The sequence below is a fragment of the Uloborus diversus genome, chromosome 6 (assembly GCF_026930045.1).
Source record: "Uloborus diversus isolate 005 chromosome 6, Udiv.v.3.1, whole genome shotgun sequence".
NCBI classification, from domain to species: Eukaryota; Metazoa; Arthropoda; class Arachnida; order Araneae; family Uloboridae; genus Uloborus; species Uloborus diversus.
This window is the reverse complement of record NC_072736.1, coordinates 150,781,666-150,925,844: the sequence shown is the minus strand read 5'-3', so window position 1 is coordinate 150,925,844 and position 144,179 is coordinate 150,781,666.

Below are 144,179 nucleotides of genomic sequence, written 5' to 3'. Positions count from 1 at the left end.
CCCGCGGTGGCCAGTCGGTGGATTTTGAAGATGCAGAAAAATTGTCAGCGATGATTATGCGGTATGTAAAAAAAACCCTTGGATATTCGTGGGTTTTGAATGCCCTCAGCAAAATTGAAACACTGAGCTAGTTCAATGTGGGTTACTCTTTTAAACTGATGATTTGACTTAAACCAAAGAAACCTGCATCATTTGAAAAGCTTAAACCCAAAATATATACCTGCTTAGGTTCAGCCTTGAAATTAATTTATTAAGTTTATTAACAAGACTAACTAATTACTATTATTTTTCATAGTTTTAGGCAACAATTAAAAAACAACTACTTCACTTCCTAAAACATGTTTCTGGTCGCATAAATGATTTGCCATCGTGTCCTCGTTTACGAAATATAAAATCTTAAAACCTGTCGAAGTTTTAGAAATGTCGCTACGAAATTTATTGAATTTCGGAAAGGAATGGAAGACAACTTTCACACGCTTTGCAGAAAGATGTCCTGTCACATGTAGATTGTAAAATCGCATGGCAATTTCAATTTCTCGCAGTGTTTTAAAGTGTGGCTCTGTTCTAAAACTTTTGGCTGAATTTAAAAGGTTTATATTTAGACAATAGGCCGTGCTGGCCTGATCGGTGAGGCATCGGACTTTCGACCGGAGGGTCCCAGGTTCGATCCCAGCCGGTCAAAGATCCTCCGTATTATTAATGGGGACTGGGGGACGTTAAATATGCTTGTGGTCACAAAGTTCCCAAGTGAAATTATACCTCTGGGGGTGCCAAACCAGGAGTTGTTCGGTTTCTGGTAAGATTCTAAAGTAAAAAAAAAAATGTTGGTAGATGGTGCTGCTATATGTCTTATGCTGTCTAAGCCATATATATGATTTACATCATATGGACCAACTATGCATACTGGAGATTCAAGGATGGATCCAGAATTTTTTCAAGGAGGATGCGATTGTTTTTTGAGCAATCACGATTGCTTATTGTTCTCACTTCACCGTCCTCGATGTTGTGGTTCCTTTTTCAGCTTGGACCAAAGGCCTCTGCTGCACCACCGGCCTCTGGTCTTAAGCACTGTCCCCCGGAATACGCTGCTCCTGGTCGGTGGTGTCCATGTCCTACACACACGCACACTCTCACACGTAAAAACTCACATACACGCCTACGTGCATACACGCAGGTCTACGCACACACACAAGCAAAAACATGCACGCACACGCGCCTTCACACACCACTATACACACGTAACTGCCCAGGAGGAGGGGCAGGCTTGGGGGACAGGAGCCGTTACTAGAAACAATAACTCCAATGAGTATGGTTGTGTCGCAACTTGTGATTGCGAAAAACATAATTTAAATTCAAAATTTCAGAATTATTTCTATTTTTTTTTTTAAATCTTACCTCTTACTACGCATTCGACATATACCTGCTCGGAGGGGGATGGGGAAGGCTGCCATATTATTTTTGTTTAAAACAAGTAAATAAAGAGATTTAGCCAAGGCGATCCCCTAACCTATTCCTGTCCTTTTCAGTTGATAGAGGTATTCTTAGCGTTTTAGAAATTGAACTTCGTAATAATTCCAGGGGAATAGCTTTTTTAGATCTTCAGTATTGAAAAAATATCGGAGGAAAGTCACTGAACCCATTCCTTTCCCTAACACTGAGATGACTACAATCGCGTCTTTAAGACTAAAATTTTGAAAAATGCTGTAGGGGAAGGTCTCCTAAAATCACCAAAGATGGTCTAAAACTTCTGTTTTTCAATTTCAATTCCAAAAAGTTTCTGGGAGGGAGATTCGAACCAAATTCCTTTCCGTAACGTCATATCAAAGATGGCCAAGACTTTCGTTTTAAGACATCAATTCGGAAAAATTGCCTCTGCGGGGGAGGGGCGATCGACCTCATCGCCCTTCCCTTTTATCCGTCCTTGTGGAGAGTAGGGACTCATTTTCCATTCTCTCATCAAAAATACTGCGCCTGTGGGCGTCTAATGAAATGAAATTGGACAATAGGGGTACGGAGGGCAGATAGATTATGCGTCAAAAAAATCCCCAATATAATCCCTTAATTCTATTCTATTCTATTCAAGAGTCACAACTGACTACAACTGTATTTATGTCGAGGTCTGCATACTAGTGCCTTGCCTCCATTATTTTATATACCGATAGATGGCAGCACCATCACCGGATCGAACAGTTAATGAGAATTTAGAACTAGTCCAAGAGCTAATAGCTACCTGGTACTAGCACCCCCAGAGGTATCGTTTCACTTGGAGGACATTGAGACCACGAGCATATTTAACGTCGCCCAGTCCCCTTTAATGACGACGGTGGGTCTTCGACCAACGGGGATCGAACCCGAGCCCCTCCGGCCCCGAGTCCAATGCCCTACCGATCAGGCTACCACGGCCCAATCCCTTAATTGCTGCTTATTTTCAATTTCTTCATTGTTACACTATTCATGTGCTTTTCTGATTGCTATTATAGCTCAGTGGAATAACCGCATCTAAGAAATGGCTGCAATACTGTGTTTCTTCGATTGGCAACTGTTAATTGTAAACATTTCCATAAACTAGTCAATGGCGGCCAACTGAAATAAGTGTTTTGTTGCAGTTTTGTCAATGTTTATTACATGAATTGTCAAGCATTATTCAAAAAAAAAAAATGTTATTGTCGAAGAATGCTTGAAAAAACCTGCTTGTCCTTTATAAAAGATATCTTTCGATGGATTAATGAGAAGTATACTTGAAGAAAGCGAGAGTGCCTCATTTTGGTGAGTCAATTCTAAAAATTAGTATTTTAAATTAAAAGTGTTTTCGAAATGGGTACATGATTTATTCTGGGGAATGAGAACGGATTTCACAGTAAATTAACAGTTGTATTCTTAAAAGATCAGTAACTAAATAAAAGTATTCGTTCAAAAATTTTACTACAAGTTTAAGTTTCAACTTGATGTCATCTCAAAATTCAGTATCGTCATAGAATTTTTATATTATATCGATATAAAGTCCCTTATGTAAACATTACAATTTGAATTAAAGTCCAATTCTTCTGGGATGTAAGAGATTCACGTAATAAAGCTCTGAACCCTTCGCTTAAGTCTCTAATAAGCGCTATCTTGATTTTGATGAAATCTTTTTTTTTTTTTCTTCGTACATTTCAGACCGGACAGATATTTTTTTGGTTAAATGCCGTTTTTGAGTTTGACCTTTCTAATTCCTATTCTGACTAGTAAATAAACCGAAGCCTGTATGTGTTTTCACGTTTGCTATCATTTAGTTATAATTAACTACATTTGTAGTTTTATTTTAAAGCAATTTAAATTTCCTTTTGTTGTATGCTTATATCTTTATATCAAAAAACATTTCCAGTGAAGTTTTGTTTGCGGTTTTCATTAATCTTTTCATTTGTTGTTAATATTACTTATAGCGAATAGATTATTTATTTTTTACGCTGCGTGCATACACTTTTTAAAAGTGGATTCAAAAAGTAAACGAGCTGATGTGTGCATCACATGACTTCCTTTTACTCCAATTTAATGTCATTTCCCCATTATTCGCTATTTTAATGTGATTCAATATTTATTCTCTAAATATCACCAACAATGGCCAAATTGAAACCAAAAAAAAAAAAAAAAAAACTCCGCCAAATTTGTCGCCAAGTTGGCGACAAAACTTGGCGACCAAAAGACTGGCGATATATCGCCAAGTGTCCGACAAATTATAACGCCACTTGAGTTTACATCGAAATTAACAATGATTTCCCCCCAAAAAGGTGCAAAAGACCCCCTTAGGAACATCCGAAAGCAACCAAAAGGGGAGGTGCACAACTAGACCCCACTACGAGTCTATGTACCAAATTTCAACTTTCTAGGACATACCATTTTTGAGTTATGCGAGATACATACGCACATACGCACATACACACATACGCACATACATACAGACGTCACGAGAAAAGTCGTTGTAATTACCTCGGTGATGGTCAAAATGGATATTTCGCGTGTCTATACATTCTTAGGCACTTTTCCGCATGTGGTCGAATCGAAAAAAAAACTCAACATTCATTTGGGGGTGAGCAAAATGGAAATTAAGGGCGATTTTTGAGTGAAAATTTTTTCGCGAATACAATACTTCCTTTTTTGTAAAAGGAAGTAAAAAGTGGCTACAATTTTTGTGACTATAGTAGCCACTGGCTACTATTCAGAATTCCTAGTTTGAAGCTTTATCACCTAAGCATATAAGGGCAGGGGTGTGCATAGAAATTTTAAGGCCCGTTACAAATGGCTTTTGCGGGCCCCACTCCATATTGTTTATTCTATCTCCATATTGTTATATCTATATTCTAGATATAGTTCATCCATCACGGCTCCCCATCAGGTTCGGTCCCTGGCCAACAGGTGTCTCTTCTCCCCCCCCCCTGTGCACGCCCCTGGATAAGGGTTGATGAATTTCCCTGACCCCCTCTTTCAGAATTATAATTATGTACAGACTTTGGCACCGAATATAGATTGTCTTTGTATTAATGGAAAAATCCCTTAAAATAAAATAATAAATGTTTTTCTAAAAATAAAGCTAAAAAGGAAAATAGCAGGAAGACAAAAAGATTTCAGATCGAAAACGTAAATGCGTAGATTAAATCGTCAAATCATTGCTTCATCTGTGAGAGCGTAAATAACGTAACGGTTGAATGTCAAAAAAGCAGTTGTTCTGATTGATCATTTTTAAAGCCTTTCTGGCTAAAGTTCTTGCTAATGATTTTGAAACTTTTTTTATCCTTCACCTTAGATTTGTTGTTGCTAAAATTTTAAGACCGAGGGTTTACAGGAAAAATGCGAGAGTTTAAAAGACTCAAGACATAAGTTTACTCACGACAAAAACCAAACTTCGCGTTACTGTGACAGATGTACCGTATTATTAGTGACATGTCTAGTAAGGGATCCGTTATCATAATGGGGGATTTCAATTTTCCGGGTATTGATTGGAATAATTTTTATCCTGGTAATGGCAAAGAAGAGGAATTTTTAAAAGTAATTGGTGACTGTTTCTTAGATCAAGTTGTAACTCAGGGAACTCGAGAGGAGGCCATTTTGGATCTAGTTTTTTGTGACATAGGTAGTTTTGTTCAGGGGTTGAGTGTAGGGGAGCATATTGGAGATAGTGATCATAACAGCATTAGGTTCCGGGTTAAATTTGAAGTGTGCAAAGATGATAATTTTAGGTTTGTGCCCAATTTCAGAAATACCAATTTTGTTGCACTTAGGCAGAGCTTGAAAGAGGTTTTTTCGTCAGGGTTGGAAAATAACGACGTAGATCAGCAGTGGACGGAATTTAAGGATAAACTTGCTAAAACCATTGGGGACTATGTTCCATTTAGGAGAAAAGGTGTTAGTACCAAAATTTGGCCCATGTGGTTCTCCAGGGAGACTAAAGTAGCTCTTAATTATAAGCAAGCCACTTTTCGTAAGTTTAAAGAAACTGGTCAGAGTGCGGAGAGGCTCCAGTATGGTAAGGCAAGGCGAAATTTTAAGTATTTGGTACGGATTCAGAAAAGGGAATTGGAGCAAAGGCTGGCAGATGACATTGATGGGAACCCTAAGAGGTTTTTTGCTTACGCTAATTCTGGGAAAGCTCGAAACAGTCAAATTGGGCCTTTGGTTGATGAGCATGGAAATTTAATCCAAAACGATAGGGATATTGCAAATGTTCTAAATAACTTTTTTTCCAGTGTGTTTAACGATAACTGTATCTCAACAGTTGACACTAACAAGACACAAGCTATTATACAGCTTGAGGATTTTGTATTTTCCAGGGAGGAGGTTTTATTTCATTTGAAAAAGATTAAAGCAACTAAAGCTCCGGGACCAGATAATATTTATCCAAAAATTTTAGTTGAATGTGCAGAGGAATTAGTGGATGTTATTTTGAATATTTTCAATGCTTCTTATAACTCGGGGACGGTGCCAGAGGACTGGAAGCTGGCTAACATAACGCCACTCTTCAAGAAGGGGTCTAAAGGTATTGCTGGGAATTATAGACCTGTAAGTTTGACTTCGGTGATTTGTAAGATTTTCGAAACTTTGATCAAAATTAAGATCATGATGTTCTTAGAGACTAATAGTCTGTTGACTAGTTTGCAGTATGGTTTCAGGAAAGGTAAATCCTGTACTACTAATTTATTGCATTTCTACGACAAGGTTACCTCAGCTTTAGATAACAAAAAATGTGTGGATGTTGTTTATATTGATTTTCAAAAAGCTTTTGACAAGGTACCGCATGTTGCTCTTCTCAGCAAGTTAGCTGACATTGGAATAGGAGGAAATACTTTACTTTGGGTTAGAAATTGGCTTACTGGTAGGAAGCAAAGAGTAGTTGTGAGAGGAAATCATTCTAATTGGAGTGATGTTTTAAGTGGGGTTCCTCAGGGATCAGTTTTAGGGCCTCTTTTGTTTATTATATTTATGAATGACATCAATGAAAATATTTCTGGAAGCATGAATTGTTTTGCTGACGATGTAAAAGTTATGGGGATTGTCGAAAATGAAGAACAAGTAAAACAGCTGCAAGAGGATTTAGATCATATTACTAAGTGGGCAGATAAATGGGGTATGGCAGTTAATGTAGGGAAATGTCAAGTGCTACACTTAGGTCATGGAAATAAGCGTATGAGATATCGTTTACAGGGTTCAGTCATAAATCAGGCAGAAAATGTTATGGATCTGGGTGTCTTTATAAATCAGGACTTCAAGTTTAGTCAACAGTGCAGTATTGCTAGTAACAAAGCCAACAAAATGCTTGGGTTCATCAATAGATCTATTTCAAACAAATCTAAGAAAGTTCTTCTGCCTTTATATAGGAGTTTAGTAAGACCTCATTTGGAGTATGCTGTTCAGTTTTGGTCACCTTATCTGAAGAAAGATATTTTTGTATTGGAAAGGGTTCAAAGAAGGGTAACTAAATTAGTAAGGGGACTCTCAGATTTAGATTATGATACCAGACTTAATAGGCTTAACATGTATAGCCTGGAGCAAAGGAGAGTCAGAGGGGACATGATTCAGTTATTTAAATTTATCAAAATGAAAGATGTAAATGGATTAAATTTTTGCGGGGAAAGCAGGACAAGGGGTCATTGTTTTAAGCTATTTAAATCTCAGGCTAACCTGGAAATCAGGAAAAACTACTACTTTAGCAGGGTCGTGGGCACTTGGAATAGCTTACCGGAAGAGGCGGTAATGAGCAAGGGAGTGGATAGCTTTAAGAGGGCCATTGATCTTCATTGGGGACTAATTAATTGACTAGGACCAGCCTAGCTGGGCCCAGTGCCTGTTGCTGGTCGTCACATTTGTATTTGTATTTGTATTTGTATAAAATAAACGATTGCAATTCGACAGGAAAGGAATTGCGAAAATTGACCCCATTGCATGCTATTTTTCTAGCTGCGTGACCTGGCGTTGCACGGTCTACTTCGAAAATAAAAGTTGTATTAAGTGACGTATGCTCAGCAATCAAGTTTAAATTTAAAAAAGAAAATTTGAATTTTTGACATCTTGAATTCTAATTCGCTTTTTGCAATCACGAGTGTGTATGTAGGCATATGTGTGTGTGTGTATGTATGTAGGAGTGTGTGTGTATTCAGGTGTGTGTGTATGGGCGTGTGTAAGTGTAGGCATGAGTGCAAAATAGGCAGGCATCTGTAGGCCTGTGTGTTCAGGCATGTATGTGTGTGGGTTATGGACTCAACCACCCAGGAGGAGCGGATTCCTCTGGGCAGTTTGCTGGTTGAGACTGCTCGCTGAAGGAGCAACACATGTAATGCCGGTCGACTGTGGTGCTCGCAGAGAACACGGGGACAAAAATCAAAGGGCTCGAACGTCTTTCAACGATCGAGTGAGAACAATGAGCAGTTCGTGATTGCTCAAAAAACAAGTGCGGAACTTTCCGTCAATGTGTAGAAAAGAACATTTTTATGACTCAAAATTTAAATTTATACCTCTTTGGGTTTTGTAACATAATTCTAAAGATGTTCTTTGTGCCTTCCTTCTGACACCGGAACTACGTCCCACCTTCTGTACTCGAACTTCTGCCATACTCGTTGTAGCACGTGCGCAGTCAAAGAAGCCAATTGCTGCAGTGATACAATTTTTCAGTTCGTCAAGACAAATCAACAGGTAAGGGAGAGGGAATATAGACCGTTTCATATCTAGGCAGGAAAAAATCTCATCTTGTTAGGTCTGGCAACCTGGGGGCTGGTCATAAAGTGCTAATTGCCTCTCCCTTGATCACTATTTCGATTAGCTGAATGATGAACATCAAGGGGGACTTGATGTTCATCATTCACTAATCGATTATTTGTCCCGTAGGATAACAAATAATTATAAATTGACAAAAGTGACAAAATAATTATAATTTGTCACTTAGGATAACAAATAGAGACATCTAGTGGTAGTCAATTAAAACTTTACAGCCAGCTCTTTCATTCAATCATTCAAGCTCCACCACAAGGTAGCTAGACCAATATTCCTAAATCGTTAGCGTTATGAAGCCCCACCATTCCTTTTGAATCGCCTTGTACAGGGATGCCCTTCCCCGCCAAGAACAAGGGCGCAACCCCACCCCCTAAATACCAGCAAGACCCGCCAAAGCTAGAGCTCCACTCAAAAGAAGATTAAAAAATCCCCCCCCCCCCCATTGAGGAGGGCACCCCTGACTTGTACACTATACATGTCTTCAGCGGCAATAAATAACTCTGAAGTTCAAGTAATTAACAGATGGACAAAACAAAATGTTTCATCAGCGTTTTTCATACTGAGATCCGACAACTCTCGGCCTTTTAGGATAAAGATTTGGCGTCATGTTGCGTTGTCGGTTAGCTCGGGAGAAATGGTAAGCTTTTTCCCTTGCTAGGCATCAAACCCAGGTCGTATGGGTGAAAGAAAGCAGCTTTAACCACTAGCAAACTAAATTTTAAACACGCATCTGGTACCCTAGAGGTCACGACTGTTTTGAAATCTTCTTGACAAAAATTGAATCTAGCAATTTTAAAACCATAGCATAAATATAAAGATATCTATTTTTCACGCAAAAAAGTAATTCTATTTAATCTTCCAGCAGATTATACGAATAAATTTGAGCATAAATGAATTGAAAGAAGTACATGAAAATATTTCATTGAAAAGGTACTATTGAATCAACTTCGCAATCTCAAGTTAAAATGCATTTTAAGTTTTATTTTGCATGCATATTGAAAAACTCATTAGCGCAGCTAGAATTTATTTTCTTGGGGGATTTTAGTCCTACCACTCCTTGAATTACCATGTAAGGATTACCAATGTATGTTAAAATGATCTGGAAATTTCACCCCATCCCCCTCGTTGCTGCGTCATTGTAAAAGCATTACTACTAACTTTGGTGAGGGGGGAAATTTAGCTATGCTAAGGGGCCATTCATTAATTACGTAAGCGTCCCGAGGGGGAGGGGCATTTGAAAAATCTTTACATACCCTTTCTTTTTGGGGGGGGGGGAGGTCAAACCCATTCTTACGTAATATTTTCAAAGTCGTTATTTTATATTAGAAATCGCACGGTCAATTGGTTTGGCAGTAATCATATTTCATTTGCGTCTGGAAGGCTAAAAACGTGTTAGGAAGAGCCGTTTTTTTTTTTTTTTTTTTTTTTTTTTTTTAAATTTGTTTTACAAAGAAAAAATGTCGAAAAATCATTAAGTCTAGATTCAGCTTTTTAGTAAATATTTCTTTACCCAAAAAGGTTTAAATTAATAATAGTGAATTTAATAACGATTCCAGTGATGTAGGATTCGTTATTTTATCATTTTGAAAAACGAAATGGAATCTTACGTAAGAATAGGGGGAGGGGTATGAAAAATCTTAAGTACCCTTAAATGAGGGGAGGGGGTCAAAAACTGCCAAAATCATCCTTACGTAATTAATGAATGGCTCCTAAGCACACAATATTAACCTTCATTCAATATACCGACTGCCCAGTTATGGAATCCAGAGACTACAGTTTTGTCCTTCTTATGGGCTCATCACTCTGGAATAATCAATCACCAAGCTGGATGCAGATGTTCTCTCATGAGAAAATATGTGCCTCCAGCTCGGTTATTGACTATGCCAGACTGATGAGTTCATACCAAGGACGAAACTGCAGTATCTGGATATCATGACCGGGCTCTGAGTACACTTGATTCCGTATTGCCTTAAGGAGGTAACTACCCCTGTCCCTGGCTTATGGCCCTGGCGTGCAGTAGGTACGTTACTGCCAAATAGCAACCTTTTCTTGAGCAATTAGTTTTTTAAACGTAAAAAGTATTAGAAAACTTTATCACGTTATGTATATGTTACCGTTAAAGTGTGAAATCCGTTATTTTATAGAATACCTAGTTATTTCATGGAATAACTGATCGTGTCCGCTAAAGTGTAAAACTCTTGTATTTCATGGTTTAACTAATTATTTCATAGAATAATGATCTGCTGCCCGTTAAAGTGTAAAATAATCTATATTATATATCTTGCACGACAAATACATTTACCTTCCACCCCTACTACGTATAAAGCCCATTGTGTCAACAAAAAATGTTTTTGCTTTAGAAATAATGTTCTTTGTAATTCCCAGTGTCATTTTAGTAATCCTTGTTGTAACAAATGATTTTATGGTACGTTTCCATAAATACTGTTTGCACGCTGCATAAATTAGATAAATTGCTTATTTTTCATTTTAATTATCTATCATTAGTTTATTTATAGAACTAGTGGTACCCGCACGGCTTTGCCCGTAATAGAGAAATTAAAAGGTCTTTTGGTTCGCCTGTATATTTACAAATAATGTATGGTGAATTTTCTCGCCAATTGGCTTGTACCCGTGTTACGGGTCCACGATATGATAATTTCGTGTCTCGCTAATTGGCTTGTGCCCATGTTACGGTTCCACGTTATGATAATTTCGTAATGTTCGGATTATTATAACCACGTTATAATAATCCATCTTATGATATTTTTGTTCTTAAAATTGGAATGGAAAAAGAACCACATCGAATTTTCAAAAAATCGCTTCGAGGTGCACACCCCCATGCTACAAACTAACTTTGTGCCAAATTTCATGAAAATCGGCCGAACAGTCTAGGCGCTATGCGCGTCACAGAGATCCAGACATCCTGACATCCTGACATCCAGACAGAGAGACTTTCAGCTTTATTATTAGTAAAGATACCTAGTTATTTCATTTTGGATAAATTGTTTATTTTACACTTTAACTGTCTCTCATTAGTTAATTTATAGAATACCTAGTTATTTCATAGAATAACTAGTTAAAGTATCAACTTAATAACATATTCCACACTTTAACGAACACGATCAGTTATTTCATGGAATAACTAGATATTCTATAAAATAACGGCATTATATACTTTAATGGTAACATATATTTATATTGAACGCTACTTTTGACCTTATGTGGTTTCATCATTTTACAAGTTTTCCAATCAATTCGGAATATTTTGTAGTCCAAGAGAAAATATGAAAACAATACAGTAATAACATGGGAATGCCTAACAATGTTTTCAGATAATCAAATTGTTACTTTAGTTTTCTAAATACTAACAATAAGCAAAACTGGTAATAATCTTAAAGAAACGTAGCTGATGAAAACAAGTATTTGTCTCATAGCTCGCGTTCTAATATATTGCAAATCGAATAAGCAGACTGTTACTAGCAGGATTTGCTATTGCATTACTCTTCAAAGAATTTCAAACGCAGCATTTTCAATAATTCCTTAATCGAATTTTCCTTTCGTGGATTTCTTTGTTTCGAATTTCGAATAGAATGGGGGGGGGGGGGGACAAAAACGAATTCAGTTCCCTTTTCTCTCGTTCATAAATAATGGGCTTCTATGATAATATCTTTTTCAAATTTTTTTACTCGATAGAAGAGATTGAGTTAATCAAAAATGCTAGTGTGCATCTAGTTCAAGTTTTTTTCTTTCTGCTGTTCTGCTGTACTGTCTTCTTTAGTTTTGTTAACTGCACTGAAATGTATTTTTTTTTTCCTTTTTACTTCCTTTTACAAAAAAAAGGAAGTATTGTATTCGCGAAAAAAATTTCACTCTAAAATAAACCTTAATTTTCACTTTGCTCGTCCCCCAAAGGAATATTGAGTTTTTTTTTTTCTACCCGACCGGACGTGGATATATGCCTAAGAAAGTAAAGACACCCGAAGTATCCATTTTGACGATCCCCGAGTTAATTACAACGAGTTTTCTCGTAACGTCCGTAAGTGCGTATGTGCGTATGTATCTAGCATAACTCAAAAACGGTATATCCTAGAAAGTTGAAATTTGGTATGTCGACTCTTAGTGGGGTCTAGTTGTGCACCTCCTCTTTTAGTTGAATTCGGATGTTCCAAAGGGGGTCTTTTACACCTTTTTGAGGTAAAATCATTGATAATTTCAATGCAAACTCAAGTGGTGTTTGATGGACACTTGGCGATATATATCGCCAGTCTTTTGTTAGCCAAGTTTTGTCGCCAACTTGGCGACAAATTTGGCGATTTTTTATTTTTATTTTTTAAATCTGGTTTTAATTTGGCCATTGTTGATGATATTTAGAGAATTAACTATTGCATCACATTAAAATTGCCAAAAATGGGGAAATAACATTAAATTAGTGTAAAAGGAAGTCATGTGATGCACACATCAGCTCGTTTGTATAAAGCTGCGGGTTTCGTTCCCTGCTTACTTTCGCTCGGCTATTCCCTCTGTGATTGCTACTCTTAGCTATACAAACTTTATGTTGACATATTCAGACGTGTATGCTTTTATTATTATTGTTATTATTAGTTTTATAGTAATTGTAATTATTATTATTAGTTGACTATGGGAAAACTAGCGGTCGACGAAAGGAGAGTAAAAAACCCGGTCTTTTAAGAAGGACCGTATGCAAGGGAATGGTTCATAGGGTTCAAACCCCCTCCGAAATTTTTCATCCAAAAAAAAATGCTTTCCATTATTTATTCATTTTATTTATTTATTTATATTTTGCTGATAAAAACACTATTGTTGTTATTATTATTACTATTTCAATTTTATTTGTGAAATGAAATTTGTATGACTGAAAAATTGTAGAAACTCATTGTGTGTTTATGGCAGTTATTAAGAAATTCGAATATTATGTAACAATATGGCGTTCTGTAAGAGAATCCCCTCCCTCCATTTATATAATCTATTGTAACAAAAATCAATAGAATACACGTTAAACCAAATTTGATAGACCATATACGTAAATGTTTCAAAAAATGTGTTTGGTAAAACCCCCCTCCGAAACAAAATTCTGGATTTTAAGGGTTTTTTAATAGCTAAAATTGGACATGTTTATTTTTCAAATTTTTTTTTTTAATTATGTGGTTTTGAAGTTTGACGAACTATTAAGGAAGTTCTTTCAACCCCTCAATCCCTAAATAAAAAAATCTTTGAGAGATAATATATCTGATACTGCAATTTACCATGTTAAAATAAATGATTTTTTTCCCTCTGATTTCAGTGCAACACAACTGTCGTTTAAAATCCTGTCCCCAATGAAGTAATTTGGACCAGGATACAACGGATGAAGTTTAGGTACTACGAATGAGTTTTGCAAATTTTTGAAGCAAAATAATTAGAAATTCGCATCTAAAAAACAGATGAAAACTTCGTATCAATATAATTAACGTGAATCAATGATAACAATAGCTTTTGCTTTGTAATTTTTTTTCCTTCCCCGCGTTTCCCCGTGTTAGCAATTAAAAAAAAGATTCATATAGATATATCATAATTTTATATGTGATGTGACCTACAGGATTCACATCTAAGAATGAAGTACGGCCTTCGGGTAAAAAAAGATTGGGCAACACTGCACTAGAACAATAAACAATTAATCAACAAAATAAATTAAAAATCGACGCCTTTATTTTGTCAAAATATTTTTAAAAAGTTATTCCGCGATTTGCCTGTGATGTCTTCTTTCCTGATTTAACAGTAACAGAACTGAAGCTGAGAATCCTGCAATGAGTTTCGATCATATATATATATATATATATTTGCAGAAACTTATCAGACTTCTGCTGAAAATCAAAGGATATCAGAATGATATGTTTCCGGCATGGGGATTCGACATTGAAGCAATGCGTCATTTTTTTTTTTTTTTTTTTTGATAAAACAACCAAAATGTGCATTGTCATTTTATTTCTCGCCAAAAGCAGTGAAAATATTTTTTTTATAATGATGCCTCGTGTATGAAATTTGATAAAATATTGAGAAAGTTATGGCGTTCTCGCAAAAAAAAAAAAAAAAAAAAAAAAAAAAAAAAACTTTAAGAAATAAAATATACTAGCTGACCAGTGCAATGGAGGAAAATTTAAAAACCCAGTTTTTTAAGACTTTTAACTAGAAAAAATGGGACTTGTTATTTATTTTTCGCTGATATCTGTGAAAAAGTCTAACTTTTAAAGTTTGATGAAGTCACGAAAAAAAATCGGGAAATCACGTTGTGGCCTACCCCCAGAAAACACCTTTGAAAATTAATATTTATGGCACTGCGATTTAAAATGATAAAATAAAGGATTTTCTTCTGATTTCAATGTAAAAACACAACACAAACAGTGTTTTTGAGTCTTGCCTCCAAATGAGTTAAGATTATACACTCATGGAAATTTGGATCAGAGTTCTGCTGGGAAAATTTGTCATTACAGCAATATTTTTCGGCCATGCTGGTTCGAATTCGCAGTAGAAGCATTATTAGCACGACCCTCTAACCAAATGAGGTCGGCATTTTGAGATGCTATGCATTGAAGTAATAAGTAACAAAAAACAGAATGAATAGGTTTTTTGACATATGTGTAACAAACGAAACTCCTTTTTTTTTGCCGAAAACGATGAAAAAAAATCTTTAAAATATTTCCTTACTTATGAAGTTTGATAACGTATTGAAAAACGTTATGATGTTGTCAATAAAAAACACCTTTGAGAAAGAAAATCTATTATTATTATTGTTTTTGTTATTGTAGTTGTTTTTATTGTTGTCTGCACGAGAATCGAAATACGACGTTAACCTCTTCTTGGTTTGCATAGAATCTCACACTTTTCGGTGGTTTTGTTCTATAGAGTAGATTTCGCTTATTATGCGACGAAAACAAAATTTTCCTCGTTGAAATTGAAATATTTGTAACTTTGTACATTTCTTTAAAATCCAGGAGTACTTTTGTATTATTAAACATTAAAAAAAATTGCTAATAAAACTCCAAATAATTTTTTAATTTTCCGTAATTGTGTTTTTATTATTGTCATTTTTTCATATCAATGTCTATATGTTGTTATTGTTACCTAACAGATAATAATAATGTCTAGATATATATATATAAACATATATACAGTAGGCGCCGCTTAATGTGATCACGGTTAATGTTATCATTCGCTTAATGTTATCAGAATCACGAAGTCCCGGAACACTTGTATGTTAACACACGTTAAAAAAGTCGGATATTGTAATCAGCATCTTCGTTTATTGTTATCACTTTTTCATAAACTTTCATTTTTTTTCCCTGTTTTTGTTCCTCAATTAACAGAAATACATAGGCAAACCCTGACGAGACTAACTTTCTGTGTAGCATTTTGTGGTTTTCAATAGCAGTTCAAAATTTTTCTAGGAATGAAGCTACAGAAAGTTCGCCCCCAGTGACCACAGACTCCCCTAAGAAAACTTTCTTTTGCTCCTAAAAAAATTCAGTCGTTGGACATGTTGCAGGCATTGATATAGGACCTCCATTGTTGCCATTACTTTGTAAACTGTTAAAGAATTGTGTCGAAATTGAAAACAAAGTGAAGTTAAATTAAAATTTAAACAACAAGCAAAACCATGCTGCAAAAGATAGAAAAGCTGAATGTGCTTTGAAACTGGTTTACGAATGTCAGGGAAAACGGTCATATTTTACTTCACCTATTACTATGTGATTAAAAATTGCATAATTTAGCTTTAACTTTTTGTAATTCAGATATTTCCATTCTGTTAATTTAATAATTTAAAATTTAAAATTGCGTTCAGTTGAGTCATTGTGATTTTAATTTGAGGTTGCCAAAATAAATGCACCTTAATTGAAAAAAAAAAAAAAAAACATTATTTTGTGTCTCCTGGATTCTTTTCGGTTATTGTTATCAAATTGTATTTGTCCCAAAGTGATCACATTAAGCAGCGCCTACTGTATATGTAAACATATATATATGTATGTATAAAAGGTATGTTTATATGGATATACAGGGTGTTCTAAAATTATCTTTACAACTTCAAAAATTCATAACTTCGAACATAAACAAGATATTTACATTCTGTCTTTTGCATGTATTACTGCAACTAATAAAGATTTTTTTCAAGTCCAGAAAATGTAGAGCGAATACGGCAAACATTCCCACATGCAGTAGTCGAGCTTCAACGAGACAGCCCAAAGGTTAATGTGTGGTATGGGGTTATGCACAACAAAATCATTGGTCCTTTTTTCTTCATAGAAACCACAGTTAATGGCTGCGTGTATCTAAATATGCTTCAAAGCTTTGCTCTTCCTCATTTGGAAGAATTAAGCCGATTGTTTACTTCCAACAGGATGGTTCACCACCACACTGGTTGACAGCAGACTTGGAACACCTCGACGAAACTTTTCCCAACTGATAGATTGGACTGGGTGGCCCAATTCCATGGCCACCAAGGTCTCCGGACATAACGCCCCCTCGACTTCTTCCTGTGGGGTTATTTAAAGGACATTGTTTACCGGACACCGGTTAATGACATTGATGACTTGAAAGGCCACCTCACACAAGATTTTAGTGCAATCACAGGTGACATGTTGCAGCGTACCTGGCTTGAAATTGATTACAGACTGGAAGTACTTAGGGCCACCACTGGTGCGCATGCTGAAGTGTACTAAAAAAACTTTATTAGTTGCAGTAATACATGCAAAAGACGGAATATGAATATCTTGTTTATTTTCGAAGTTATGAATTTTTGAAGTTGTAAAGATAATTTTGGAACACCCTGTATATGTATGTATGGAAGAAAGTAAATCTGTGGGCTTAAATTTTTCTGCAGAGAAAGAAATTCTTATGATTAAGAAATTTAAACTTTTTGAATTTCTGAAAAACTAAGACACAAGGTTTGACACATTTAAGATCTTTAAATCCTTATTAAAATATTTTCTGTAAAAAAAACTTATGCTTCGGAGCAAAAATATTATTTTTTTACATTCCTCTCGTAAACCCTTTTTTTTTTTAAAGTGAGACGAGTTCCAATTAAATTCGCATCAAAACGGTTTTGAAGCAAAATTTTCTCCCGGGAGGTATTTGCTAAAACTTCCAGCATTCTTTAATATTAGTCTAGACATAAAAATGCGATTTTTGCTATCTAGAACTTCAAAACAGTATCCTAACAGCTAATTAAATACTCGAACTTACGGAGTTGTAATGCTCTCCTTTTTGCCTTGAGACTTATATATAAAAAAAAGACTTATTTTTCGTTCTACCATTTCCTTTTTTCTGAATTTTTGCTTTTTAACGTAAACTATATTTGCTATGGTACGCTTCTTCAGTGGTAATTGTAGTTTGGAAATGTTTTATCACAACTACTTCACACATGTATAGGTCTTTGTGTGTGACACTCTGTAGTCTTTATCTTTACTAGCAATAACACTGAAAGTCTGGATCTCTAAATATCTGGATCTCTGTCTCTCTGGATGTCTGTTACGCGCATAGCGCCTAGACTGTTCTGCCGATCTTCATCATGAAATTTGGCACAAAATTAGTTTATCGCATAGGGGTGAGTATCGCATAGGGGTGAGCACCTCGAAGCGATTTTTCGAAAGATTCGACTTTGTTCCTTTCATTTTCCAATTGAATTTTAAGAACATTTTACCAAGGAAATTATCATAACGTGGACCAGCAAATTACCATAAAAAAGGCAAAAGCAAATAGGAGAGAAATTCATCATCCATTATTTGTTAATATACATGCGAACCAAATGACCTTTAAATGTTCTACTACGGGCAAAGCCGAGCGGGTACTACTTGATATAAAAATCGATATGGATAAGTTTTGGGCTGGAATATGGAACAGTGGGTATCGGTAATACAATCGTTGTTAGAAACTAGTACTTTCAATTTGGCAACACTCTACAACTCTACGGCAACCCTTGTATCGTCGCCATTTTTGGTCAAAGTAACTTGGAAATTATTTACTTGGTGATACTATACATTATTTTACATGCAATGCATCGACAGCTTGGTTATCCCATCTAGAGACTGCAGTTTCGTCCTTGTCGTGGACTCTTCAGTCCGGAATAGTGAATAACCCAGCTGGAGGCAGATGTCATCTCATTGAAGCTAAGAGTGCACACTAAAGATGCGACATCGATGGCAAAACATCGATGTTTCAAACCATCGATGTCAGAAATTAAAACATCGATGGTATTGATACGTCGAGCCAAAAAACATCGATATTTTCAAACATCGATCTTTTCATCACTATATAACATACATTTTTGAATATACTACTACGATACATGCAAGATAATCTCTAAAAAATGCTTCGTAGTGGATCAGTGAATTCATTTTCGGCATTGCGTCAATTCGTTGAACAATAACTGTTATTTTGGAAATTTCTAAGTAAAGTAATATATATATATATATATATATATATATATATATATATATATATATATATATATATAGAGAGAGAGAGAGAGAGAGAGAGAGAGGGGGCGGATTTTTGTGCGTTTATATGTTCGAGGTAATCTCCGGAACAACTGCATCTATTTGAAAAATTCCTTCACTATATGAAAGGTGCTTTCTTACTGAGTGACATAGGCTATAATTCAAAAAAATTCGATAAATATTTTTTTTACTCCAATTTAGGTTCAAATTTTATATAAATTCCTGAATATGGGTGGGAAAAATTACTTGTACATATTAATATTATATATCGTTGAAAAGGGTAGAATTTTCCGCGTTCTAAATAATTTGTTTCAATGCTCTAACTTAATTACGGCGGGAGTAATTTGCGTTTTTAGCTCGAATTTTTTTTTTTTTTGGCTTAGCTGAAATTTAGGTACTACTTTCTTCATTAAATCTATCAATAAAAAAGTGAAGGAATTATCCCACAGTTTTCTTTTTGACACCATTAGAAAAAGCGACATTTTTTACTCCAGATCTCTCTCGACCCATGGTCGAAAAACTTATATCTTCAAAGGAAAAAAAGTTACAAGCGCTTTTCGAAAAGTCATTTTGGCTCAGGTTGTCAACCATTTTATTTTCGCATTTCCACGGTTACGCTTTTTGAATCCATTGCTTCTTTCCTTATTTTGCATTTAATTTCTTAAACTTATTTCATTTCATGTTTCCATGGTTACGCTTTTAAAATCCATCTTTCGCATTTTAATTTCTTAAAAATATTTTAACATCTGTCGTCATTTTTTGGAAGGGTAATTTTCCTTCTTTTTTTTTCTTTTATTTAAGCCTGATTGCTGAATATATGTCACTTGACACAATTTTTAGTCTGAAGGTAAACCGAGCAAAGCCGGGCAACGAAGTTCTTTAATATATAAAGATTTGAAAGCTACTGTTAATGTGATTTAAAACTTTTTTGTTTGTTTGGCGAAACATTTATTATTGCCAAAGGAAAAACATCCGCTTCACGCGCAAAAGGGCTGGGTTCCGGTAGCATGGTCGCTTGGAGCGTTAGGCGCTGAGCAGTTCAGTCTAGGATTATTGTTTTAAAGCAACCGTAAATACAATTCATTGTTTTGGCAATTTGTTTTGAAAGAAAAGAAACTTTCGATTTGTTTTTATCTGAGTGAAATGTACGACGTTTTCTTCTTTTTTCTGACGATTTTTGAATGTTCCACAGAATGATTTTTTTTTTTCGTTAAACGGATGGATTATGATAGCGTGGTTACTGGGCGAGTTTGGCGATAATCAATAGAGTTGCGGAATTATTTTTACATTTGAAAGAAAAGATATTATTTGATGTTTTTGTTCATTTGAAGAAATATTTTAAATTTCAGTAAAAACTGCTTCACTCGCTAAAAGGGGTTTTAAAGCAAGTGTAAATCTAATTTAATGATTTGACGAAGAGTTTTAAATTCCAAAGACACTTTATTTATTTATTTATTTTTTAAAGGTGTGTACGCATTCTATGCAAAGAAAAATGATCATTTCACATCAGAGGGGGCGGGGCGTCTAATTTTTTTATTCAACGGACTTCCATTAAATTTTTAGCACGGGCATCGCTGTGTGGGTACTGTTAGTATATATATAAACACTATCATATACTGTATTTGTGTATTTGTAATGTGGACAAGTCAACCAAAATAAACTTCACTACTCAGTTCAATAGGCGCCATAGTCTGCTCTATGATACTGGTAGACAACACATTTGATAGCAATATAAGGATTGAACAAGAAAGAAAAAATTCTTTTAAAAGAACGAAAAAAATGAAAAAATCCCAAAATACCCTGGGGCCTCATCAGGGGGTACTCCCCAAGGGTAGGGAAAAACCATGAGATGTTTCGTGAGTACTGCTGGCGAAATTGCCTAAAAAAACAGCACTAGTCCCCGACGTAAAACAAAACTAGCAATAGGGGTACTGAAAGTCCAGAATAAAAGCATGACAAGAAATAAGAACATTAAACCTTTTAGAAACGAAAAATACAAGTTTTATCTAATGAAAATAGAACAATATTTAAGCTACAAGATTTATATAAAGAAAATAGAACAATATTTAAACTTCTAGAGAAACAAAATTCATACCTGAAATCAAAAGAAAGAACGTAAAACAATCAAATTCAAGGGACAGAAAATTCAAGGAACTGAAAATGGACTACCGCTAATCCTCCACAAGCTTGCAAATGAAATGCTTCGTAAGATGCTCCGGATATAGGTTTTCAGTTAGGATAGCAGTTAAAATTCGAATCGCTGTTTTCAGATTTGTTTTATTATTGCATATTTTTTTATATCTAATAATTTATGAAATGATTATATTTTTGAACACTTTTCTATTGACACAACTGTGAAAATGAATTAAAGAATACACCTTAAAATCAAAATCCTGACGTTTATCATACAAAGCTATACTGGGAACTTTATTATTCAGTTGAATATTGAGATCAAGGAAATTAACTGACTCATCCTTATTTGTTTGTTTCAGCAGTAGTTCATTTGGGTAAACTTCTTTGTGTAAATTGTGAAAATCATTGTTATTAAAAATAATAATGTCATCAATATATCTAAATGTTTCTATACTGTTGTTTATTTAAAAAATAGATTCATCAAAATGCAAAAATAGGTTTGCAAATCCACTAGAAAAAGATGTGCCCATCAGTATTCCATTGATCTGTCTGTAGAAATTGGAAGCATTGTATAAGTAATTCTCAAAAATACAAAATTTAACAAGGTTAATCCAAGAGTGTTTTTCTAAATTGATGTGTTTTTCATATCTGTCGAAAATTCTATTTGAAACATCGATTATGAGTTTGTGGGGAATGTTAGTGAAAAGATTTTTAAAGTCAAAAGTATTAATACTATTAATACTATGAATATGGTATTTACCATTGTTTATGAAATCCAGAACTTTCTGGTTATTCAGAATTATAAAACTTTTTTCTTCTGCAATTTTGGCCAAGATATTTTGAAGTTTTTCAAAAAAAATGTAACCGCCTTGATTATTGTAAGAGTATGTTCCAGTAGTAACGAATCTGAACTTTATTGGATTTTTATGAAACTTAACTGTTATAAAAAGGAAAGGAAAATTGAAATTGAGATGCCGTGTGTTTAGAATTTTGTCGAAGGCTAGGATTATTTTCTTTAAACTGGACTCAGCTTCTGTGACTTTTTTGTATGTATTAATATTTGTATATTCCTTCTGAAGTTTATAAAAAAAATTTGCACATGATGGCAAAATTATTTGCCGCTTTATCAACTGTGGATATAATAAAACTATTTTTTAGGTCCTCTATACTTTTTTTAAGTTTTTTATCAATTATGTTGTTGTTCTGAATCTCCTGAAGATTATAACAATAACTGAATTTATCCAAAATATTTTTCTTTCATTCTAAATAGCCTTTAGTTGGCCAATTGTATTTATAAGCAAGTTTTAATATGAAAATATCCAATTCTTTGCAAAATACTTTTTTGATCGTTCTTTTACTTATGTGACTCTGCGGTCGATATTTCGAACCCTTTTCCATCAAGTTTTTTAATGATTCATCTTGAATTATTTCCAAATCTCCTGTAATAATATGCCCATGATCCTTATCAATATAGATTTCAAAGATGTTTTCATTGCAGATACAGTCCGTTTCCTTTATTTGATCAACATTCTTACTGTAAAAACTATAATTGCAAATCAGCTTTATTAAATTCTTTTCATACCTGAAGACCTTACGTATATTACATTTATACTTAAGTGGGAAACTTCCTTTTCATTTTTCAAAGATCTTAGAGAAATTAATATAGTCAAATCTTCTGTTTTTAAAAGACATTACAAAATTTTTCACTGGCAAATTATTTGGTTTTTTAAATTGACAAAGTTCAACTGCATTTAATTTATACTTTATAAGGTCTATTATGGTATCATTTAGAGTCTTGTTATCAAATTTAAACTCATCCAAATGATGTTTAATGAAGTATTTCAGTGCTCTGTTTTCTGAGGACAGTATCGCAGTTTTAATTAGTTTTAGATTTGTTAGATTAAATTCATCGTAGTTAACAGCTTTAATGGTATCAAGTATTTGCATATTCTGCTTATTTTTACCTCTCCCCCTACAGCCCCTTCTTTTTGTTCTGTTGAAAATGAATTTCTTGTACACGCATTGTGAACTAAAAGTTTCCCACTTAAGTATAAATGTAATATACGTAAGGTCTTCAGGTATGAAAAGAATTTAAAAAAGCTTATTTGCAATTATAATTTTTACAGTAAGAATGTTGATCAAATAAAGGAAACGGACTGTATCTGCAATGAAAACATCTTTGAAATCTTTATTGATAAGGATCATGGGCATATTATTACAGGAGATTTGGAAGGCTTTTTAGAATGGAAGAAAAATATTTTGGATGAATTCAGTTATTGTTATAATCTTCAGGAGATTCATAACAACAACATAATTGATAAAAAACTTAAAAAAAGAATAGAGGACCTAAAAAATAGTTTTATTATAACCACAGTTGATAAAGCGGCAAATAATTTTGCCATCATGTGCAAATTTTTTTTATAAACTTCAGAAGGAATATACAAATATTAATACATACAAAAAAGTCACAGAAGCTGAGTCCAGTTTAAAGAAAATAATCCTAGCCTTCGACAAAATTCTAAACACACGGCATCTCAATTTCAATTTTCCTTTCCTTTTTATAACAGTTAAGTTTCATAAAAATCCAATAAAGTTCAGATTCGTTACTACTGGAACATACTCTTACAATAATCAAGGCGGTTACATTTTTTTTGAAAAACTTCAAAATATCTTGGCCAAAACTGCAGAAGAAAAAAGTTTTATAATTCTGAATAACCAGAAAGTTCTGGATTTCATAAACAGTGGTAAATACCATATTCATAGTATTAATACTTTTGACTTTGAAAATCTTTTCACTAACATTCCCCACAAACTCATAATCGATGTTTCAAATAGAATTTTCGACAGATATGAAAAACACATCAATTTAGAAAAACACATCAATTTAGAAAAACACTCTTGGATTAACCTTGTTAAATTTTGTATTTTTGAGAATTACTTATACAATGCTTCCAATTTCTACAGACAGATCAATGGAATACCGATGGGCACATCTTTTTCTAGTGCATTTGCAAACCTATTTTTGCATTTTTATGAATCTATTTTTTAATAAACAACAGTATGGAAGCATTTAGATATATTGATGACATTATTATTTTTAATAACAATGATTTTCACAATTTACACAAAGAAATTTACCCAAATGAACTACTGCTGAAACAAACAAATAAGGATGAGTCAGTTAATTTCCTTGATCTCAATATTCAACTGAATAATAAAGTTCCCAGTATAGCTTTGTATGATAAACGTCAGGATTTTGATTTTAAAGTGTATTCTTTAATTCATTTTCACAGTTGTGTCAATAGAAAAGTGTTCAAAAATATAATCATTTCATAAATTATTAGATATAAAAAAATATGCAATAATAAAACAAATCTGAAAACAGCGATTCGAATTTTAACTGCTATCCTAACTGAAAACCAATATCCGGAGCATCTTACGAAGCATTTCATTTGGAAGCTTGTGGAGGATTAGCGGTAGTCCATTTTCAGTTCCTTGAATTTTCTGTCCCTTGAATTTGATTCTTTTACGTTCTTTCTTTTGATTTCAGGTATGAATTTTGTTTCTGTAGAAGTTTAAATATTGTTCTATTTTCTTTATATAAATCTTGTAGCTTAAATATTGTTCTATTTTCTTTCGATAAAACTTGTATTTTTCGTTTGTAAAAGGTTCAATGTTCTTATTTCTTGTCATGCTTTTATTCTGGACTTTCAGTACCCCTATTGCTAGTTTTGTTTATGTCGGGGTCTAGTGCTGCTTTTTTATGCAATTTCGCCAGCAGTACTCATGAAACATCTCATGGTTTTTCCCTTCCATTTGGGAGTACCCCCTGATGAGGCCCCAGGGTATTTTGGGATTTTTTCATTTTTTTCGTTCTTTTAAAAGAATTTTTTCTTTCTTGTTCAATCCTTATATTGCTATCAAATATATATATATATATATATATATATATATATATATATATATATATATATATATATATATATATATATATATATATATATAAATATATATATATAAATATATAAATATATATATATATATTTGTCAATTTAAGCAATACAAAAGAATGCGTACCCGACGAATATATTAAAAATACTGAACCTCAAATCATGAATTCAATTTAATAAGAATAATTTCTCAACATTCGTGTGAAAATGAGATTTGAGAACTATAGGGCTTCAGTACTTTTGTTCAATATTTTTGAATCATTTTATAGATACCATCTTTTTTCTTTTTTTTTTCATTTGTAGATCGATATTTTGAAACATTGATGTTTTTTAATCGATGTCGCTTCCCTGTGAGAAATTTTATTATAATTTTCAATTAAAATACAAAAACATCAACATCGAAAAAATATCGAACCCAAAACATCGATGTTCCAAAAACATCGAAGGTGAAACATCGATATTAAAAATTTCGATGTTTTAACAAAAACATCGATGTTTCCAAAACATCGACATCGATGTCGCCCCTAGTGCCAACTAACTGGTAGATAAAGTAGATTTTTCGCACCAGAGATGACATCTGCCTTCAGTTCGGTTATTCCTTACTCCAAACTGATGAGTCCGTAACAAACTGCAGTCTCTGGATGGGCTAACCGAGCTGTCGGTGTGTTGCATATAGTTTTTCCTTAGGCTCTGACTTAGGGGCGTCAACTTACATCTTAATCTACATTATTTTGTCATTTTAATGGCCTTATAAGAGGCAATGATAGAGAAAACTCTTATGCAAATTGCTAAAATCTGGAGAAGGACATTTCCATCCCAGCTCCACCCTGTATCCGCTATACAGGTGTCCCTCGTATAGCACGGTTAATTCGTTCCGTGTAGTATCGAAACCGTGTTGTACGAGACTTTTTTTAAAATAACATTTTTACTTATTTTTAATACTAATTATGTATGTGCATGAGAAAAATCTGGTTAAGATGTATCGTGTTATATCGAAACCGTGCTATATGAGACTTAGAAATAATGTGAATCAAGGAATGTGTACCGTGTTATATCGAAACCAAGTTTCATAAAAACAAAGTAAAAACTTATTAGAGTTATCAACCGTTAACAGAATGTATTAAACAATAATGAAATTCCATCTTTTTCAAAAATTAGATTCGAGTTATATCAAAACCATGAAGTATTAAAATGAAGTATAAGTACTAAAATGAAGCAAGTTTCGCACCGTGTAATATCAAAACCGTGTTATAATAATCGCAAATTTGGTTCCGTGTAGTAGAAGTACCGTGTTATAGGAGGGACGCTTGTATACTAAATGAAGAAAATCCTCTTTTTTTTTTCTTATTTTAACAAAGAATAACAACAAGCATAATAATGGAATATTTTTCCATCCATCTGCTCTTTTATGTCTCAATGGTTTTACAAGCTCATTGTATACATAGTTATGAACTTTTTTTTTTTGTCAGTGTTTTATTTATCCAAGAAAGAAAAAAAATGAAGTTCAGCATTTGCAGTTCTTCTATTTGAGGAAAAAATGAAATAAAATTTTAAAAATGAATTACAAAATATCATATTTATTTGGACGCATATCGAAAAGGACCTTTTTCTGAAAAATTATACCATTAAAATACAGGGCCGTAACCGGAAATTAATTTCGGGGAGGGTTTAAAATTTTTTATGCAGAGCTTACGAACTACAAAGAAAGTTGTGCTAATGTTCAGGTCGTGGGGTTGTCTTTTATGAAAGTGTTTTATGCAATTATAATACATATGAAAGAAATTTGAGTTTTGCAACAATATTTTTTGGAAATTTTTAAATATAAACGAACATTTAAATGTCAAACCGAACTTTTCGGGAGGAGGGGGATTGAACCCTAAGAACCCTCCCCCTTGTATACGGCCCTGATTGAAAAGTTTCATGCTAGAAATCTTTACTAATAATAAAGCTGAAAGTCTGGATCTCTGGATGTCTGTTATGCGCATAGCGCCCAGACCGTTCAGCCGATTTTTATGAAATTTGGCACAAAAGTAGTTCGTAGAATAGGAGTGAGCACCTTGAAGCGTTTTTTCGAAAATTCGATTTTGTTCTTTTTCTATTCCAATTTTAAGAACATTTTACCGAGTAAATTACCATAACGTGGACTAGCAAACTACCGGATTTGACCATGGGCGAGCAAATTGGCGAGAAATTCATCATCCATTATTTGTAAATATACAGGCGAACCAAGTGACCTTTTAATTTTCTACTAAAGCTTGACCACGAAAAGAAGCCGGATGACCTTGAAGCAAAAACATCATTTGTATCATTTGTTATAGGTTGCTTGCTATTATTTTGGAACAGATAAGGATTAGCGAGACCATGTCTCTTACTATTCGGTGCTTTTTGGAAGATTCTACCTATTACAAATGATACAAATGCTGTTTCGCTTCAACGTCAAGCACCTTCTTTTCTTGGTCAAGCTTTACCGCTAGTAAAAAAAAATTTAAAAGTGTTATTTTTTGTCAGCATTGAAACCAGTCTTACAAGCGATAATTTTTCAGTCTTGGAATCAGACGTAACTTATTTTTCATTTCAGCTCCTTGAACGCCTTTCTTTATTTCTCTCTTTTTTTTCCTCTGACTACTATTTGAACCTTTCAATTCCAAATGTCTGCGATAAATAAAAAGCATTTCAAAACCTTTAATGGCATGTTTAATGAAAACACGAAATTACCCTCAGCAGAATAGCAACAATCATACATAGCTCGCAATTCCATCTCAAGTTCATCATTTCAAAGTCAAAAGAAAACAAAATAGCTATTGACTAATGTGACCTGATAATGAAATGCTCCACGGAGACTGTTGATAAATAGCTTTCAATTCCAAGCATTTTCCGTATCGTTTTACTTTAAAATGGAATGGAAAAGGTTTAGTGTTTTGTTTAGAATTTAGATAGCAACATTGAATAATTAAGAAATCCTCACAGGCAAGAAATGGAAGGAATGTGTTCAAATGTTTGCGTGTTTGCTTTTGATGAATAAATTATCAACTCGATTTTATATTTCATTTAAACTTGAATTAAAGCATGAACAATTCAAGTATATTATAAACTCCCTTTTTACAAGTTGTCAAGTTACTTGTTACGAAAATTGTCAAAGCTTTTAATTTGAATTGTCTTTGTTAGAGTTTTTGAGTAACAGTATTTTTTGAATTTCTTTGCTGAGGGTAAAATATTTGGCTTCCATCAATGCGGTAATTCCATAGACCAATAATAAGAATAGACTGAGCTAAGGCAACCTTTTTGCTGCTCATAAACCAAACCATGTGACTGGTGGATATCCTAGCAACAGCGGGAGTTGATCGTAGCAGACGATCAACGCCCGCGAGAAATAAAATAAATAGAATTGATGGAACACGGAAGAATGATCTTTTATGGAGTCCAATTTGTAAATTTGTTATTCTAAGTTGTAAATATTTTGTTAATATAGTGAGTTTTTCGCTTAGATAGTATTGTGCATTTTCTTTATTCAATTTCAATAACTCTCTAAGCAATTAAAGATGCAAGCGCCCAAAAAGAATCGGCAAACGGTAAGATTTTTACCTACAGTTTCAATTTAAGATACCGATTAGTACATTTTTGCGTTAACGCAAAACGTTTACGCCATTACGTTTAAGCCAACGCTGACGTAGCAGTTCCGAATGAAATAAAAGTTACTGAAAACTGTGATCAAAAACTAATTACTAATGTCAAAATAATGCATAACTAAAAGAAAAACAGTTCAATCTCTGCACCTGGGAAAAAAAATTATAATGAAAACACATTACGTCTTAAAATACATGTCGAGTGCCAAACTATAGATAATGTTGCCATCTAGCAACCATGCTGCCAAAGTTTTCGCCAAGCCTTCCACCAGTCACATGATGTATCCATGAACCAATTTTTTCATCAGCAAGTCTGGGAAAGCTCGGTCTACTCTTATTATTAGTCTATGGGTAATTCACAATATCAACAAAAATGGATTCCAACTTTACGCCCCATATGATAATTGCAATGTTAATAGGGTTCCGTCTAAGCCTTAACGAGCCTATTTACCCGTTTGTCAACATCAATTTTCAAATCGCAGCGCTATATCTTTTACTTGTTTTGGGATCAAAATTTGCTCAAACGTGTCTTGGGAAGATTTCGATAATTGGGAATCTGGCGATCTTTCTTTACTAGTGTTCTCCCAGTGGTCAAAATTCGACCATATTCATAAATGAATATTTGAGAAAACTTGTATGAATTTAACTATTTCCAACATTTTTATTTCTACTCTTACTCATGTTTACTGCGTATCTGAAAACATACAATTTTTATACGGGCACACAATACCACAGTAATAATTTATTCCGATTTTGCTTTTTATCTGTTAATCTCAAAATAAATGGATAAAAAGGGATATTTCGGTAATAGGGTCGTTTCCGAAATTTTCAAAGTATTTTTTACTGAAAGAGAATTCTTAAAAACAATGATTTTAACCATTTTTTAAATAATTTGTAAAAAATTAATCTTTTTTAACAACTATTTTAATCGGTGCGGAAATTGAAATTAATTTTTTGGCATCAAAAGCGATAAAATGCCACTCATTGATGCCATTAGCGCACAGCGCAAATTATCATAATACGGAAACGCGGTTGAGAGCAAACCGTAATTATTTAGCGCGGCAATGGAGTCGCGCGCCAAAGTACATCATCTACAACGTCATAAAGACCACGCCTTGTTTCCAAAATCGGATTTAAAAAAGGTAATAAAAAAATAACTGTAGGATTATGTATTTTGGATATCATGTTGCTTTGTGATAACCCTATGCAAATAAATGTTTCCCAATTCTTTGTTTACGTATGCAAAGGAAATACATTTTTCGCGCTGGCATTGAAAACAAAAAAAATGACGCCAATGGATAAAAATTGCCAATTATCAATTTTCGAAATCTTCCCGCATGAAATGAAGCATCAAAACTCAATTTATACGTAAAACTTCTGTGTGAACAATGTTACTTATAAAACGTCTATGATTATTATTTAAGTTACTTCTTCGTCATTAGAAATATAAATTTCCAAGTATCAAATGAACAAACTCTACTCGTGTCAACATATAACTGTCCATTCAAAAACACTGGGCGTCGTAATAATAGTACAATTTTTAAAAAAGGTCGACTTTGTGATTTGTTTATGGTTAAGGGCGGTGCATAACTGATGTCATACTTTTCAACATTTTCGACCCCCCCCCCCTTTGTCACAATGTTTTGCACTTTACTATACCCCCTCTTCCCTTTTTCACATGTCACGCTGTTTTTCATTAACGTTCCTATTAAAAAAAGGCCACGTTCTCCCCATTGTATGCTCCTCTTGTCATGTCTTTCCTCTCAGTTGTCACAAACTGTTACTATTTCGTGAACCCCACCTTAAAGCGGGACTTCATTCATGAACACCCCCTATTTTGTGGCAACCGTATGCAAATATACTTTTCCCTACTCTTTGTTTTCGTATGCAAAGTAAAAACATTTCCCGAGCTGCAATTGGTGCCAAAAATTTGACGCCAATAGAGGAAGAGTGCCCGCCAATTTAACAATTATCGAAATCTTCCCGAATGAAATGATCCTGCAAAACGCAGATTATATGTAAAAACTTCTGCATGAACAATGCTTCTTTTAATAAGTTTAATATTATTGAGTAAGTTGCCTTGACCTCTGCCGTTAGAGTTATTAAATTCCAAACAGTCAAATGAACGAATCCTACTTGCTACATTACAAAATTGTCCGTTCAAAAATACTGGACGTCCCAATAATAGTGTAATTTTTTAAAAAATCGTTTTTTGTGATTTGTTTACGGTTTAGGGGAAAACTGACAAATGCACTTTTATAGTAATATATTTTATATATATGGATATAATTTTTATATTTTTATGTGCAAAACTTGTGCATGTTTGTTTGGCTTGCTTTGCAACGCAGCAAATTACCATGGTAGTTTGTGGGTTTGGAGAGAAATTGACAAGATATCACCAAGTTATAGTCAATTTTTGCGACTAATTTGCCAATAAACCGCCAAGTGTTGCCAAACATGGTGATATTTGGCGACATTTCGAGCCAAATAGATATCCCAAAAACTTATTGGAATGATCAGCATAATTCTTTTAAGAGATAAATAACTGTTGCTTCAGTGTCATTTAATGCTATGTTCTCGTATGTTTAGGTCTGTGCCTAGCTGCTGCTTGAGCTATGGTTTTGTCTTAGTGTTTTTTCGCCCTTGGTAGAAAATACTCGTTTAACGGTGTGCTTACAGTGTTACGTGATATTTGCATTAATCGCTAGATATAAATAAGTTTGCTTTGTTTTTATAACAACGGAGTCGTACATTTTTCAAGGACACCTCAAGTAAAGTACTCGAAATAATATATTTCTGACATAAGTGACAATGAAACAGTTAAGTTAATACAAAACAAAAAAATATCGAATTAACTCTCTCAAAGTATTACTTGTAGTCTAATATCCTAGACCAAATTTTCATCCCCATTTGCTTTTCAAGCAAAACAATTGTTTATGCATATGGGTTCGTTTCCGAAATTTCAAAAGTATTATTTTATGTATTTATTTAATTTTATTTTTTTGAAAAAGCATGCTTAAAAACATAGGACTTGACCATTATATAAATAATTTGACAAAGTTCAACATTAAAAAAATACATATTTTAATCGGTGCGCAGATTCAATTTTTTACGCTTCTGCATATAAGTGATGAAATGTCATTCACTGATGCCATTAGAGCAGAGAGCAATATTTAATTCTCTTCTTTACTCACATGTACTGGCAACGATATGGTTGATAGCATAGAGCGTAATTGTTTAATTCGCTTCTTAATTACCATAAGCTGGAAACGCGGTAGACAGCAAGCGTAAACATTCAGAACGCCGTTCATCACTTGGGACGTCATAAAGATCACACCTTACTTCAAAAGTCGGACATTTAAAAAAAATAACTCAAAATTAAACGTTTTGAAAACAAAAGATTTTCCTCGCTCTATTTTTTTCCCCTCATTCTATCAACTTCAGTGACTAAAAGTAGTATTTTTGACTGACGGAAACAATCCCATTATGTTATGCTGTTTCTGCTAGGTTTATCAAAAACGGCCATAAGTAGGAGAGCTCGTTCTGCCTTTCTTGGATTTTATTTTATTTATTTATTTATATTTTTTTTATTTATTTATTTATTTATTTATTTATTTTTTTTATTTTTTTTTATTTTTTTTTTTTTTTTTTTTTTTTTCAAGGTTTCGTTTCATGTGTCAAAAACTATTTATTTGCGAGCAAAATCATTCCTCTCTCCATAAAATTACTTTTAAAAAGTAGTTTTTATTTTTACTGCAGCTGTAGAAGATAAGCAGACATTTAATTTTAAAGTTCATGAAATTACGAAAAACTGTCTATCTTTCTCCCTCCTCCTTTTTTTTTTTTTTTTTTTTTTTTTTTGGAGGGGGCAGGGGGATACACTGCGAAAGGCCTACAGATCGTTTTTCTTTTGAGCTCGGACCCTGGTTTAAAACTCACAAACTATGAAAATAAATAATCCCCTTAATCCTACAATCACAATAAAAACAAGCACATCTTTTTAAAGGTAATTTTATGCGCTTTAATTTATCATTGAATGATATTAATCGCAAGTAATTAGTTTTTAAGATGTAAAGCTTCAAGATGGCGATTCGAGTTCCCCATACTTCCGGCCATATTTTGATAGGCAACCCTATAAGAAACAACAATGGAAATTCACTGGAATTCGCTTAATTAAACACCGATTAAAAGGACCAAAAATTTATTTAGTCGAACCAAGATATGAGAAAAATTGGAAAAAAAACTAGAAATCACCAGTCTGAAGGGAGTTAAAAGCAAATCAGTGATCTTAAAAGATAGTATGGTAAAAATTAAGTATAGTTCTTGTAACTTTAAATTACATCCAGTATCATTTACAGAAAATAAATGCTTACCGCCATTACTTCATGGCGGCACTATCCCAGTAGAGGTCAAAAATATCAGAGAAATTTAAAATTTATTCAGTTCAGTTATCCCGTACAATAAATTGTAATTTTTTTTTCCAAAAACAAATGTTTAGTTGTAAAATACGTAATTTACGTTTCACTGGAAATTCTAACAACTGATTAGTACCAGTAGAGGTCAAAAAGGTTAGTGAGAAATTTTAAATTTATTCAGTTCAGTTATCCCGTACAATAAATTGTATTTTTTTTTTTCCAAAAACAAATGTTTAGTTGTAAAATACGTAATTTACATTTCACTGGAAATTCTAACAACTGATTAGTACCAGTAGAGGTCAAAAAGGTTAGTGAGAAATTTTAAATTTATTCAGTTCAGTTATCCCGTACAATAAATTGTATTTTTTTTTTTTTTCCAAAAACAAAAGTTTAGTTGTAAAATACGTAATTTACATTTCACTGAAAATTCCAACAACTGATTAGTGCTTTCCAGAATTTATTTTTCACTCTCAGTTACTTCTGGTTATTGACTTGATTAGATACTGACTAGAAGGGATGTAACTAAAACCGCATCGGTATGAACACGTTGTTAGACGAGTGTAAACGTTTCTTTGCTTTATTTTAATTGCTTTTTCAATGAAAAAATTTCGTAAACAGCAATATTTCTTCTTTATATACTCACCATACACATAATGGGCCTTACAATAATTTATTAATAAAATGTTTTATGTATAGCATGTTAAGTCAATGCTACATAGGTCCGGTTCGGGTAATTGGACCAGCCGGTTATTAGTATTAAAATGATCAAGTCCCAATGTGGTCTGATTAACCGAAATCGATTGTATTCAAAGGCGCCCATATGGGGGGGGGGGGGGCAAGTGGGAGTCAAGTCCCTCCTCCCTTAGAATTTAGAACTTCCTTGCTTTTAGTACTTTTTTCTTTGCAAAAATGTAAAAACATTTCTTCTTCAGCCGTTAATAAATAAGCTATTAAAAATGTCAAATTTTAATAACTCTAATCTGCACTGAAATCAGTTTCCATGGGGGAAATATCTGAGCCCCCCCCTTACAATCTTGCATATGGGAGCCCTTGACTGTATTACAATTACAATTATGTATAAAAATAACGTTCTGCTTCAAATACAGATATGGAAGTGAAATTTGTAGTGGGAGCGCTATTGAGTCAAAAAGAAGCAATTAAGTAAGCAATTAAGTGAATTTCTTGCCAATTTGCTATGATAATTTGCTCGTCCACGTTATGATAATTTGCTCGTCCACGTTATGGTAATTTGCTCGTCCACGTTATGATAATTTGCTCGGTATAATGTTCTTAAAATTAGAATAGAAAAAGAACAAAATCGAATTTTCGAAACACCGCTTCTAGGTGCTCACCCCTATACTACGAACTATTTTTAACACGCTTTTATTAGCTTCACCTGTATGTATGTATGTATGTATGTATGTATGTATCTTGTAATGGAATCTTGCAGCTCAAATTTCGTCCACTTCCTGCGATCGGATTCTTTTGAAATTTGGCACGCGACCTCAGACCCGATGACAATGCAATATTCTATAATCAAATTAATTAATTAACTCTTTTAATTGTTAGTTTCCTCCAATTTTAAGCAATATTTTTGCATAAATCCAACAATGTAAAAAGGGAAAAATTTTAAAAAATACATTAAAAAATGCTCGCAAAAATTATTTCAAAATATCTACAAAAACCTTTAATTTTTCTGCATCAGACAAAATTTGTTCCAATGTTCCAAGGTAATTAGAACATGAAATATAATTGTTTTTAACTAATTTCATACCAAAATTTAGGTGAGCCTTCAATTGGAAATTCATTGCTGATCAGACCATTGTTAAACAAACTTTTATTCAAATGCATCTCAAATTTTCAAAGTAATATAAATATGATTTCCGCAAACATACATCGATGACTCACAGTAGCTTCCCATCGGGGTGTCCTTGTCTTAACGTTAAGATATTACCTCGCACTCGTTTTATAAATAATTTCGTTGTCTGATAATTCTCCAACATAAGACTAAAAAACAGAAAAATAAAATAATAGTTTAAAAAACTAAAAAAAACGCGCTTTTGTAGCAAAATGAACTAAAAAGTGAAAAATAATCTTTGGATGATAGTAGTTGACCAATCACTTAATTTTAATGTAATACAAAAAAGCGTGGGGGGCTTCTTATCAGTTGTCTTTAATTTCTTCCATTTGTTGTCCAAGCAAAAATGTAAATAGACAGCACCCCACGCTTTTTTGTATTACATTAAAATTAAGTGATTGGTCAACTACTATCATCCAAAGATTATTTTTCACTTTTTAGTTCATTTTGCTACAAAAGCGCGTTTTTTTTTTAGTTTTTTAAACTATTATTTTATTTTTGTGCCAAATTACATAAAAATCGGCTGAACGGTCTAGGCACTATCCACGTCACAGATATCCAGACAGATATCCGGAGAGAGATCCAGACTTTCAGTTTTATTATTAGTAAAGAAAACTGTTTTTGGCGCGAGATTCACGCTGATTGTAAAACCGTTGATGACATTCTAAATGACTTAAACAAAAGGGTGTTTATGCTCAAGGCTGAAGCCGTAATAAAATAGACAAACAGGATAACGTTTTAACATTTTAAACAATAACTTTGATTACAACGCATGATTTTACTTACGTTACCTTTAATTACGTGTACATGCTAGATTCATTTAATTAAAAGGTGATTAGTAAAAGCTTGAGTCTATCGGCTTTTAGATCATGCTGTATATTTGTATCAAAATAGTGAATTTTTAATTTAATAGCAAATAAGTTAGCTCTGCGTTCAAAGAGTGATTAGATTGTGCTTCCTCATAACTAAAATGAATTGAAAATTAATGAATTTCAAAATCGCAAATTTAACGTAAGTCGATGCTTTGGAGATAACATACTAATTATAACAAAGGAAAACTCTTAGCTGACAGAACGCTATTGAATTTAAATCATAATTTAGTTAGTTCATCACTGCTGCAAAATTCGAGACGATCTATAAAATTTTAGAGCATTAAACCTTAAAACTTGCTCAAATTTTGTAAATGATGCATTAATTACGAAGCTCAAGCTTGCTGATAAACACAACTTCTAAGCATAAGCAATGTCATGAGTTTTACATGAAATCGTTCGCTTGGAGATTTTAACTGCCAACTAATTAAGATCCGATATGAATGCTTTCAAATTCTACTCTGTTATTATTCTGTAATTATATACAGATTGCACATGAAACCGATCAACATGTATTGCTGCTAAGGAACTACTTTGTCAGTTATTTAAGAATTCAAGATAGCTTCCAACCGTGAATTTGTTTGACTGAAATATAGTTTTAATAATTTTGCACCTTCAAGGTGAAAATAAAAGGAAGGAAATAATTACAAGTAAATTACGTGGCAAAAAATAAAAATAAAGATTTTTTATCCAACGCTGTCCTGCTTTTACTTATTTCATAAATGATAGAAGAGCAATGTGTAACGCTAAAAAAATAAATAGTACAGAGGAGCACCAAAAACTTTCTTACTCTGTTAAAGTAAATAAATACATTTGTGCATAAAAAGTAAAACAAGAAATAACAACGTCAAATAACACAAATTGAAGATTACTGCAGACACGTGTTTCGGCGTTGTAAGGAACACCTTTTTCAATGCAAAAGAAATGAGTCTATAGCTGAAATATATGAATTCACCCATTGCTCATTTATTTTGCATTGAAAAGGGCGTTCTTTGTAACGCCGAAACAGGGGCGTGCACAAGGGAGGAGAAGGGTCACCTGTTGTCTCGGGCCCAAGAAGGGGGACCAAGATTTTAAAAATGAGAGGTGAGATATGTATGGACCTAGGAGTAAACAATATGGACGGGGGCCCGTAAAAGTCATTTTTGACTGGCCTCAAAATATATGTGCACGCCCCTGCGCCGAAACACGGGTATGCAGTGATCTGCAATTCGTACTATTTGACATTATTATTTTTTATTTACTGAATTAGTTTACAGATTTTTTCCTCATTTTTTTTCCTCCAAAAAATAATAATAGTACAGTGGAGCACCAAAAATTTTTTTACTGCGTTAGTTTACATATTTTTCCCCTTCAGGTGGCTATCTTGAAAACATGCATATGATCTCCGTTTGCACGACATAAGATTGTTAATCTGATAAATTTATTTGTGTTAAAATGAAATTGAGTGAATGTGGTTAAAGAGAAAAGAAATAATTTTTCAGAAAACGTATCTTAACACCAAGTTCTAAGAAATTAAGCGCATGTAATTTGATATGCATTCCTATCTGAAAATGATAGCTATTCCTCTTCAAAAATAAAAATCGAATCTCTCCATTCGAATTTGGCCATTGCTCTGCAGATACGCGTTTAATGCTGTACCGTCGTCATCTTGAGATCTTTACTAGTAATAGAGCTGAAAGTCTGTCTCTGAATGTATGGATGTCTGTTACGCGTATAGTGCCTAGGCCGTTCGACCGATTTTCATGAAATTTGGCACAGAATTAGTTTGTAGCATAACACCTCGATGCGATTTTTCGAAAATTCGATTTTGTTCTTCTTCTATTACAATTTTAAGAACATTTCACTTAGCAAATTATCATAACGTGGAACCGTAACATAGGCGAGCCAATTAATATAGTATATTGGCTAGAAATTCATCATTCATTATTTCTAAATATACAGGCGAACCAAATGACTTTTTAATTTTCTACTACGAGCAAAGCCGTGCGAGTACCGCTAGTAAGAAATAAAATTATTTTTTTTGTGGCGGTATATCCTAGGAACACAGGTCACCTTTGGCAGTCCTCCTTTCTTAAAAATGTAATTGAGGAATAACTACCTTTATTCTGAAAACTGTGCTATTAAAATTTAAAAAATGAGAATGATTTGCTCTATAAGGTAATATCAATACAATACAACCTCGATTATCCGGAGTAACTAGCACCAAAGGCAATCATAGTGAACGAAAATCCGGATAATTCCGGTAATCAGCAAAACATATTCTTAAATAAGCAGACTTTCCTTAAGTTGTAACAAAAAACAATGCTTAGTCACACAACTACATTGCATCGTTTCTAACAAATAATTTATCATTTACCAGCGGTACCCGTACGGCTTTGCCCGTAGTAGAAAATTTAAAGGTCATTTGGTTCGTCTGTATATTTACAAATAATGGATGATGAATTTCTCGCCAATTTGCTATGTTCATTTCCTCGCATATGTTACGGTTTCACGTTATGATAACTTGGTAATTTACTCGTCCATCTTATGATAATTTTGCTCGGGAAAATGTTCTTAAAATTGGAATAGAAAGAGAACAAAACCGAATTTTCGAAAAATCGCTTTGAGGTGCACACCCCCATGCTACAAACTAACTTTGTGCCAAATTTCATGAAAATCGGCTGAACGGTCTAGGCACTATGAGATACAGATATCCAGACAGAGAGACTTTTAGCTTTATTATTAGTAAAGATATTTATTAGCTTTATTATTAGCTCCAAAGTACGCCATGTTGTTTGTTAGATTAGTTTTATACTTTATTGTACGTTCTAGGCTGAAGTCATACGTTTAATCAAAACAAAAAAGCAGAATATTTGTTATTTTTATAGTTCCGTTCTTTCAATCATAATTAAAACTTCGCTTTTAGTATAATAATGTTTCTTGCTCTACAAATTTTATTCAGATTAGCTGGAAATACGGATTAAGGAGAGCCGGATAGACGAGATTCTACTGTACTACTTTTGAACGTAATGTTTAAAGTCGGAGGAAAATTTTGAGCGAATTAATCTAAACTTTTCATTAATGAGTGGAGTTTATTTGACTCAAATAGAAATTGCAGTTTTATGTAATGTGGTGAATTTAACTTAAGTTACTTCATATCTGTTTGGAAGGCATTATGCATTAGTTTTTGACGCAAGTCAAACTTTTGGGTGCATTTTACCTAAATGTAGAGTGTTTTCTAGTTTGTTGTAAAATGTCTCGCTTTAAGGGATTTCACTCAAAATTAAAGGTCGTATGTGGCTCCTGGGCCACAGGTTTAAATATCGTCGCTTTAGAACTTATGAGGTCTGTTAGCTGATGTGCAGTGGCGGCGATTCGGGGGGAGGGCAACCGCCCCTGAACTTTTTATGGTTCATTTATTCATTTTTTTTCCAATTTATTAGCCAAAACTCAAAATTATTTTTTAAAAAAAAGCAGAAATGTAAACATTTTCTGAACATAATTATTTGTTTTACATTGAGTATTTGTTTACGAAACATTACTTAGCACAAGCAGAATTTTTTAGTTTATTTATTCATTGATTACATATTAGTAAATCAATTGTTTTATTTAAAAGCAAGCCCTACTCGTTCAATGAAATTATTACCAAGTGCTTCTGACATTTCAAAATACAGGGTGTTTCAAAATGAATAGCGGGGTTTGAACATGTTATAATATTTATTACACCAAACTTGTAGCCACAAGTGATATATCAAATGAAAGAGAAACTCAGTTTTTTGTTTGTTGACATCAGTGCGCATGGGCGTGGAATGTTTCTGCTGCAATCCGCCTTCTTATCTGGATACTTTACAGCTATGGCTCCACGGTCCCCTTGGCCTCCACGGTCACCCGACCTAACGCCGTGTGATTTCTATCTTTGGGGGTTTATTAAGGACCGTGTGTATGTGCCTCCACTGCCAGCCGACCGTCCCGAATTAAGGAACAGGATTGAAACAGCTGTTGCAGCAATTACTAATGAGACATTCATCAAAGTTTGGGAAGAACTCGCATATCGTCTTGACGTGTGCTGAGTGACGAATGGTGCTCACATTGAACACTTGTAGGCTATCATGTAAAAAACTGTTTGAGTTTCTCTTTCATTTGATATATCACTTGTTGATGTAAGTTTGGTGTAATAAATATTATAACATGTTCAAACCCCGCTATTCATTTTGAAACACCCTGTACTTTGGGATAAATAATGTAAGTCTGATTCATGTCTAAGTGTTTTTTCAGGGAAAGTTATTGTGTATTTTGTGTATAGTTAAAGTGTGTGTACAACATTCATCAAAATCTTAATAAAAACGTGAGTTAAGTTGCTAGATTTGCATCAATTACCACTCATCTGCTCTCAAACCAACCCTAGCAAAATTTTGTACTTTTCTCTCTCTTCCTTTTTTTTTTTTTTTTTGCTGCCGCTAAAAGTCCTATGGCTTTGAGCTTTTTTTTTTCTTTGCCTCTCCTCCCCCCCCACTTTTCAGTTCCAATCGCCGCCTCTGCTGATGTGTTATAGGCGTAACCGCATGGTCGCACCGTCAAACACGTACAAATGATTATTTTTCTAGAATAACACTATTTTTTTAGAAAATGGATACTTTATATTATGATACATAACGGTTTTTTATATTCGATTACATCCCAAGTAAAAGTCAAAGTTTAAAATTCCCGGAAGAAAGTTCAAAGATCTGCTTAAAAATGTCACATCAGTGCAAGCTTTCGTGAATTCCAGGGACTATTTCCTCAAACCCAGAAAAAAAGTTCTAGAAATATTTCTGGTTGAAAGTTTCATTGAAAGACAAGTTTTTTTAACCTCCTCTTCTTTATTCATTTAAAAAAAAAAACTTTATTTTTACATTTCGCTCTTTTATTTGCAACCAAATACAGCACCATAATATAATAAAGTAAATATCAGAAAAGCTCTGGAATGTTTTCCTTGGCTGTAAACTATTTGCGCGGATAAAAATCAAATGTTCGCTTCCAAAAGTGCGATCTCAAAAGGAAAAAGAATAGATTTATCGAAAAAACGTGCAGCGTTTCGGACTGTGTGTGGCAACATATGTCCAATATCGATCTTTTCGAACACTTCTGTAGCAGGCTGCGAGGAAAATGCACTTATTTAAGAAACCCGTATTTATTTCTACAATCAATATCGGAAACATGGCGGGAAATAGACAAAAAAGTCGCAAATATCTTATTTTCTAAATAGCAGATAGCAAAAGGTCACAATTTTCATGAATAATGCAATTTTTTTTTTTAATTCGAGCTATTTTTACATTACATGAAATACACCGCCAGCTCAGTCATTTCCAGCCGAGGACTGCAGTTTCGTGCTTATTAGCACTCATCAGCCCGGCATAGGAATGTGGCTGAGCTGGAGATGGAAAACCTGTTAAGGAAGCCAAGAGTGCCAAACAAACTGGTAGCTAATATAGAATTAGTGCATACCAGACGAGTGACCGAAGCAATGGTTCGGTTCAACTCGAGGATTGAAGGCAAGGCATGGCTTTAGCCCTGGCTATTGGGCGGTAATCTACTGAATATATTTTTACATTATTCGCGAAATTTTTACAAATTATTTCAATGTAACCATTAGACTTATTTAACGGATTGCTTGGAACTTTTGTTTTGACCAGTTTGGCGAAAAATTTTGAAAATGCTCAAACCACTTTACTTGGGCTCATATCTAGTGCGAATTTTTGTGATTCTATCCTGCGAATTTATGTAAGTTTTTTAGGTAAATAAAATACAGGGTTAGCATAAAAGAATATCGCGGATTTAAAAATTATATTTCATGAACTATTACACTTAAGTTTTTAAAACTCACATATGTTCGATGTGTGTGCCCTTCGTAACGCGACACACATGTATAACATACATTTGGAGTGTTTCGCTGTCAATTTTTCGTAATGCTACACATACGTAATCTTTCAGTTCTTGCAATGCTGTAGGCAATGGTGGTGTATAAACACTGTCTTTGACGAAACCTCATTAAAAAAAATCACACGGGGTCAGGTTTGGGGATCTGGCTGGCCAACGCATAAAGGGTAAATCATCATCACCTACACGTTTATCCAGCATTGCGGAACGTCAGAGGCGAAGCAAAATGGGGGTATTGGGGTAACCCCCCCCCCCAGAGGTCTTCTATTAACACTGTTGTCAATCCTAATACAGTAGTTAATTCACGTGTAAGGGCTGTTGTGACCAAAACAAAAAAAAAAAAATCCTCAAAAGGAATTTCTGGCTGCGCTACTGCGGAACGTGCACGTTAAAGTAGTTACGTAGGTCAAAAAAACTTTCACAGTTTATCTTCATTTTTGTATCATCATTTCTAGTGGTAAGTGTAACAGCTTATGAAATATAAATGTTTAAAACCGGGATATTGTTTTATGCTAACCCTGTATATTAGACTTTTGCAGGACCCCCCCCCCCCCCCTAGACGAGCATACCATTTTAATTATGATATTTTTAGAAACGTCTCATACTGCAGTTTTACTTTGGTAATGAATTTAAGAAATGTTTCAGATTTCAAGAATAAGTCTTATCGCAACTGTAGTGCGATAAGACTTATGGCAACTGACCAACTGTTGAACTATTGTACAATCAGGAGTGCTCATTGATTTCACTTTGATGTGACTGCACGTTTCTAGTTCTGTTGCCTTGGTGGTTAGTGGTTTGCTAGGTACGGGGATAATTTATTGCTTTATATGGTAAGAGTTCTTTAAGTACACCAGTGACTTGTTATTGTTGGTAGATTATTATTTTTATGTCTCATTTACATTGATACGTGTAATAGTTTTTGAAATATAAATTTTTAAAACCGGGATATTTTTTTATGCTAACCATGTATTATGCTAACAACGTTGTGTGTTGTAATCAGATTGTGTCAGATACTCTTGTTAAAAAAATCTTAATCAAAATGTTACTACTTCAAGTTCTGATACTTGGAAAATGCTGACATAAGCTATGAGCAGAGAATCTGATTCTGTACTTTATTTGAAGTACTACGTTCTCCTGAGTGAGAAAACGATATTTTTTTAAGAAATAAAGATAAAAAATCTATAAAACCCATTTTAAGCATTCCTTTAAGAATTTGATCACGTTCTTTTGGCAACTTTCCGCTTCTCCAACTTTCTTCACCAAACAAAGAAATCTCTTTCTTGGAGAGTGTACAATAGCATAATAAAAGATCTCCAAGACGTGATAAGAACATTTCTTAAAGCAAAGCATCTCACTTTTTTTTCAACGTTCAAGTTGTAAGTAAATAATGTAAGCCAGCGCATAATCATTACTTTGATTTCCTTTCTTGGAGTTTTTGATTTAAAAAGGCTTTTTTCTCAGTAAAAAAGTTAGAGCTCATCTTTTTTTTTTTTTTTTTAAAGAAATGTTGGTATTTTATATCAACAATAATACTTTCTTTTTTGCTCTCATTAATGTATAGAACTATAAATACTGTCATGTGTAGGTAAACAGCAGGAAATGAGTTTTCGAGATATTTGAAGAAATGTGAGGTGGATTCAATACTAACAATAGGAAAATGTTGGGATAAGATGTTTTTTTTCCGCGCCTTTTTTTCAGCGGAAACCAAATAAGCGAGCTTGTGTAGTAAAGATAACGTACAATAGATGACAAAAATGCAAGAAACTGAAAAAAATGAAAAATTTGCAGTTACTGCCCTTTACCTGCACACGGCAGTATAGCTCATATACATGTGTCCATCGTATAACACGGTTAATTCGTTCCGTGTAGTAGCGAAACCGAGTTATACGAGACTTTTTTTAAAATAACATTTTTACTTATTTTGAATACTAATTATGTATGTGCATGAGAAAAAATCAGGTTTTAAGATGTATCGTGTTATATCGAAAAGTGTTCCGTGTTATATCGAAACCGTGTTATACGAGACTTAGAAATAATGTAAATCAAGGGATGTGCACCGTGTTATATCTGAAACCAAGTTTCATAAAAAATAAAGTAAAAACTTATTAGAGTTATCAACCATTAACAGAATGTATTAAACAGAAATGAAATTCCATCTTTTTTAAATATAACATTCGAGATATATCAAGACCATGAAGTGTTAAAATAAAATATAAATACTAGCATGAAGTAAGTTTCGTACCGTGTAATATCGAAACCGTGTTATAATAATCGCAAATTTGGTACCGTGTAATATCGAAACCGTGTTGTAGAAGTACCGTGTAATACGAGGGACGCCTGTACATTATTTTCTAAATCTTAGACATTTGTCAACTACAGTCAAGCCCGATTAATGGAATATCGGTTAAAAGAATACCCCGCTTGATGTAATAAATTTTCAGTGCACCAGACTGTTGTGATTTGTCATTTGGATCCCAGATAATGAAATATCGCGCTTACAGGAATAATTTTTCGTGTCGAATTAGCAATTCTATTAAGTGGGCTCGACTGTAGATCGGTAAACAAACGTAATACATACTCCTTTCCAAATAAGTGCCACATTTGTACACTTCTGCACTGATTATTGCTACTGATGATTTTATAGTGTTGTTTGAACATTTTGTAGAGATTTCAGGGTGCCGTGTTATCAGTTAGCGCCAGTTGCATACCAAGCATTATCTATTTCTCTCTTTAAACCAGTTCCAAATTAGTTTCAATAATCCAAAGTTCACCCACTTTGAAGCAGTGCTTCATTTTTAAGGGCTCTACTACCTGTATATTGTCCGTTTTTCAGGAGAATTCACTTGACTCCTCCCTCATCACGTGCTATCCGATGATTCTATTTCGCTGTTCGGCAGAAGGTATATTCGGATCATAGCATTTTGTTGTAACAGCAGCAGTTTTTAAAATGTAAGAATAACTAAAATGACATCAGACAAGTGAAGCAAGTGATGTAAAGGACACTAAGACTTTTTTGCACATTAAAACGCACGACCAAGTTAAGGATGTCTGGTTTTGTCTCCTCGTGGATTGCTTACCGATCACCCCCGCGTAGAATGGAACTCTGCGTTCGAGGAGGCGTGGTGAGGTGCCTTTTCGTAAAAAACGGACAATACCAAAAAGTCCCCCTGTTTTCCTTATAATTCTTGATTCATCACCTAGAAGATAGTTTTTTGTTTCGCCGTCAAAGCAGTTGGAAGTCTTTTCAAAATGGTGCTTGACTAAAGGGAAGGTAATACCTTAAAACCTTTAAAAAATCAAGTTTTCAGTTTTTATACATTCAAACTGATTAAATTAAGAATTTTAGTTTTAATACTGAATTTTAATACTAAAAAAATCAAGAATGCGATCATCCAACTAACAACTCTACATATTTCAAGCGTGATTTTCTCAAAACGTCAATAATTATACCGAAGTGAATTTTTTTCACTTCAGTGGTCACTTTTATGGTCAATTTTTTTTCCTATTTTTAAATTTTAAATTTTTTTGGACGCTTGTTAATATTTTTTTAAAATGTAATAAATAATAAAATAAACAAATTGCCTTAAAATATCACGCTCAGTAGATTCTTAGATATTTTTCAAAAAGCCTGAAAATTCTAAGCTTCTAGATCAAAACTTTTTGAGAAAAAAGTACATAATGTTTTACAATTTAACTTACGCGTACATAGGTTACCGGCTCCCCTTAAAAGTGAGAGAGCCCTCGATTTTGGAAACTAATTTGGTACTGGTTTAAGGATGGAAAGAGGGACTATTTAGTAAGTAAATGTTATTTATTGGTACTATTAGAAAATCATCCGTCAAGGTATGACGGGTGAAAATTGCTTCTACATTTGAACGAAGCAATTGCCTGTATGGTGATATTTTGATAGTTGAAATTTTAATCCTAATTCCCATGGATTAACCCAAAACTCATGTAGATAGCGTTCGTTGTAGACTACTCTTTCGTTTCTTTCTTCGCCTAAAATGATAGTTTTACCAGTAAAACAGCTAATAAATTACCGGATCCAGTTTAGACTTGTCAAAATAAAGCTCTTCCCTGCATGGTCAAACATTAACAAAGAATATTATCAAATTATCATGCTGTGGCGCGAGTTTCATTGTTAATGACGTCAGCGTACTCGATCATTTGCTATTATGTGTATGAAGATATATATGTATATGAGGATAACACCATGAACGTTCTGAAAAACGTTTAAATAAAACCATAAAACCATCAGTTTCAATACTTAGTCGGTAAAACTTATTCAAACATAGCAACTAATTTGGAGCAAAATGTTCGATCTACATATAGCGACTAATTTGGGGCTGAGTGAATAGAACAAAACTTTAAACATGAATCTGAAATGCGTAACTTATACAGTGGAATAAAATGGAGTGTTATGCAAAACTGCAATGCAATAAGTTCTTCAACACGTTCTATTATCCTTATAAAAGAAAGCATTCGAAACAACATAACAAAATCGCACTATTTCAGTAACACATTTTGCATTTTGTTCAAAAATAGTACTCCTTAGTGTAGTATTAGTTACTTAAATTCTGATCAAATATACTTTTATACAAATACAACTACAAAAGCAACTAGCAGATGACAAAGGCAGGCTCTGAGCACAGCTAAGCTGATCTAGTTCAATAATTCCCAATGATGATTAAGAACCCTCTTAAAACTATTCCCTCCCCTCTCCCCCCCCCCCACCCCCACACGCACATTGCAAGTGGGGACTAAAGGCTTCCTTTGGTAAAGCATTCCAAATGCATGCACTGTTACAGTAGTAATTTTTCCCAATTTTAAATTAGCTTGGGTTTTGAAAACCTTAAAACAAAAAATAATGAGCCATCTGTGCAGAAATTTATCCAAACAAGATTATCTCTCTCAATAAACTTAAGTAACTGGTTCATGTCCCTCCTTACTCTTATTTGTTCAAGATTACACATATTAAGCTGTGAAGAAAATTCTAGAAATATAGATGGCGCAACAGCACTAAGACGTCACCTACTGATGAACTGCGGCAACATCGCATGTATCTGAACCTAATTGAAGCACAACGTGCTAAAATTCGTTTTAAGTTTTAGTCTCCCCTTTTAATAGAACTATACCCCACTATTTGAACTATTATTCTTCACGCTAACTTACAAATATGCATACAAGTATCATTAAATCATAATCTTTAATTAATTTTTATCATTCAATGTGGCAGGCAGCATCATTTCTTTTCAAAGCATTCCAAGCCTAGTATTACAAAAGCTTCTTTACTGATAATAAAGCTACTAGTCTCTCTGTCCGGATCTCTGTCTGTCTGTCAGGATCTCTGTGACGCGCATCGCGCCTAGACCGTTCGGCCGATTTTCATGAAATTTGGCACATAATTAGTTTGTAGCATGGGGGTGGGCACCTCGAAGCGATTTCTCAAAAATTCGATTTTGATCTTTTTCTATTCCAATTTTAAGAACCTTTTCCCGAGCGAAATTATCATAAAAAAGGCGAGTAAGTTACCAAGTTATCATAACTTGGAACCGTAACATGGGCAAGCCAATTGGCGAGAAATTCATCATACATGATTTGTAAATGTACCGGCGAACCAAAAGACCTTTTAATTTTCTACTACGGGCAACGCCGTGCGGGTGCTACTAGTTTAAAATAAGCAGACGCTTTAACTCTTGAAAACACTCATCACGAAAACTATTATCCGCAAGATATTGCAACGTTTATTAAAAGTTTAAGAACAGTTTTTACCCAAGCGACAGTAGAAGAACATCCTTTCGGTTCCTTGAACCAGAAATTATCAAGGCTCTCACTAAATCCGCCTGCTTCTGCGGGTTTCGGTAATTGCTCTTTGATGAGCAGGCAGTTTGAGAGAAGTCCTCCCTCTTAGCTCCCATAATTATCGATCTATAAGATACTTGAGGCTCCAGCGTCTAAGATCTTAAGCTTGTTACATTAGATCTCAGTATCGAGGGTCGCGTTGAGCGTATTCACGCGAAATCGCAAAAGCCCAGTGACAAAGATATGTGGTATCATTTTAAGGGAGTCGTATAAGATAAATTCGTCTGCATTTTTAGTTTGCATAAATGAATGTGTATATCAGAATAAATAATTATGGATGGTGTGTTTGTTTATTTGCGTACCTGTCCGCTTGTGTTTGTTTTCTTCTTGATGCTTTTGTGTGTTAGTATGTTTGCTTTGGCGGTGTTTTTTTTTTTTTTTTTTTTGTTTTTTTTTTGTTTTTTTTTCCTAGTTGTGTACTTATATGTTGGAATGTTTGCTTATGTGTTGCACATTCATTAATTTTTAATGTATGTTACGTATGTCTATATTTACGTTCTTATTTATGTGTTTGTATGCTTGTTTGTATATTTGTTTGGGTGCTCGTGGTTGTGTTTTTGTGCTTGTTTATGCACTTTTATATCTGTTTATGCGTTTTTTTTTGTGCTTTTATTTATTTGTTTGTGTGCTCATTTATGTATTTGTTTGAGTGTTCGTTTATGTGTTGATGTGACTTTGCGTTTTTTATGCTTGTGTAGCTTCTTTGAGTGTGTTTCAACGTTTGTTTGCTAATTTTTTTTCTAAGAATGCGAAACAAATTTTCACTTCTTGATGGATTCAAAATTAATTTCGTAAAAAATTGAATTTTTTTCTTGCTAAAATTTTTTTAAGGTTTTCTTTGTATCAACCTTTACAATTTTTGTTGCACAAAAACTCGGGAAAATACTTTTTTTCAAGCTGTACCTGTATGTTATTTTGAAACTTTGTAATACTCGAAACTGGAAAAATCTTGCAAGTTGGTACTTTGATTAAAATTCTAGAACTAGCAATTAAAAATGAAATTCAGACAGTCAAAAAAATCTTAATTGTCTTAAATCTTCACGTAGATTTAAGCGCTTCAAACAGCTAAAAACTGAGTACAATGAACTGAGCAAGTGAACAACAGAAGCAAACATAAGAAGTAAAGTTTTTCTCTTTTAATAAAACAAAATGCTTGATTTCATTGTTGTACTTACAAATTGCATTAATTATTCAAATATTTTGGAGCTTAGCAGTAGCTTGGGATGATTTTAAAAGAAAAGAGAAAAACAAGTGGAGTAAGCATAAAAATTTCATTTCCATTTTTAAAATAATATATAAAATTATTGATTAAATTGTCAAACGCATGTTAAGCACGTGAAGAATATCAGTAGTTAGTAATGTTAAAGTTAATTCATGTCAAACATTAAACTTATCATTTATTGCTATTAAACAACTCAGTAAATAACGTTTTTTGAAGAGAAATTACCTCTTATGTTGATGTAATTTGAGTACTTCTTCATTTTCAAATTGAAGCATTCAGAACTTTAATTTGTGAAAAAAAAAAGGTAGTATTTTGGGAAAATCCGATAAAAATATGAAATTACTGTTTGACCAGGGATTGTACGGAATTGGCAAACGACTCCATCTGAATGAGGGGAAAAATAAAAATTTGATGCGCGTATTCCGCTCATTTGAATGAGACTCTGCTTAATTTAGAGGCTAACATACATCTGTAAAATCTGACATCCCTGAAAACTAATAGATGCTTCTGTTTCCGCGTGTAAACCGGATGTTTGCCTTTCCATACAATCCGTGGTTAGACAGTAGTGTAATTTCTTTATTCTTTGAGATTAAAATGCTTAAAAGATGCCAAACGTTTCCTAAAATCTAAAATAAGATAGGTGATGTTCTACATATAAAGTAGTGATGTTCCGGATATCCGTATCCGTATCCGCGGATATCCGAGGAAAATTAAAGATCTGTATCCGTTACTTTTTTGACGGATCTTAAACGGATTATTTATATTCTAAAAATGTTTAAATATTTGAATAAAAGACTCTTAAATTCCGTTTAAATTAGGTTTTATTCCTTATTTAAATTATAAGTTATCATTTCAGAAGCCAATTTGTATTCCCCCCCCCCCCCCCGTTGCAAAAAGGAAGGGGAAATAAGTTTTAAAAGTGTGCATTAGTGTGTCTTTTTGTGGCATTGTAGCGCCTAAACAGATGAACCGATTTTGATAGTTCATTTTTCGTTCAAAAGGTGACTTGATCAAAAGTGTTCTTAACTTGGCCTCGTTTTTGCAGAACTTTAATTACTGGATATATTAATTAAAAACCGACTTAACGTTTTTCACAATTATGGTAGTAAAAATTTACCCGTACGTTAAAAATGTTGGCCCTAAGTGAAAGAACGAAGTTTTCTGCGTTTGATATTTATTTGAAACTTCGAATTTATATACAGTAGGAACTATAATCTTGTTAAGTAAATTTTAAATGCAATTCTAAGCCTTTATACGCATGATTGGTAGCGATTTCATAGTCGGAAGATAAGGAGAAAAAGCTCAATGATTTAAAATTTTTACCTGCTGTCAGTTCATATTTTCCAACAAATGTGTAATCTGACCCGCGAAATTCATCTTAATATGAGGTCGGCTGTCTGGGACATGTTTTTTTTATTTTATAATTTTTATTAATATTAGTTTTTGTTATTGATTTGGGGTTTCTGTTATTCTTCATTTTTGTTTTTCTCGGCATCCTTCAAAAAAAGTGAGACTAAAATTCTCTATTTACTGTTTGTAAAGGTGTTCCTGGCCCTATATTTCGTCGGTCGGAGTAAGTTCGGTGGAATGGGTCAGCGCTGCATTTATGCTGAAATAAAACACGAAAAATTATTTCTAGCCTGTCCAGTAGCAGCTTTACACTCTTGCGCCTGTATCCTACATCTACCGAGTAAGCTAGAAATAATTTTTCACATTCCATCTAAGCATTAATGCAGCGCTGGCCCATTCCTAACAACTCTCCCTCAATTTTGACGTAGATTTCTTTAAAGAATAAATCATAGACTTGATTATATTTTTGCCGCAGTTGACTTTTTTTGAAGAAACTGCCATTATTCTGACGAGAATACCTTCCGTAACAAATTTTACACTTGGATAGTTGAATTGAATAAAAAAAAATCTGAGATCCGTATCCGTATCCGCGGATCTACCTTTTTAATGATCCGGCACATCACTAATATAAAGTAAGGGACACATTACTGTGCCAAATAAGGCCAACGTATAGTTCAGTGACTAGTATCTTGCTCATTTATGATTCAATTAGCTCCAAAGTTGGCACATTTATCATATGACTCATTAAAATTAGGGAGAAAATAGTTACAGTTGACAATTTAAGTTTAAATTACGTTTTTCAGCAGTTTTGACAAAGTAAAGGGGATTTGACCTTATTAGGAACACGGATCATTAATCAGGCCAACTCCGAAAAAACGTCAAAAAGGGCAATCAAACTAAAAAAATGTTTAAATATCTATTGTCAAAGAGAAACTAAAACATTAACAGAAATTCCTTTTTTACTTCAATGGAAAGGAGAAAATAAATTTTCACTTACTGGGCACTGATAAGTCGTTTTGGGGGGGGGGGGGGGTAGGGGGGGTATCACTCCAGCGCACAGATGTCTAGCAAATGCAACACTGAATCATATGCTCCACCGGAGTATTAATTAAGACAATCGGGGCTTTATTGTCTGCAATCTACTTTTCTAGGGTTATCAAATCACAGGGGAAAAAATGACGGTACGCAGCAAAATTTTTCTGTTTGAATTCGTGAACTACATAAATTAAGCTTTCTAGAACAATCAACAACTTTCTTATACTAGTAAACTACAGTGCTGGCCAAATTAGTAGACTAAAGAGGGGTTTTTTTTTCTTTTTCTTTTTTTTTTTTTTTTGTTCTTTGTACACTATTTGTACTGAAATACTATTTTTTTTTACTGTTAAAGTACAGTACATACTGTACACTAATTATTACGTTATTTTAGCATAATTTAATGTTTGCAGGTGGGAGCACTGTCTGCTTCGTTTACGTTCTTTGTTTATCTACCTACCAGGAACATAACCTCAATCAGCTTAAACAGTTCACTAAATCTTTTTATTAGTGTGTTCTGGTTTATTTAAAGTTAGTTTTAGGTAATTAGTGAGTATGTGTATTGTGAGTATATATAATAGTGAGTATAAACAATGTCTTACCTCCTTTTTAAAAGTGTTAAGAAAGGGTGTAAACCTTGTGAAAAGTATGCCAAAAAGACTTAAAATGCTCATCAAGAAGAAGGGAATGCATACTAAATATTAGATAATTATTTCACTGTTCGTTAATGTGTCTATAGTTAATGAAGAATTAGTTCTATCGATGAAGAATTCGCTTTTAAACAGTCTTAGTCTAATAGTTTGGCCAGCACTGTACGGTGAAGCATGAAGAAACAAAATTTAGTGTAGAATAAGATCAGGAAGTTTTCAAACTCTTTTGTAATAATTATTGCTACACTTTTGCCTGTTGGTAATAAACAGATTATTGATAACATTCTTTCATCAGTTAGGCCCTCTAATGACGATAAAATCACGATGTAAAGAAGTTTTGCTATCCTACATAGAAAAATGGAAGTTGGCCTTGTTGATCTACATGGGTCCGTCTTAGACTCTTCCTTCTTACGAGCAATTTTAATATTCAAAGAGACTATAATGAAGCATCAGTTTTCTGTAGCAAACACTGACGATTTTTCCCGGTATCGTAAAATTTAAAAATTTAAAAAAACCCCGACTGAGTCGTAACTGTAGAATCAAGAGGGAAAATTGAAAATCTTTCTAAAAGCCTTGTACTATTAAAAATCAATTTCCAGCATTTTATTTGCTAACAAATAGAAACTGGCAGCAGATAAAAATTTCAAATCATTGCGTTTTAATTTCCTTGTCGGCTAACAATGAGTTCGGAGATTTATCGCGTGACTAAAGGCTTAGCCGCTATTAAAATATGTTTAAAAAAAAAAAACGTTATTGTTCGAATTCTATGCTACATGGAAGTTCCAAACACATTCTATCAGACGTGGGAAAATGTTTTCTTTATTTTGGCATTAAATTAAATTTTTTAAACATGTTTCCACTGCAAAAATCGTGCAAAACCATTTAGAGGTTTTTAATTAATATTTTCGTTATTTAATGCTATCCAAAAACACAACCTAACTAAGAACACTCTCGATCAACTCTTCGTTCGCACAATTTTTTTTTTTTTTTTTCAAAATCGGTCCATCCGTTTAGGCACTAGAGTGCCACAGACAAATACACATACACACAGATACACAGACACTTCAAATTTATAACCCCCTTCCTTTGTGTGTCGGGGGTTAAAAAAGGAGACACACTGAAAAAACGGTTTTACGTTTCTCAAGGAACTGAGTTAAAAAACTTAATATACTGAAAAATGTAAAATACGAGAAACACATAACAGCAAAATTGGTGATGGGACCCGATGAAAAAACGTTATATGTTGGGAAAATGTAAATTGGGGGGATTTAAAATCTGGTTTTTAACCCCCGACACACAAAGGAAGAGGGTTATAAGTTTGACGTGTCTGTGTATCTGTGTGTCTGTCTGTGGCACTCTAGCGCCTAAACGGATTTACCGATTTTGAAAAAACAAATTTTTGTTCGAAAGGAGAGTTGATTGAGAGTGTTCTTAACTAGGTTGCATCATTGGATGACATTCATTAACGAAGATATTAATTAAAAACCTCTAAAAGATTTTTCGCCATTTTTTGCAATGAAAACATAGTTTAAAATTCTAAAATTTAGTACCAAAGTAAAGGGAATTTTTTCCGCGTCTGATAGAATGTGTTTTGAACTTCCATGTTTCATAGAATTCGAATTATAACGTTTTTTAAAAGCGTATTTTAATAACGGCTAAGCCTTTATTCACGCGATTGATAACCGAATTCATTGTTGGCCGACAAGGAAATAAAAAGCAATAGTTTAAAATTTTTATCTTTTGCCAGTTTTTATTTAATAACTAATAAAATACTTGACATTGATTTTTAATATTAGAAGGCTTTTAAAAGGATTTTCAATTTTTAATCTTAATTCTGCAGCTGCGACTCAGTCGGGTTTTTTTTTTTTTTAATTTTTAATTTTATTGTTGCTTGTCACTGTAATGTATTTGTTTTTGCATGCAGCTGGACCATATGGCAAGCGTGTATTTACAGGCAAGCATAATATGTCGTATTGAACGTTTGTGAACAGATAACTTAATGTACGCTAAATGCAAGATCGAGAAATTTTCTTTTATTTTCTTGCATATGCTTCAAGTTTTAGAAACGGAGTACTTCTTCTGTAGTTGAAAATTTCTCATATTTTTTCTCCTATACGAAAAAAAAAAAGATACTTTCTTACATTAAAAATTTTCTCGTTAATTCGTAATGCGCTACAAAGTGTTAAATATATTTTGAAAGTTACAAGTTTGGTTCCTATCTCCTACTAATTTATAGCTTTATCTGTGTATAATGAAAATGGTTTAAACCAGAATGGAACAAAACATTAGCTACTGACATTAAAATTTGTGAAAACGGCATCTACTTTTTGCCGACATTTTAAGTGATTTTTTAACTATATTTATAAACATAATTATCTATTACATTTAAATCTTATTATCTACATCTACTATATTTAAATTTTATTGGTAAAATATGTACTATATGTAAGTTTTATTTCGAGTTTCATTTCTTATTTTGAATGAAATAACGATTAGTTAAGAACTACTTTTGTACAAAAATATAAGTGTTTATGCACTTAGGGAATCGAATAGTGTTACTATAAAGATAGTAAAAAATACAGCTGCATATACTCAATCTTTTCCGAATTCAAGATTTTAAAAGTTGAAAGACAGTAGTAATTCTTATTCGCTGCTTTTAGAAAATATACTTTTTAGTTTTTACATTGTATAAAAAACATCAAGATGATTTAAAAGTTCTGTTTTTTAAATGCAGTTTAATCTACTCCATAAAAAGATGTTTTTTTTTTTTGGTAGCCATTTAACCAATACCGAAGAAAAACTTTAATAAATATTTTAAGATAAAATTATTTTCAAAAACAAATTTATTACAGGGACTGAATTGTACTTTAATTTGCGGTTGTAGCTGCTCATGATAAAGGATTTCAAACTTTGAAGAATTAAGCTAATATAAATGGGCCCCAGTGGGCGGAAATTCTTTATTTTTTGCTTCGATTTAGGTGCTTTAACAAATGGCTGGGAAAGAAAAACTAAAAAAAAACAAAAGCTTCTTAAAAACTGCGCACGATACATTTTCGCTGTAAACAAAAGATTGAATATTGCATTGATAGCCTCAGGGAGCAATTCCTCAGAAAATATATTTTCTCGGAAACCATATTTTTCTAGTTGTTTTAATGCCATAGACAGATATTTTTCAACGTATAAGAAAGTTGCTATTCAATAAAAAATTTTATGGAGTTTGCTGAATAATTCTGTTAGGCAATGTAATTTTTGCATTACATTCTATTACTTACGAGTACATTTTTTCGATATTAATTCTATTGGCTCATTTATTTATTTTTTTAATTTAATTTTTGGAATATCATTTAAAAAAAAAGAAAAAAGAAATCGAAAATATTTTACAACTCAACCTGTATCACCTCTTTTTTACCTCTTTATTACTCAATCTTGTTTTTTTTTTTCTTTAAATCCCCAAGCAGTTTTTCTTTGTAATTTCCCGACCTCTATAAAAAAAAAATAATAATAATAACGCATTTTATAGGATGAAAATAATTCAGTTTTCAGAATAATGTTTAAAAAACATGTTTGGTTGGTTGGTTTATTTGGGTTTTTTGGCGCAAGAGCCCTAGAGGGCTATGCTGCGCCAAACAATGTTTTATTATAATACAATTTATTTTTCATTCAAGAATAAAGTCAAGTAAGTAGAAGTAAGCATATTTTGAAGTAAAAAGCATGAAACTTCAAGTACAAGTGTTAAAAAGGAGGGCCGAAAAAACATATAAACGTTAAAATCATTTAAACAAATAGAAGATAAAGAAAAAACAGACGAAACAATGTCTTGAAAAATATGGAAAGGACGAAATCACATAATGACGTTACGAACACCTAAATTAAAAAGGGGTAACCAATCTCACGGAGGAAGGAGTACAAATTGCGATGGGGAGATTCCCCAAGCAACTCTTTCAAAGATGGGTTAAAATTATTAAAATACTTAAAACGTATATGATTAAAATTTGGGCAGTTGCATAAAATATGCAACACTGTCTGGTTGACGTTACATTTAATACAAGTTGGAGCTGGTTCACGGCATAAGAGGTATTTATGGGTGAACCTGGTATGACCGATGCGAAGACGAGTTAATAAAACTTGTTCTCTCCTGGTAAGTTGTAATGATTTGAAACCTTTAGCCGACGGTTGGATCGAGTGCAATTTATTTAGTGTTTCAAGATTCCAGGTCCGCTGCCATTGTGTGTAAGACATTCAGAAATTGCGTTTTGAATGTCATCAAAAGGAACACTATTATCGACTATGATGTTTGCGGTTCTGGCAGCTGCATCGGCTGCCTCATTACCTGTAATGCCCACATGACCAGATATCCAACAAAAGGTAATTTGAAAATTATTTTCCATAAGATTTTTATATAAAAGATATGACTGGATGACTAAAGGATGGCTATTATTATTGCAGTGAGTGATGGCTTCCACTGAACTCTTTGAGTCAGTGCATATTACCCACTTTTTGTAAACGGATTGGGCTATTGATTGTAGAGATGAAAATATAGCTTTTATTTCTGAAGTAAATACCGAGCAAGATGTGTTTAATTTTTCTGCCGTAACTTGACCATTAATTATTGTAGAAAACCCGACGTGATCGTTTGCTTTTGATCCGTCAGTGAAAATGTCTTTATAACCAGAATACTTGCTTTTGATCTCTTGAAAGATTTGTTGATAAACTGTATCAGCAGCAGTTTGTTTGGGGAATTTCGAGAAGTCATTGATTATAGAAGGTATTACTTCGCACCATGGTTCAATTAGTTTTATTGTGTTGACAGTTTTTAAATCTGATAGCTGCAGGTCTGAGAGTATCCGACGCAGTCGGATCCCAAATGTTGAGGTCATTGAAGGACGATGTAGAAATAAAACAACATCATATGGATGAAAAATATGGAGGTGTAAGGGATGATTGATACAAGGTTTCGTTTTGAAATAAAAATTTAAAGAAAGTTTAAGTCGTCTATTGTTTAAAGTTTGTTCATGTGCAAGAACATACAGACTTTTTATAGGAGAGGTTCGGAAGGCTCCTGTGTATTTGCGCAGTGCCTGATTATGTATTGGATCCAGGACTTTTAGATAGCTTTTCGCTGCTGAGCCATAAATTTGACATCCATAATCAAGTTATGAGCGTATAAGAGCCCTGTAAATTCTCAACAGAGACTCTGTATCAGCACCCCAAGAAGTGTTTGCTAAGACTTTAAGGATATTCAATTTCAATAAACATTTTTTCCTCTGCTCTTGTATGTGTGGTATAAATGTAAGTATTTTGTCAAGTGTGAGGCCAAGGAATTTTCCTTGATCTTTTACAGCTATAGGTTGATTGTTCAGAAGAAGATTTGGATGAGGATGAAGACCTCTTTTACGGCAGAAATGAATACAGAATGTTTTTTGTACAGAGAAACTGAAGCCATTTTCCTCCGCCCATTGTGATACTTTATTTACAGCAATTTGGAGTTGTCTTTCAACGATACTCATGTTTGATGAAGAAAAAGAAATTTGAAAATCATCTACGAACATGGTACCTTTTACAGCGAGGAGCAATTGATCAATTAAGCTATTGATTGCTTTTATAAAAAGAGTTACGCTTAGTACACTTCCCTGGGGTACTCCTTCTTCTTGAATGAAGGTATCCGACAGAACAGACTTGACACGTACGCGAAAAGTACGATCTCTCAGAAAATTAGTAAGAAAGATGGGTAGGTTTCCTCGCAATCCATACTCGTGCAGGGTTTAGAGGATCCCATCCCTCCAGGTACGGTCATATGCTTTTTCAATGTCAAAAAATACGCTCACAAGATGTTTTCGTTTGAGAAATGCTTCTCTTATTGATGTTTCGAGAAGCAGTAGGTGCATCTATGGTGCATCTTCCTGAATCCACTTTGATATGAAGATAGCAGATGGTGCGACTCCAAAATGTACATGAGCCTGGCGTTGACCATCCGCTCCATTACTTTACAAAGGCAGTTTGTGAGAGCTATAGGTCTATAACTCTCGGGTTTATCAGATCGTTTGTTTAGTTTAAGAATAGGAATTACTATTGCTTGGCTCCAGAATTTGGGGAATTTGTGCTCAAAATAAATTCTATTAAATAGTCTCAGAATATTTTTTAATGAAGACATGCTTAGATTTTTTAACGTGCTATTGTGTATTTCGTCAGGGCCAAGTGATGTGTTTTTTGATTTTTGTAAAGCAATATTTAGTTCTTGAAAGATAAATTTTGTGTTGTATTGATTAAAAATGTTTGAATTAAAATCTAGAACTCTTTGTTAATTGCGTGATTTGATTGTTAAAAACTTTGCCAGTAGTTATTTGCACTGGAGACTTCTGCCAAATGAGTCGCCAGGCAGTCAGCCACCTCTTTGTGATCAGATAAAAGTTGACCATTTTTCTCCAGAATGGGAGCGCAAGACGTATTAAAGTTACCAGAATTTTTTTCAATTTTACCCCACACTGTCTTAGATGGGGTGGACGTCGTGATTGTGCTGACATAGGCCTGCCACGAGTCCCGCTGGCTTTTTCGTCGAATCTTCCGAGCTTCCGCACGAGCTCGTTTAAGTGCAACAAGTTTTTGTGTGGTCGGATAACGACGAAAAGTGTTCCATGCTTTTTTTTTTTTTTGTGCCTTATGAGCCTCCTGACAATCAAAGTTCCACCAAGGTTTAGGAAATTTGATCCTACCTTTAGTGGTTCTTGGAATAGCGACGTTCGCTGCCGTCAAGATAATGTCGGTTACTCGGCTTACCGCTACATCTATATCAATATTAGTCACGTCATCTGATGTTATTTTTGCCATCTGGGTAAATGCTGCTCAATCAGCTCGATCAATGCGAAGTCGGGCTTGCTGATGCTGTTGATGGCCGCAGCGTCCAGTAGAGGTTATCCTGATCGGAAAGTGGCCACTGGTGTAGAGACCACCATCCACCTGAAAATCCCAACGTGGCAGAAAAGAAGGTGAGCATTAGGACTCGACCGATGCATCGGCCAGGCCGATGCATCGGCGCCGATGGTTCAACAATTTAGCCATCGGCATCGGCGGCCGATGCTAACTTGCAGGAAACATCGGCCCATCGGCTTTAAAAAACATCGAAAAGCCGATGGAACTGGCCGATGTTTTTGAAAAAAAAAAAGACCTCTGTTGTTTTACTTTTCAATATAAAGTAAAGGGAGTTACTGTTTTCATATAAAATTATTTACATAAATTTCAGCATGCATTTCTATTTTAGTCACCCCTGAAAGAGTTTTTAATACTGCAATCAGGTACCAAACAAGTTAATTATTGCGTTGTTTCTTGCGGCTGGATGTACGTATCTCTCATAAGTCATAACTCAAAAATGGTAAGCTGTAGAAGGCTAAATTTTCGCATGTGGGGTGTGCGTACGTTCCAGTTGTGCACTTCCCTTTTTGTTTTCGATCGGGTGTTCTAAAAAGCCTATCACTCATATTTTACTCATTTTTTGTGGCTATTGATTACTTATTTCAATGCAAAACTAATATAGCGTCTCAGACTAACGATAATTTGGTGATATATTGACGAATTGAAGACTATGGAAATAAATATGAGATGGCGAAACTGGTTTTGTTTCATTTTATCAGATTCCCGTTTAACCGATGGTAATTTTTTAATTTTTCGATTTTAGTAATATGAATCACAGTAATGAAGTCTTTTCTGTATCGCTTCGGCAGAGCTACAAGTTTGAGGCCCGGCGAAATACATTTTGGGGCCTAATTCTCTATCACAGAAGTTGTAAAACATTTAGTATAAGCATTTTTGTAACTCTTACGGTGCCCCTATGGTTGTGGGGCGTCTCGCGCAATTGCAACATTTGCTACATTTTAAATCCGCCACTGAACGTCAAAATAAACTCGGGTGCAAGTTTTAAAAGGGTTTTTCTGCTTAATGTTTATGATTGTTTTGAACTCTATTTTTTACGAATATTTTTTGTATTTCCGAGAACTCTTGCGTGCCCCTCCTCCCACTCCCTTAATTTCTGAAATTAAACTCTAGTTGCACTTCTGAATTGTTTGAAACTAACACCATTCATAAAATTAGAGATTTTTTTTCAAGCATCTATTGTTTAGGAAGAATTTAGAGCATTAATGTAAGAAATTGATTACAGACGTTTTGAATGGTGACATAATGCGGAAATAAAAGGGACTTTTGAATTTTTTCTTCTTTAGTGCTGAAGTAGATTCAGAAATGCTTCCGAGGCGTTGGTGGTAGCGGTTCTGTATTAAAAAAAATGAGGCCGAAGGTTAATGTTGTGAGTTACTCCAAAATCAGAGGGTGATCCCCTAACCCACCCTCGTCGTTTCAAGCATTTCTTAAATACTTAGCAATTATTTATTTTGGTCCAGAAATGTCATTTTGCGCATTTCTTATACTTGTTTCACCTATATTTCGTAATGCGCCATCTTTTTTGCATCATTAATAGCGATTGATTTTTTTTTTCTGTTGTAAGTAACTATTTTTATGTATTTATATAAAATCAATGAATAAGTTATTTTTGTTTTCATCGTATTTTTAATAATATGTTATAGAAAAGTTTCAAGGATTTTCTATTATAACATTTTTTAAATTTCAGAAAATTGTTGTTATATTGAATAAAAAAATTTTGAAAAAAAAATAGAACCGACTTCAAAATTGCTCTAAAAAGTGAAAAATAATTTTATTCTTTAAACACCATCGATAATGCTTTTAAACATAATTTTTGAAGTTGGCGCAAAAACAAAACGTAAAATCCAGTGTAACCATGCTTTGTTCATATTTTTTTCAGAAAAGCATCCAAAGTTACGAACGAAACATTTATATCGTTATTCAAATATGTTGTCATCAATGCATAATTTATGTGATAGTGAAGAAACTGGACCTGGTTATATTTATAGTTGTAGTTGAGTTATGACTGTGAATGATTTTATCTATCGTTTTTGCGCCAACTTCAAAAATTATGTTTAAAAGCATTATCGATGGTGTTTAAAGAATAAAATTATTTTTCACTTTTTAGAGCAATTTTGAAGTCGGTTCTATTTTTTTTTCAAATTTTTTTTATTTTATTCTTTTTAGTGTAAATGTAGATATTTCAGTAAAAGTAAGAAGTTACCTAGTAAGAAGTTCGGCTCTATATCACTGTATTGCTATAGAAAAGCCTTTATTCAAAATTATCATTTCAATTACTATTAATGTTATATGGCACCAAACTTTATAACAATGAGTTTCATATTGTCGCGTAGATGAAGATAGCGAAGACAATGTGAAAGCCAAATGAAGCGAATACTCGTTAGTCTCAACTCGAGATCTTTATTCGGAACCACGAATGCACGTTACATCTCCTTATATACAACTTGAGAAAGTGCTGGAACTTTCCAGACTTGGAAAGATACAGAAATTAATAGAACATTCGAGAAAATACGGGAAACAGTAAAAACAAAATTTTAGTAAAATTCACTTTGTCCTAGTCGGGATTTGAACCCGGGTCGCTCGTGTGGGAGGCGAGAATTCTACCACTGAGCCACCGTTATCCACGGATGAAAAGTGCGTACTTCGCTATAACATCATTTTAATCATTTAATAGGGAAATTGCGTAAAATGTACTGTTTTTTGCCCATAACTTTTTTTCTAAAGAACAAATATGGTCAAACAAAGTAATGGGACCTAAGTTGAGCCATCCCCTATCCATTAAAAAAAGAATCATCAAAATCGGTTCACTAGGTGAGACGCTATGAGTGGACAAACAAAAAAAAAACATACATACGGTATGAACTGATAACCGCCTCCTTCTTGAAGTCGGTTAAAAAAAATAATTTGAACTGTTTTTAGTGCTTCATACATGATTAAACAATCAAACTGTTCAATATTACTTATGCAAACATCAGATCAAGTAGTGTATGTATTCAGTTATTAACTTGGTGTAAATATTGAGTTTGTTTTTTGTAGTTGCGTTTTAAGAACCTCGCTCTTTTCATGGCTATTTCCTTTTTCAGCAAAATTTATGTCATTGTTATAGCTTTTATGAAGAATGCAAACTTTTCTATTCATAAATTTTAAATAAGTATAAAAGTATTCCTATTATGATTTAATATTTTAACTTATCTGTTTTGTTTAATTTGATGACTAAAAATGTCTACGTGCAATCTTTCCCCTTTAATTGCGTAATTTGTTGACGATTTTATAGTTTTATTTTTAATTTTTTTTTAATAATTAAGCAACATAATTTGATGTTTCTTTTAACTACGTTTAGTGTACCTAAATCCATACATTATTACAATATTACTGAAATCTTAGTTATATGTTCAATCCAAAAAGAAAAAAAAACGAATCAATTGGTTCTTAAACAGTCTCTTTGTTTTTCTTCCTTTTTTTTCTTTCTTTCTTTCTTTTTTTTTTTTTTTTTTTTTTTTTTTTTTTTTTTTTTTTGCTGTTGTTCTTTTTTTTTTTTGCTGTTGTTCTTTGTCTTCCATTATACAGTAGTCAAAAAAGGAGAAGCATAACTACACCCTATACAGATTGTACGTAAGACCATCCAAAAAAAAATTCGGGGGACAAACTGTATAAAGCCTTACCCAGAGTAGTTCACATTACCGAAGCACATTCACCTTCAAAAGGTCACCTTGAGGGACTATGTACTTCTGCCAGTGTTCATATAACTTTTGGAAACACTCCTGGAAACCATTTTTCGCTACCTTCTGTGATGCGTCTTTATCTTCTCCTAACGGATGAAAGCGGCGTCCGTGCAAATGTTTTTTTGCTGAGAACAGGTAAAAGTCACACTGAGCTAAGTCCGACGAAACGTTACGTTATTTGTTTGTCATATCGGAGTATTGACCAATCGAACCGTGCATCCTCAACATGAAAGTCGCCTTCTTCCCCACGATGAAGTTAAAGCAGCAGCGCAAGAGGCCTTACAGGAGGTTGCAATAATTGTCTTCGAGGAGTCCTTCTAAAAGCTATACGAACGTTGGCAGAAGTGCATAGTCGTTCAAGGTGACTATTTTGTAGATAGATGCACTTCGATAATGTGAACTATTCAGGCTAAGGTTTTATACAACTTGTCCTCGAACTTTTAGATCATACTACGTACGTATGAGTTTTCAACGTACTATTTCCTAACATTTTTGAGTGACGCAAGTTTACGTGCATGCAGACATAACAAGAGAATTTGCGATAATTAACTAAGGAGGCGTTCAAAATGGATATTTAAGTCATCTATATGTTCTTAGGTACATATGCATGTACAAATGTGCTGAAAAAACGTGTGAAGTTTAAATTGGGTGATCCTAAAATAGAAATTTAGGCCGAAATCTAATTTTTTTTTCTTTTTGTGATTGCAATTTTTTATTCGTAGAAAGTAAGTAAAGTGAAATAAATCAATGATCCTTTAAATCCCTGAAAATCTTATCAATTAATTTCTGATAGATTTTTTTTCTTTTTTTTGCCATCGGCCAACGGCATCGGCCATCGGCCATCGGCAATCAGCCATTTGGAGGAAAACAATCGGCCATCGGCCATCGGCCACCTTTGAACAATCGGCCAACAATCGACATCGGCCCATCGGCCAAAAAATGCCATCGGTCGAGCCCTAGTGAGCATATTACGAGATCGATAGCATGGTAAGACTGGGTAGGTAGATGAAAATAAGTGTTTTCACCGTTATTAAGAACGCAAAGGTCATTGTCTTCAATAAAATTTTCTATTGTTAAACCTCTACTGTTGGAGTCTGGACTCCCCCAGAGAGGATTATGGCCATTGAAATCCCACAAGATGACAAATGGGGGAGGAAGTTGATCGACCAGTGTCTGCAACTCCACGCTTCTCAAGTCGTAAGAAGGTGGAGTATATATAGAACAAACTGAAAAGCGAGTGAAGGTGAACTCGCGTAGCTACTGCTTGCAGCGATGTGTTGATATTGAGCTGGTTAGATGCATAATCATTAGAGATTAGCAATGCCACTCCTCCACAACGACGGTCTCCTGACAAGCAGTCCTTGCGGTATATGTCAAAACCTTTCAACCTCGGTCTATTAACAGGGGACAGAAATTTTTCTTGCAGACTATGGCCAGTTGGTGATATTCGACAAGATCTTTTATGTCCGTGACATTAAGCGAGTAACTCTGACGATTCCAAGAAAGAATGCTCAGGGCCATGAAGAGAAAAGAAAGGAGAAACGGCCGGGAGAAGAGGAAGCAACTCATGAAAGAGGATGGTCCGTCCACCCTTCATCGTCGGATGGCGGAAGGTCTTCAAAGTCAACATCCTCATCTTCCTCCTGGGGAGGAAGTTGTTGGTACTTAGTCAATTTTACTTTCTTGCTAGAAAGTAAAAAGTCCTCTTTTTTTTTTAATTATGAAATTTAGGGGGCGTCTGTATTGAGGCTACCCCAATTTTTGCGCGCGTTTGGATAATTTTCTTTTTTTCAATTGTTTTCTTTTGCTTTTGATTATTTGTATTGTTTGAAATAAATTTAGCTGAGTAGCTTGTACTGGGGTTTTGAGCAGTTTGAATTTTAATTTCGTTAGAACTTTTTTGTGTTGTTTTTGAAATATTGAGCTGTTTATTTGTTGGTTTAGGTGAGTAAAGTAGCTTAGTGCTGGTTATTGTGTTTATTTGAGGATCTCTTTGTGTACTTATGGAATTGAATACTTGTCGTACTGCTGCAGCATATGATAGTCCAGCTGAGAGCGTACGAGACTGGACAATTTTTCTTGCGTCGGGGTATGATATATTCTGTGTGGTTTTGATTACTTGGATTTCTTTTTCGGAGAGCCATTTAGGGCACTTTCTAAAGTAGGATGGGTGGTCTCCTTTGCAGTTGACACATTTATATTCCTTTTTGCATTCATTGCTGTCGTGGCCGGGCTCAGCGCACCTGGCACAAGTTTCTGTACCACGGCATGACAACCTGAAATGCCGAAAGCGCTGGCACTGAAAGCACCGTAGCGGGTTTGGAATATAAGGTCTTACAGGACATGAGAGATAACCAGCCTTGACACGTGAAGGGAGGATAGGTGTACTAAAGGTTAGAATAACATATTTAGTAATCTGTATTTCGCCATTGCGTTTGACGGTGATCCTCTTCACTCCACTTACGTGTTGGTCCTTCATTTCTTCTAGAATTTCCTTCTCTGGTGTAAATAGAAGGTCTGGCTCCGAAATGATTCCCCGAGAAAAGTTCAATGTTGAGTGTGCTGCGACTGTACAAGGATACGGACCTAATTGTTTGATAGCTAAAATAAGTTGAACTTGTTTTAGGTGCTTTATTTGTACTAATGATTCCCCTGTGCGTGTTTTTTTTTTTTTTTTTTTTTTTTTTTTTTTTTTTTTACTGATTGAAACTCACCGATAAGGTTTACTAAGGCTTTAGTAGTTAAAAATGGAGAAACAGCAGTAAATGTAAGATTTTCGTTCCTTTTGATAAGAAAACATTTTGCAGAGGTAAGCGATTCATTCTGACGCTCCTCACTTGGGGGAGAAAGGTCTTTAGTTTGATTTAATGCAAGCATGGACCGGACAACTGAGGGGAAAAAACTGGGGGCTAGCCCCTGTGTAGCCCCCCTGCACAGTGGTGAGGCTTTTACACCAGGGTTCGCCTGCTATCCCTGACGTCAACCGTTTGGGGCACCGACTACCCTCGGTACCACGCAGCCATCGGCACGGCAGACACACCTTGGCTTAGGGGGTTTTGTCCGAATTTGGTAAGTGTGATGAGGGAAGGAAGGGAACAAAAGTCCCTTCCCGCCGATATTCTGTTTGAGCAACTGGGGATTCACTACTACTCCCAATAGTTCGCCCTGAACTCACCACACCGCAAGCCCCCCCCCCACCACGACAAGGTATACGGACACGGGGGGGGAGGTTAAAAAACATGTATCCTTTGACAGGAAATTATAGGAATGAGGGAAAAAATACTAATAATAAAAGAAAGCTATTTCAAAAAATATAAATGTTTAAGAGGTAGGGTAAGGGCACCAGTAACATACAAGGGTCCAGTAAAAGACAGTCATTAGTTTTGAATTAAATAACAAGAATTTTAGGCGAGTAAAACTGATGTTGCTGTGGCCTATAAATACAGTTCAACCGTCTAGTGTTATTCAGAGTGAATTTTATGAGCCAGTTATTATTTAAGAGTCAGTAGTGGAAGATTATGAGCAGCTACCACGAAGTCAGCTGGTGTTTCATGTTCATTTGAATTTAAAAGGCTTTAGTTCTAAAAATAAAGAACTTTTTCACATTTTGAAGAGATTAAGGTGATTTTGCCCAGTAGGGGAAGTTGTACCCGCGGACGAAATTTACATTTCAATTTTTGCTGGTCTCTGAATGAATAATCGATCGGTAAAATTTTCTGGCAGAATCTACAACTTATCATCTAATTTGGCAATTTTTGTCAGGTGAAAATCTCAAAGCTTTCAACTGCAAATTTTTTTTTTCTTTAATGTGATCTTTTTTGTCCGTTGGTACAACATCCCGTTCACCCCACGGACAGTGGCCTTTGTATCCATGGACATGTAAAAAGTAATAAATACATAGATGTGATGAACTAAATTATACTCAATACAGTTTCATAAGCCATTTTATATTGAAAACCTTTAAATATCCATTGAAAATACCATTAACATTAGACAAAAAAAAAAAAAAAAAAACAGAAATCAAACTTTGAAAATTTACCGAATACATAAGTTCCCCCCCCCCCTTTTTTTTAAATTGTCCTTAATTTTTAACATCAGTGAACTCTTAAAAGAGAATTTATTACTCTCAAGAGAGCCTAATATGTTTTTAATTAAAAAACATAACTAGATACATGACTAGTATGACTTTCTATGTACCTGTATAATGACTTCAATTTATGTGAAAATTGAAACCTTTACAAAATTAACCCATTACAAAAAACTTAATTTCGATTAACTCAACAAAAACTCAGAAATTTTCGAAAATCCAGAAAAGTCGACTTCAAATGAAAACAGCTGGGATTGATGTCTGTAGATCCTAATACAACAGGTGGGGGTTACTTCAACTCTATGTCTTCAATCCCTACTTCAAATTCATCATTGTTGAAAGTAAATTTCGAACGTTGATGACAAGGCTCCATTTTCAGGTACTTCACATTGTAAGAAGGTTCAGTGTGACCCAAGAACACTAAAAATCGCCGTCCGTGGGAACACATGGTTAGGTGTCCTTGTGTACAAAGGTACGCCACTTTGGTTTCGTAAGCCAGTCACATCGACAGGACCAGTTTCGCGAAATTAAAAATCAGAAACAACACCTTCAAAACATAGGGAAACATGATACCTACAACAAAAATGAATAATACAATACACGACGTAAAAAAAAAAAGAAATTGAACTTTTTTTTTAAACTTATATCCTACTAAAACCAAAAAATTGCGATAGAATTTTACATGTTCGTTTGATGGCGTTGAAACTTCTTAAGATACTGTAGAGGGCTGAGACACATACGCTAAACCCCCGATCCAATTTTTCTCGACAATACCCGGAATTTCCCGATCAACGTCCGTAGGTACAGCAGCTTCCGCTACTCATCCTTTCCTCATCCTATCTGTTGCTGGGTATGATCAGTATTTTCGGTGTCTGTTACTGGGGGATCCGACCTGTTTTCGCGATTGAGCAAATAAAAATAGAATTAACTAATTCAGAAGATCCAGAAGTAGCTAAACGTAGATGTGATGTAGTTTCATGAGAGAAAAATAGTTTAAAAAGTCTAAATGCATTAAAAGGCTCAGAAAAATTGAATTAACCTGAGAGCGATGTCTTAAGCATCTCTGTTACTGATGTTATTACTCTAATCATAGTTATTTGCTTGATAAAATATCTAGTTCCTTGTATTATCCAATTGCTTTGTTTTTACTTATTTACTAAAAATTACGAAACCTACTGAAAATTTCTGTTAAGAAATGTTATTTTAGGAATACATGGTATCACTAGCCTTTTTCCAGTTATTCATTACATGCGCTCATTTTATGTTGCGTAATTTTATTTGTTACGGAATGTCACTTTTTAAAAATAGAATGAAAATATTTCATAACCTTAATGCTGTCATATTCTTTTTCCCACAACAGCATTTTGTTGTGCATTCATTCTGAAATTTTTTTGATTTCAATTAAGAAAAAAAAATGCGCATTTTATTTGATGTGAATAAAAATATTAGAAAAAATTTTAAAACACAAGAAGGTAAATAAAATGTCAAACAAATCTCATTGAACTAGAAACTAGAGAAATGAGAAAAAAATGCTAATAATGAAATTAACTATTTTAAAAATGTAAATTTTTAGCAGATAGTGATAATTACTTGCTTAATGAAACGTATCGAGTTTCTTACATTACTTAATTACTTTATTTTTTATGAATCGGAAACGCATTACTTTTAAATAACATTTAAGCAATATTTAAAATGAGTCCATTAGAAAAAGACTACAACGACAAGGAGTTTAAAAGAAAAAAGTTATAAAAATTGCTAGAAAATCTGTTGAGATAAAAGCGGGGTTATTTAAGTTTTTTTTAAAAAGAATGGCAAAGAAAAAGGAGGAATATTGAAGGAAGAAATGTGGAAAATGTTGCTGAATTTATGAAAAAGACTCTATTTATAGTGCATTTTTTACCTATTACTTACAATAAAATCCGTAGCGTTAAAGAATTTATCCCTTGTTTGATTATAGTTTAGTTTACTTTTTCATCGGAAATTGTTTTTTAACTGAAATAGGGAGCAATCTTGGTACTTTCTTGCGTAAAGTAGAAAAAAGGTGTAATGATCATTACAGAATTCCGGTGAAGAAAGAACGACATGGTTTTAAGTCACAAAATAAAAGTGTTTTTTTGGTAGGTATATGTTTTAAGTCAAATAATTCCATTATTTGATTAAGAAAAAAAAGAATATAGCTCTTAGCATGCTAGTTGCAGATTACTAAATTTTACCTTACGTTTATTTAAAAAAAAAACAATATAATGTTCATGAAATGCATATTTTTGTCTGATATATAACAATGTTCAAAACTTCGGGTAGGGCCGGGAGTTTAGCCGCACTTTTTTTGAGCAATCACGATTGCTTATTGTTCTCACTTGATTGTCCTTGATGTTGTGGTTCCTTTTTCAGCTTATACCAGGGGCCTCTGCAACACCACCGCCCACCGGCGCGGCTCCTGTGGTCCTGAACACTTTCCCCCAGAATCCACTTCTGCTGGACGGTGGCGTCCATGTCCTACACATGCATGCTCATACATATTCACACTCACACACGCGCGCGCCTTTACACACATACACACACACACCTACTTGCACTCACTTAAGCCTATACACACACACTCAACTTTACACACATAACCAACCAGGAGAAGAGATATGCTTGGGGAGGGGGCGTTTCTAGAAACAATTACTCCAATGAGTAGGGTCTTGTCGCAACTCGTGATTGCGAAAAATATAATTTGAATTCAAAGTTTCAGAATTCAAATTAGAGTTGATTGGGGGAAGTGGGGATCACAGGTCTTTTTTTGAGCAATTACGATTGCTTATTGTTCTCACTTGACTGTTTTTGGCGTTCCTATGATTTTATTTTCCCACCAGCACACTCCGCAGCATCACCGTCGACCGGCTCCTCACGATGCTGCACCTCTAGCGAAAACCGTCTCCAAGTTTCGTCAATATCCTACACTTACACGCATACATACACGCACCTACACACATATACATATATACACCTACACACATACATACCCCTACACACATACACGCACAAACACACACACACACACCTACACACTTACATACACATAACTACCTACATACTCACGCCTGCACACAGACACAAACACATATGCCTACACACACATACACATACCCTCCCCCCCCACACACACATACACGCAACTACCCACACACTCACACACTCATGCCTGCACACAGACACAAACACACATGCCTACACACATACACATACCCTCTACACACAAACACGCATACCCTCCTACACACAAACACACATACCCCACACACAAACACACACGCCTACATATACACACACACTCGTGATTGCGAAAAACATAATTTGAATTCAAGATGCCAAAAATTAATTTTTTTTTTTTTTTTTTTTTTGAGCAATCCGAATTGCTTATTATCCTCACTTGACTGCTATTGACGTTCCGGTTCATTTTTCAATGTTCCCACGTAATGATCATCTCTAGTAATATATAAGGCAACAGCTCATCCATATTAGTAATGTATTTCAAGTGCTAAATATATTTATTTATTTCATTTTCCAAACTGCCGAACTGCGACACCTCATTGTTGAAAAGTAAAAGACGCACGAGATCGTGTTCGATAGATTTTTAGTTTAACTGAGCGACGACTTCTTGAGGTGTGACAACGTTATGTGTGATGTTAATAAAATTTGATTTATTTTTATAATATAATGGAGTCAAATTTATATACAAAATTAGGTTGTTGGTTTATACCTTACCTTAGGTTGGATTATAGCTTATAGTTTTGTCATGCTTTGACGAAAACTAATCGATGAAGAACGTGTTATCGCACTATTAACGTGCTAAGATGCTATCGCAATGCGGAATGAAAAAACATCTTTTGGATGCAAAACTTGCAACTTGCCAGCATTCAAATAAAAAGGGCCCGAAGGGTCCATCGCCAGACGCAGATATTTTTTTTTCTTTTGCGGCTGCGTAAAAAAACCTATGGTGCATTATGCTGTGCTATTGAATGATTATCATACAACATGTGTACTACGACAAAAAAAAAAGATATTTGATATTTTTTCAATTTTGAGAATTTTTTTTTTCAATTGTGAGGGAGATATGCAACACTTGGCATATCGTACAGAATTAAACAAAGTCCTGAAGCATTATTTATTACTAGTGGTACCCGCACGGCTTTGCCCGTAGTAGAAAAATTAAAAGGTTTTTGGTTCGCCTGTATATTTATAAAAAATGTATGGTGAATTTCTCGCCAAATGGCTTCCCCATGTTACGGTTCCACATTATGATAACTTGGTAATTTACTCGTCCATCTTATGATAATTTATCTCTAGAAAATGTTCTTAAAATTGAAACAGAAAAGGAACAAAATCGTATTTTCGAAAAATCGCTTTAAGGTGCTTACCCCCATGCTACAAACTAATTCTGTGCCAAATTTCATGAAAATTGGCCGAACGGTCTAGGCGCTATGCGCGTCACAGAGATCCTGACAGACAGAGATCCGAACAGAGAGACTTTCAACTTTATTATTAGTACAGAATTAAAAACAAAAAGGAACCCGATTCTTGTAGTGCTGTGAAATTGATGATGCTTGAACATTCTTTAATATCTAATCATCCATCATGGGATCCTCAAGCAATTGAAAATTATTTCTTCATTTTTATAAAATGTTTCATTTTGGACCTTTTCCCCTCAATTTGATTTAATCTCAGTCCTACTATCAATGGTGGCTGAGAGTACTGTGGTTTCTTTTATTATGTGCTGTGCTATCACCAGGCTAAGTCTGAAAATGAGGTACTTTATTCAGGTCCGTAGTAAGGGATGACTGTTTTACGCTGCTAGTTCTAGAATCCGCGTGCTGTTGAATTGATTTGAAGTATTTTGATTAGTACTTTACTTGAGGAGTTTAGTTTCAAAACGGATTATATCCAGTTTTATATTTTTTTCGCAAAACGAAAAAAAAAAAAGTTTTACGCACAAGCACTAACTGTTAGAATTTCGAATTTCTCCCAACGTTTTGGTAGAATACCAAGTGACTATTGGCATAAGTCTAAGAAATATTCCTAAATTTTACCAGCTCTAAATTGCCAATTTTATTTTGGATGTATTTATTTTGTTGTAAAACCGTAGATATAATCCCTTCTTGCAAAAAAACACACATTTTTCTCATAAATAGACTTTTTTAGATTGACACAAAATATTCAACATTTTTTAACTTTTTTTTTTGAATCTCTACTTTATTCCTTCTTACTTACTTTATTCTTTTCATTGAACATTTCAAAAAAAAAAAAAAAAAAAACGACCTTCGATCCAATTAAGTATGAACAATGAAACCATCCAAACCGATTATAATAACCCCGTCGTAGGTATTAATATTATTAGATCGCAATTTTTATCACTATTTGATTATTCATTAATCACAATTTAAAAGTAAAATCAATTATTTAATATTTATTTAGTAACCACAATTTGAAGTCGCGCTTGCCTAACTGATAACAGACTTGCACAAGGTGCAAGGTGCTGCGATCTCTTAATACGGACCGGTATCAGGCTTGATTGGAAATAATCAGCCGGTGATTCGCTCCGCTATTTTATTTGTAAACTACAATAAACTCCCGATTATCCGCGGAATTTGGTGGCACAAGTGCTGCGGATAATTAAAATTGCGGATAAACCGTAAAAAGGCTAAAATGAGGAACAACAAAGGTAAGAACCTCAAAACCAAGGCTGTATTGATTCATTGTACAGTGAAAATGTATGCAATACGGTAAAAATATTTTGTATTTTTGTACAACAGAACTTAACATCAATAAAGAACAAGGGTATGTGCGATAAAGAAAGAGCAAAAAAATAAATAAATAAAACAAAAGCAACTATAAGTTTAAATTTACAATTTTTAGAGAAAACAACAGCCATTGGTTTCTGCTTCTTTGTGCTAAAATACTTGCTCCTGCTTACTGAATGTCTCACGGATAATGCGCCCCGTGGATAATCCGCTCGCGGATAATCGGAAGTTTACTGCACTTTGGAATTAGAAGTAGCAAATTCAAAGTTGGATATATGAGCCCTTTTGATATGAAAGTGAATGTGTGGGTACCGGCAAATGAGGGATAGGTTCCACTTTGCTGTAAAAGACCTGGCGAGAAGTAAGGGAATGGATATAAACCATATAGGTGGTAAAATCAATGTTTAAGCATTTTTTAACAGTAGATATATACCACTTCGAGAAGAAAGAAATTCATGGTTCTCTATATGGCTTATATTAGAGATTCTGAAAACGAAAAAAAAAACCTTTTTTTCAAAAGTAAATATAAACCGTTTTGAAAGTAAACTCCTCACTTGATGAATTTGCTTCCTCTTGTGTTGTTGATTTTGTTACCAACACTTTTCTGTCTGCCATTTCCTAGAACAAATGATCTCGAAGTTCGTTGTTGTCGAGTAATACACAATTTTAATGCAACTGTGTATAAATGTGCGTTGAATCATCGTTTCGAAACATATCAGCTATAAAATACCAATGGAGTTTATTCCTTCAGTCAAAAGTACTACTCTTAATCATAGAAATTGATAGAATAAGAAAAAAAAATAATAACATGGACCCAGAAAATACTTTCATTTTCTCAACAATTATTTTTTAATTAATTTTTTTTAATGTCTGATTCTTCAAACAAGGCGTGGTCTTTATGACGTCACAAATGATATCCTTTGGCGCATTTTTCACTGCGTTTCTACGTTATGATAATTAAGCAGCGAATTAAAAATTGCCTCTACGCTTGCTATCAACCCTATCGTTGCCAATACACGTGAGTAAAGATGCGAATTAAATATTGTGCTCTTCTGAATGGCAACAGTGAATGGCATTTCATCGTTTGTGATGTCATCGGCAGAAGTGTAAAAAATGAAAGCTCACCGATTAAAGTAATTTTTTTTTAAATATTAAACTTAGTCAAATTATTTTAAAAAATTGTCAGATTCTATGCTTTTAAGCATGCTCTTTCAGAAGAAAATACTTTTAAAATTTTGGAAAGGACCCCATTGTGAAATAGCAGTTTTTGTCTCAAACTCGTAAGCAGCACCAAACATAACGTTTATGTATTAAATTTTGAGCAATTTAATTCAGCCATTAGTTGACTGTGAAATAAGGAATAACAATGGATAATTGCACAAATTGGAGATGATTCGGTGTTAAAGGAACCCCCTTTTCAATTCAAAAGAATTGAGCTTATGGAAGAAAAGATATCCGACGAACGCTTTTGTCAATTCAATTCCTTTGCATTGAAATAGGCGTTTCTTGTTACGCCGAAACACGTGTATTCAGTAATCTGCAATTTAAGCATGTATACGCCATTATTCCTCATTTCACTTTTCAAGCATAATTAACATTCAATCATCTCTCAATGCTTGACTATTAGATTTTAAAAAAATTACCTCTCGATTAGCAGTAAGTTATCGCCCTTAAGCCAGGGCTAAGGCAGAACTGTATTGTCGGTATATTATATGTAGTTCGTTCGGTCTTAGCCTTGGCTTAAGGGCTGTTAATCGCGGGGTCCACTGCTAATGCGGTGGATAGTCTCACGTGGAAAATAACCTAACCAGGAAACATCACGAGTTCAGTAATCATGAAAAAAGTTAAAAATGGTCGCATTCGAAAGAGTATCTTTAGAAAAAAATTTGACCCAAATATTGTGTGCCCTCGTCCTTTTGTTTTTGAGATATGGGGGGTCAAAGTCTGTCGAAATCTTACGAAAATTCGCCAAATTTAAAGACTTGGCAAGAAATGGAAAATACCACGTGATTTCATCGCCTGCGTCTAGCAAGACTCTCATTTCCATTTCTGGTCATCTGCAAAGCGCGTAAACGATGTTTCGAATTAACCCTTTACTTGTGTGGGCAAAATTAAAAAGTAACTATGAAGCCTGTGAAATGGAAACTAGAGAGCTTTATCCAGAGGAGCTACAACTTTATAACGAAATTGAACGTAGGATTTAACTTTGTAATCGTGATAATAATGCATTTCAGAATTTAAGTGCATTTCAAGTGTGTTTTACTTAACTAATTTAAGTTTGTACTCTTGTAATGAAATGTGTTGTAAGTAATTAATAATTATGTACGAGAATTAATATGAATAAGTAAAAAAAACATGCTTATTAAAGCTTATATATTGAAAATAAAATGGATAGTTTTTGATGTTGAAAGAACATGATCATGGATTGTAGTATCCCAGCTCTTATTTATTTTTTCAAAAGTTATTATCATTAATGAAGTTCTATTGTCTGACCACTGCTAGCGAAAATGTTTAATTTAAAATCGAAAAAAATAATAATTAAAAAAAAGAAAACAACGGATAGTAAATGTCAAAAATTTGCACAGCAAAACCAACGATGTCGGAAATTACTTCATAACAGATTCTTATCAAAAATTTTATAGTCGACGTTCATTACAACAACCCCTGTAGTTCGAAAAAGTCTGTCACTGCAACTGAAAGTCGCTATAACGTAAATGCACATCATATTGCATGTTATTTAGTCATTTTTAAAAATACTGAAGTCACTTTTACCAATTATGTTTCACGTTAAAAGGGAATTCAAATTCGAGCAAAATAAAAATTAATATAGTTTTTTTTTATCTGACTTGTTAGAGGGTTTACACATAACTTGAAAACGATACACATAACGAAAAACACACTGAAAATAACTGACAAAATCGTTTTTTTTTTAATTTGAGAACATGGTTTGAAATCTTTAAAAATGTCGTTTTCTTCGTATTTAGATACTGTTGAAGACTTCAGATTTACGACTTTTCAAAAAAAAAAAAAAAAAAGACTTCTAAGTGTGTTTACCGTTTCTCTACGGTTATCATATTTTTTTCAAAACAGTTTCATCATCGAATAAACTCTTTCAGTGGAAATATTTCACCCGCAGAAGCATACAAGTTTTAAACATCAGTTTTTTAACAGTCTTAAGAATAACAAAAAATTCCATTGTTTTTAGAATAAAATAAAACAAATATTTCGGGCTGTGGCGTTTTCCCCTATACAGTTGCACGTTAATATCCCGGAACACAAGCCCCTAAAATTTCAATGCCGCAGTCTGCGCCACGACACCCCGCGCCATGGTAGCCACCCCAGTAAAGAATTAATGCGATATTTCTGACGCCCTTTGGTGGTGACCAAATATGGAAGTGAAATGTCTTGTCAGATGCAGATGTTGAATTCGCGCCGTACCTTCCATTTCTGAACAAAACTCGCTAAATTTGGCGACTTTACTAAAAATTTCGGCAATTTTTAAGACATCATATTTCGATAACGTGGTCACGAGGGCACGTAGTTTTAGTGCCATAAACATGTTTTCCAATGCTCTTTCGAATGCCACCAATTTGGAATTTTTTTGAATTTCCTTGATCGTGATGTTTCCTGGTAAGAACTTACGAAATAACTAGGAATTGCTTCTTAAAGCGAAATCAATTAAACCAAGTGAAGATAATTTTGCCGAATCGTCAGACAAAGTTCCCCGAATAAGGAAATTTTTGAGAGATCAGAGTGACCTCCCATCGGGGTGTCCCTGTCGTCATTTGAAGATATTACCTCGCACTCGTTTAATAAATAATTTCGTTAATTGAGTACCAATCTGATTGAAATTTGAAAGTTTCATATACCACACAAAAAAAAAAATCTCACAAAAAAAAAAAACGGACAAAAACAGCTTTGAGTGTATATGAATCTAAGTCCAAGTTTGTTTAATGAATTATCAAATACAATTATCTATTAGCTACGATTCTTTTATGCTATTGAAGTATCAGACTTGCAATGTTAATCAATAACAGAAATGCAATACGTATATATCAACAAAAAAAAATTTGTTTTTTGACATGCTTTTTTTTTTTTTTTTTTGAAACCACCACAAACTTCAATGTTCTGCTTCAAAGGTTACAGCTCTCAAAGGGTCAATAAAATAGAAAACTCCATTTTTCGTGTGTTTCTTTTTTCCCCCAGCAATAAAAAGGTTAGTTTTTTGACTGCATAAAAAATTGCGACTTGCATTAAATATTTTGAGACTTTATATGTTTTTTTCCTAAGGTGTTACTCAATTAAAAAAAAATTGCTTCGGAAATATCTTTCTTTTAGTTCCCCCATGGTTACAGTCAGTATTTATACCAAAAAAATTCCGAAAGTTAACTTTTTTTTTATAAAAACATGGAATTGATGTGACATTATTTTGGTGATAATTCCAAAACATTGAAACACCAAATGTAAAAATAAAACTTCCCAAAACTTGACTTTTGATTTCTGACACAGAGAAACTTAAAATAAAATTTGTGCAGAAGTTTTTGAAAGTTCTTTGAAATGAATAATTTTATGATGCCATTAAATTAATAAATTAAACTAACGAGTGGTTGGTTAAGAAATTGCTCTCATGTATCTTTCGCAAAAAAGACCATAATTTCTTGACATTGACATTTTGTATTACTTCAAAGCGTTAATGATGTTACCATGGAAACAAAGCTCATTAAAAAGAGGATTGAAATAGATTTCTCCGGCCGTTTCAATGTGTTTTCAAGGAAAGGTTAGATGTGAAACAGGGGCAACGCCCTAAATATGTGCAATTATGAAAGATTGGGACCAATTTAATTTTTGCTATATATTTTTTTCTGGTTCCGATGTGCATAGGCATTACCTAAATTTGGTCAAGTTCATAAGATATTGTATGCACTTTTTTTTGTTACTTGTTATAATTCGTAATAAAGTGACCTTAGCAAACAAAAAAAATCGCACCGCTTTTTTTACTTCCTTTTACAAAAAAGGAAGTATTGTATTCGCGAATAAATTTTCACTCAAAAATCGACCTTAGTTTCCATTCTACTCACCCCCGAATGAATACTGAGGGGGTTTTTTTTTTCCGACTCGACCACACGTGGATAAGTGCCTAAGAACGTATAGACACGCGAAATATCCATAATGACGATTCCCGAGTTAATTACAACGAATTTTCTCGTGACGTCAGTATGTACGTATGTATGTGCGGATGTGCATACGTGTGTATGTATGTCGCATAACTCAAGAACGGAATGTCCTAGAAAGTTGAAATTTAGTACGTAGACTCCTAGCGGAATCTAGTTGTGCAGTTTCCCTTTTGGTTGCATTCGGGTGTTTCTAAAGGGGTCTTTTGTCCCTTTTTAGAGGGAAATCATTGTTAATTTCGATGTAAACTCAAGTGGTGTTATAATTTGGCGGACACTTGACAATATATCGCCAATCTTTCGGTCGCCAAGTTTTGTCGCCAACGTGGCGATTTTTTTTAATCCATTTTAATTCGGCCACTGTTGGTGATATTTTGAGAGTAAACTATTGAATTACATTAAAATTGCCAGTAATAGGGAAATGACATTAAATTGGAGTAAAAGGAAGTCATGTGATGCACATATCAGCTCGTTTTTCTTTCGGTTTTGCACTCGATGCTGAGGAAAACTATAGTTGGGGCAAACCTAACCTAGCCACGCTTATATTTTTTCAAAAACAAAAATCGTTTGTTAAGCTCTTTCTTCCGTGCAAAAATAAACTCCTCGAAATCAATTTTTCTCCAGTTGCCAAAAAATCAAAAATTATGTTTAAAGAAAAATAAAAATATTTCAGAAGAAAAAAAATAATAAAATGATTTATCATAGGGGGGGGGGGGGAATCGTCTGCACAGCTCTTTGAGTTAAAACAAAAAGGACTCCAAGTTTCCTTATATTTAATGTTGCCAAAATCAAAATGAATAAAATAGAAGTTTAGAATAACAAAAAAAAAAAACAAATTATATCAACAATAACTATTTCACAGTAAAAACCAGGCTTCGGATTCGAAGTCGGAGGCGGAGTTGGAAGCGAAAAATTTAAACATCCAAGAGTCGGAGTGTCCCCATCTGCGTCCCCCTTGAGATGCGTCAGCATAGTGCCGATGACCGTTATACTTCCTAAATAAATAACTATTTTGTTATATATATTTTTAAAACAAGTAATAATTCCAATTCAGCAGTTACTTAACTATTCAAGTAACTATAATATAAACTACATACTTAACTATAGTGTATAGTAAAGTGCGTTTTTTGTTCCACAAAACTAACTAAAATTTAATTTACAATGCCAGATGAAAATAAACTTTCTGTGCGCAAACCATTCCGAGATATCTTTGGAAAAAAAACCGCCTCCATTATAAAGACCCGGATAAAATCCCATCAAAATTCATTTTTATTCATGAGCACTATTCTATGAGCATTCCTTTTCAACGTCTTCTAGTAGAAGGTCTTAATTTAAAAGTCCATGAAATATATTTCCTTTTGGTTGGTTCTGAATTCTTATTATTTCTAAAGAACTTCATTTCTCAATTCAAACACAAAAGTTTGTTAAAATAAAAGTCATCCCTCAGGAAAAATCCCTCGCAGACTGATTAACGTTAAGATTTGCATATGAAAAAAACTATTCATAAGGTTTAAAAAACCTTAAGTATGCTTATTAAGAAATAGTTGGATAAACTTTGCGTCTTTTAAGCAAACTACTTTTTCTTTATTTTTCAAAAGATAAGTTAACTTTCATCTAATTATTTTTTGCCATTGAGTGCATACGGATCTTTTTTCGTGAGAGAAAAAGGCAATCGTGCGAAATAAAATAGCATTTTTTCAAATGAAGGTAGGGTCAATTGGGGTAAAAGCAAGCATGTGGTAAATGGAAACAAACTCTATTGCCCCGCTTTTAGTAATTTTTGAGACGAAACTGTTGGTGAGTGAAGACTAGGTAACACACAGAAGTTTTTTCTGAGAGCTCCGCGTGTTTCAAAAAATTGTGCACAAGTAGCGACAATTGGGGTAAAATAAAAGACGAGGTAAATGCAAAGAAACACGAATAACTTATTTTTGGTAATTTTTGAGACGAAACTGTTGGTGAGTGAAGGCTAGGTAGCACACAGAAGTGATTCTGAGACCTCCGCGTGTTTCCAAACAATTGTGCACAAGAAGTGACTAATTGTGGGGAAAATAAAAGACGAGTTCAATAGAAACAAACACTATTATTCAACTTGTGGTAATTTTTGAAAGTAAACTAATGGTGTGTAACATGTTAGTAAACTCTGCATGTTAGTAAACTAAGTAACATGTAGAAGAGATTCTGTGAGTTCCGCCTGTTTCCAAACAATTATGCTGGCATCGTCATTGTTTGAAGATGACACTGATAAAAAGTTGTTTTTTGAAGTTGAGTGATTTTTTCTTCTCAAGCAGGTCCCCACACGGGAATTAACTGGTGTCAATTACTTTTACTTGTCTCGTGGAAAGTTACTGAAGATATTTATTTGTGAATTTCATCTTGGCTAATTTTATGCACTGTTTCCATTTACATCATAAATACTGTACTCTGGAATAAATGGAAACAACTAAGTTTTTCATTGTTCTTTTTTTTATCTGGGGGGGGGGCGAGATTAAACGTCGATGGAAATGACACTTTTCAAAATTTAGCGCATAATTTAGTTTTTGTATGATTTTTCTTCATATATGATCTCAGAAGGATTTTTCTTTTCAAAATGATGCTAATGGTGATGTCAGCTGGTTGATACTCGGGGCTAGTTATTATATTCGGTTATTAAGTGAACCACGGCAGGTAGAGTCACATTTCTCGTGCAACACTGAAAATCTTCAAACACTTTAACACGTTTTGAGCACTTTTTAATCACGAATACTTGTCCAGATTTTTAGAACACTTAGCAGCACACTTCTTGAAACATTTCTCAAATAAACTCTGAACTTTTAATTGGTTCTGTACAATTTTCTATAACCCATTTGAGAAGACTTTTAAACACTGACACACATCCCTTCTTTTAGAACACTTTGCAGCACACTTTAAAGAATAACTTAAACGCAAACCTTTTTGTTCGTCATCACATTTTTTCCCAGAAATTTTCTATTTTTAAATAACAATGATGTTTCTGAATTGCTCAAAATATATTTCAGTGAAATAAAGGATATTTGTTGAACTATGTAAAACTAGTTACCATAGTTTCAACCAAAATTGATACGAAGAGATGTGATAAATTGCTGATGAGAAAAATTCACTTGAAGAAAAAAGAATTTTGAAAATTCACTAGAGTTACCATCAAAACTCAAACTTCCATAGACATGTCACTTAAACCTTTAAATATTTGTACAATATTTTAAAAACGAGTTAATTGTTGAAGTTGAATGCTGAATGTTTTGGAAACAAATACTAGTTCAAAAAAATCGATATGTTTAGCTCCGTCCAGAAATGTAGTCATGGTTTGAGGGGGTAAGACGGGCGTAAAATTGTTACAAGGGGGAATAACAAGTGTGAAATCATGACTATGTTATAAACAATATGCAAAAGAGGGTGTGACATCACGAATTTATTATAACAATATGCCAATGAAAAACAGCGTGAAATGTGACATGGGGAGGGGAGGGTCAATCGAGAAGTTTGACACTTTGTGACACTGACGGAGGGGGTCAATTTTTTGAAGAAAAATGACTTTATGGGCAGCCCCTTTGTTAGTTTGTGAAGTTACCACATTTATCTCATAATTTTAAGTAAGCCTTTCATTTCCAACAAAAGATGCAAAAAAAAAAAAAAAAATCAAAATATTTAAGCTTCAAAACCTTTTTTTTTTACTTTATTTTTTCTCGTATTCATAAAAAAAGTTGACGTAAATTTTCTCTTATAAAGTTTTTATTCACACACTTTCTTTCACGCAATCTAATTTTTTCGCATGCTTCCTTTAACGGCATCTAGCACGTTTTTAAAATGTGCTATGGTTTGCATTTTGAGCAAAAGACCATTTTCCTTTTAAGAGAAATTTAGAAAAGGCAGAAAAAAACATTTTTTTTATTTCTGCTTTCAGCATTTTATGTAAACTGCTGTAAAATTCTAAGAAACATAAAGTTTTATATTTTTAGTTAAAGCACATTTTTGCGGTACTGTTATTCAACACAGTCAAAAATCTAATATAAAAAGTACATAAAAGGTAAGGCGATCTGGGCCGGATGTTGTTTAACGAAATTTTGATATTCAAATAAAAAAGTAGCATAAAATGTCTATATGGTTAGTGCACCAAATAAGGATATGCAGATCAAAAGGCCAACTCGTCATTTTTTCTAAGTACGATAGCAAAAATTTACTAGATCGTGATTTTTTTATTACGAAGGGAAGAAATAACGTTATTAAGCAAAATCAATTAAATTAAGAAACAAAAATTACCGGAAATTAAATGGAAAAGACAGAATAACACAGTAAAAAAATTTAAGAAATGGCAGACACGTGTTTCATGATTACAAGGAATCTCTTTTTCAATAAATAAGAAGTTAGCTTAAGTGTATAGCGAGTTTGAGTAGATTGAATGCGAGTTATTTTTTTTCTTTATATAAATTCAGTTTCTGAGGATAAACAAAATTAAGTTGATAGAATACAGATATTCATTAACCCAAACAACATTTAAAGTCAAGTACTTACTTGAGAAATACTTATTTACATGATTACTCCTATAGCTTGTTTCTAATTAAAAAACAAACCTTCAGCATTTTTTTAAATTTAATTAAATTTTGTTTATTTACTTTTTTGAGCATTTTTCTCCCTTTTCATCAGTTGGCCAGATAGTTGTAGACTGTGGGACATATGCGGTCGAGGCGCCTAAAGTTGCCGATCCAGTTGTAGGAGATATCTCAGAGGGGGAGACTAGTTTTCCTGCATTGACACAGTTAAAGAAGAGAAACACCTTTTACAGAGCTCGTTTGTCCTCAGTAGCGTACTGAAATTACGCTCAATTCTTCTGTATATTATCCCCCTGGGGTGGGGGGGGGGGGGAGACAAACATTTAAAGGCATGGATACCAACAGGGACCATCAAACACACGTTTTTCGGGTCATCACCACATTTTTCAATTTACAATCTTTCTACTTTAACTACTTACAAAATTCATTTTTTGACTTTTTTTTAAATCTACATTTTTGCAGTTTTTTCACTGATCTTTCTTGACATTGTATGTATCTATATACATTCGACTTACGATAACGACAGCGTACCGAAAGGATGATCTACTCTTCTGTATATTATCCCCCTGGGGGGGGGGAGACAAACATTTAAAAGCATGAATACCAACAGAGACCATCAAACACACGTTTTTCAATTTACAATCTTTCTACCTTAACTACTTACAAAATTCAGTTTTTGACTTTTTTTTTATTTACATTTTTGCAATTTTTTAACTGATTTTTCTTGACACTGTATCTATATACATTTGACTTACGATAACGACAGCGTACCGAAAGGATGATCTACTCTTCTGTATATTATCCCCGTGAGGGTAGGGGAGACAAACGTAAGGGCATGGATACCAACAGAAACCATCAAGCACACGTTTTTCGTGTCATCACCACATTTTTCAATTTACAATCTTTCTACTTTAACTACTTACAAAATTCATTTTTGACTTTTTTTTTAAATCTAAATCTTTGCAATTTATTAACTGCTCTTTCGTGATATTATATATATCTATATACAGTCGATTCACGATAAATCGAAGCCTTATAACACGAATATTCCTTTACCTCGAAGTTTTTATTCCGTTCCTATATAGTTTCATGTTTTCAATACAAAGTTGTCTCTATATCTCGAATGTGCTCCTTTGAAGTCGAAGTTTTTACGAAAGTTTCTTTTTCATTTTACTCATAAAAATCAGCCAAAATAAGAAAACAAAGTCTTTCTCCCCTTGAACACATTGCTTTGCTTATCAGCTTGTGCGAGGGGACACTTTATATACAATAGTGCTCCTTGATGCACACAGTGTTGCAATATTACGTGAGGATTAACCGATTGGGCTACTTTTTGCCGTGGCTGACGACCTAAAATTTTATTGCTGGCTACTCTTTGGGAGACTTTAAATTTTGGCAAAAATTAAAAAAAAGTAATCTTTATTCTGGAGAACTTTAACAATTTGTTTATAAAACAAAAAGGATTTTAAAAGCAATAAGGACTGAAATCGGAAGAGAAGAAATTTGTTTAAGACATACAAACTTAATGACGTTTTAAGATGCAATAAAAAATGCAAGCAGTCAAAAATAACTTTCTTTTTTGAGGCATCTTAATAAACCTTATTTTTATGCAGTACTAATGATTGATTTTATATAAAATATAAGTGCTATAGTCTATCCATTAAGCACTATTCCTAAAAATTAAATAAAAATATTTCTTCGAAGGGCTGGGAGTTGTAACTTCCGATAAATGAAACTGCCGATTATTTGAAGGTTTTATTCGGTCCCTTGGGACTTCGAGTTATCAAGAATGGACTCTATATTATCCTCTTCGTCATGGTTACCTGAAAAATCAGACCAACATCAACTATGGTTAAGTAAGGATGAGAAACAATTCGTGATTGCTGAATTAAAAAATATATATTTATATTAATTTGCAAGAATCTTTTTTTTTATCATCATCGCTAAGCGTTTTTTAACTTATTACATAATTCATATTGTGTAACTAAAAAAAATCTACTTTGATGAAAATGTTTTAATTTAGAATCGAACATTTTGGGCTTCATGACTACTTTGCTAATAAATAATCACTTATTTTGAACTGCACAATCTTAATTAACATAAAGTCGTTTATTTTTAGCGTAAACAAGTCATATCTTCATTCAGGTATTTATTTTTATGGACTCTAAATAAGTCTCCTACTTCAGTAGATGAAGAGTTTGAGAAATGTGTGAAAGCGAAGCATCTTTTTTTTTTTCTTTTTACTCCACTTCAAGTTTTTACATTTCCATCCTATTTCACCGTTTTACTCGAAAATCCCTGCCTCATATATACAGCATGATGATGTTATCAGAATTCGGCGATGCCCTTTACAAACAAATTTTGAAAAAGATGCAAAAAATTTCTTAAGAACATCTTTCAGAACACCGAATACACGACTAAATATTTTCACTGTCGTTTGAGAAGCTTTTCTGACGCTATGCAATTTTAAGATATCTTCAAAAGAATGAATGAAAGACGAGCAGAAAAGGAAATTCACAATGGGTTTTTGTCGAACAAAAGATTCCCAGAGAAAAAGGAAGCAATTGCATCGAATAAAACTGCTGAGTCTTTTGTTCGAGAAAGGGTCTCTTAATCCCAACTCGCCAGGAAACAGTAATTCTAGAAGTTCGAAATTTTTCCGTCGGCACAACATTAAATGTTCGGATTTCAATTGTGCTGCACTTTTTATAACCTTTAGAAAAATGTTGGGATACTGTCTTTTGTTATGACGTATTTGGTATCATAAAAGCAACCTAAAATTATGAAAGCTCAGCGTTTATTGATTGCCAAGAGATAAACACCGTAGTTTTCTGGCAGTTTTATTTATGAAAAAGATTGGTTTTAAAGTGTAGCGGAACGAAGCTGTCAGCTGAGCCGTTGGCAAATCAATTCTGCAATTTAGAAGTATTGAAGTTCTGCCATTTTAAGTTGATGGAAAGTAATGCTGAATTCGTCAATAAAAATTTAATGGTATTTTTATTAAATGGCTCTATTTAAATTTCTGACACTGCAAATCTTCCGCCACTATTTAAATACGGACACTTTTCTCCTTTTTTAGAACACTTTGAAACACTCTTTTGGAACAATTCTCAAAACACTTTTCAGAAGGTTTATTTGGTTCAACACACTTCTCAAAACACTTGTTTGGTTCAAAACCCTTTTTGAACGACTTCGAGATCGCATTTGAGAAAAAAATTTTAGTACTGACACATGTCCCTTCTTTTAGAACAACTCGTAGCACACTTTTTAAACACTTTTGGAAAGCCATTTAAGAACATTTTTTGAACACTGACGCTTATTCCTTCCTTTAAAACACTTTGTAGCGCACTTTTTGAGAAATATTTTGCAGCACTTATGGAGCACTCCTTTGATTGTACACGAAGTTTGTGCTGTCAGGTTCAAGGCACAGGGCAACTACCAATCGCCACCGGAGAATGGACGGTCTTAGACCAGGGATGTCCACTCTTTTATATGGTATCCGTTAAACCAACCGACAGCAATTCATTGGGGCAAAATTTCTGGCAGTGTCATATTAAGATCTAGAGACTGTTTCCTTAAAAAAAAATCTGTTAAAATTTAATTTGTACGAAAAGAGCGATGATTTTACAACTGTGCTCAAATGTATATGTAGTCTGTTCTCAAGTACGTGACACATAATCATACGACATGGGCACTGACGATTTTTCTTTTCCATTTTCAGCCTACTTTCCCAGTAAAAGTCAGAGAAAGACGAAAAATGCATGAAATAAGGCTTAATGCATCTTTAAAATATCGCGAAAGTGAACAAAAAAAAAATCAAAAATAAACCAAATAGATAAATAAGTATCGAAAAATTAAAAATTCGAAAGTTGGGTTTTGAGATGAGGGAAAATGTCTGTCGGTCTGTCTGTCCCCCCCCCCCCCCCTCCAATAAATTTTGAGAGAATAGTCCGATTCGAACTTTTTCTTTCTTTTTTTTTTTTTTCTCGGCGAGGAATCTTTATTCCCACACTTCATTTTTTGATTTGAACATTTTTTTGTTCAATTTTTAACAGTTTAAAAAAACGTAACATTAGCGCCTATGTAGAATTCAAGGCAAATATAAGTCCTGAACTTAGAGGCGAGTTTGCTTCAAACAAACTTCGTAGGGAAAAGTTTTCGAAGAAAAACATGTATAGACAATATCTCTTGGATTTGAACAATTTTCCGTTCAATTTTGAACAGTTCAAATCTTTTAACATTAGCGCCTATAGAGAAACTAAAAAGCAATGTAGATAGATATCAGACTTAGAGGCGGATTTGCTTCAAACAAACAATGTCGGTAATAACTTTTGATGACTTACTCCCAACTCCAGCAGCTAATGAAGTGAAATTTGGAGTTCTTTATATTTTAACATAAAAAGCTGCGCAAAAGATTTTTTTTTTTCCTTTTTGATGATGACAATTATTTCTTTAAGTTTAAGAAGTTCTTTAATCACTTCTTGGAAATGTTTAAAGATTTTTTTTTTAATAGAAAACATATATTAGCTGCTTCATTTAGGTGCTGCTATTTTACTTGTCCGCTTATTTATTTTTTTTACGTATGTATTTTTTTAGATGAGCGAGGCATATTTTGTTTCCAGAAATCAGCTTAAGTTGTTAAAAAGTTCTGTTTGACATACACGGGTGTAAGAAATTAAGAGAATTTTCAGATATGGTCAATTATCTCCAGAACTACTGGGCCGATTTTAATGAAATTTAGTATGTACATACATTGAAACAATGCCAAACAAATAACCGTCCAAGATTTAAAATACGCACGCATGATCATTAATAACACTCGTTAGAGTTAGATGGTATGAAACAGCGGTTGCAAAATTGAACAACAAAATGGGTTAATGGGGGTATGGCCCCCTCTAACAAACCTATAGATCGTGCAGTGTGACTCCATACTTGAAATGAAGTAGTTTATGGGATCCTGAGGCAATTGTTTCCACTCGTTCAACAACGCTGTTCTCAGACTATGGATGGTCCCCGGAGAGGTGTTGCGAGTTGCTATTGCTCTCCCGAGAGCGTCCCAGACATGCTCTATAGGATTGAAGTCTAGAGATCTGCTTGACTAAAGCAGCCGTGAATATCCTCCCCTTCCCGAAATTCGTCGACCAGAAGAGCTCTATGTGGCCTTGCGTAAACATCCATTAAAATTACCTCAGGACTAACAGTACCTCTCAAGAGGTGAGCATAGGGCTCCAAAACCTCATCTCTGTTCCTCGCAACTGTCAAAGAGCCTCTCTCAAAGACATAGAGGGTTGTGCGGCCACCCAACATGATGCCTGTTCAGACCGTCAAACCACCACCGTCATAATGGTCGATTTCGCGCATATTGGAGGGTAGGTATTGGGTTCCTGCTTCTATCCAATGAACGCAAGACAATAATAGTCGGTTAAGCTGAACCGGGAGCCACTACCTGCCCTCCAATAACCGCGAAATCGACCATTACGGATGAGGAGGTTTGACGGTCTGGGCAGGCTTTATGTTGGATGGCTGCACGCCCCTCCATGTCTTTGAGGGAGGCTCTGTTACAGTTGTAAGGTATAGGGATGTGGTCTTGGAGCCCTACGCTCACCTCTTGAGGGCGCTGTTAGCCTTGAGTTAATTTTAATGGATGTTTACACAAGACCACATAGAGTTCTTCTGGTCGACGAATTTCCTGAACGCGAGGATATTCACAAAATAGATTGCCCAAGCAGATCTCTAGACTCCAATCCTATAGAGCATGTCTGGAACGCTCTTGGGAGGGCAATAGCAACTCGCAATACCCCTCCGGGGACCCTCTACAGCCTGAGTATAACGTTGATGAAAGAGTGGAAAAAAATTCCCCAGGATCCCATAAACTGCTTCATTTCAAGTAAGGAGTCACACTGCGAGGCCTATATGTCTGTTACAGGCATCATATCCCCTAATAGCCCATTTATTTTGATCAATTTTGCAACCGCTGTTTTATACCATCCGACTATAACGAGCTTTTTATATGACCATGAGTGTGTATTTTAAATTTTAGATGGCTATTTGGTTTGCATTGTTTCAATGTATGTACATACCAAATTTCATTGAAATCGGTCCAGTAGTTCTGGAAATAAGTGACTAAATCAAAATATTCTCTTAATTTCTTACACCAGTGTAATTTGCAGTCTCGGCTAATTTATAGAATATTGATTAGATACTAGAAAGTCGAAGTTGGTATACGGGAAAGTAGGCTCGTTTAGTTCTAGACGGAACTTCTTGTTTTTCTCAATATCGGTATTATGTGAAACGTTTTGCTCTTCAATTAAATCTTCTTCATTAGGAGCGTTTTATTTTAAGCTCAGAGATTTTGATATGTGCATGCATTTTAATGCAGGGAAATATGGGCAAAGTGAAATAGCGGGGCAAAGTATTATGGTTAAAAATTTTCATAGTTTGCTAAGCACCCAGTTTAGCAATATTTTAACTGTGCTTTTAATCATACAGTTGATTTTTATCAAACAGTAAATTGCGCTTAAGATTAAGGAATGTAATTACACTAGTCATTTGCCAAATTTCATACCCATATTGCAAGATTTTGTAGTTTAACAAAACCAATTTTTCGTTAATTTAAAATGATAAAACTTTTGCACTTAACATTTTAAAAATTAACTGAGATCTAGTGATGTTCAGTGAGGTATTTATTTTGTTAATATTAGGTATGTTTGGATTTCAAATGTTTAGCACAATTTGTCACATGAACACGCTGCAATATCAATATATATATATATATATATATATATATATATATATATATATATATATATATATATATATATATATATATATATATATATATATATTGTTTATTTGATCACACACACAAAAAAAACAAACTCGTAAGCACGTAAAAGATGCATCCATAAGACATAAATGCTTAAAATTCTTTAAAGATTTCATGGGCAGCATCCAAAAAAAAAGAAACTGTATTTTCTTTATCGCTGGCAATCGCATTGCTGGAAAATATTTTATTGCTTTGCTCCCCGTTGACCCGGAAAATCAGCTTGAAAAACGTAAATCACGTTTAACATTTTTTTTTCTTCTGGAGAGCTATGGCTGTTGAATTCGCGAAGACAGAACGGAACTCCACCGCAACAGCCTTGAAAAAAAATCAGGAAAACATGACACGTCTTACGATTTGATTCAAGCCAGGTTACGCAGATCTTGTCATTAACGTAGACTTTGTCCATTGGTATGAGTGTTTCTTATTTCCGCTAATTATTTACATGCACACTAAACTAAAAAATATTTGCATTTCTGAATCAATCGTAAAATAATGTAAATACATGTAGTTAGACTATAATTGGTATAGTTTTTAATTGTTTCTGAAATATCTCGCCTCAGCCAGATTACCGGGGACCAATCCAACAATGGAAATCAAACTGTTTCTTTTTTCCTTGAGTACTGGAGGAACAGGAATATTATATTCAGCAACATTTGTTATATCACTTCCGCACTCATTCTTTGAATTATTCATTTACGTCCCTTCATTTATTAATTCATGTATTATTCACTCATTCACTTATTTTCTTAGTTATTAACTATTTTATCCACCTATTTATTTTTTCTCATATTTTAATAGTTTTAACTTATTTATGCATTGTTTTACTTATTATTCATTTGTTCATTCGTGTGTTTATTTGTTCATTCTTTTGATGAAAAATATTTTTCATATTCAAACAGATATTATTTCATTACAAAAATATTTTACTTTCACTTTGCCCCTTAAAAAAAGCAAAAGTGAATTTTTTCCACTTTTTTTGGTACAAATTTACTGCTAAAAATGAAAAATAATATTTCAATGCAAGTTCTATTACAAAATACAATATTCTTTCTTTATGTTCTGTAATTTTAAAAACAAATTTCCACTTTGTTAATTTCAAAAAAGGTAAACTATCTGAACTATTTCTTCTTGCTCCACATTCTCTTACACCTAAAAAGTATTGAAATGCCCAACTGCTTGTGCATACCGATAAAACTAATACTCAAGACATAAAAAAGAAGATATTTCATTAAAGTCCTTTATGCCTAAATGATTAAATAAAGATTCGCCTTTTTCGGTATGATAAATAAAAATTATATGCGTGTGGTCTCATGTTAAAGAAAATTTCAAGTCTTTTTTATTCATTATTATGGGTAACCAATATCTTAAATAAATCTTACAAATCGCTTTTTAATCACTGCTTTAAATTAAGGCAAAAAGTTTTGCTCTTAAATTCAATCTTCTTTACACTTCAAGAAACAATCTTTTTTTTTTTTACATTAGAAGTTACGATATTTTCTCATCTCATGGTCAGGTAAATCTTTATTTTATCGGAAACATAATTTGAATTAGGGAAAAAAGTTCAGCAACGGCACGTCAAATAAATATTTCAGAAAAGATTATTTCTTTTCAGCGGTTTTTATTTGATCTATTTATTTTTTCACAAACCGACGTAGTAGTTAATTATAGTAACGGCCACAAAACTAAAAGATTGTTCCGGGGAGTCATTTCTATCTTCCCAGATATGTGACGTCATGCGTTGTCACGGCAACCGTTTGCAACAAGCATCTCTACTCTCTCGTTTTATAAGGACTCCATTACAGACCAATCCCGGCGGCCATTTTTATTACTAGATTTTGACTAAATCTCCCAGCCAGTAAATACTTCAACATGGATCTTCATCGCTACTTAACCTTTATTCCCTCATTTCAAGGTGAATTATTTTAATTACAAACAGCCGCTTTTCCAGCTTCATTGTATCGAGGGAAATATATTCGCCTAAGTTCTGCTAAATTTTCTGTCTCTGGATATTTTGAGTTTGTCAAATGAGGAATTTTATTCAAAGTGATATTATATTTTCGTATTGATTAGTTTATGGATTGCCTGGTTCTCTCCTATAAACTTATTTTTAACGCTTGCCTATTCCGACATTTTCTTTTTACTTTAAAGAATAATTTTAGTTGTGCAAATTGAAAATGTTACAATCTTTGTTGTAGTAGGAGAAGTATAAAGCATGGTCTTACAGGATATATTTTGGACACAATTTCTCTGTTTTAAGCTGCTGACGTAATTTGAAAACTGAAACTCTTATTCTAACAGGATTGTTTTAGAAACAGATATCATTATCGTGATAGGGAATTTTAAGGAATGTTTCCTTTTCTCTAATGCAGAGTTTGGGTTACTAATGGGAATTCTTAGGGGTAGTTGTCCTTACTCTTTATAAGGATCTTAAAGGACTATTGTCTTAAAGGACAATTTACGAAGTTTCTTCTTTCAAGTGGGAATTTTAAACGACAAAAGTCCACATTTTAACGGATATTTTTAGGAACTGTCACCATTATTCCGACTCATGGCAACATTCTATTATTTTTCTTTTATTTAACAATGATTGTTGAACGCGTGTCACTTGACATATCTTTTATTTTCGAGGTAGACCGTGCAGATCCGGGAACGCAGCTAATAAAAATATAAATTAGTTGTAATCAATCAATGCTGCTGACGATAAATATAAGTGGGTTCCTACGAAGTCTTTAAAACATAAAATATTGTTTATTATGAATTTAAAACGAATAAAAAATATGAAAATGTAAACTGAAATTGTGTAACTTTACAACTTTTAGAAACATGTCTTTTAAACACTGACTACAATTCTTAATTGCGAAAACTTTCAAATTGTCAGAAACGAATTTATTCATTTATTTCTCATTTTAAGTCAAATACTCGTATACAAAAAAAAATGAAGTGGCGAAGAGCTAGCAAAAATGACTCAAAGTTAACCCAAATTATTGTATCCAATGCTTTTCTTTTCATCAGAAAAGCAACTTCTCTGATGGCCAAACTCATTATTTTTTGCATTAAAAAAGGCGTTCCCTGTAACGCCGAAACACGTGTCTGCTGTAATTTACAAATTTGTGCTTCTTCTAACATTGTTTTGTCTTACTTTAATTAGTAATTTGTTCAAGACTATTTTACCAAACTATCTCTCATATTCTGCGCATCGTGAACTTTGTCACAAACGAGGGTCAGTCCAAAAGTTAGTTGCACTGGTCAAGAAAACAGAAAAAGGATTGAAATTTTAAATAACTTTAATGGTATCTTAAAGTTCCATTAAAAATCTACTTTTCAACGAAACCACGTCCGTTATTTGAGCATTTGTTTAGGCATGGTTCAAGTTTTTCGATGCGTTCTGCAAAGAAATCCCGTTCTATATCCGATAATCATTGTTGGGTTGCAGCTTTCACTTCGTAATCCGAATGGTATCGTTGCTTTGAAAGTTCTTGTTTCATGAGACCAAAAACATAAAGTCAGGAAGTCAGGAGGTGAAAGGTCATAAGCGGCTAAGGGATGGTGCTTCCACACTTTTAACATGAACTTGATTTTCCCTCGCGCTCTGCGTCGTCAATATCTGTACGTCCATTCTCCTACATGTTGCATCTCTTCGCGATAGCTGGACGTGCATTTTTACCACACACTTTATGCAATTGCTCATAAATTTCAGTACAGTTGTACCTTTTTGCCCACAAAAAAACGAATCGCAGCAAGCATTTTTAATTTTGACGCTACTTGCAGCTGTCGAGACATGTTTGCGACTGATTATTATCAGACAAACCAATCTTGCCTCGGGGAAGCCGCTACGTCACACGATAAAGTTATATGTCTAAAGTGTTGCCACACAGTGTCATCAAAATAGTCTTAGATGAAACATATTTACGAAGTAGTGCAACTAACTTTCTGACTTATCTAGAGGCAAAAACTCATTCGTGGATTAAGCTATACGTTCCAAGTGACTTTGTAGCGTGATATCAAAAGTTTTATATCTTTCTTTGTGTGTGTATTTATGTATTGTTAGGTGTTCGATGCAGCTTCAAACTTTCTGTAAATGACGACACAGTTCTTGAGAAAACACAGGAGATTTATTTACAGCTATGTACAGGAAATGTAGTTACAATTGCTAAATCAGTCATTAGCAATTAAGCAAATAACAATTGAACACAGTAAACTCAACAGTCACACACGTATTTACTTCAAAATACGCAAAAACATAGCGAGAGGCTAATACACACAGAGCCAAAATACATGCTCTCAGCGCGACGGCTCAGACCAGTCTGACTTTTTATCACGCGCGGAGGCTATTTATAAATCCTAGAGAAGTTTCCGCAAAATTCGAAATGCTTCTCGTATTTTCTTTTTATTAAACTCACAAATCTTATCATTCAAAAATGTGGTGGACCGTATACTTCAGTCGAATGTTAGGGGGATGTATGTGCATTACAAGAAACTATTTACAGGTTACGTTACAAAGATAATTTCAGATGCAAAATAATAGAACAAACGCCTAATTTAGCCAGATTACAACAAATTAACCACAAAAATAATTACTATTTACAGAATTTGTAACAGTATTTTTGTAGTGCATCAAATATATAATTTTTAGATAAAAACTTTTGAAAATTCAATTTTGAACTTTTAAATGAATTGAAGGGTAGAGTGTAAGAATGTGATATGCCACGTGATGTGAATTTTTCAGTATGCCAACTTCAAACTTATAAAAAATATTTATAGCATTTTTCAAAGGTATTATACATTCTATATTCTGAAATACTAAAACAGATATGCTTTTCTTTAAATGACATAATTCAATCTCATGTTTATTTCAATTTTAGCTATGAGAAACAAAAATTTTGATCGAAAAGTCACTCTATGAAGCTTGTCACATTTTTGCCCTGAGCCCTTCAATTGAATCTGAGCATTAGTTTTAAATCTAACTGATTAACATTTAAGCTGCAGTAATTTATAAAAAATGATAATTGAATAATGCTATTGTTAAAAACGAGTAAAAACCTTGAGTATAATTATAAAGATACGAGGCGTGTTTTTAAAGTAAGTACCGTTTTGAAACAAATAAGAACAAGTACAGAGCAAAGAAATTTATTGCACAAAAATGTACCACCCTTACGCTTTTTTTCGACATCGCTTCTGTGATTTTCCAAGCATTTGTCATAGCGTGGTACGGGTTTTCGTGTACCCACTCGGAAAAAGTTGCCGCCTGTGTATTTAACCAAAGGGTAACATATTCTCTGAGCTCATTATTGCTGTTGTGCCATCGAGCGCCAAGGAAAGTCTTCAGGTGCCGAAACAAATGAAAGTTGCTGCGAGCGAGGTCGGGGCTGTCCAGAAGATGTTCAAAAAAGTCCCGCCCTGTAAGAGTCCTCATGGTTGACTACACAGGCGGCAACTTTCTACGATTAGGTATACAAAAACCTGCACCACGCTATGAAAAATGCTTGGAAAATCACAGGAGCAATGTCGAAAAATAGCGTAAGGTTGGTAAATTTTTGTCCAATAAATGTATTTGCTCTATCTGTAATTGCTCTTTTTTCATTTCAAAACGGTACTTACTTTAAAAACGTGCCTCATATTATATAAAGAAATGTGTAATTGGCTTGTAATTTCGCTACAAAATAAAACTTTGAGTAGCAACTATGTGCCAAGAATTCATTGCTTCTTATCGAATCTATAAAGTTGTATTTTTACTTTTGACTCAGCGCCATTCCTCAGGTTATTTTAGACATCTTTCTCTTCGGAGAAAGTACTAAATAAAAGCAACTATGCATTGAAAATGTTTCATGGCTCATTTAGAGATATTTTCGGGTTAGCTTTAATGGCACTGGTAAATAGGTTTTACCCTTTTTTTTTTCTTTCCGCTTTTCTTTGACACATTACGTATATCTTTTTTTCGTCCACATAAAGTTTCAAAACATTGCCTTCAGTGGCAATTTTTGTTTTTTGTTTGCAACGAACCACAGAATAAAAATTGGCAAAGTTGCAAGAGAACACAATAGGAAAAAATGAAGAAATAAATAAAGTGGTGATTTATTTCATATTCTGTAGCATTTTCATCAGGCAAGCTTTTTTTTCCCCCGTTGGTACTTCGTATGAAATAAGCTCGGGTAAGTTAGCTGCGAAATCAGACTGTGAACCACTGCATCAGCGGAACAGAATGGCACACAGCATTTTATTTATTTCAATCTGTTCAATCAAGCGCACCTTTGAAAAAAAATCTATTCCATCTTAACAATGATCATGGGAAAAGACATTTTGGTAGTAGTTGTAGCTACAACGAGATAGTAAATTTTGAAGCAATTTGAATCTGTAATTTGTTTCTCCTTAGTTAGGTATCCCACTCAGATATTTAGGAAAAAAAAACTGTGATAAATAAATACTGTATGGAAGCACAATGTATATATATTTATATACAGAGAAAAAAAGACGCACGAGCTATAAGTACCTTTATTAATATACTAGCAAATGGCCTGTTAAGGCAGGACGGGTGAAAATTGCTACTCCATTTGAACGAAGCCATTTCTTGTTTGGTGATATTTTGATATTTGAAATTTTAACCCTAACTCCAGTGGATGAACCCTAACTCCAGTAGGTAGCGTTCATTGCTGATCCATTCTTCATCCCCCTGAAACGACAGTCTTACCAGTAAAGCAGTTAAGTTACCGGATTGAGTTCAGCCTTGTCACAATCAAGTCTTTACCTGCATGTTAAACATTACCAAAACATATTATCAAATGATCATTCCGTGGCGCGAGTTTCATTGTTGAAACACGCGCGTTACTCGATTATTGGCAATTATATGTATGAGAATTAGAAATTGATGAGTAAGTTGTACATAATGTGCAGGTAACTGTATAAGATATGCAGAGAGAAAATGCCTTTTATGAGTACATTAAAACTTGATTAAGTAGTCTTATGTGGTACAGTAAAACCTCTAAGAGCGACCAGCCCTCGGTTCCGTGAAAATGTTGCCACTCCTAAGGGTTTTCATTATTGAACTCGATCTATACTACTAATGATATAAATCAACACTTTAAAATGATTTTTTAGGAAAATAAAGGGGAAAAAATATTTCATTTCCTGATTTCTCCTTTTAAGAAAAAATGATTCCATTTGGGTTTGTTTACGGTTTTACGGAAACTATTTTTTCTTTTCTGATAAATTTTTAACTTGTTAAAGAAAATTAAGAATTTAGTCAGCAGCTATGGCTTTTGAATTAGCGATGATATCGTCAATTATCTCCAAAATTTGCTGTGTTGAAAACTTCACTTTTTGTTTATCATTAGGAATATTTTTAAAAAATCATCATCTAAATCTAAAAAACCGCCTAAAAGTAATTTTTTTTACAATCATGAATCAAATGAAAAAATTAATTGTTTACCCAAAGGTAAAAATTATTTTGTTTCTCTTCTGCGGAAAAAAAATCAGTCCTCATAGATTACTAAAACAACCAATAGTAGAAACGGTAGTTACATGTGCTTATACCTCAAAATGTCCCCCCCCCCCCACAATCACACACACACACACCAAACCCCAACAAAAACACGTAGAGAACACCTGGCCGTTCACTTAACAAAGGGATACAGGTCAAACAAAAAAAGAAATTGAAGAGCATTCGCCAGTCTATTTTGAAGCTCAGACTGGTGACTACCCTGGCTCTCAGAGGGGTTCGAGTGACCGCTCTTTAGGGTCGATTTAACATTATGAGGACTGGTTGAAAATTTCGTGATGTGAGAAACTGACCACTAACAGGGGTGGCCACTAATCTAGGGTGGCCGGTTCGAGAGGTTTCACTGTATATTAATAAACTGTGCTGGATACACAGAGAGAAAAAAACATACAAGGTATAAATTTATCAGTGTAGGTACATTTGTGGCAGTGAGAAGTAAAGGGATACAAGTGCCAAAATTATAAATTTCGAAATAACCTGTACGAATGATAGGAGAACCTCTCCTCTGCTTTAGGACAAGAGATAGAACTAGTATGACTGGTACAATGCAAATCTACATATGATATGAACTTCATTTGCGTTTTTCTTAAAACTTGAAAAAGTTCACTTACATCCCTTTGCTTCTCAATAAAACTTTTGGGGGTAAAAATAAGCAGAATTTCAATCTGTAATGCCTCCATTGTTTATCATCTCTACATAGTATAAAATGAAGTCTCTAAAAAGTGTCTGTGTGTTTGAACTGGAAAAACTCGGGAACTACCCGGCCGATTTCGCTAAAATTTTCAATTTGTTCATATAAGTCGTGAAAAGGTTTTCAGACCAGTTCGAAAAAAATCGATGAATAGTTCTTTTTTGATTCCAATTTAGGCCCAATTTTCATATAAATTCCTGAATGTGGAGGTGAAAAATTACTTGCACATATTAATATTATGTATCGTTGGAAAAAGTGGAGGGTAGAATTTCCCGCGATCTACGCAATTTGTTTCAAAGCTTTAACTTAATTACGGGGGGATTTATTCGCGTTTTTAGCTCGAATTTTTTAGGCTTAACTGAAATTTAGGCACTACTTTCTTCATTAAATCTATCAATAAAAAGTAAAGGAATTGTCCCACAGTTTTATTTTTGACACCATAGGAAAAAGCGACATTTTTTACTCCAGATCTCTCGACCTATGGTAGAAAAACTAAGCTTCTATCTCAAAATCAAAAAAAAGTTGCAAGTCTTTTTAAATAAAATTTGAAAACTCTCATCTCCATTCAAGTTGTTAACCATTTTATTTTTACGTTTCCACGGTTACGCTTTTTGAATCAATTATTTCTTTCTATTTTTCTCTTTTATTTTGTATTTCCATGGTTACGCTTTTTAAATCCATCTTTCACATTTCTTAAAAGTATTTTAATACCTGTCGTCATTGTTTGGAAGGGAAATTGGGCATGATGTCTTTTTTTTTCTTTTATTTAGTCCTGATTGTCAAATATACCTCACTTCACACAGTTTTTTTTTTTTCCAAGGCGGATCGGGCAAAGCCGGGCAACGCAGCTAGTCTCTCGATATAGTAAATAGTAAAAACAATGGAGGCAGTCGAGCAGTGTATCCCCAGAAATATAAATATACACCAATGTTATATTCAAAGCATGCTTTAGTTCATTTTTATCTTAATTGTATCTGTGAATATAAGTTGAATAATGCGGGGAGAATCTTTACTGAAGATTTGCGATGCTATTTTAATTATGCAAAATCCGATGCGTCCATTTTTTTCAATAATAATTATTTATTTATTTGAATTTGCGACGTGAAATTTTTTTCGGGTATGGAGCTCATAAGAATGAGTCCTTCTCTCACATAAATACAAGCTGAAAAAAAGGTGGAAAAATTAAAAAAACAAACCTTTAAAAATAAAAGATTGGCTTCGATGATTTAAAAAATATTTTAGGGGTGAATACCCCCCATAAGTCTCCCAACTTGCTCCAAATGTTCTCTTTTTGAACTTTGCATCTCTCTTGCCACTCAAAAGAGTATTTATGGCTAATGTCATACTCCCTTTCACTCCAAATAAAATTAATAGCTATGAAACTGTCGAAAACGGTAATATATTGGGGGGGAGGCAATTCCAAAAATGGGAGACATGATCAGGGAAAGCGGTAAACTTATTTGTATTCAGAGGGTCATTTTACATAGGAATCAGCAAGAATGACGTAAAAAGCATTTTAAAGGTCCTTTTTGCCGAGCAGTGTAACCAGCTTTTGTTTCTCGTTCAGATTTTCCGATTATACTACAGTAAACCGATTATCCGCGGAATTGGGTGGCATAGATGTCGCGGATAATAAAAACCGCGGGTAAACTGCTAAAAAGCCAAAACAAATAAGGTAAGGACAAAATAAGGAGGGACAAATAAGGTAAAAATTGTCCTTTCTCAAAAATTTAGCTGTATTGATGCAAAATATTTTCTTCAAACGGTGACAATATATACAGAACAGTAAAAATGTTTCATAGTTTTGCACGACAGACTTTAACATCAATAAAGAACAAGTGTATCATGTACAGGGTTCGAAAATATCATTATATATTCGTAAATATCGAAAATATCTGATAGTTTAATATTTATCGGATATTTTGATATATATCCGATATTTTCAATCAGCACAAATTGAAGTCTTCAAAATCGTAAATGCATCCTCAAATCACTCTTTATTTTCTCATATTGTTATTTCAGTTTGTAGACTTAAAATTGAGGTTTCTTTCATTATTTATATCTAGTATTTCATTTAACATTTTTATCAATTTGAATGGAGTTAATTTAGCATTAGCTGTTTTACTCATTTTTCTTTTGTTAGCTAGTTTTATACACTTATATGATTCAGAAATAAAAAATATGCATTGGTCCGTGCACAGTCATAAGACATTTTTTTTCTTTTTCTGACCAACGTTTAGTATTTAAGTAGGAACTTTTAATATGAATTGAAATTGTTATATTTCTTATTTTTTTATGAATATAAAATAAAAAAGAATATTATAATACTTTTTTACATTAATGATGTATTAATACATAATAAAAATATAGTAAATAACTTTTTAGTTATTTTTAATAATTAATGAACAATATTATTATAGTTAATATAGTTTTTATATTGAAGATATCGTAGTTGAAAAAAATAAATATCGAAAATATCAAAATATGATGATATTTTCAAAATAAATCTATATATATATAAAAATGAATGTTTGTCTGTATGTCATCCATGAACTCAAAAACTACCCGACAGATTTGGCTGAAACTTTCACCGTTTGTTATTTTTGGTACTGGGAATGTTTATAGACCAGTTCGAAAAAACTCCGATCGATAGTTCCTTTTTTATTCCAATTTAAGTCACAATCCATTGGATAAATACGAATAAAATTATCGGCTGCAGAAATTAATTCGCGTGAAAGATCTCATTGATAAGAAGTTAGCTGTTGCCATTTTTCTTGAGTTTGAGCAAATAAATTCTTTCTTTATTGTTTTATGGCTTTTCATGCAACGGGGGGATTTAAAACTTTTTCTATTTGATATTTTTAGCGATTGATTGATCTTGCAAACTGCGTGAGTACAAAATTTGAGTATAGTCACGGCTTCACTTGATACCTGGACCGATTATTATGAAAATTGCTATAGATATGTATTTTTCCACGGAGAAGGTGCATAATATTCTCATTGAAGCCACTCGCCACCAGGTGGCACTGCAGAGTAGCAACTTCTGCCCCGTTCAACCGATTGTCATGAAAATAAGTATAATGATGTATTTTTTTGTTGGCGTAGCAACGCGCGTCGGGTACAGCTAGTATCAGATATATATCGTGATATATATCATGATATATAACAACTGATATAAATCGGTGAACCTTGTGTATTTACAATGAAGAAAGCTCATTAAATGAATAAATGAATAAAACAAAAAAAATGGAGTTCATTTACAATTTTTCAACAAAAAAACAGCCATTGGTATTTAGTTTCTGCTGCGAAAACACATGTTCTTGATTGTTCAATGACTCGCGGATAATTACTGCGCGGAGTTTACTGTACTTGTATCGACCACAGTGGGCAGTAGGGAGCATGATCCCACATCAGGGGTTCATCAAAAAGAGTTCATGGGTTCAAAGGGAGTTCAAAGGGGTTCTGAACCTGAAAGATTGAGAGCACCGGCATTAAAAGATCTGAGAAACAAAATGGCTGTCACAATCAGTTCTCTCTGTTTGAGTATTTTTGGAGAGCAGTGATGTGTGAAGGGGCGGTGGTGAAAATAGATGTAGTAAGGGATGAAATGTTTATGCATTACTTCTTTTCCCTGAAGGAAAAAATAACATTTTTATTTTAACAGAATAAGAAGCGTGTGAAAAAAGCTCGCTAGTACTTTAGATGTTTTTTGAGTTAGATCAAAAATATTCATCCTTCGCTTAAAAGCAAATAATGAAAAACAATTGTTGCATTTACGTATTACAATACTGACGAGTACAAACATAGCCGTATTTAAAGGGTGAATTTTTAGAAACATTTGAAACATTCTCCGAAAATTTTCAAAACTATTCTAAAATATGCTTTTCTGTATATTCATTCTTTCTTTCTTTATTATTTTTTTTAATTTCTTACTAAAAAATAAAATTATTATCATTGACTTATCTTACTAACTTAGTGCTTTATCTGTAGTTTTTACTTTTGTTGTAGTTATTGTGAACATCAAATCCTTACAAAACATTACAACATTTCCTTCAGATTTTGAATCCCTGATGCTGACAAAAATATCAAAATCCTTTAAATTTAAACGAGCCAAACTCGAAACATTACGTATATTTTAAGTGTCAAATAATATGAATATAAGAAGTGTTACTTCGATTTGCACGTACATGAGTTAACGCTTCTTTCTCTTTTTTTTTAGTTATTGAAAAAACATCAAAAATTTAACAGGGGTAAAGTTATGCTACGTATACATCAATTTTTTCTTCATTTAATAGACACCTCACCTTTTATATTTACACCTGTTAAGACCCTTAAAGTAGCCTCCCCTCATTTAAATAACCAATTGTAACAAAAACCAATAGAATATAGGAATAAAACGGTTTTTTTTATAGATTATACAGATCTCAAGAGAAATCTGTTGGTAAAACCCTCCCCGAAACAAAAGTCCAGTTACGGCCCTGAGTACAAATATATATGTATTGCAAAATGTGTTACACGTATTACGTACATTTCGAATTTTAAGTAAAAATGGCTTTCTCCCACTTATTTATGTACATGTGTGTCAAATTTACTTTGTTAATTTAAACATAATTATATGAAATTTCGATACAACGTGTAACTGTATTTCAACCAGAAAAAGTAACAGAAATATTCATATTTTCCTCATCTTTGTCATGTATGCGAAAAATAAAGCGTTTAAAAATAAAAATGCCTAAAAAATTTTTCTAGTTTAAACTGTCATTAAATATTTAAAACATACCATATTTTTATAGCAACTTTTAGAAGTACTTTTCAAGGGAAATTTTTGCTATTTTTTAAAGGTCATGCTAAATTTTGAATGGGGATTTTGATGTTAATTTTAAAATATCAATAACTATTAAAATTATGAAAAGAAAAAACTCGTTTCAAAAAAATACAAATTTTATAACATCGATTCGTTAGAAGAATATAGTGCCCTTGTCTTCTTCCCAGTACAATTTGACAGAAAAAAACGTAAGACAAAAAGAAAATATATTTACTCAGAAATTGTCAACTCGATGGAATTTGATTCAATCGAATTCTATCTACCCGCGTAGCGAGAAATTTCCTTCTGGGTGGGGCAAAGAAAACTTCTGGCTTCGCTATTTGTAGATGAAGTTCGTCGTATTCTATTCGATCAAATTCTGTTGGAGTTGACTTTGCTTCTTATTTCAGAATTGAAAATTATGAATTAAGCTCCCAACTTAAAGAAAATGTTAGAAAATATCAGTGGAAAATCAATACTTCAAAAATTACCTTTCAGAAAAGACAAGATAAAAACCAAAAGAAACAAGCAAGGAAGATTTAACTACAAAAGAAAATAAAAAAGGCAATATTTAGAAAATTGAATTACGAATAAGATTCGATACTGGTCATAGCCATTAGTTACGACACAAACGCGTAAAAGTCAAGCACGGATTCGAGGGAGGGGGCGATGGTGGCGACCGCCCGTCCCTTGAGGGACCATCCACCGGTAATTTTTCGAAAATGAAGTCCAACAAATGCAAATTTAGATGCGTTTCATTGATATTGGGAGAAGGGAGGTTTGGTTTTGGTACCCTATCCCGGAACTGTTTCGGAATTGAAGTTCAAAACCTTTGTAATCAATATTTCTAAATCAGTATACACAGTAAAAAGTAAGCAATAAAAATCAATCGCGCCTCCCTTGAAAATTTTCTGGATTCGTCCTTGGTAAAAGGATGGCAGAGAATTATGGCATTCTTTTACTTTATCAATAACATCTGCTCCCTATATAATTCCGTATGTAGTTAAATAAAAGCGCAACATTATTGTCAAAACAACCCGCTCTTTTACGTGCAATAAATGTTTATGAACTGAAAAGCGCCGGTTATTACTACGCCAGCTAGAGGTATAAAACGATGGCGCTTTAGTTCGATTACCACATAAATGAAAAAAAGCTCAGACATTAAGTTCAAGGTTTTGTTACAGACGATATTAATAAAGCTTTTTTCTTCATTAATAATTAAAGCTGGCTTCTTTTTTTATGGGGTGAACATCATCTTTTTAATATACTTTAAAACGAAATTTGTTATTTTACTATCTTATGAATTGGTTGTTATTGAATTCGTAAAATATTTTTTTATGTCCTACAGAACTAATGAAATAGAGATAGAGAAAATATAGCTCTGCATTTAAATAGTGTAGTTCGAGAAGTTAAAGCCTCTTAAAAAGAAAGAAAATGAAACTTCTTGTGCTTAAATGAATGCGTTTGTGAATATTATTTATTAGAAAAAGAAGGAAAAACGTTTGATAGCACAAATAGTAAAAAAAAATTGCGTGTAAATGCTTCGGAGTTTAAATACTCGTAATGCTCTCCTCCCAAAAGTCACAACTTTGTGCATTCATAAAAGGGTTCTCACAACTCCAAAAACAAGCAAATAATTTAAAAAAATGCATTTACTTGCTTCAGAGTTTCAATTCTCGTACTGCTGTCCTCCCAAAAGTCAATTTTGTGCTTTCATAAAACGGTTTCTCACAACTCCAAAAACAAACAAATAATTTTAAAAAATTGCATGCACATGCTTTGGAGTAGTTTAAATACTCATACTGTGTCCTCCCAAAAGTCACTTTTGTGAATTCATAAAAAGGTTTCTCACAACTCCAAAAACAAACAAATAATAAAAAAAAATTGCATTTAAATGCTTCGGAGTTTCAATTCTCATACTGCTGTCCTCCCAAAAGTCAACTTTGTGCATTCATAAAAGGGTTTCTCACAACTTCAAAATGAGCTTTGCGATATTTTTTCGCCTTAATAGCAAAATACTGTGAGTGAAGCTGGAAGACTCAGATTGCTTACATCCCCTCAGCATACAAATCTATGCAGCCATAAAAAAAAAGTCTTCTTGTAACCTCAAAATACGTGTATGCAACATTTCTTGCAGTTTGGTTGTAAAACACTGACTTGCTCATTAATTCTTTCGAAGACCTTCCATTTTGTGTGTTTCTAATAGTTTGTGCATAATTCCTCGTGCTTTCCTTGAGTTTCAATTCCCTCTTCTTTTGCTCTTCTAACCATCGCAGTACGACTCCGGTGCTGAAATTAATTATTGTTTTGGGCCAGAAATTCAAACGGATGTTACCAAGGGAATCATTCCTTCTTCCAGCTTACTGACGTCATCCGTCGCCTAGGCAACTGCACGCAACAAGCATCCCTGCCACTGCATCGCTGCTCCAGGAACTCTGTAAAGGTGAGATACGAAAGAAAATGAAAACAAACAACTTCTAGCTGTTCGAATTTGAATGTATTTGCAAACGTCTTTAATTCTAATTCAAGTAAATTATCATGAAAGATGAGGAGGAATGCAAATTTTGTATCATGTTGACTGCTAGAATATTGCGTTGAGATGCATTTGATAGAGAAGTAGCATGATCTAATTGGTTAGATTCCAAAATTTCGCGTCTTGTTTGCGGCTTGATTGTGCATTCAGATGCATTTCATTCAGAAGTATTATGGTGTAAGTGAACTCTAAAATTTCACATCTTGTTAACGACTAGGGTATAGCATTCAGATTTATTTTATAAAGAAGTACAATAGACCCTCGTTTTGCGCGGGGGTTACGTTCCACGGAAATGTCGCATAAATAGAAACCGCGTAAATTAAGACCTAATAGTAGTGTTAAAATAGAGGTTTGGTTCCGTAGATAAAAAAAAAACTTCATTCTAGCGATGACTAATTGTATAATAAGTTTAATGTGTACTTATATCGACTTTTATGCACAACATGTATAAGGAAAACATAAATTAATTTCGTGTTCTGTTTATAAAGAGGAGCTGGCTATGATAGTCTTTTGGCGGTCATTAAGAATTTTTCTCTGTAATTCTTTGCAGAGCATTAACGCATCCATGATTACTTGCGTCATTTCCATGATAGAATCTTCCTTCACTAACAAATCAGAAAGATCATTTCTATTGTCTAAGAAAGGCTCCAAATTTTCAATATGAACGTCTTTGGTTGTGCGTCACCGCCGTCGGTATCCTCGTAGGTTTTGTCCTTCTTTGTCACTCTTTAAAGCTCCTCTTCCTGTTAGTTCTCAACTTTGTGAGTTTAATAACTTAACTTCTGGAAAGAACTTTATAACCAATTGCATAAAATATCTCCAGTAGTCCAAGCTCGATTATTAGCAAGCCAAAATGCAGTTGATTACTCGTAATCTGCAATCTTTAGGAGCTTTGATTTTGGAAGAGGGGAAAATGTTATCCGTTTGCATTGCCGCCTCCTCTTAAATTAAAATAAAGGTGTCAAATCTTAAACCGCGTATAACCGAAACCGCGTAAAATAAACCCGCGTAAAAAGAGGGTCTACTATATTATGATGCCATTGATGCAGTAACTCCAAACAGTTAGACTCTCTAAAATTCGTGGCTTGTTAACGACTAGGGTATAGCATTCATATTAATTTTATAGAGAAGTACTATGATGTCATTGATGCAGCAACTCCAAGCAGTTAGACTCTCTAAAATTCATGGCTTGTTAACAGCCAGGATATTGCATTCAGATTCGTTTTAAAGAGAAGTGGTGTGATCTCATTGATAAAACTATCAACAACCACTTCTTATAACTAATGCGATTTCTACAAATTCTTCTCCCAAAAACTACAAACCATTTATTTAAAAATGTATTTTTATAGACACGCTTTAAATTAATTTTATTGCGTGTTATGACGATTGACTTTTGTCGTTTTAAAACTGTTGTTCCCACTAAAATCGTTGTCCAAATTAGTTCCACGTAGATTTTTCAGATAAATTTCCTTCTCAGGTTATTTCAATTGTAGAACAATGTTGATCTACGTTTAAAAAAAAATTAGCTTATAACTTGGAAACGGCGGTTAAGATCAACCTATGTATGGATTTTTTTTTTCTTACACTACCCAAAAATTGACTAAGTTTATTTAAAACTAATTCAGAAGTCCTGCTCCCCCTCCCTCCCTTCTCTCCCCCCGATCTCTCTCTCACCCCCCCCCCCCCCCCGTGTGTGCGTTTAGAAATTTTTTTATCTCACTTTAGTTTGACATTTATTAATATTCCTTTTTGCAAAAGATACGCTTAAAATTTTATTGTCAGTAGACTATAGTTCAAGGAAAAGAGTAAAAATTGTTATATTTTCTATATGCAAGAAAGCTTCGTGTTATAATTTTGTCTGCTTCGTGTAGTAAGTTCTTTTTAACCGATTTATAAAGTGGATTCTTTTGAACAGATTCTTGTAGCGTGTTATGATTTGCCATTTCTTACTGTTGGTTCTGTTAATCCTATTCTTACAGCGAGTTCTAGTTCCTGACACATTAAAGCTTATTCTTTTTCCCTCTTTCCTATAGCTAACTCTGCTTAAATCATTCTTGTAGCTGGATCTGTTTAAATGAATTTTAGGGCCTTTGTTTAGTAGACTTTTGTACTGTAGATCGCTTCGTTTAGTAAGAGCTATTCAGTAGTTTTTTTTTTCTTTTGTGAACTCTGATAAATCGAAACTTCACAGCACACGGCGCTTTTAAATCACTTTCAACTAAGTGGATCCTGTACAACAGAAACCATTTTACATATTTTGTGAAATATCATTTTATATTTAGCAGACTTGGCTTTAACAGAAACTGTTCAGCAGTTTTATTTATCGCATTTTTTTTAAAGAAAACAATTTTTTCAATACCCATTCACTTACTTCTTCATCTTTCAAAAGCTATATTTATTTCATGTTTCGCTTCGCTACCATTATTTATAATTTTCCGCCATCTCCTTCAATCTAGCAGCATTTACAAAATGCATATCATAAAATATAAATACTACGATCATATTATTTCTGCCCCATTCACCCAACATCATGAAAATACCCAATCTACTATAGCTATCTATAGTAGATTGGGGGATTATCGTATCATCCACCGCATCTGCCAGAATTGCATTATTTCAAAATACATCAGCCAGAAAAAAAAACCCGTGCTGCTCCATGATTCGAGAAAATGCATTTACATATACTTTTATTTATGGCTTGTTTTTTCTGGTAGTAAAACTTTACGATGCAATAAGAAAGTTTATTCCTAAGACCTATATTTACGAAAGTGCCACGAAACTGTTCAATGAACATCATAAAGAAGGGAAAGGTTTTTATATAATACAGATACATAAATGAGCTCAGCTGACTTTTCAATCATTATAGCCATAATAGTTTCCCAAGAAAGAAGGGAATTTTTTATACGTTAAGGTTTATTTTACTCGTCAGAAAGCAGCATTTGTTTTACTTTAAGTGAATAAAATTCATATTTTAGTTTAAAGCATGCAAAATTTCAACAAAAACGCAATATTTCTTTTGTTTTACGAATACATGAGTGTGTGATGAGTCGGAGTTCGATCCGTGGCCATTAAATATTTTCCTTTTTTGAGCAATCACGAATTGCTTATTATCCTCACTTGACCAAAGTTAATGTTGCTCTGATTTTGCAAATTGCCATGACGACGAGATACGCTAACTCGTTGTTTTAATATTTATTAAGAAGAAAAATTTTCGTCGCCATGGTTACAAACCGCTTGCGTTCATTCAAGGCTTAATTCAAGCAGATTTTACTTTTTAAAAAAAGGAGAGGCTCTTTATAGCAGTTAATGCTTCAAAACTTCAGTATCGGCAAAATACAAATATCTTGGTGGATGCATCAAAAAAAATTAATAGTTTTTTTGTTTAGAAAGGCTTTACGTGTAAAATAATTCTAGAAATTAAGTTATTTCATATATTCTGGAATTATATTAATCTTTAATTAGATCGTTTTATGAAGAATTTTTTATATTTAGGGTAAAATTACATTTTTTCCGGAAAAACATCAGCATAAATGACTTTATAAAGCAAAACTAAATCTAAACACAAAATTTCCTAATTATTAACTATCATCATTTCAGATTAGTAAGAAATAAAAATATATAACGTTATAAAGAGTGAATAACCTTTATGACAAGTGTACTTGTGGATATCGGCCATAAAATCTGTATCTTCCTTATCCCATTCTAATCATCATTTCGTTTTTTATAAATACACCTCGTATTACCTATTCTGAAAAATCACCAGTGATAATATGAAGGGTGCAAACTTCTCGGATATTTCCATTCCATACCATTTGTAGAAACAAGAAACTCAACGAGTAGTTTCCTATCGTAATTCGTAATGGCGAAAAACATAATTTGAACTCGAGACTTCAAAATTCTAATGAATATTGGATGCTGGATGTTTATCAGATTTTTTTTCTTTTCTTTTGGCAAATGTTAGCATGCTTTTGTGCCCTTCGACAGAAAAACGGACATTTTGTCCAGCACGCGATAGTTGATATATTTCATTAGAAATGTTAGTTTTGAAAGGAAAGGAGCAATTTTTTTCTCTTAATAAATCACAAACGTACGTGTGATTTCTTGAGAAAAAAAGTTTGTTCATTACTTTTTAAAACTATTACTTTTTAACAACATATATGGGATGTCACGTTTGGGACAGCATGGCGGCTTTTACGTGTAATTGCTTTTTTGCTAACATGGCACAAGACATTTTCAATTTCTTTTTTGTTTTTCTTCTTCGATGTATTTTTCATGCTGAGCTAATTTTGTAGAACTTGGGTTTATTTTTCATTTCTCCCTTTATTAAACACATTTACATCTTTTTGCTGATATGCACATGTACAGAAACACACCAAAGCAATCTGTCAGCACCAATTATTTCAAAAACAAGGATATGTGTCAGGACATTGACATTTTAAAAGGTATATCACAAGAAGTTTTCTGAAAGCGGCTACTTATTTTCGACGAGTTTTTTGTGAAAGTTCAGGGGGAAAACTTGAAAGTGACATGTCATCTTTTTACAGATTGGTTGCACGAAATGTTGAAATGTTTGTAGCCACTATGAAAAGAAATATTTGTTTGCCCTTTCGTGTTGCTTGTTATTGTCAAAACTAATATTAACTTTCAAAAAATTTTAAAAACCTGGACTCTGGTTGCCGATTTGATATTAAAGTGAATTTCAAATCACAGAACGTATTAAAAGTTAAATACAGTACACTGTTAAAAATTTTCCGGAAAATTTACGGTAATTGTTACTGGCATCCATGTTGCCAGTAACTATTACCGTAAAAATCAAATGTTACTGTAAAATTTTACGGTTTCCTCGGTAGGACACAGCAACCAGTCGGCGCTGGGATCGCTTATTTCTCCGGTATAAATTACCGTAAAAATCAGCGATGCGTCGGCGATGCAATTTTACAGTAACAATTACCAGAAAATCTTCCTGAATTTTTAACAGTGTACTATTTCTGTAGATTTACAGCACTCCAGTGAAATAAGAGTGATGCTGCAGACTAGAAGAAATTTGTATTACGTGTGCATAAGCATCTCTAATTAAATTGTTGTTATAGTGCGCAGGGGGTGGGTAAGAATTTATTTAACTATTACGACTTTTTTTTAAAGTTATTTTTGTGGTACCCCAGAGTAAAAGGCTTCCTGGAAACAAAACTTTTGCGGATGTTATTCAAAATTAAACTTTAATGCTAAAACTTTCTTTCAAGCTTTTAAACTGATATGATCCTGATTCCCAAGACCCTAAATTTTATTTTCCACTTAATTTTATTGCTTTTTCGTAATTATGTTCGTTGCAGAGGTGACAAAACAGAATGTACCCTATATTCAATGTTTTTACCCTACTCTTGAGCAAAAGCAAAATTTCCCTGTGTACATACATAACTTGCATACATAAAGTCGTGCAAGAGAGGGAAAGAGCATCTACTTTCTGGGTGAGCTATCGTTTTGAAAAATTTTATTTTTACTTTCATACATTTCATCAATGAAAAAAAAAAATATCAAAAGTGATAAATTTTATTTTAAATGTTCCTCGCTTCATTCTCTCCCTTTGTTTCAGCGCTGTAGAAAATACTTTACGAAAAACTTGCGTTAATGTCAACAAGGTAAAATTCTTCGCTTCGATTCCTTCTCAGAAGCAATTATTCATCATCTTTGACATTTCCAAATTACTTTTCTACTCGCTTTGCAAATTAGTTTTAAACAAGTGTCACCTTCACTAATGAGTTATGTAACGTGTAGTATTCTATAACAGTAAATGCTCCAAAACTTTAATATCAGCAAAATAAAAGTATCTTGCTGGATGCATTAGAAAAAATAATTGCTTTTCTCTGAAGAAAGATTTTACATGTAAAATAATTCAAGAAACTAAGTATATATTATTCTTCAATTACATCGTTTTGTAAAGAATTTTTCATATTTTTGTTAAACGTCATGTCTGCAGTGCTAAACATAAATTCTGATTTTTTTTCTCTCCTGCCAATTTTACAGATAGCAAAAATTATGTAATTTGTCTTGTGTCATTTCACGAAAAGCAAAACAATATTAGCATGTTTCATAAATTTGCTAAAGTTACACTTCTTTGGAAGTTAAAATCCAAAGTGAAGTATTGAAAAGGTAGTGGCATTATGAATTTACGACCTTTTAGTGATAGTTCGGTGATAGCTCTCCAAATCTACATCCCAAAACAAGATAATAAAACCTATATCAGCTTAGCAAAATTGGCAGTACTTGGCACTATTAATATAGAGCCCATTTTTAAGTTGGAGACAAGATTTCTGTCCAAAACCTCTGAAACTTTCCTGCATTCGTTTGCAATGAACTAAGAAATTTAGATATTAGTGGGCACAACTTCCCATCTATGGCTAAATTTTACTTATCTTAATTAAATGTTCACCACATTGAAAATTCATTAAGAAAAATTTTAAACAGCATACACCCAATGTTTTAAATAGTTAACATTAATGTGAGCATAGAAAACTCAGAACCGGTTGTCAATTTTCTATGCAGGGTTTACATTTAACCAGAAGCAATTCAGGTTTCCGGGCGAGATGAATTTTGAAGAAAGACAAAGTATCCCATTAAAAGGTAACTGCGATGCATTTGGCTGTAAAGTACAACGATGATCATAGTGGTTCTGTTTTGAATCGTTTCATTTGGTATTACTCCTGGTATTAGTTTAGTGCCTTCCTGTGAATTTTGTATAAATATTCCTTAATTTCACCTCAATAAAATATCTTCTTTCAAACAAAGCGTTGTTCATCAGTGTAATCGTCCCAGAAGATAACCTGTTACATAACTCGTTACATTCTACCTAATTATAAGTATAAATAAAATTAAAAATTTAAAAAAACCCCAACTGAGTCGTAACTGTAGAATCAAGAGGGAAAATTGAAAATCCTTATATTATTAAAAAACAATGTCAAGTATTTTATTTGCTATTAAATAGAAACTGGCAATAGATAAAAATTTTGAATCATTGCTTTTAATTTCCTTGACGGCCAACAATGAATTCTGTCATCAATCGCGTGAATAAAGGCTTAGCCGTTATTAAAATTTGCTTAAAAAAACGGTGTAGTTCGAATTCTATGAAACATGGGAGTTCCAACCACATTCTTTCAGATGCGGAAAAGAAATTCTCTTTATTTTGGTATTTAAGTTTAAAATTTTAACTATAGGGTTTCACTGCAAAAATCGCAAAAACTTTTCAGAGGTTTTTAATTAATATCTTCTTTAATTAATGTCATCCAAAGATGCAACCTAGCTAAGAACACCCTCAATCAACTCTCCTTTCAAACATTTTTTTTTTTTTTCAAAATCGGTCCATCCGTTTAGGCGCTAGAGTGCCACAGACAGACACACAGATACACAAGCACGTCAAACTCATAACCCCCTTCCTTTGTGTGTCGGGGGTTAAAAAGGAAATATTTTAAAAAATAATCGCGATTGAGGTTTAATTATTAAGGAGAATGAGGGTTTAGCATGCAGACTGAACTTCAGCTTGTATAAGCTTTTAAAAGTTTCTAAATGTGTAGAGCAGTATAAAAACAATAGCTCTACTTCAATTTAATTTTTCTGTTTATTAAATTGTTTGTTGCTGATATAGTTTATTGTTTTGTTGTCTTATTCTGCTCTGTTATTTTATTTCTGCGTGTCTTCGGATGACTAGAAAATGGTCCCTTATTTTCTTTGTCGAATACAATACGTTTTACAATAGTACACGCGCTCAAAAAGGAAGGAAAAAGAATTCAAAGCGAATCAATGTGTTAAGCACGAATGGGAAAAAAATAAAAAAAAGCAAATAGTATCAAAAGCTATCCTAAAGTTTGATCGAAACACACAACACAGTAAGTACAATCGAAATAACGTAAAGAGATTCCAGGTGTCCTCAGGGGTGTTCTAAAGGCTTTGTTGGCTCAGTTTTTTTGTTTTTTTTTTTTTTCGATGGAGGATAAAACTGTGCCCTTAAGTGGTATTAAGGTTCTAGCTATCTCTTCGAAAGATCAAGAAACAATATGATAACGTGAGCTTCAAGCGACACAGTGAAGGAAACAAAGGAAAAATTAATTTTATAAAAATAAAGTTTTTCTTTAGAAAAGTGATTATTTTTTGCTTTCTCTTAGAAACAACAATTCAAAAAAGGGAGAGAAGCTTTTGATGACAAAGATTAATTCTGAATATTGCTTCTTTTTTTTTTTTTTTTTTTTTTTTTTTTTTTTTTTTTTTTAATGATGATGCATAATTAAGAATGTAAAATAGGCAGTTTTGCTTTTTTCGTCGGTTCATGAAGCATTTTTTTTACATAGAGGAAAAATAATTACCTTAAGAGCTAGAAATTGAAATTGGTTGTTCATTATAATTTTTTATTTTCAAAAAGTTCATAAATATTGCTTATTTGGTTTTTCTTAGTAAAAAGAGTATTTTGCCTTATCTTTGCAGGTAAGAGTTTTTTGTTAAAAGAACTGAATACAAAAACAGCAATAAACGCTAAACGTACGTCTGCAGAAATGTGTTTATTAAGGACAATAACATGCTCTTTTACAGTGCAAACAAAAATTTCAAATAAAAGTAGGTTTTTGAAAGACTTATGTGAAGAAAAAAATAACATAAATAAAGAAGATTATGTGTTTTTCTCTTCAGTAGTTATACACTCAAGTCATTAAAAAAGATATGTACATTTTAGGACAATCAAAGCTTATTCAAAAAGATTCTTACTGTAATTATAATATATATCGTTGTATATTGTATACTTTCATCCTTTTCAAAGGTAAACAACCCATGCAACTTATCAATATTTATATAGTTTAGTATTTAGTTAAACTCGTGTATTCATATTTTATACCCTCCACGTTGCAATAAATTCCTTCATCTACTTCATACAAAAAACAGGTACTATTATTTCGTATTTTAGAAAAAAAAAGATTAACTTTTTAGTAGTTTAATATCTTCGAAAATAAAGTAATAATTTATTGAAAAAATGTAACGTGGAGAAGACAAATCTGCTAAATGCACTGCTTGTATTACCTGCAAAGTACCATTGAACTATTCCTTTGTGTTTTCAATTTAAGTTGAAGACCTAAATTTCTATGATAATGTTATTAGTATCGTCTAGTCTTTGATGTTGGAAATGTAGTTAAACATAGTTAAGCACAAAAATTAGAAGGTTGGAACTTTGCTAGTGGCAAACCTGCTGCAAAATTGCCAACTAAACCGAAGAGTAATCAGTACAACACATGAAGGTGTCGCCATCACCACGGAGGCCCCCTTCGTGTCTCTGTGGTAGAAGCTTCGTCTTCTATGCCGGAGGTCGCGGGTTCGATTCCCGCCGGTGCCTTGATGTTATTTCCTTCTCTTTAGTTGTAAATCTTTCCTGTGTGTGTCTTGAGGCAAGGCGCTTTGTACACAGTGCTCTATCTGTATGAAGTTGTTTAGCTTCTGTATCTCTTTACTAATAATAAAGCTGAAAGTCTCTCTGTCTGGATGTCTGGATATCCGGAGGATGTCTGGATGTCTGTAGGATGTCTGGATTTCTGTAACGCGCATAGCGCCTAGACCGTTCGGCCGATTTTCATGAAATTTGGCACAAAGTTAGTTTGTAGCATGGGGGTGAGTACCTCGAAGCGATTTTTTGAAAATTCGATGTGGTTCTTTTTCCATTCCAATTTTAAGAACAAAATTATCATAAGATGGACGAGTAAATTACGAAATTATCATAACGTGGAACCGTAACATGGGCACAAGCCCATTGGCGAGATACGGAATTATTATAACGTGAAACCGTAACATGGGTACAAGCCAATTGGCGAAAAAATTCACCATACATTATTTGTAAATATACAGGCGAACCAAAAGACCTTTTAATTTTTCTATTACGGGCAAAGCCGTGCGGGTACCACTAGTAAATAAATAAAATAATTAGTTTATCACACAATAGTTATATACATAGTTTACATCTCAACAAAAATACTCGCCCTACATACCAGGCTTGCTGACTCGGAGGGGAAATGACCGGCACCGGTTCTGACTTCGACTCTAGCTCTGACTCCGCAGCAGTGTCAAAGTTGAGGACTCTGAGGGAAAATGACCGATTCCGACTCTGACTCTAGGACTTTTCAACCTTCAGCTCCCGACTCCGCAGCAGTGGCAAAGTTGAGGGCTCTGAGGGAAAATGACCGATTCTGACTCTGACTCTTGGACTTTTCAACCTTCAACTCCCGACTCCGACTCCTTTGACTGAAAATCAATCCGACTCCAAGTCTGACACTGCAGAACTGGAAGAGTCACGGATTGATGGAAAATGGTCGACTCCGAATTAGAATCCTGAAACTTTCAACCTTCGACTCCTGACTCCGACTATTTTACCTCAAAATTAGCCAGACTCACGACTCCAACTCCGGAGCCCTGCAACCTACGACAGGCTGTATCGGAGTGACATGAGGAACTGAACCTTGTTTGAACTTGTGGGCAGTAAGTGCTGTCACGATGACGAACAAGAAGCAACGAACATGGAATTTGCCACAAGCAGTACAAGTTGAAGATGTCATCAATACCTTCAAGATACTTGTGAGGAATCTGTATTGCCTTACAGAACAGTGACAAGGTGGGAAAAGCCTTCGATGTAGATGTCAAAATGTGGCAGACATACATCGGCCAGGTCGTTGATTTGCTTGATCGATAGAGCTGGAAGTGCTGTGATTAGTAAAGAACAAACACATACAGACCGAGTAAAAACTTTAAGGACAGTATAGTTTTTTTATGAATAAAGGAAACTGAAATTAAAGGGATTTTATTATTATTGTATTTTTCATTTTTAATGTTCATTGGTAAGAAGTAACGCAACAGACAGAATTTGAAAGCATGCAACAACCAGAAAAACAATGGTATATTCAAAGTTAGTATTTCAACTTGAGTAAAAACTTTAAGGCCTCTAGTGTTTCTAAAAAATCGCAAGTACATATGCTGGAATAAATATCACCACAGTTAACAAGATTGTGGGAACACTTCAACTTGCAGTTTTGTCATTAGTTTCTTCAAAGTTTTTGTCCTCTTTGTGAAGATATCAAAAGGTAAAAAATTAATCGTTCATGAAAGAGGCAGATTGAAGCTTTTTATTCAACAAAGATAAGTAGGCGTACTATTGCGAGAAAAATAAGAAGATCGAAGACTGAAGTCAACTCTTTGTTTGATTGAAACACAATTAGGCGAAACAGAAAACCTCAGAAAACCTAAAGCTTAGTCATCATGTGATGGAAGGAGAGTATGGAAATATACATTACTTGAAAAGGGGGAACCAGGAAATTTATTCAGACGATAGGTTTAAATGTTTGTCGAAAACGATATATAACACAATTAAAAGATGTGGAAGTTTTATTAAAGCTGCGAAATTGATTAAACCTCAGTTATGAAATAGGCACAATATACAGCGTTTCGACTTTAGCTAGGAAATCATGACGTGGGATAACCAATGGATACAAATAAATTTTTGTGACGAAAAGAGGTGGAATTTGGATGTACCAAACGGATGGAAGTAATATTGCATGATTTACTAAAAAAAAGAAATATTCTCCAAGAGCCAATTAGATGGAGGCTCTGTCAGAGCTTGAGAGTGCTTTGCTTACAATGGTGTGTGCTCAGTTGCGTTTGTTTCAGATAAAACGAACTCGCAAGCATTTCAAAATGTCCTTGCAGATCATCTTTTACCAAATACTGAATTTATTTCTGGAGAAAATGGGAAATATTAGCAAGACAATGCATCTATACATCCGAATAGCAGTGCAAAAAATAGGTTCCAAGTCAACAATGTTGAAACTTTGAAATGACCAACTAAGTCTCCAGATCTTAAGCCAATAGAGAACTTAATGGGTGATTTAGCAAGGAGAGTTTATGCAAATGAGGAACATTTTACTTCATCAATAGAGCTGAAATCTACTATCAAAGATGAATGGTATAAAACAGATCCCGAACTTTGTCAAAAACTAGTTTCATATGCAAATAAGAATATTTGAGGTAATTTGAAGAAACTGTTCCTACACAAGCTTGTAAATGTTTGAATTTTTGTCCTCATTTGCTTTTTTCTATGTTGACCTTAAAGATTTTACTCAGTTTCAAATATTGATCTGCAATATTCTCTGATAATGAAACACTCACAATTATTTTTTTTGTGTTGTATTTAACGTTAATAATTATCACTCAAATGATTTTTTTATCCTAAGTTTAAGGTGTGTCCAATTTCTCAAAAAAGTGCACTGGTCTTAAAGTTTTTACTCAGACTGTACACACGTACTCCCATTTTATATTTATAGATTGCAATAACATTCTGTGTTTTCAAAATAAAACTCTTTCTTTAGTAAGAGACTTATCACTTCTATGCGTCCTCAATTATATGCTTCGATTTGATTCCAGCATTAAATGAATCCGAAAATTAGGAAAATAACGTTCTGATTTTACAGAGTTAAATTTACCGTGTCTTGCTCTTGCAATTCAATTCCTCTGCTATATAACTTAGCTGACTTAATAACTAGTTAACTGTACCATGAACTACAGTTTGCTAATTTCACAACCACCTCTAGACTTCGAGTACTTCAACTCTTTAATGAGTAAAAGATTGCATTATTCAAATTAAACAGACTGTAAATAGGTTGCGATTTAAATTAAATTTACGCAATCAATCCTGGGGAAATGAATAATTAAAATAAATTTAATTCGTTAATTTGTTAAATGATTGAATAAATGAAGCAAGTTTTCAGTTACAAAGGTATAAAAATAAATATAGAAACTTTTCCATTTTTATTTTATTTTTTTAAGTTACAATGTTTTATGTTTTTTCTGCTTTTTTTAGAAAAATAATCGTCGGAAGTCAAATATGATTTATTTTATGATGAGAGCTTTTGTTCTGAGACTATGTTTGGTTCTAAATTGAAGATAATCTTTATTTATTAATCTCGTTTTGGTATGTTTAAATAGGATAAATTGAAAAACCCTAAAACTTTATGACACCTCTTGAAAATATTTGCCAAAGCTATTCTGTTATCTGTGCTTATAAAACAAATTTTATTTTGAAATTCGGAATTTCTTTTTTGTTTCTTCGCAATTTAATAAAATTATTTTTTTCTCTTCGTTTTCTTTTCTTTCTTTTTTTTTTTTTAATTTTATGCATTATCAGATGCATCTGAAACTATTAAACTCTGACCCATTTTGCATCGTAAGTTGCCACTTTGTATGTTTCTACTGTGTCATTTACATTATGCGATAAATTGTTTATAACTCGCCTATGACTATAGCACTTATATAAATTGAGCATTTTGCATGTCCTGCATGATTCACTTTTGAAAGAGCTTAAATACCGATTGTAAAATAAATGCGCATGTTGCTATCGTTTATAATTTTATTTTCCTTTCAGTTTTTACACAAAGCAAATACATTGAAATTTGTGTCAGTTAACCCACTTACAAATTGTTCAGAATTAAATTATGCATAACATATATTTTTTCCTGAAAGTTGAAAATATTGAAGGTTAAATGTCCTTAGACCCCTTAAAAAAACAGCTACCATGATTTGCCAAACCGGAAGTATCAATTCTCGACCGGAAATTAGCTTCTGTCGCTATTTTCGTTTTCAAATTTTGATTAAAAAGCATTATTAAATAATATTTTTAATCACACTTTCGTTTTTAAAGTAAAAATACTAGGTAATATTATTTGAACACATTTTAAAGTTTCATTTTAAAATAAACGCTGATAAATAGATAGCATTGTCTTTATTGTCTCATATCTCGAAACATGTTTTTTCATTATTTTCTTCCATTTCAAATGCAATAACTCAAAATTGTTTAGTTCAATTTACTTGAAATTTTGTTTGGATGTTCTGTATTTCTATGTCTAGGGATTAAACTAAAATATAGTTGATTGAAATGTTATTTTATTTTTTACATCAGAATTAAAAAATAATATTTTAATTTTTTGGCCGTATTTCCCCAATAAGCTACAACATCGGCTATAAAATATTTTCAAGTCAATATTATGTCAACATTTGTTGTCTGTTCCCTAAGTTGATTACTTTTCAATACAATAAAGCAAAGAAAATGAAAAAATAAGAATTTGGTATGAAGTTATGCAATTTAAAAAAAAAAGTCCACTTTTTATGAATTTTAAACACTTTTCCCCCTTTAAATTCAACTTTTTATTTTTATTTTTTATTTTTATGCAATTATACAATATTTTAGGTCATGACACACGCGGAAACACATACAAAAAATACTTTAGTAAAAGATTTCAAAATTTGGTCTCCGAAGGTAGTCGGTACCTTCCGGGACATGCACAGGGAAAAGAATTAGTGGTCACCCTTTTTTAAAAGTGAACTAAGTGCGAAACATTTTCCAAGCAATTAAAAAAAAAACTTTTAACAAATTTCCCATATTTGAAGATGAATTATTGTATGTGTAAGAAGTGATAAGAAACTATACAATAGTGGTTAAAGACAGGGCCTAAGAGAGGCCATGTCAGCCTAGTCGGAAACTAGGAGGGGGACCGGTTCGGAATCAGGGCGGCATAAATTTGGCAAGTTTTTGGGGAGGAGGAGGGCCCGGCGACAAAACTAACAAATGGTACGCCGTGGCTCTCGGCGGCCCTGATTAAAGATACAGATATGTAAAGACATTTAAACGCATAGATGACTGCGCTATTTTTCGTTTTATTCAAGAGAGAAATATTGAATATTGTAGAAGTCGAAAACACAACAAATAGAAAATTTCGTCTTTTCTAGAGCATCGTTTTTCAAAAAGAAACCTTATTATTATCTTTACCTTGCTTTATTGTTCAAAAATCTTGAATTTCAACTTGAAATGTGTTTCTATAAAATATAATAATAGCGCAATGAGCTTTAATTTGAATCGTTTTAAAATTTAAAAAACCGTCGTAAGAGCAGACGTCAAACCAGAGTAATATTTTAATGAATTCTTTTTTATCTAAAGTAAATTGTAAAGGATTGCAAAGTTAGAGGAAAATATTTGTATTATTAATTATCATTCAGATTCTATCGGGAGGAAAATCCTAAACGAAATGAAAATCATTTGCATAAAAGGATTTTTAAATTAATTGTGGATTCTCTTTTCAGTTCCAAAAGTTCCAATTAGCGTAATTTATGAATGATGGAATAAGTAACAATGGAGAAAAATACTGCACAAAACTGTTCAGTTTCTCCACTGTTGCTATTTCACTTTTATTCTTTTGAAATCACTGCAAATTGATTCGGCTCTCTATAGTTCAAGAAAAATATTAATAGTTAGAAATAAGAGGAGAATCCCCCTTTGGGAGATACAAAAGAGATTGTAGTATCAATCAGCGTAGATTAATGTATTTTAAATGATTTCATCGCAAAAACTTCAAATCAGTGAAAATATTTTTAGTAATGAAGTAAATGAATGTGTTTTCACTTTCTTATATCTAAATCTAGTACTGTATAAAAGAAAGTATATTAGATTCGTTGACATTTTCGAGTTTCGGTGGAATTACACGTCTTGACGTGTGCTGAATCAATTGAAATCTTTTTAGAAAATGTATCTCTATCTGTGTGTCTGTCTGTATATATATGCCACCGGGTTTTTTTTTCTGTAGTAGCGCAAATGAAATCGAACGAAATTTCGTGCACGTATGAACCCCCATGTTTATTGGTTCTCATTAGCTTTTGGCTCCAACTCCTCCAAGGAGGGTGAAGAAATCAAACATTTTCTGTGGCATGCGTGCTTGCTATATCGCAAGAAGTAATGACGGAATCAAACAAAAATTGGTCCATAGGTAGCACTCAAAGGGTATACTGATTCGATTTTGGTTAGCTCAAAGGGGTGCGGCGCAATCGAGTATTTTTTTTCCTCGACGCTTGTAACTGCCATAAATTGCTCTTGGGTCAAGTTTATGTCGTAAAATAAACAAGTCTTCAAGTTTTTTTTTTTTTTTTTCCTTTCCCCGAAATGCTAAAATTAACCAAAAAGCTCTAAAACAGGAAATTCGTCTTGAAATATTTGAAGAGCGTATTTTAGAAAAGATTACCATACTTATACGTTTGCATTAACTGTAATTCAGATTTGCGTTTATCATCTAACTCGGATTAAAATTTCAAACATTTAGTTTAAGTCTCCTTTAAAAACAACTATTAAAACTTCATTTCGTAGCTCATTACGTCTGATTGACAACGTCGAGTCAAGTTGATGCATTTCGAGAGGAAAAAAAATATTTTCCTTTTTTCTAATAGCCAAAAAAAGGGTTAATAAAGGTGCTGAAGTCATTAAATGATAGGAAAATAGTAACAGTATTGCATAAAATTTTATTTTCCTGCACAAAAATTCGAAAAATCAAAATGAAAATGGTATATTAACTGCCCCTATCCCCCCCCCCGCAAAGTAACATTGTCTTTGTTTACTTTGGCATGTCGAAATTCAATTTACACGAGACATTTTGATGAAATAAATAACATTATAGTACGTGCGTAAAATTTGAATAAATTCATTTTCTTATTCCAGCACAAATTGTAACTTGCGCTAATTTAAAACATTTCTTGCTCTAAAAAGCATACTTCTGCAAAAGAATCTTTGACCTTTATAAAATTTTAACGCAACACATTCTTTCTTCAAAATTACGTCTATTTTACATTCTAATCATGAATTGTTGCTTAAGGCGAGATAAACACTAGCTCATAAATTATGAAAAACACGTATTGATATTTACGATAATAGGCAAATTAAGTATTTTTCTTGTCATGAATAAATTATTTCGTGAAAATTACTAATTACGATGCCAAAGAAAATTATGCATCCAACTTGTGCTGCAAAGATTTCTTTAAACTCTTCTTTTAGAAAGATTATCTGCTGTTATGTTTTCAGATATGACTTTGTAACGTAAGATATATTTAACTTTTTTGGTAGGGTAAGTAAACAAATGTTTTATTCATCAGATTAAATTATTATTGAAAAATCTGGAACATGAGAAATTATAAGAATTTATTCTAAGGAATGTCAATATTTTTTCTAAAATAAAAAACATTTGATTGATCACAATGTGTGGGTTTTTTTTTGTGAAAATGTATAAGGGTCATTCTTCAAGAAGTATAACTTTTCTGTCACACTCCTTTTACAGTAAAAACTTTAAGGAACAATTCATTTAACAATGATTTTTAATTTTATCAAAAATATATCTATTTAAACCTGTCAACAATTTTTTAATATTAATTTTTCCTTTAGTATATTTTTGTTTCACAACATGGGAATTCTCACCTCCGTGGCATGTCACACACATTGTGTGACTGTTTATGTTGCTTAATAACTTGTTTACTTAAAAGTATCTACTTATTTATTTATTATACCTTTCACAAGTGTTTTAAATACTAATTGTTTAAGTATATTTAATTTTTTAATATTGTGTTTTAGTTCGTTTTAGAAGGACAAGGAGTCATGTCACACAATAAATTCTCACCTCCGTTACCTAAACACAAAATGCCATTAATCATTAACACGTGGTAGTAATGACATCAAATTTTATTTTCCATGATACAAGGGAGGCCCCTTGTTTATTTTCAGCCATAGTTGAAGTTGTGAGATTTTTGTCGAAAAACAAGAAAATAGATTTTGCTTTAAAATCTTAGTGTGGTTATTCTGAGAATGATCCATAAGTTAACTAATGTTAAAAAAAAAACTTTGTGTATGTGTTGATTATTTTTCATTAAAAATCGGGAACTGATTTAACTGATAATAAGTAGCTGATAAAACTGAACGTAAAATAAAACTGCCTTTTATGTTGAATCTTCAACTTTTGATAATCAACTGTTCCAGTTTTTCTTTAATTAAATTTTTGTTGTATTTTTCATTTAGAATATGGTTTCAAACTGATATAAGTGATGCATAATAGCTGATAAAACCGAATACAAAAAATAATTGAAGATTGTATTAAATATTCCACATCAGAGAACCAAGTGTTCCGATTGTTTTCAATTAAAATTGTGCGGTATTTTTTATTTAAAATCTGGTGTTAAAAGTAATTTAACTGATAAATAATAACTTATAAAACTTAAAAAGAAAAAACAATTGTCAATTTTGTAACATCTTAAACGTCTTTAAAAACCAACTGTTCTAGTTGTTTTCAGTTAAAATCTGATGGTGTAGGAAATTTTCTATAGCTACCAGTTTGTTAGCACTCTCGGCTTCAATGAGATGACATCTGCCTCCAGCTGGATTATTCACTATTTCAGATTGATGAGACGATAATACAGACAATAATGAAAACTTCACAATGAACAGGTTTCTCCTATTATGCCTCTTTTATTTTCAAAATGGAAAATTTTACAATGGTCCAGAGTGTTTTGAGAATACTCATAAGAAAATCTGTCCGAAAGAATGATGAAAATATCAAAAAACAATCTGCACTGCGTAAACTTTGGGCATAAAATTTTCGTAGGATTTTCAAGCAAAAATCCATTACTTACATTCGTTACACGAAATCAGAAAGAAACAAAAATACAATAAAAGAATTCCAGAAGAAGAAATCATCTGATGCTACTAAAAAACTTTAACAACGTGTTTCGAGAAACTTTTTCAGAAAGTATAATTTAAAACTGAGTATTTTTCTTTCAAAACTGATGGAAACAACAAACAGCATGGCGAAGCGAGAAATTACTTTTTCAGATTTCTTTTACTGACTAAAAAGTTTCTCTAGCTCTCCTTTTTTGTCATTCCTATTTAAAAGACAGAGTTTCCAAAAAAATGTTTCAGCTACTAACTAAACAAAAGTAATTAATTTACTTAATGCAACTTGATTTTATGTTATCATTATTGATGCAAAAAAGAAGTCTTTACACTGCATCAACGAGTTTTTGAAATAAATTAATAAATTATGTACTCACTCTTTCACTTATTAAAACTATACTACAAAATTTTTAATTTGTTACCTGATATTTTTCTTTTTTTAATAGTAGAATAGCAAATGGCTTTTTCTCTGCATCAAGGATTTTTTAAATACTTCGAAAAAATTTGTTGTAAAAATTTCATTTTATTAAAACCATAAAAAAATCATCTAAAATGATATTTTGTGCGACTAAGTTGACGATGCAGAAATTATTTTCACATTTCTTATTGAAATTTTTAATGAAAAAATTATGTGTGTTGTGTGTGTGTTTCTCCACCTCTTTTCGGTGAAGTTGTTTGCAAGAAATTTTATTTATTGTTGTTGTTGTTGCTTATCCTCTAATCGTCAGACGAGGTCCATCAGACCATTGACCCTGAGAAAATCGAGGACCAGAAGAGGAGATGAATAAATGTCCTCTCTAGAAAGTCCCAAACAGTTTAGGATAAGTCTAGGAGAGGCCTGCTCAGTTTTACATTTAGTGCGGACCTCGTAGATTTTATTGCCCTGGAAAAACGAGAGACCCTTTATGTGGCCGCTCGCTAGTCGTGAGATTGCAGTTCTAGAAGCTCTGTCACAATGGGGTCGTTTCCAAAATTTTAAAAGTATTTTTTTCTGAAAGAGCATGCTTAAAAACATAGGATCTGACCATTTTTTGATAAATTTGTTTACGTTTAATATTTTTAAAAAAATATTTAAATCGGAGTGCTTTCATTGTTTACGGCTTCTGCCGATCACATCACAAATGATGAATTGCCATTCAGTGTTGCCATTCACAATGCAAAATATTTAATTCGCATCTTTGCTCACGTGTATTGGCAACGATATGGTTGATAGCAAGCGTAGAGCGCAATTTTAATTTGCTGCTTGATTATCATAGCGTGGAAACGTAGTAGAAAGGTGCGGCAAAGTGCATCATTTGTGGCGTCATCAAGACCATGCCTTGTTTGAAAAATCGGACATTTAAAAAAATTAATTTAAAAAAAATGTTGGGAAAATGAAAGTATTTTCTGGGTTTATGCTTTTTTTTTTCCTCACTCTATCCATTTTAATGACTGAAAGTAGCACTTTTGACTGAAAGAACCCCCCCCCCCCCCCCCATTGATGGTCAAGAAAGATCTTGCTTTTTCACTTGCGTACCAGTGATGGCAAGGAGGAATCCTCCACGCATTCGAGATCTCAGTATTTATTCTGGACTGATGTTCAAGATAGGTGAGGGATGAAGAGGAAGGATAGTCGTGGTTGCAGCCCTCCTTGGCCAGATCGTCCGCTCTCTCATTGCCAAAAATGTCTACATCAAAAGGAATCCATTGAAAATAAATTTTACCTCATGGCATGACAAAAATTTTATTTAAACTTACTTAATGCTTTGCTTTTAATAAACTGTCGTTGTGAAATTATTTTCCGCTTTATGCTATATAGAAGTCTATAATCCGATGAAATATTGCTGTATTCATTTATTTTTGTCCGTTAAAGTTAATCTACAAGAATTAGATTAAATGTTACCTCATATATCGCTCTAATAAACTGTCGATTCGAAAATAGTCTTTCCGTTACGTCAAGAAATTTTTAAATTCTGCTGCATTTGGTTTTACATTTAACTTTAATGAATATAATCTATTACATTTTCTTACAAAGTTGTTAAATGAATATTTTTCTTACATTTTACTTTTGTTTTGTATGAAAACTAAAATTTTAGAAATGCATACGTTAAACGTTTATTTTTGAAAGCATTTTTTTTCCTTTTCATTTTGAACACTTATCACTTATTTACATTAAAAAATCTGAGTTCTAGGGAAACTTTATCGACATTTTTTTCCCTATTGGTTAATAGCATTATAAAAAGGCTGTCCCCCTCCCCCAAGAAAATTGTTATGCGTGCGCTGGGGCATTTATATATGCAGTGCTTAGAATGGCAGTGATATTAGTCATTCTAACATAGTTTCGTCTAAATGAAGGTTTTAAAATAAAACTGCATAAGAGAAAACAAATACAGTATGAACATAGATTATTTTCTCACAATAAACATCAGAAGAAAAACTAATTTGAACAGGACGGTCCAGGCTCATCTTCTGTAACCACACTTCACACGCCAACCCTGCTGATCTTTTGTTGTCTTACTTTAGTGATCATTTATTTAACGGTAGCGGTACCCGCACGGCTTTGCTCGTGGTAGAAAATTAAAAAGTCATTTGGTTTGCCTGTATATTTACAAATTACGGATGATGAATTTCTCGTCAATTTGCTACGTTCATTTGCTCGCATTTGTTACGGTTCCCCGTAATGATAACTTGGTAATTTACTCATCCATGTTATGATAATTTGATTGGTAAAATGTTCTTAAAATTGGAATAGAAAAAGAATAAAATCTAATTTTCGAAAAATCGCTTCGAGGTGCTCACCCCCATACCCCCATGCTACAAACTAATTTTGTGTCAAATTTCGTGAAAATCGGCCGAACGGTTTTGGCGCTATGAGCGTCACAGAGATCCGGACAGAGATCCAGACAGACAGACTTTCAGCTTTATTATTATAGAGAAGATGAACATCTAAATGGTTGCCCGGATGAAGCGAATTCCGGTTTTATACAGTCCGGATTAAAGAGGGTTTACCGTAGCTTTAAATGGTTTACACTACTGTAATTCCACATTTACGATTTTACAATTTTTTTTTTTTTTTTTTGTGATCAAAAATCAATTAGGTGCAAGAATTAATACAGTCGGACCCCGATTTAACGAACCTCCATTTAACGAATTTCACGATTTTGCGAATTTTTCTTTTTCTCCGACTAAAATGAAGGTAAAAACCCCTACTTACCGAATAATAAACCTCAAAATAACAAATTATTTTAAAAGTTTTTTTTTTTTTTTGGAATTTGAGTTAGGAAATATTCGATTGTTTTCTAAATGTTACATCCATATTGTTCAAAGCAGAAAAAATGCTTTTTTTTTTTTTTTTTTTTTGGAATTAGCAATTTTTGATGGGCAAGGGCGAGGCGGCAACCAACGAATAGTGATTTTGATGCTGAAAGCGATAGTGAAGCTCCCATTAAAACTGTTACTTTTTCAAATGCTATGCATGGCCTGGAAACTGTAAAAACATGTCTGATGCAGCAGGCTGCAAAAGACACAGTATTTTCTTCTCTTCATAAAGTCGAAAGAGAACTGTTTCGAGTCAAGTATCAAGGGAATTGTACAAACATCTATTTCTCTGTATTAAACTACATACTTATAAACTAGTAATTAACTAGCGTATAATAAGTCGTGGAAGGCTGAATAAAAAGTGTAAACTTTCTAATAATGGATATATTTTCGCAGATGCTTATTAGAGGTTTTAGATAAGGTCAGTGATTTTTTTTTTTTAATTTCAAACTCGGATATTACGAATAACCCCGATTTAGCGTAAAAAAATTTCGGTCCCGATGAATTCGTTAAATCGGGATCCGACTGTATAAGTTTGAAAATAGCATCAAATTCTTGCTGCTGTTCAATGAGCGGGATGGAATGTTTCAATGGAAATGATTTAAACCACTATCATTCTCACCTGAGCAGCAGTATTTCAGTAGATATTATTATTTTTTTTATTTTAAGTTCCTACTGACCAGTATATTTTAGCATTTTTGTGATCCGTGGTGACTTGATCGGTAAGACGTTGAGCTCATAATTGGAGGGTTCCGGGTTTGATGCCCGCGGGTCGAAGATCTTCAGTGTTTGCTAATGGTGACTGGAGCACGTTGAATATGTCATGGTACACAAATTCCTCCAAGTTCACATTCCGAATCAATTGCTCGTGGGTGCTGAGCCAAGAGTTGATCGTCTTCTAGTTTGGATTAAAATTATCGAAATATTGCAAGATGGTACTTCCATCTATCATGTGTTGTCTGAGCTAAATCGGACTTCCACTTTAGTAGTGCTTTGAAAACGGATTTATATTTTTGTGCGACTCTGCACTGGATAGAGGAACTTAACCTCTCAAAGAACGAATGTTTTTTGGAAAAAGATGGCCAAAAATGATCGTTTTTGTTTTTTTTTTACAGAAAACTAATATAAATGCAGAGTAAGTTAATTTTTCGGTTTAAACTGTGGGAAGGAGGGAGAATAGGGAGTGGGGGAAAAGGGAATGTCATTAAAAAAAATGAGAATACAAAGGGCAAACGATTTGATTGCATGTTTGTTTTGAATTTCGAAATACAAAGATCAAATTAAATCAAAATATATTCACAAGCTAAACTGGCTAAAAATTCAGATTGACAATAAAATAGATGCATGAAATACACCGCCAGCTCAGTCAATTCCAGCCGAGGACTGCAGTTTCGTGCTTATTAGCACTAATCAGCCCGGCATAGGAGTGGCTGAGCTGGAGGTGGAAAACCTCTTAAGGAAGCCAAGAGTACCAAAGAAACTAGTACCTAATACAGAATTAGCACTGACCAGACGAGTGACCGAAACAATGGTTCGGTTCAACTCGAATATTGAAGGCAAGGCAGGTATATTCAGTAACTTACGGGTTATGAACTATTCGGTAACTTATTGAACAAAATAGATATTTTACGTTTTTAACACTAAAGAACTGCTTTACACAAGGAAACTTGGTTTATAGAAGAAAAATGCAGCACGATTGGACCTACAGTCGAGTCTCGACTTACGCGAGGGATGCGTTCCAAGACTCTTCGCGTAAGTTGAAATTTCGCGTTGTGGAAAAATGTATGCATAAACATTTTTTAGAAACATACCAAATTTTTTAGACATTTGTAAGCACCCCTCAAACTGCTTTAAAGCATTCCTCAACTATACATTACAGTTTCTTACATAAAAAACTCAACTTTTACTGTATTTAAAAAATAAAAAAGATGTTTTATTCAACATAAAATAGTTAAAATGCATAAAAAGAATGATTGATAAAATAAAACAACACGGTACATACAGTATGTAGTAATAATAAAATGCTGCACTATAATAGTACTGTACAGTAGATACAGTAATAATATTTATGAGTTAAAAAAAGAAGATGATGAAGATTTATGCTGCATAATCAGATCGTTATTTTTTATTAAATACATTTTAAAATACGGTTGCTTCACCTTTTCTTTTATAACGTTTCCATTTATGGCAACAAGCCCCTCTTCCCAATCTCTTTAATCCACAATGCAAGAGCAGCTTCCATTTTCATATACTTTACTCAGACTCTGCAAGCTTTAACATTGAAACTAATTTCTGAACTTATACGGATATCATTTTGTTTTGACTTTTAACTGTACGTATGGAAAATTCACTCATACTTATTGCGTTGCTACTGTCAACGCTTGGTAGTTGTCCAAGCATATCGAGAATCTTAATCTTCTTTTTATTGTTAGAAACTTTATCCCCCCCCCCCCCCATCTTCATAAACTTTAGATGAAACAGCTCACTAAGGTGCCATTCTATTTCAACAACTTTAATGTTTAGAATGTAAAAAAAGAAAGCTGCTGAGCGGTTTTTTTATGCATTAACAACGTGATGCCTAGACTAGTTTGATGTGGGAACTTTCGATGGTCAGTGTGATGCTAATGGGATGTAATAACATTCACAAAATATATATTTGGTTGTCAATAACGAAGCCGCTACTTCGTTCTAAGAAATTCATGTTGTGGACGAGGAATTCGTTCGCGTCAGCTCTAAAATTCGTTACTCGTGGAAAATTCGCGTTATAGCCATTTTGCGTAAGTTGAATCGCGTTGTAGCGGGAGTCAACTGTATACGGTAAATTTGTTCAGTAATAATTTAGCCTATCTATTTTTTTAGAACGGAACTCAGATGTGCATTTGAAATAAATTAACGTGAGATACAATCACGCCCGTGTCGTGCATGAGAAAATGCGTTAAATTGTAAAAAGGAACCAAAATCCATGTTTTCCTCATATTGTACGAATTTTAACTTACACCACTATCATTCTAACCCATCCATACATGCCTGAAGTTCAAAAATGATTTCTTACAAAAGACGAGGATTGATTGTAGCCGCCGAGACGAAGAATGTTTACCGTTTCACGAATTTCACGCTGGAAAATACAGTTTGAAGATGGATCTACTAAAACAAGAATAGCTATAGATAACCTTTTGTACGTTTCAGCAGTTTCCGAAGCGGAAATAGCATTCACTGTTCGCTTTATGTGAAACTTTTGTGTACAATTTTTCAATCACTAAAAGGTATCTGCAATATCAAAGGCATTGAAAATGCCTTTCAAATTGAAAATAGAAGTTCAATGCACGTGTTCCTTAAATTTAATTTTAAAGAGAAACGAAAGCAAAATGTGAGAGAAATATTCCTTTTTCTACTTAGATAATAATTTTCGTGAACTATATTTATTAAACTTAAATGTAAAACAAAACGCAGCAATATTTTTGTAATATTTTACAAATTTTGGATAAAAGGATATTTTCCATTACATCGCAAAATTTTTTTATAGCAAGCGCAACAGTCTCTTTCCATGAAATGAGAAGAAAAAGCAAAAAGCAACTATCTTTTACTACGAAAAAAAACAAAACCATCTTTTCATTGCAAACGCAACAATCTTTTCATATTGCAAACGCAACAATCTTTTCATTGCAAACGCAGCAATCTCTTCACTGCAAACGCAACAATCTTTTCTTAGCAAACGCAACTATATTTTCTTAGCAAATGCAACAATCTGTTCTGAACAATCAAAAACTGCTTCTGTGAAGACTAAAGAGCAAAAGCAACAATCTTTTGAAAAGAAAAGAAAAAAAACTCAAGTCTTTTCAAAGTAATTAAACACAGTCAGTGAATCAAAATGGAGACTATTATTTGTCTGCGGGAGTAATAATATCTATACATAGAATTAAAATTTGCTATGGTAAAATACGGGCACTCATAGTACCCACTGAGACAAAAAATATTTTCTACGAAACGAATAGCTTACTGTAAGATATTTTTAAAAAAACGCAAAGCACTATCTACTAAAATAAAAATAGCTAGATTATTTTATACGTTTCAGCAGCTTCTGAAGCAAAAATAGCACACCAAAGAGCTTTTTCAGTGTATTTGGTGTTGAATTTATTTTTCAGCGATGGAGAATTGTGTAGAAAACAAATTCATATGAAACGAACAGAATGATAAATACACCGAAAGAGAAAAACATTTAACTCTGAAGAAGCAGCAGGACGAAGTGAAGTATGAATATTAAATTTCAACATTCCATCTGGTTTTATTTTTCTTCGTTTTCATTCATGAAGAATATTGTGTTTGCATAAAGATATTTTCTACTCTGAAACAGCACCGCTTACCAAAAGCTCCTCGCCCACATTGATATGTAGATTAAGTATTGAATGTTTCCTGATGCAAACAGAAAACGGACTTGAGTGCTCTGTGAAATGAATCCATTTGCTTTTATGAAATATTTTTAAGTAAAGGTGGAAAAAAAAGATCACATCTCAGGTTTCAATACTCACGTGCAGATGCGGGGGTTGGAAATGTGAAGAATTTTTAAGATTTTCACGGATGTCAATAATATTTTCAATTATAGATTCATGTAGGGTAAAGCCACCAGTCACAGACATGCTTACGACATCGCTCTAAGGTTAACTCAATTTTCTGAGCTTTTGAATGTATTTAGACTTTTTAAACTATTTTTTTTCTCATGCAACTACGTCTCATCTAACGTTTGGCTGCTTTTGGATCCTCTTAATTAGTTAATCTGCAAAAGACTTGCTTGTCAGTAATCTGCAAAATATTTTGCTGAAATATTATTCTTCTTGTCTGGTCTTTTCCACATAAAGAACGCTCAAAAGTCAAAGCAGGTTTCCACAATTTATGCACTTTTTGAGACGAAATCTCGCCTAATATTCGTGTTTTTAAATCTGAATTTTGAAATGGTTGTCTACATTCACTTTTACCTTTAAAAAAAACCCGAATCTTTGTTTTCATCGGAAAATATTTCCCTTATTTTAAAAGCTTTCCTTTAAAAGGTTTATGCAAATGTTAAGATATTTTAAATAATGCGCGACAGCAAAAGAAAAATTGTTTGCAACTGGATTTAATAGCCAAATCTTATTGTTTAGCATCAAACTTTTGTTCCATATTAGTTTATTCCTTTCACTTTTATTTATTACTTGTGGTACCCGCACGGCTTTGCCCGTAGTTGAAAAATTAAAAGGTCATTTGGTTCGCCTGTATATTTACAAATAATGGATAACGAATTTCTCGCCAATTTGCTATGTTCATTTACTTGCCAATGTTACGGTTTCATGTTATGATAATTTCATAATTTACTCGCCCACGTTGTGATAATTTGCACGGTAAAATTTTCTTAAAATTAGAATAGAAAAAGAACAAAATCGAATTTTCGAAAAATCGTTTCGAGGTGTACACCCCCGTGCTACAAACTAACTTTGTCAACTTTCACGAAAATCGGCCGAACGGTCTAGGCGCTATGCGCGTCACAGAAATCCAGACATCCAGACAGACAGAGATCCAGATATCCAGACAGACTCTCAGTTTTATTATTAGTAAAGAAGCAATCACGAACTGTTTATTCCTCTCACCTCTGACTGCAGTTGATGTTCCTTTCATTTTTGGACCTCGGTATCTGTCAGCAACATTGTCTCCAGCCTCCACGAACGCGATCTCCTCCATGACTACACACGCACCTACACACTCACGTACGCACCTACACACTCACGCACGCACCTACACACTCACGCACGCACCTACACACTCACGCACGCACCTACGCACTCACGCACGCACCTACACACTCACGCACGCACCTACACACTCACGCACCTACACACTCACGCACGCACCTACACACTCACGCACGCACCTACACACTCACGCACGCACCTACACACTCACGCACGCACCTACACACTCACGCACGCACCTACACACTCACGCACGCACCTACACACTCACGCACGCACCTATACACGCACGCACGCACCTATACACTCACGCACGCACCTACACATTCACGCACGCACCTACACCCACAGCACATGCCTACATACACGCACATACACACACACGCACGCCTGCATTTACACACCCACCCACGCACCTACACCCACCGCACATACCTACATACACACATACACGCCCACACACACTCACGCACGCACCTACACCCACAGCACATACCTACATACACACACACTCACACGTACGCCTACATTCACACACGCCTACACACATACCAAAACGCCTAAGCACACACACACTTACACACCTACACACGCACACACACACCTACACACGCGCACACACACTTACCCACCTACACACACACTTTCACACTTACACTTACACACATACACACCAACACACACACCACTGCTCACAAACACACGCCCGTATACACACACACACGTTTGCACACACAAACACGCCTGCACACCAACTAGGAGTAGGGAGTTGCCGCAAATGGACGCCTCAGAGGTTTTTGTTGTGTGCTGAATGGTTTTTGTCTAACGAGGACTGTGTAAAGTCTAGTTCGGGTATAAACAAAGTCGTTTTGGGGGGACAAGAGCCATTAGTAGAAATTAGAAAACAATGAGTAGGGTCCTATAGCAACTCGTGATTGCAAAAAACATAATTTCGATTCAAGATGTTAAAATTTATATCAATTTTTAGTTTTTATTTGAAAAAGCAATGTTTAACCCGTGTGCACAATCTTGTAATTATGTTCAGTAAATTACGTGGGTGATGCAAATAAAATGAGCAGATCTGTTGAAGATAAGGCAAAAATGCATCACTTCAAAGTTATTCAAAATACATTATCAAAATGTTGCAATTTTTGTCAATAGAGATTATTTCTATGTTTTTATGTGCTTTATCTGTTAGGTTCAAAATGTCACCAAAAACTCGACGCACATTTGGCGAAATTTGGAGTGAAAACTTAATTGTCGTCGAAAATGAAGCAAGCTTGACGATATCTAACACCCCAAACACATACAACACAATATTAAAACAGGTGCAAAGCGGGGAAAAGCTATTTACAGGATAAAGCCACAAAAAAGAAGTAAATTTGGGCGAAAATTGGTGGAATAAATGTAAAGTTTAACAAGATTACAACAAATTAAGTGCATAAAACAAAAATAACTTATTTCAAAAATTTGTAACAATAAGTAATTTTCTACACTATTTGCTAATTCAATCTCATGAAAACTCGTTTTTTTTTTTTTTTTTTTTTTTTTTTTTTTTTTTTAAATCAAATAGCCCAAAATGACACGGTTTAGGAAATTTGGGTGCAATTAATTAAGAGAACAAATTATCAAAAATACATTTTCATGATAATTTGTGCTGTATTTAAGTTGCTTTTTACTTCAATCATATTTCAGCACGAAACTTATTTGATCCATTTTCATTTATCCGTTGATGTAGTTACTCCTAAAATACCAGTTATTTTCCGTTATAACCTGAGTATAGTAGAAAGAATATATACTATATATTTGTATACCAATCCAATGCATCAAATTAATTTTGTAAATATTTATTTATTGCAATATATCAAAGAAAAGAGAATAGTATAACAAAATTTAAAATGGATAAATCTGATCATACCTCAGAGAGTACTTCAAAAAATGTTACATATTTTGAACAGAGAGAAAACTTTCCTTAAATAGAGATCATCCCTTTTAAAAGAAAGCTATAAAAGATTCAATTCTTTCGAGTGCTTTACAATTCATGCATTGTCTGAAATTTACATTTTTCATCCACTTATTTTCTTCAACATTTCCTTTTTAGAAAAGAAGTTGTATAAAACTTTCTCAGTTTCCTTTTTCCCCCTAATAAATTTGGTATCTTATCTGACTTGCAATGGTATTCCTATCACATAAATTTAAGCATGAGCTTTCTGCAGCAAATAAAATTTCTTGTGCACTATCACAGTTGAAGAAATTCGGTAAGAATGCACCAAGACAAGGGCACAGAAGCAAATGCCTCGTTTCTTCTAATTGATTTTCCAAAAGGCTTTCTTATTTTTTTCTTGAAACATACTTATGACCGAGCAAAAAACCGCAGTGTAACCACCTTTAAAAATCACTTCTGATAAATTTTTAAAAAATCTTTTTTTTACAATAATAATTTTTACTCGGATTATCTTATAACGTTGATGAATAATAAAATAGATATTAATTAAACTTAACTAAAGGGTCATTCCATGCGAAATGAGCAAATCAGCTGTGGCTGACATGTCACAGATTTCAATGAAAATTTTTATTTAGGTAAACCATGCATATCTATGATGGAATGCAAAGTATGGAAGTTTAAAAACTGTTTGTTGCTTTGTTATTGAAATTAGAAGTTGATGCTTACGCTGAGCCTAAACTTTCAGAGTTCATTGCTGCCAGTTTGTGACTCAATAACTCCATAAGTTATAAACGTACACTTAAAAAATGAATATTTCCGCATTCTGTAAACAAATCTCTATTGGGAAAAAGCAAAGTAAAATTTATTCGGATCTTTTTTTGAATCTAAGATATTAACAAAGATTGAAATTTTGCCAATTTACTTCAGATTTCAAATCTCTCTTCTAGCTCTTTTAATGAAAAAATAACAGTAAAAATGATTCAGCTTAAAAAACTATCTATAACTAACTATCTGCTCTAATTTAGTAATATTTTATGAATTTCTTGATGACGAAATCATACTTTAAAAAATCGAAAATTTCATTTTTTTCCTCTATTTCAGATGTTTTTTCGAAGATGGGGGAATGCTCTAAATTTACTCAAGTTTTTTTACGTAACATATTGAAGTGTCTTTTAGATGCTACTAAATTTTAATCATTGGTATCAGCGTATTTTTGTTACTAGAGTAACTTGAACTAAGGAAAATTTCAATAGTTACTTCTTTTTATTGTAAGTTTAGCAAAACTAACCATTTCTTTCGTGTTTCATTTTCTCAAAAGCATGTTTATGAAGTACTTGCTAAAATGTACATTTTTTAAAAATCGAAATAAATGTTAGATATACTTGCTTTTGCATCATTGAGTCGTATATCTAGTTTTTTGAATTCTCCTAATTTCACATAAGGGTCAATCCATACAGGTTCCATACAGTATAAACTACTCATTCATGTTTAAATATTTCTAAGTTATCAAATTAAAATAATTATTTTGAAAATTATAATATGTTTTTTCAGTATAATGTATTATATAGGGCACAATATACGTAATTTAAGAAGGTCAATGAAGTTTTCACTTTTTATTTCTGTTTTAGTGTGTGAATTGACTAGCAAAATTGCTCAATATCAAAGACCTGTATCTTTTTTACAAACCAAATACAAAAAACAATATGTATAAGATGTATAGTACTTGAATGGAATATTCAATTGGCCAAGAAATTTTATTTTTAATTCCATCCCCTTTTGGTTTACAGGTGCCTAAAAATGTCATTTTTGTCATTTTTCCGACTTTTGAGGAGCTGTAATCTATAAAGGATGCACAAATACACAGCAACAGTTACATATTCTTTTTAGCATGGTTCCAGTGATTAGTTTTTGCCGTATTTCATTTTGTGTTTCCGTCCCCTACGCGAGTTATCCCCCTTTGAAATGAGTAATATTGTTAAATTTGACCCTGAACTTTAACCTGTTGCCGTTATTTTAATTATTAACTTACAGCTACGTAACTCAGCATGTAAGACTATCAATTTATGCACTTTAACATCAAAGCGTTAAATTAACTTTCATAAATGTAATTTAAATAGATTTTGGCCAAAATGCAAAGATCTAAAAGTCCCAGTTTTGACTACGAAAATCACTTTTGATGACTTCTAAAAAATCAAAGGTCCAGTTGAGAGAAAAAATAAAAAGTGGTTTTAAACATCTTTCATATCCAGCTTTTAGGGATATATGAATTTCAAAAAAATTAAAAATGGTCGAGTGCACCCATCCGTCGAACCTGTATGGATTGACCCATAAAACACAAAGAAAATGCTATTTTTCTGAATTTTATTTTACATTTGGAAATCAAAAACCAATTTCGAGTTTCTTCAAGCAAATAGTAGAAACACAGCTCTATATTCTTGAAAAATTTTAAAGTTGTCTGAATTTTCCTTCATTTGAATTTTTGTGTCTATGTGAAGGGGAAAATCATCATTTTACAAAATGTCACTAAGTTTAAAACTGATTTTGAAGACAAAGGAGTTAAAATACAACTTCAAAATCAAGGTATTTCTTTTATGATACTTAGCACATTATTGGGTATTAATTTCATCAAAGCTAATGCATTCCTTAAAGATTGAGATTAAAAACTAAAATGCTTAATTATGAGAAAATTGAAATATTTTCAGTTTCTGAAAACTCGGTTAAAAGTTAACTATAATAACTATGAAAATTTTACTGACATCAGATTAATTACCCTACTCATTGATTGGAACAACATATAACTTTTATGTTTTCATTAAATAGTTAATAAGATACAAGCCTTCAAAAATGCAACATTTATCATTTATGAGAATGCTGTTCAATTTGACCAATTTTAAATCGCATGTAACTATTCAAATAAGAAATGTTAAGCCGAAAGATTTTAGATATTTTTAAATAGGCATAAAATTAACCTGTATACCAAATTTCATGAAAATCTATTACCATGCGGCCACCACTTTTTTGCGAATTTTGCTCATTTCGTATGGAATGACCCTAAAGCTAGAATCGGTCAAATTGATGCACCATCTACAACTAGATGGTGAGTAAATTCAGCTGTTTCCCGCCTTATGGTGATGCTTGTGAATAAATTCTGGGTAAATTCATTCACCAGCACAGTTGAAAAAAATTTCGTAAAAAATTTTCCAACACAATGAGACAAAAATAAAAACAACGTTCTTTGTAATTGATTTTCTAAAAGACATTGTTTTTATTTCTGAAAGATACTAATGACAGTATGAACCACAATAAAACCTTCTTTAAAACTCACTTATGATAAAAACTTATTTCTATTACTATAATTTTGACTTAGGTTATCACCAAACTTTGACGTAGGGTAAAAATAAATTATGAAGTTAATTAAGAGCAGCAACATCTCCAGTTTAAAAATAAGCATTTCAAAATTTAACGACCAGAACTTTTGAATCAAAATAAAACACAAACCTTATTTTTCTCTTTTATTTTATCTCTTTGTTGTGTGTGAGACCAGTGAATAAACAGACCTTGGTGAATGAACAGGTCCTTTTTTTTTACTTTTGATTAATATTTCAAAGGTTTTTACTTAGATTAATTGGCAGCAGTAACCAGGGCTGCGGCGTTGGGGAGAAAATGGCCAACTCCACGTCAGACTATAACGTTTGACATAAAATGTCAAACGTTAATGTCAAACAACAAATGCCCTTCGACTCCGGCTCCATTAACTCAAAATCAGACAGACTCCGACTCTTACACTGCCGACCTGAGTTAAAGATTCAGGAGGAAAAGGATCTGCTCCGACTCCTTTACTTCAGATCATCCCGCATCCGACTCTAACTCTTATTCCACAGACCTGGCAGAGTTAAGGACTCGAGAAAGAAACGATCGACTCTTTAAAATTACAGCATGAAGCATTTTTCCGGAATTCCCACAAATTCAAACCGGATTTTACAGACGTGCCCTTCTTTTCGTCACAGATCATAAAAATATCTTTGGAACCTTTTTCATATTTTTTTTCTCTTCCTTATAGAGATCTGAACCGACATTTACTTAAACCCAGAATTGGCAATCTGACTTTTTAGCTTCTTTCATACTAAAAGCTACGTTCTTTGATTTTTTTTTTTTTTTTTTTTAACCAAAAGAAATAAAATAAAAAAAAAATATAGATGCGACAGCTTAAATACGAATCTGCATTTAAGTATCTCATAAATTCTGAACATCTTTTCTCTTCTCAATTTTCGAAATGGATCCCCATTTGCATATCCTTTTCTGAGAAGAAAGACCCCGTGGCTAAAAACTATCGATCATTTATTTCAACCAAATGGAATATGGAAATGTAAATATGAAGATTTCAAGAACTTTGCGTAATTTCGGAACTATCATTACATTTGCATCTTATTTGACAGGTCAAAAATATTTCTTATTTTCTGTAAAAATACAAAGAGTGTACTTCTTTTAGCTTTAAAATGTTAACCTTTCAGCGGGCGTGAGCTCTATACCAACATGAAAGGTCGCGCGTATCCCCCAGATGCACTATTGTAAAACAGATATCTTTAAGGGGTTAAAAATCATATGTCGTAATTACCAAAGAATTAATAAGTACAATTTGTTTTGAAAGATTTCCATTTTAAAACACAGAAACGGGGGGTACCCCCCAAGAGTAAGGACGCACCTCCCCCCTAAATATCGTGAAGACCCCCATAACAAGAGCCCCCCTCCCAAAAAAAAGTAAAAATTACCCCTCAAAACACCCTCTAAAAATTTCAATGCGCATTTTGCGCCATGACCCCCCCCCCCCCCCCAGATGGGCACCCCTGCAGAAACAATGTGCCATAAAACACAGAAACAAAAAATGACCAAGGTATTGTTATAAACATTACTGCGGAATCGGAGGGAAAATGACTAACTCCGGATTCGATTCCGACTGCAGGAATTTTGGAGCATTCGACTCCGACTTTGCTCTAAATTCCGTAAGACTCCCGCTCTTCAAGCACCGACAGAGTTGCGGACTTTGAGGGAAAATGACCGACTCCGAATCTTGGAATTTTAAATCTTCGACTACCAACTCGATCTCTTACTTCTTCCCCGCAAAAATCAGTCCGAATCCAACTCCGCAGCCTTGGTTAAAATTCACTTGGAAATGAAATTTAAAAAATTGTTTATATTTTGACTCAACTATTTACATTTAAACTACGAGAGCAAATCAAAAAGCCTTTGCGCTTATTTATTATTCGTCAAAAACAGGTACAAATATACGTAGTGTAATACCCTTACATTACTTCTCCACATAGTCACCACACCGGTTCAGACATTTGTCCCATCGCAGCACTAAATTAGAAATTCCCCTGTGGTAAATCCTTCCAGCTGCCTGTGGAACCACCGTCGGACCGTGTTCTTGTCTTCTTCGTCACAGGTGAATCTCTGTCCTAATAGAAACTTTTTCAGTGGAGCGAAAACGTGAAAATCACTAGGGCACGGTCTGTAGCTGCATTTTCCTGTGAATTGCTGTGGACTTTTGTCCCTTGCTCCATACGTAATGAATAACACTTCGCTGCTCATAAGCTGTGTACGTCTGAAGAACAACCGTCATCGTAAATGACTGATAGCAGATCCGCTCTTCCGAGCAAAAAGCAGATACGGCTGGGACGGTTCAAGGAACTATCACTGCTGGGAATGTATATGATTACTTTGTATTCACAGCCATATTTTGGCTAAAAAGAAAAATAGGCGCAAAGACTTTTTGATTTGCCCTCGTATAAAAGACCAACGATTAACCGAAAGTTAAAAAAAGAAAGCAAATTAAAATTAAAAAAGGAGCAGAAAAAGTTAATTAAATGAAACAGTTCCGCGTATTTCTCAGACGCAAGCAGCAAAGGTGCAGACTGCAACACTAAAAAAAATACAATGATGACTAAAAGTAGGTCTTTTAGAGAAGAGGGGAGAATAGCTTAAGTTAAGAACGTTCGCAACATCTGGCTTAAAGCTGTTAAAGGAAATTATATTTTTGTGTATCTCTCAGATACGCGCGCCCACTGGAGGGCTAAAAACGGTTACCATGAGCTACTAACTGGTTTCAGCACTTCAGATTTATTATGCATCAAAACCAGGACATAATAAAAGTTTTTGAAACCACACACACACACACATTGACTAGCAAAACTTTTAAACAAAAAAAAACAAACAACTTTTCTAAAGTAAAGTTTGTAAAGTTCAGAAATAAAGTATTTCGTCGTGCAACTTTAGCATTAATAAGAGCATTTTCTCGCAAGTTAAGTTTTTTTCTCCTTAACTTATATCTTTGTTGTTGTTACTTTTGCCTCTCGGGAAATCAAGCTTTATTGGAAAGCAATTCCTGATTTTAGACAGAATTGAACGACTTCCGTTTTTACTCGAGCACCACGAAGGTGGAAGTCCTACTTAATACTGACAACACACGACCGATGGGGACACTATCAATCAGTACTCTGTTTCTTTCTATACCAGGAACCGAACAACTCCTGATCCAGCAGAGCACCCCCACAGAGGTATTGATTTGCAATGAGGATTTAAAGGACTTTTTGGCCACGACAGATTTAACCTGTGTTAGCAGATGAGCATAAACTGATACTTATTACTTTTGGATTTATTATGAACTAGTGGTACACACACGGCTTTGCCCGATGTTGAAAATCAAAAGGTCATTCGGTTCGCCTGTATATTTACAAATAATGGATGACGAATTTCTCACCAATTGGCTATGTTCATTCGCTCTCCCATTCCACGTCATGGTAATTTCGTAATTTACTCGTCCATCTTATGATAATTTTGCTCCGGAAAATGTTCTTAAAATTGAAATACAAAGAGAACAAAATCGAATTTTCGAAAAATCGCTTCGAAGTGCACACCCCCATGCTACAAACTAACTTTGTGCCAAATTTCATGAAAATCGGGTGAACGGTCTAGGCGCTATGCGCGTCACAGAGATCCAGACCTCCTCCAGACAGAGAGACTTTCAGCTTTATTATTAGTAAAGAAGATACAATTATTACGGAAATAACTTAGCATTAAACTCCTTTCGCATGAATGCAGCTAACAGGCCATGTCATGGAGCAAGCAATGGCACAGGCTGGAGGAATTCTTTCTTTTTTTTTTTTTTTTTTTTTGTAATAACACATTTATTTCTGAATTATTATGAGTATTATTAAGTTATATATTACCTGTGCTCTAAAATTATGTACCTTCAAATACAAAAGTGACGACCAGAAACATGCTCGGGACCCAGTTACGCTGATCGCAGTCAATTTATCAATCCTTGTGACCCTCTTATAAAGTCACCCCATTGCAAGTAACAGCTGCTTCTAGTAAACTATTCCAAATGCCTTCAATGCTGTTGAAGTAGTAATTTTTCACAATTTCAAGATTAGCTTGGGACTTGCAAAGCTTAAAACATTGACCCTTGGTTTTGTACGATCAAGCATTCTAAGGCTGGAATCATAATTAGAAAATAATATCATTAGGAAGCCCATTTACTAACCACGCCCCACTAACCCTCAACAAACATTTCCAAAAAAATCATATCTTTCTTAAGATAAGGAGAGCAAAACTGAACAGCATATTCAAAATGAGCCATGCTTTTTCCTATGCCCTAAATGAATCTCTTGACATTTTCCCATATTGAACAGCATACCCCACTTAACTGCCAACTTAGATATTTGATCTAAATCCGCTTGAAGGGTTTTTATTTGTTCTTCGCTTACAACGACCCCATAACTTTGTCATCATCGGCAAAGATATTAATGTTCCCAGAAAGCATTTCACTAATATCGTTAATGAAAATAGTAAACAGCAATGGCACTAAAATTGAGCCTTGTGGAACCCCACTTAAAACATCAGACCATTGATAAAAGCGTTCCCTAACAATTGCTCTTTATTTTCTTTTAGTAAGCCTATTTCTAACTCAAATTAAGTTTTCCCTCCTTTCCAATACAAGCCAGTTTGAATAGTATTGGAGATTTGGAGTTTATTGATCAGTAGTTGCATTATTCTAATCTGCAAGACATATTCGCACTGTTCGAACATGACCTAATTGGCATGCGAAATGATCTGTAATGACGCATAAATTTTTTAACATGCTGCTCACAAACTGTGCTAATAATCTACTAAACTGAAATTTTATTTTTTAATTTTTGTTCATTCATTTTATATTTCACATATACCTTGTTAGGAATGAACAACGCTTTTTAGTTTAAAACAACAGCAGTGTAATCAAAGTATTGATGCTCGAAAAAATAGAATCTCTTTATATTAAAAAAAAGGTAAGGTCAAAGAAAATTTTGAAAGGAAATCTGTGGCGGACCTGCGTCAAGGAGACCCCATAGCACCTACAGCCTTGAAATTTTGTACAAAACTATTTTGAGTCCCGGTGGTTTGTACCTGGGGTTTTGTTTTTCAAAATTCGAATTAGTTTTTTTTTGTAATTAATTGTTTAAACTCAAGTTTCGCGTACATTACTTATTATTGCCTATTAAAGGGGTGAAAAATTACTTACACACATTAATATTATACATCGTTGGAAAGGGTGGAATTTTCCGCGTTCTACGCAATTTATTTCAATGCTCTAACTTAAATATGGTGGGAGTTATTTGCGTTTTTAGTTCGGACGTTTTTAGGCTTAGCTAAAATTTAGCACTACTTTCTTCATTAAATCCATAAGTAAAAAGCGAAGGAATTGTCCATACAGTTTTCTTTTTGACACCACTAGAAAGAGCGGCTTTTTTTACTCCAGATCTAACTCGACCTATGGTCGAAAAACTTAGCTTACTTCCAAAGAAAAAAAAGTTACAAGAAGTTTTAACCAAATTCGAAAAATTTTATTTCCATTCAAATTATTGATGTTTTATTTGGCGTTGCCATATAGTTACATTTTTTAGATTCGTTTGTTTCTTCTTTCTTATTCACAAATTTTAAGGGTTTCGATTTTAACGGAAAATCTTAGGCTGAACTCAATTCAAGCCCCGAGCTAAAGAGCAAAATATATTACTAGAGACAACGAATATGAAAGCGACTTTTCAAACGCACACAACTGCAGTTTTGCAATGCTCAGGAGCCTCTTAGCCCTTATCGCTCTGCAACTTGGTACAAATTATTTTGAAACCCGGGGAAGGGGTGCTTTTTGTTCCAAATGGAGCTCATAATGCGTTTTTAATCTGCTTCTTTTTAATGGACGATTTAAATATTTGCGAATCAAATAAGATTACGAAGCAATCTTTGGGGGTTGGTGAGCGTTAGCGAGCAGGGAGCAGAGCCCCCTAGTATTCAAAAAAGAAAAAAAATCATGAGAGCGAAAAGGGTTGAAAAATCACTTCTTTTTTTTTCTCTCTTTTCTAATGTTTTATAAGGCAGCAAAAAGGGCATTAAAGTAATTGAAATGTGCTGCCATCTGTTAGCCAATCACAAAACAAAACACTTCTTAATAGAATTGTAATTCTTTCAGAAAGACGTATTCTTTTAAAAATCCAAGACAAAGATTCCTAATGATTATTTTTTAAGAATCACCATTTGTAGTTTACTACTAAAATGTTGTTTTTATAACTGCGAATTAATAGTTTGGAAAACTTTGATCGCTAGCGGAACACTTCTGCGATCAAGAAATAATTCCGTTATTTTGCATATTTCAAAATATGCCGGTATTTATCATATTCAGGTCTTCTACGCTAAATTTTGAACAAATTTAGCGTAGGAGCCCAATTTATATTCGTGTGCAAATTATCTGAAATTCCGAATAAATCTGTAAAAAATCCTCGAAAAGAGAAGTACTCAGGAACTGAGCTTACTTGAGCTCCTATGCAAATTAAATTATCTATAAATTAATGGAAAATAATTAATTTACTGTTATGAAAAAATAAAATCTGTAGTTCTTAAGTACAAAAAGATCTAAACTTTTGAAGGATGTTCTATAGATTTTGTACAATCGCCCGATATGGCATCCACTCTGTCATGTGCCAGTATTAAAAGGACGGATGTCAACGGCACAGTGAAATTTGACACACAAGTCCCCACTTGATGGAAGCACCTGAACTCTCACGAAACGAAATTCAGCTAAGAGTTTAATTTATCCGAGAGTGACTGAGCCAAGTACACTCTGAAAGCATCTTTTAATTGCCACATAATCATTCGTCGACATGGGCGCTGGAGATTTTCTGAACCTTGAAAATCCACCGATTGAAGACATGGTCACAAGTTCAAAGCCGCCCTCAGAAATAATACGTATGTGTATCTCGCTTAGCTCAAAAATGGTACAGAAAGTAGAAATTTTTGTACCGTATTACCCCGCATTATCCGGCATGCCGAAAAAAAGCGAGGTTGACCAGCATGCCGGGAAATTCGAATTTTCTGGCATGCTGGATAATTCGAGGTTTATTTTGGAACAAAACAAAAGCAAATTTCCCCATTCAATTCCAATTGTGTATTGGATATCGCATT